General features: G+C 47.3%; 1 non-coding gene across 1 annotated transcript; it reads right to left on the reverse strand.

Annotated features, from left to right (window-relative positions):
* Positions 1 to 76,145: 76,145 nt before the first annotated feature.
* Positions 76,146 to 76,307, reverse strand: LOC119239687 (U1 spliceosomal RNA). The gene has a single exon (XR_005123961.2). It is a non-coding gene; the product is annotated as a U1 spliceosomal RNA (small nuclear RNA).
* Positions 76,308 to 144,179: the final 67,872 nt, after the last annotated feature.

The following is a 144,179-nucleotide window of genomic DNA, read 5'->3' on the forward strand; positions in this document are numbered from 1 at the left end:
CAGGTGCAGATGGTAGCACCAGGATTTGAACTTGGGCAGCCTGACTCGCAGCCCACACGCATCCCCACGGTGCTCTGCTGCAGGGTGGGGACCTCACTGGGGTCAGGAGAAGCGGGCAGGGCTGGACTCGGGCTCAGGCAGGCTCAGGGCTGAGGGAACCCATGGGAAGGTGTTCACCCAGAGGCTGGAAACGCAGAAGGGGACTTGGGAGCGAGCCTGGAACTGAGGGCAGGTGGGGATGGAGCCACGCCCGGGGACGAGATCCCAGGGGGAAGGGAGCCGCAGGAAAGCCAACTCCAGAACCAGGGTGTGATTGGAGCAGGGGACCCTGGCTGAAGGTTGCCCCTGGGACCCCTGGGGAGCAGAAAGGGCACTGGAAAGAGCCAGGGCAGTGTGAGGTCTCCCCGGGGAGGATCCCCCACCCCTCCGTGTGATGGGTGAGTCTGGTCCTCCGGGTGCTGAGCTGCTCTGCGAGCCGGGGTGAGTGAGGCCACAGCCAGCTGGAGCCAGGCTGCGTGGACTTGGCCTCCAGAATCACCATCGAGTCTCACGACCCGGGAGCTGGAGCAGGTGCACCCGGGACCCGGCAGGATGTCAGGCAGGTGCGTTGGCTCAAGGAAGCGGGTTCGCCTGGGATCTCAGGGCTCACCCCAACTGCAGGCTGATGCAACCTGGCATGGTGCCAGCTCAGAAGGGGTAGTCTGCCCCCCTCACTCTGCAAGTGCTCCTGGGCTGGTCAGTCTGATGCCAGAGCTCAGAGCCTCCCTGGACAGGAGCCCCGGCCCTCAGCCCCTCAAGGGCCAGTGAGGCTCATCCTAGCGTGGATTTTCGGGGAGGCCAACACCCCATGCTGCCAGGAAAAGGGAACCAGAACTGGCTCATTTGCAAGTTAGCACCACAGCATCCATCTTCCTTCCTTCCAGGTGAGAAACAGGGGAGACTATGTCTTCTGCAGGTAAAATGCTTAACTTCTCTAAGCCTCGGTTTCTTATCTTGCTCCTGGGGATGATCACGACACAGAGATCTGTGGTTAAGAAAAATAAATGAGCTATTGACTGTGCGCTGCTAAGCACAGAGCGTGAAAGGACACGAGTTGGTGTTGAGGACGCGGGCACAGTTTTTAAGAGGTAGATGCTGAATATACATCGTAGATGGACATGGCCGGGAACTTCATTGGAGATTCAGTAACTCGCCCTTTTGCTCATCAAATATTTATGGCGTTTTTATTGGGTGCCAGTCGCCATCCTGGCACTGGGGTATGTCTTGGAAGAAACAGACAGTTCCTGTTCTCTAGAAGTTCATCCATGAGCGAATCATCACCACCGATCTCAGTGCTTCCTCCCTCTCTGAGCACCAAAATGCAAGCGAGGGGGAGCCCAGACAAAAAGTGAGCTACTGCCGCCCCTCGCACGGCTGAGCATCAGACTGCGCGGATAGAATCACAACAGAAATGGACCTAAACATAAGATAGGACCCAAAAATAAGATAGTTTCCAAATTGGCAATGGGAAAATGATTGAGTATGTTTTGCTTCGGAGGCCATATTGGTTAAAAGCATTTCCAGTTGGAATTGGGCAGTGGAGACTTCCTTCAGCCTTGATGGCAAGTATGGACACAGCACACTGGTCCTGTATGGACCAGGCTTGGAACGAATCATAAAAAGTTGTGGCAAAACCAAAAAGCAAACCAACAAGCCGGACAATGTCTGATTACATAAAATCAAAACTAAAAAGGGCCTCCCCCGGTGGCACAGTGGTTGAACGCTGGGCTGAAAAGCTGCCCTCAGCCTCTGCAGCACCGGTTCGATCCCCAGCCACCGGCGAGAGTCCCACATGGCGCGACAGACCTCTCCTGCCGCCCGCTGCTCCCCTCAGCAGTGTGCTTCGGTCCTTCTGCCTGCTCTGCTCCCCGCTCTGGCTCTGGTGAATTCTCTCACTCTCCCGCGCTTCTAACTGTACCCAGTGCTTGTATAAATAAATAAATAAATCTTAAAAAAAAAATCAAACTAAAAAAAAAAATCTAACTAAACCCCTAGGCCAGGAGGCACCACCTGCTGAGGGCAGGACCAATGTTTCACGGCAGCTCACACCCTTGGGTGCTGTTGGCTCCCTTGTCAGGGCTGCTGACTTCTTTCAGAAAGTCCAACTTCAGAGACTCCATATGACCCCTGCACCCAAATTCCCATTCCACCACCCCACCACCCCACCAGTTAGGCCTTGACTAGGTAAGAGAGATAGGTAAGAGAGATATTACCTGTTTGAAACTTTGTATTGTATTTATTGTATTGTATTGTATTTATTTATGCATACAAGAACTGGTGTCTAGGCCAGAGGCTTGAGGGGGTAAGAGGATTCACCAGAGACAGAGTAGGGTGCAGAACAGATGAATCTACTGAAATCCACTGCTGAGGGGAGCATCAGGGAGACAGGAGAAGTCTGCTGCCCCATGTGGGTCAGCTCCCTGGCTGGGGATCGCACTCAGGCCACACGGGCAATAGCGTGATAGCGCTGAGACTTAACCCCTGTGCCGCCAGAGAGGCCCCCTCTCTTACCTGCTTGTTACATACACAGATTGTTAATATCACATGGCACTCAGCTCAGAAGGATCATTAGGTCAATGAGCCGTACCTGGTCACTGGGGCCTGAGGAGGTAGGAGAACTTCCTGCCACATATGTCCTCACACTTTCATCTCCCCACCCAAACCCTGAGCATCCTGGGGGAAAGTGCTTGTCCCATTCACTCCCAAGTCCAGGGCTTCCCATAGTCTGACTCAGTGCTTCCCAAGCCTGCGTGAATGCATGAGGACATGCATGATGGAGGAAAAGAAATATTTGGAGAGGGAAGATTTCTTGGGTGACCCAGAGAAGAATTTGTGCACGAGGTGACCTATGAGTGGGTCTTTAGGGATGAGGAAGAGCACCCAAGTGAGAGAAGTTGGGGTATCATTGAGAGAAGCATGGACCCAGTCACTGGTCTGAATCAGCACCCCCTGTGTGAGGTGTGAAGGGAGGTTCAAGGTTCTGGAGAGAAAGGGACAGACATAGGTTTGCCTGGGAGGAGCCTGGAGTCCAGCTCTGGGCTGGACTAGAAGGACTCTGCCCGCATGCTGGACCCGGGACCTCCGTGGAAGGCCCCTGAGCTTGAAGGATGGTTTTGAGAACAGTGTGGCAGTAAGTGTGTGCAGGTCACATGGACATGGAGGGGAGCTGCTTGGAAGCCAAGAGGTCAGGGCAAAAAGATGCAAAGGCCAGATCCAAATGGTCAGCCACTGAGCCCAGAGGAAGGAAGGAACTGGGGGCCATCCTGGTAGCACAATCTGTAAAGCTATGCATAGCCGCCACAGCACAGTCTGATTCCTGACCAGGGAGCTACTCTCATGGTGCAGCCGACCTCTCCTGATTCACCCGCTGCTCTCCTCAGCAGTGTATTTCAGTCAATCCATCTTTTCTGTTCCCCACTCTGCCTCTGAATCCTCTCACCCCTCCCACACACCTCTGGCCTGTACCCCAGTTCTTGTATGCATAAATAAACAAATCTTAAATAAAAAAGAAGGAACTGAAAAGGCATTTTCGAGGTGAGGTTGGTGGTCCATGTGGGAAATGAAATTGAAATGAGGGGCTGAGCTGAAGATACTAGAGCAGAGAGGGGAAGCTGGGGGCCAGGGTGGATTTGCTGAGGCCAAGTCACCTAGGGGACAGCCAGGGGTGGGGGTAGCACCCCAGGCTGGGGGCTTTAAAGATAAAGCTGGAGCCTGAGCGTAGACTCACCCCTGGAAGATCTGCAGGTCATTAGCCAAGAAGCCGTGGGCCACGACCTTCTTGCAATGCTGCTTTGAATGAAAGGATGGCGGAGCCTGCCCTGGAGCCTACCATGTAAAAATCAATTTTCCACATGTTGAAGTTCACAGCTAACATATGCAGCCTTCACTTCCTTCTAATCCCCACCCCGCCACCGCCACGGCCCTGCTGATGGCACAGGCAGCCAGGGCTATGGAGCTCGCGTAGCCCATGAGAACCCCCAAAGTGGGGGAGGCATAACTCTAACAAAGTGGGGGCACGTAACTGTAAGTGCATTTTGAACTCAACCCAGACTTACAGCCTCGAGTTCAGCCCCCATCCATGTTCCCATCCTCACGTTTCAACCACGGCGCCTTCTGTGTGCTGGAGCATGAAAACGCGCATGAGTCAGCTGGTGGAGCCCCTGAGTGCAAGCCACGTGGGGACACCTTGTCTGGGCACCTCCTGGGAATGCTGGAGACTGTCGTGAGGAGTGTCATGAGCACCTGTGTGGAGGGAAGTCTGCAGGGATGGTTTGAAATGGGGAAGAGACAACACAAGAATTGTTTGTGTCTAAGTAGATTGCGGGAGGAGCAGAGCCTTCTGGAAGCCAAGGGCCCGTGCACTGAGCTAGGCAGAATCAAGCCCAACTGCTAGTTCAGCGCTTCTTATCTGTGGCCAAGTCAAGTCAGTTCCATTAGCATTCTTTTTTTCATAACATTTCCTTTTATTTTTCCCAGCTTTATTGAGATATAATTTACTATAGTGTAAGTTTAAGATTACAACGTGTTTATGGGATGCACTTATAGTTTGCATAATGACAACCACAATAGCGTTAGCTAAGACCTCCAACATGTCATATAAATAGCTTTCCTTTTTTTGTGGTGGGAACATTTCAGATCTACTCTTAGCAACTTCATGTATCATTAGCTGTAATCACCATGTCGTGCGCAAGGTCCTCAGAACTTACTGATCTAACTGGAAGTTTGCACCTTTGGCCAACATGTCCCCACCCCACCTGCCTCCGGTGGCTGGTCACCACTTCTCTCTATTTTAATGTGTTTGGATTTTTCTAGATCTCACATCTAAGTGTCTTCCTGCCTTGCTCTGTTTAACTCATTTTCCTTTAGCATCACGCCCAAGGTCTACCTAGGTTGATGCAAATGGCAGATCTTTTTTCTCATGGCTGAATAATATTCCAATGTGTTTGTGTTCATCACTTACAGATACTTAGGTTGTTCCCATAACTGTTACTGTGAATAATGCTGCAAAGGTTATGGGGTGAAGATATCTCTTCAAGATAGCGAGTTCATTTCTTTCAGCGATACACCCAGGAGCGGAACTGCTGAGTCATAGGGCAGTTCTATGCATAATTTTTTGAGGAATCTCCACATTGTTTTCCTTAGTTGCTGCACCAGGTTACACTCCCACAAACAGTGCAGAAGGGCACCCTCATTGGCCTGGTCTCCCCGCTTCTCTTGTCTTTTTGTCCTTACCCACACTTCTCTTGTCTTTTTGGTGGTGGCCCTCAGGAGAGGTGTGAGTTGCTACCTCATTGTTTTCTTTTTCTTTTGATGCCCACAGCCAGAGTAATTATGCAGGAAAAAGAAGAGTTATCCAAGTTGGAAAGGAAGAAATAAAACTGTCTTGATTTGCAGGTACTAGATATGATGTCCAGAAAGTTCTAAAGACTCTTGGTCTTGATTTGCCTTTCCTTCTTAACAAGTGACACTGAACATTTTTTCATGCACCTATTGACCATTTACATATAAATATTATTTGAGGGGCCTCCCTGGTGGTGCAGGTGGTTGAGCGCAGCGCTGTGAAGCTGTCCACAGCCTCTGCAGCGCCGGTTCGATCCCTGCTGGCTGGCGAGAAGCCCACATGGCACAGCAGACCTCTCCTGTCGCACCCACTGCTCCCCTCAGCTGTGTATTTTGTCAGTCTGCCTGTTCTGTTCCCCTCTCTGTCTCTGGTGAATGCTCTCACCCTCCCACGCATCTGGCCTGTACCCCTGTTTCGTATAAAAATAAATAAAATCTTAAAATATATATATTATTTGAAAAATGTCTATTCAGAGTCTCAGCCCATTTTATAAATCTGATCACTCGGTTTCTTGCTATTCCATTCTGTGATTTCTTTATATTTTTTGGATATCAACCCCTTTTCAGATAGATGGTTTATAAATGTTTTCTCCCCTTTCACAGGCTGCCTTTTCATTTTGCTGATTGGTGCTTTTTCTGGGCCAATTTTTTTTTTTTTTTTTTTTTTTTTTTTTTTTAGTTTGATGCAGTTGCATTCACTGACGGTACCACTCGTTTAGTCTTGGTTAAATGGGAGGACGGCTGGGTGTGAACTGCTGGGTGTGACTCTGTGCTCTGACCCTTGACCACGGCCTGGTGCTGGTTTGCGCTCCCTGAGTCCACATGGCCACTCAGGGAAGCCCGCGTTCCTCGCAGAGGGACAGCTTTCTCGTGGCCTTGCCCTGGTCTCCACCCTTAAAGACGCAGAGCTTTGCACCAGATGCCTGACAGCTAGTAAATGTTCAAGAAAAGAAAGAATAATCCCAGGCAGTAAATCAGAGGACAGTTTCTAATAGAGAAACAACAGAACAAAGAATGCAGGAAACATTTGAAAGATTCAGAATCATAACATAAAATAATAGTGTGTCTGGCCCTATAAACAATAACATGTGCTGGGGGGAGAAATCTTTCGGGTTTTGATAGGTTTATAAAACCAGATGAAGAGAACAGGGCAAGTTCCTGGGTTTTGCACCAGGAAAACACGTGTTCTTCCAGCTCTTGAAGTTGGCACTCGCCAGAGTAACGCAGATGAGCACAGTAACAATTGGACTGAGAAAGATCCCAATGTCATAGATTAGATGACGCCTAATTGCCGAGGAGCTTAGTCCATGGGGTGTAGGGTGGGAAGGGCTGGTCTGATTCTGCAGCATCGTTACTGAGTTGCGAGTAGGTTAATGATGTTTGCCAAATCCCCGTGGTCAATCACCATGACCTAGGAACGTGATGCAGGGAACTTGGCGAGCCTAGAATCAGGGATGGAAAACTAGATGCATTTTAGAAAAATGCAAACACTAACTGGGGAAAAAAGATGAGAAACCCCTGGAGGATGCAGTGGGCGGGTCCCAGCGGGAACAGCCCAGGCCCCACTGGAGCTGGCCAGAGGCAGAGGCTGCACATGGCAGAAGTGGCAGCTGCTGCGAGAGCCACAGGGGCTCCAGACCATGCCTGGCTTGTGACCCAAGTCAAATGCAAGTGTCGCAGACCCAGGAAGACACCCCCTGCCTTTTCAGTCGACACATCTCAGAGAAGCAGACCTGTGCCAGCCCCGGTAACCTTGGACTTGTTGCCTCCCGGGATCCCTCTGGCTCAGTGTCTTCATCTTGCATCTCGCCATGTCTTCATATTGCACTCAAGAGCGACAGCCACCCCAGGACTCAGGGTTCCTTCAAGAACCACGTGGATAAGAACAGGGAGACGTGTCAAGCTCCATAAACGGCTTTGCCAACCTTCACTGTTATCTGAGCCAACCAAATGGAAAAGGAAGTTCAGGTGGAGATTATCTGAAATGCACCTACCCTCCTGGGTTCCTGGGAGCTCCACGCGTGCGAAGCACGGAGGCAAGTGCTGACAATAGGAAGGCGTCCCGGGAGCTGGTGGCCTCCACGCCATCCCGTTACCACCCACGGAGCAGGGTGAACACCACGCCTTTGTCAAAGAATTTTAGTTTCTCACTAGAATATGTGCTCACTAGATAAAGCCACTTCATCTGGGGTTTTTCTTTCAGCATGGAATATAGTATTTGATCTACTGAGTTGTCTGTCCTTGATTAATAAGGGTTATAATTATAAGAGGAGAGAATTTATTAATGATGAGTTGGTTTATTGAGATGTGCTAGTTGCTTGGCTTTATTTGATTAAGCACACACACACACACACACACACACACAATATTTGAATTAGGAACCATCTTCACTCTTAATTTACTGAGGAAACAGGTGCAGAGAAGGGGCGTGAGACCCCTAAGCAGTGCAGTCAGAGAGGGAGAAGTACCTGAGCCTGCCCAGGCATTGGCCGGCACCAGAGCCCGGGCTCTTCACTGTGAGTGGAGGTGGGCGGCGTGTACCAGTGAGTGTCAGTGCCCTGTGCTATTACCGGCCCGGGCAGCCAGGAGAGGCCCATGTGCACAGGGCAGGCAGGGAGAGGCCGGCAGCCTTGGAGGTGAGCGCCTCAGACCCCTCTCCCTGCTCTCATTTACATCTCGGGCACATCCAAACCCAATTTCCTTCTCCCTCCTTTAGAAACAGCGCCACACGCATTCCAGCGATGCCACTGGAACTCCCGCGTAAATGGGTTATTTCATTAGGAAGATCTGACTCGGGTTTGCTTCCCTCGGAGCTGTTTGCCAGATGTTAAAGTTTGGTGAAATCAAATTATTCCTGCAAGTTTGCTGAGTACGATAGCAAGAGCCACTTGGCACAAAGCAGAACCAGCTCCTCAGCGCCTCCCGAGGCAAGAAACATCTTAATGCCAGGGCGACTTTGACCTTGCTGTTGACCTTGCTGGCCCTGAGGCCAGCTTGAAGCTCTTCCTCAGACCCCTCCATCCGGGCTCGGCCAGTAGCTCCACTCACTGTCCTCATCGGGCCATGCAGGACAATGCACCGTCAGCTCCCTGGACCAGTGGATGCTGTGCATCAGCCTAGAATAGGGGTCTCACCTCCCCGCTCCCCGGACATCCCTGCAGCCCAGGACGTGGCTCAAGCGAGCACCCTCGATGCCCATCATTTCCATCTGTTTCAGATTATATGTCTCCAGCTACTGCTGTTTCTGGTTGTCAAGTGTTAACACCTCAGAAACTGCACCTCATTAAACTTTTAATATCCTGCCACGGCCTCTCCCTTTGGAGCTGGTCTTTAACTCTGGGAGGCACAGAGCTACACAAACATACAGATATTTGCAGTCATCTCATCACCTTGGAGATGACGATGGAGTTGGCGGGGCTGGTGGCTGCTTCTAGTCCTGGTCTCCGTGACCGACGCCATGTACTTATTCTTTAAATTGGGCAACCTGGATCTCAGTGTCTCAGTGAGAACTTGCTGAAACCTGGGGGGGTGGGGACAGGAGGGGAGCGAACGGCCCACATGAACCCCTGGAAGGTATGTCAGCCTAGAAGAGGAGTCTGATGTCTCCCCTCCCGGGACAGCCTTGGCAACTGGACGGGCCACCCGGTGCACACCCACACCTGGCCTGCGCCAGCCTGCCCTTGACCTCCGTGCTCTGATCTAGAACCATGCAGAACCCTGGGCAGTCTCGGAAATCCAAGCCTAAGGTCAATGCTGGCCCCTCCTGGGCTTCTGGGCATTCCCTGCTTCTCCCCAAGTTCTACTCTCTTCTCAAGGCTGACACTGGATTCTTGTGCCCTTCCCCTAAGATGTCACGGGGGTCCCGGGCTTGTGCTCCCTATTCTAAGGGGGTGTTGTCATGAGCAGGTGCCAACCTCCTGGCCTCTAGGCAGGGATCCCTGGGTCATCGCTCATCTGTGGCCCTTCTTGCCCTCCCTATCATGACCTGCAGACACCCCACCTGCTGATGCCTCTCCACACTACAGATCTCCAATCCTGCTCCCCCAGGCCCCAAAAACCATCACTGCTCCCAGTCCCCCAGCATCCTGCCAACCAGCCCTACTCAAGACTCCATGCCCATCATTGACCTGTGTCACCTTCTTCTGGACACACGGCTACAGCCCACCTGCCAAGAGACCCTTCTTCACCGTCACCCAGGGACACTCTTGGACCTGACAGAAGAGATGAGCATCGGAGTGAGTCCTGAAAGTCCCTTGCAAGTCACAGGAGACTGAGTCACATGCTTGGAATCCTGAAGGGACAATGTAGACACAGAGGGGGCACAGGAGAGGGGAGGTGGGAGACACGTCCTACGGAGCTATGGGGCTGGGGAGAGTTGCCTCAGTTTCTCCAGGAGCTACAGGGAGGTCATTAGGTAGAAGTGGCCTCCGGGCAGAGCTGAGCCTGGAAGGGGCCTTGGGAGCCTCCTGGTCCTGGAAGATTCTATGACAGATGCGGTGAAATGACAGAGACGCAAGGGGTCACTCTCAGAGACGTGAGAAGGCCTCTAAGCGGATGGCTTAAAACGATGGTATGTTTTCTCGCATTCTGGAAACTGGATGTCTGAGGTCAAGATGTGAGGAGGCTGGTGCTTTCTGGGGCCTGTGAAGGAGAATCTGCCCCTCTAGGCCCCTCCTAGCACTAGCGGCTACTGGCCACGCGTGGTGACCTGCTTGTGTGGGCCCGTCAGGTCTGCTGACCCATCGTCACTGGGGTCCTACCTCTGTGTGTGGCTATGAGTAAACGTCCTTCCTCTGAGAGGGACGCCAGCCATGGTGAGGGCCCCCCTCACCCAGCGTGACTTTATCTTACTCAGCTCACACCTCAAACATCGTAGTTCCCAGTAGGATTACATCTGAGGTGCTGGGTGGACATGGGCATTGAGGGGCACAATTCAACCCAATACAGAACTGGAGAGCCACGTCTGAGCAGCACCTCCAGGCAATCAGTGGTTTCTCAAGAAGCCTGGATGATGCTGGGCCTGGCATCAGCTCCCTGGGCAGATCGAGAGAGAGGAGAGAGGGTCGTCTCCGCCCGGGGGCAGAATTACAGGCCAGGCCAGACAGGTGGGATGTACAGTTCCCTGACAGCACACTCTGTCCTTCCCTTAATGCCCCCAGAGCCCCTGACTGAGGTCCTTTCTGCTCCCACTTAAGCAGCTCCAGGCAATTTCTCCCAGACCATTTGGGGTCAAGGGCATTGTGCATTTAGCAGCGAGATGACCTACTTACTGGGGCTCAGTTTCCTTGTGTGTAAATTGGAGATCGGTGACAGGTGTGCTCAAACCCTCATAGCACGTTTAAGCATGAGGAGGGTGCACATCCCCACTTTTCTCAGAGAAGCTGTGTCCCTGGGCCACAGGGCTGCTAAGGGCTGATTCTTGTTATGGAGACACTTGTCCTCATCCTATGCCAAGATGGCCTTGTGTCACAAGTGTCTTTCATAGGAACATTAAAAGGGGTGCTAAGGACAAAGGCAGTGCCTGCTCTGTAGCAAGGACACGTGACCCCACAGCACCCAGCAGACTTCCACAGCAAGGGCGGACAGTCTGGGGGAGCATGGGGTGCAGCCTGCCCATGGCTATGCAGCAGGGGCTAGAGCTCTGAATATTCTCTGGCACACTGGGTTCTTTGCAGGTCTTGGCATATGTTTGTTGAATGACTGACTGACTGCAAAGTTTTTGGTTGTGTTGGTAGGTGCACCTGTTGGCTGGGACTGTCATAGTGAAGTCACTGGGTGACTAAAACAGCAGAAATGCATTGTCTTTGAGTTCTGGAGACAGGATGTCCCAGATCAAGATGATCTCCTCTCGGGTCTCTCCCTGGCTTGCAGATGGCCACGCTTGCTGCCTATTCCAGTGGCCATCCCTCTGCGCCCCTGAATCCTGGGCCTCTGAGTGTGTCCTAATCTCTTCTTACAAGTACCCAGTAATATTGGCTTGGGGTCCACCTCTATGACCTCATTTAAACTTAGTCACTTGGGCCTCCCTGGTGGCGCAAGGGGTTAAACACAGCACTATGAAGCAATCCGCAGCCTCTGCAGCATGAGTTCAATCCCCCGCTGGCCAGGGAGGTGACCCACATGTTGTAGCAGACCTCTCCTGACTCACCCGCTGCTCCCCTCAGCAGTGTATTTCAGTCATTCAGCCTGTTTTGTTCCCCACTATTTCTGGTGAGTCCTCTCAGCCCCCTCATCTCTGGCTTGTACCCCAGCTCTTGTATGCATGAATAAATAAAATCTTTTTTAAAAATTAAAAAAAAATAAACTTAGTCACTTATTTAAAGACTCTACCTCCAAGTCCCATTCTGAGATACCAGGATTCAATGCAGCTATTTTGACCCAACTCAGAAGTGGGTTAGATTAGAACCATTTCTGGATCTTCCCATTGGCTAAAAGCATACTCTGGAGTGAGGCTGCCTGGGTTCAAGCCCAACGTTGCCCACTTACCAGTTGTAGGTCCTACCAGTTGTAGGTCCTTGAGGAAGCCATGTGCCTGCTGCCTGTGGGCCTACTACGAGCATCTACCTCCTAATGTGGGTCGTGAGGATAACATTAAGTGCTGTGAGTTGTTTTAAACAGAGCCTGATATGCTGCAGTTGACCATAAATAGTAGCTGCATGATTATACTTATCTTTATTGTCTGGTTATGTCTGTCATAAACATGCATTGCTTGAATAATTGGAAAGCAACGTCAAAGAGCTTCAGAATGCTATTACACTTCAGATGTCATGATACATTTATCGTTGCTATGATGAGATGAGTTACAACTATCCGATCTCCTATCTCTCTTTGGATTTCTACAAAAGATTCCTTCCATATTTGCTAGTTCAGGGAAACCCTGAGGGGGTGGTATTCACAGAATCACATCACAGTCTCCAAGTAGGACTTCACTGGGGTTCCCTGCTGAGGACGCCCGGCTCTCTGAAGTTGCTGGTTGGAGCTGGAGTATCTTCCCTGCCCAGGGAAGCATGCAGTGAAAGGAAATGAGTGGTCTGTTAGTTCTGCAGCCTAAAGTATTTTACCAACTCCTCAAACAATGCTGCAAATGCTAAGTCCAGTGGTCTCTGGGACTGAGCCTTCTTTCAACCAAATCACTAGAGTTTAAGAACAAAAATCCTTACAAGCTATACACCCTCTACATCTTTCTACAGTGTGGGACACCTTCCATCCCCATCAGGGAATCATGCCCATGAACTTGGGAGGTGGGTGTGTGATCCTCGCTGGCTAAAGGAGGGCTTCAGGTTCAGGGGGATGGAATGCAGACTCAAGGTCTTGTTGTTGGTGAGTGGTGGGTCTGAGTGGTCAACCCATCCCCAAACTCTGCAGTGTGACCCTCTTCTTGCCTTCAGGGAGACACCTTCATGCTCATCTTGTCCAGAGGATACTTGGTCAATAAACAGAGAGGCACGTTTCATGTGCCAGGCATAGCACCAGGATCCCATGATTCAGCAAGGGCCAATCAATCCCCAGCAACCATGAAGGAGTTTCTTGGCCAGGACCCAGCTGCTGATCTATGTAAGTTGCGTAGGGTAAGGTGAGGGAGAAAGGACAGGGAAAATCAGGAGTGTCCATTTTCAGGTTTACTGAAATTGCTTTATCAGATTCTCCAGACACCTTTCCATCTCAGTGGGACCAGTGGACAGCTTGGGCATCTCTGGGAAGTGGTGGGTGCAGGAAGCTCCCATGTTAGGCAGACTCTGCAGGCTGCAAAGGGCCAGTGCAGGGGAGACCTGCCTGCTCAGTCACCAGCACATCTCTGTGCTCCTCCTGAGGATCTGAAGATGCTCCCCCACCCCCATCTTTCTTATGGCTCCCTCTCTCTGGCACACCTCCATATTCCCTGGCCATCCTGTGAGATTCGGCCCCAACTCTTCGAAGAAGACTTGCATGAACCTGTTTGCATGAAAATGCTTTTGTGCCCATAACAGGCCGAGTTTGTCTCTATCCATCCCATCTCACTGTTTATGCAAAGCTCCATTCATATACTCACCTTCCCCATTAGATCGTTACTATGGAAATTACTTCACTGAGCACTCATTGAATGAACAAACGTTTTATGAATGGGGGATATTAATGGCCTAGAATTTTCTATATGAGAAAGTATTAACCAAATCTCCAAATAAAGGCTTGAACTGAGAGGAAAACGGTCTCTGCTCACTTCACATCCTAATCGCATTTCCAGGTTAAAACATCATTTGCTCACTCCCCCACCCCCAACTCCTGCCGCCCACACACATTCTAGCCAAGTGAATCACGGGCTCATGTCCAGAATAACTGGGACAGAGCCACCGGCCATGGCTTCACCTGCCTTGTCACCAGGGGTGACATTTCATCACCCCCTTTTGGGCATAAGGATGATGAACCTGAAGTTTATTCCTGTTGGGTCACGCGGTGCCCTCCCTGATACAGGTGGGAAGAGTCAGCTGTGCAGGGAAGGACACAGGCGATCCAACCCACCTTGATGCACGTCCCAACTCTGCATCTTACTCGCTGGGGCCTCCCAGGGCAACTCCGGCACCTCTGAGCCCCAGACTCCTCATCTGTAAAGCAGGGTTCATAGCACCTGCCTCACATGGGTGAGATCTGCAAAGCACTTGACTCTTAGTAGACACCAAAGAAAGCAGGAGGGACCTTGTGATGGATTTGTCAACAGGCGTGCGTCTCCAGGGGCCCGGGCGACAAGTCAGTTACAGAGGCTGAGGCATCCATCAGCCTTGATGTGAATGAACAGAGGGAAATTTCTCTTTCTTGAACAATGAACGCTTCTGGCCAGCTTGACCAGAGAGGCAGCAGGGCAGAGCAAAACCGGAGCCTCTCCAGGCTTCTGTTCTGAGCAGAAGAGCAGGGAGGGCCAGACACCCCGTCCCGACGCAGGGAGCAGGTGGGTGTGGCAAGAGGCCGGCTGGCGGGGCCCTAACCTGGCTGATGTCCACAGACTTGGGACTCTCCAGGGCACATCTGGAGGAAGGAGAGGGTTAATGGCAGCCAGAGCAAACACAACGAAGGCAAATGGATACAACAGTGTCATCTTAGCCAACCGGCTTAGGTCTGGCTTTGGGCTTAGAAAAGAACAAAGTGAGGATGAGTGAAGGGCAGAAAGAGAACGAGCTCTGGAGCCCGGACACACCGCTCCAGCGCGGGCCCATGGGACCTGGGAACCGTGGTGTGAGAGCCCAAACTGCCCGCCTCATCGTCGGTGCCGTGGAGTGGGGTTCCCTTGTCCCGGGCGTGGGCTGTGCCTGAGTGAGTCCCAAGACGCGGGGAGCAGCTCATACTCGTCTCTCAGGCTGCACGAGAGGCCCCCCGGTCAGGGGGCATCACACAAAGGAAGGGAACATGGCAGTAGAAATACTTGGGGGTGCTTTTTCAAACGGAGGCTCCCACCTCAGCCCACCGAACGTCAGGACAAGCCCCTCGTGCCATCCTGCTGGTGCCTCAGGAGAGGGCACCCTCCCTTAGGAATAGGCTGGTCATGAAAGCAGGCCGGGACACCTTGGGTAATGAACGGCGTGGACGGGCTACTAATGATTAGACCATGGAAAAGTAGAGGGCAGGGACTGTCTCCCGCACTGAGCAGCTATAAGACCGTCTCTGCGGAGCTTCCTGCAGACGTCACCATTTCCGTGTGTCCTGGGCAAGGAGCCTCCTCTGAGATGGTGACTCCTGCCTCTTCAGCCCACATCCAGCATCAGAGCAACGTCTGGTGCCCCCATGCTGAACCCCAGAGTCCATCCTGCCCTGGTCTTGTCATCTCGCTGCCTGGCCCACTGGGCTGTAAGCTGCATGGCTGGCGTTCCCGAGCCTTCCATCCAGGGCATCGGGCTAGCGCCTCACGGCCCATCGGTGAGGCAGAGGTGATCATCCCTCTGCCCAAAGTGGGGGAAAGCCATTGACACGCTGCCCTGATCACCAAACTGTGTTGCAGAAGACTGAGTGCACTGCAGATGGAATGATTTTTCCACATTCGAGCAGAGTCCCAAGTGGACAAGCAAACAGAGACACCCACTATCCTCAGCACTGGGGAGGCAGGAAGACCACAACACAGTCCCTGCCAGGAGCTGGCCAGAGCAGGTGGGGGCAGAGGAGTGACCCTGGAAAACGCGGGGTGCAACTGAAGGCAAAGCCAGCAGCCCCTGCAGATTGGATGAGGGCGGTTAGGAAAGAGAAGCCTGACTTCTCGGTACGGGTTCTGATCAAATGGAACTGAGATAGGAAGAATTCAGGGGTGACAAGGTTGGGGGCTGCGGGGCGGCCAGGGGAGGGCGGCCATGAGAAGGCCTGGTTAGGGATGAGATGGTCCAGCCGCCAACCAAACAGAGAAGCCAGTGGGCATGCTGGATGTCCCCGAAGCTTCGGGAAGAGGCCCTGCCCTCCTCCATATCCCAGTGACGTGCCCAGAGTCTGCTACAGTCCTTGCTGCCCCAGCTTCCATTTGCCAACATCCTCAGTTGTCAGCACTGGGATGGTCTTTGTTTCCCACGACCTTGAAGTCTCAGGGTGGCACCGCCTCCTCCAGGCAGCCCTCTCTGCCCATAGACATAGTTACAGAGACCACACGACAGCCCGAAAGTGGCCTCTGTGTCGTGAAGTCATCACATGGCCTAGTCCCAGCGCACATCAAGTCTCTTGAGAGGGAGAGTCTCTTTCTCCCCTTGAATCCTGGGGGGAAGCCCAGGGCTGGGGCCGGGCGCGGAGACAGCCAGAGGACATCGGCTGGGGAAGGAGACAAGCAGCAGCGCGACATCCCGGAGCCTCCGCCCAAGGGAACCGCTGGAGTTAAATCGCATGTGCGAGAAGGGCTGGTCATGAGAAACAGACCATGCTGACCAAGTTTCCAATCCATATGGATTACGACTTCTCCAGTCAAAGTAATTAAGAGACCATGATAAATTAGAGGTTGATAAAAGGCTCCAGTCCAAGATTTATGGCTCTTCCAAAATTCTTTCAAGTTCTCCCAAACGTACAGGGACTGGCCTGTCTCCTGGCTGCAACATCTGACTCCGGTTAGCACGCCCAGCCTGGCAGGGCAGCTCCGCATCTGCTGCGAGCGAGCCCCCTCGTGCGGCGCTCGGTCCTGCTCCCAGGAGGTGGCTGGCGCTGGGCGCAGGTCAGAAATGTGTGTCCTGTCCATCCCCCAGGCCTTGGGGCCCTGGCCAGCCGGCCCAGCCCACAAAGTTTGGACTTTTGTCCTTACATTTCTGCTGCCATCCTGAGATCTGCAGGGGTTTCCTGAAAGGAGAACGAGGGTGTGTCCACGTGTGTGCTCCTGTGGCCACGTGTGCTCTGAGACCGCTGACCCATAACACAGGCCTCGTCTCCAGGCGCAAGGTCTCTAATAGTTCGTGAGTAGGGGCCGGGGTGACTTCTGTGCTGCAGTGAGATTGGTAGAGTCACGAAAGAGTTCTGGGCCTCCTTGGTGACACAAGGGATTAAGTCTCAGCACTGTGAAGCTCCCTGCAGCCTCTGCAGCACAAGCTCCATCCCCAGCCAGGGAGCCACCCACATGGTGCAGCAGAACCCTCCTGTCTCCCTGCTGCTCCCCTGCTCCCCTAAGCAGTATGTTTCCGTCAGTCTGCCTGGTCTGCTCCCTGCTCTGTCTCTGGTGAATCCTCTCAGCCCTCCGCACCTCTGGCCTGCACCCCAGTTCTAGTATGTATAAATAAATTCATTAAAAAAACAAATAAGTTCTACCAATAGTTGTGGAGCCTCTGTGATGTGTCTGGCGCCAGTTTCAGATACAAGACCCCACACCCAGCTTCGGGGCACAGAGGGCTGAGGCAATACCCACGTGAAGCTTGTCCCTACACATGGCAAGGGCCGTGGGGTGTCATGGATGAAGGGTGTGTGGTGCAGAGCGACGTGGAGATGGGGTCACAGACAAAGGAGGCCCCTCGGGGTCTGCTGGTGCATATCTGGGCAGAAGGTGCGTGAGAGCCTGGGACCACCTGACAGCGGCCGTCAGGAAGGGGCGCACCAGTGGGGTGGGGGAGCTGCTGAGACAATGACGATGGCAGTGGTGAGGGAGGAATATTTGTGAGCACACACACAGGTGCACCCACTCACTCATTCAGCCACTCACCCACTGGCCCAGCCTCTCCATGAATAACCCACGATGCGTTCCCGCACCAGGCTCTCCAAGTCACACCTCTCTTGCTCTTAAAGACCCCCAGCCTCAAGGAGGAAGCCCAGGCGGGAAAGTGCCTCTCCTGTGCTGCTGGCTTTTCTCTGGTCGCCCGGCTGGCTGAGCCTCCATTGCACTCTGTCACCACCAGCTCTGGGATCTCCTGCACCAGCCTCATCACTTCCAGATCACTCGAAGTGACAGAACTCGGAATCCTCCCCAGACCAACAGCAGCCACACTGTGGGACACACACCAGCCTCTGAGTAAACCGCCCACCTCCATTGCTTCTGGCCACAGTCAGTCTAAGGAGCCTCCATTCAGCAACCTAACTTTCTGCTCCCTGGGACCTGGGGTCTGGGTCCTCGCCTGACCTCCAAGCTGGGTTTGCCCAGGGCTCCAGCTTAGATGGTGAGTTAATGTCTTAAGAGCATTAGGCAATGACCTTGTCATTCTGCTTAATTGGTGACATTTCCTTTTGCACAGCGGCTCCAGATGATGATTTCTCTGGATCTTTCCAAGATTTAGGACCACTTATCAAGGCTGACAGGTGAAAGCGAATTCTCCCTAGTCCATGGGCAGGAAGGGACCCATCACACACACCTCCTTGGTTTGTAAGGTGCTGGGACACAGGGCATAGCACAAGCCCTCCTGGCTCCCTTAGCCTTAGATCTACTAACCCCCATTCCATGGGGGAAGCAACCAGATTTCCAGAAGGTGGAAGCTAGAGAGGGTGGAGGTGGAGACCTAAAATACCGGAGATATTTGGGACTTCTCTGATCTGGCAATGTGCCACAGGATTTCTTCCAGAGACTTCCTGAAGGAGCTTGTGTTATACACACATACTAGTCAGGGGTCATGGATTAGTCACAGCTCTCAAGTCAGCAGACACTCCAGGTGCTCGCCAGGGCACGCCATGCTACTAGAGCTGCTCATCGTTCTGAAGACAAGCCTGATGACCCGGCCCAGATGTGGTGTGGGGGGTGCCAGGGAGGCGGCAGGCGGATGGCCCAAGCCCAGGCTCTCCACCAGCCCAGGGACTTTGTGCGATTTTACACTGACCAGCAAAGGCCGGGACTACTTTAAAATTACAGATCAAATCCAGACTGAAGCTTAAATAATTCGTAAAAATTCCAGGCCTATGTTCTTTTGTGCCATATATCACAAACCAGGAAAGTCACAGGATCAAATATTCTCAAACTCTAAACCAAGAAGGAAGCAAACAAAAAATCAATTCTAGAAGGTTCTTCTCAAATCCCCTCCCATCTCCTGACTAACTCCTACTCATATTGGAGACTCAGCTCAGCCATAATCTCCCCAACATGGTCCCAGTTCCCCTTCTGGGGGGCTGCAGAGCTGGAGGCAGCTATCACCCTGAATTTTAAAGGCCAGCTTGTTTGTCAGTGTCACCCTTTAGACTCTGAAGCTATTTGGGGACAGGTCCTGTCCCAGCCGGCTGTACCTGGGAGGTACAGGTACCTCAGGTGCAGCATCTAGCAGGGTTTCAGAGGAGGCTAAAATGACATGAGCTGAAAGCTTTAATAAAGTGAGTTTTGTGACTCGCTGGCAGGTGTCAAGTCAGGAAGGAGGTTCTGGCCCCAGTATCTTTGGGATGGTCAAGACGGCCCCGCACATAGGGTCCTCTCGTGGGAACTTCTCCACGCTGTCATTGGGCCCATGCACACATGGGCGTGTCCCAGAGGACCAGGACAGTGATGTTTCCCATGTCACTGCACGTTGATGATTTTCTTCAAAGGACAGCTTTGGCATAACCCTGCTCGGGCAGCACACGGCCGATGAAGCCATCTCTGCCCAGCCCCGTGAGCTGCTCTCCGCCACCAGCACCTGGCTCCAACAGCAAACCCTGTTCCTCCTACTTGCTCTCCTGGCCCAATAAACAGCCAGGACCTGTCCGGGTGCTCAGGTGATAGTCCTAGGTGATGCCATCTTTAGTGTCAAAAGATCGGCTGCCTTCAGGGCCAATGAATTCTCCATCATTGGTGTCCTTCAATGGAGCCGGTACTGTTGGAGCAGAGAAAATCCAAAGTTCAGGTGAACTGGCCTCCAGGGCAGTATATTTTGCTTGGAGCAGCCCCCTGTCACTGTGTGCCTTTGAGAGAATCACTTACTCTCTCTGAGCTTTAGATCCCATGGACATCGATGAATCAAGGAGAGGCAGAGAAAGTGAACACCCAGATCTTCAGGAACATGGCTAATTGGAGTTCCAGGAAATAACATTCATTAAAGATTCATCACATACCAGCCTCTGTTAGGTTCCTTCTTAGTCCTTTGTTCTTCTAATTCTTAGAATCCTCAGCAGGTATTGATATTCCATTGCACAGACAAGAATATTAGGGTGCCCCTGAAGGTGCATTTCCCCTACTGCATATTGAGAAAGGACTGAGCAGAGGTACTGGCCAGAGGTGGACTTCTAAGGCCCAGCTACCCAGAGTTCCAGAAGGTTGAACACGAGTCTGCATTCTGTGGACTCCATGCCCCCGACCTCTGCCCTCCCCGGCACCCACCCTGCCTTCCCAGGTCTCAGCTAAGTGTTGCCAAGCTAGTTCACTCTCTAGAGAGCTGTGAGGTACCCCATCTCCGGAGAAGAATGAGCCAGCAATTGGGGGGTTTGGTGGCTTCCTGTGCCAGCTTCCTGGTGGCAGAGAGGACTCCTTTGCAACGTGGTCTCCTTTGCAAGCCAGGCCCCTGTGACCGCCTCCCTGCACACATACTTTCCTTTCCCAAGGAAAGGTCTTTGGCTACAAGGATTGCTTTGCTGAGCGTAAGAGCAAATCCTTGCGAACAGCCGACAGGGAGGAGGGCATGCTGCTCTCTGAAGCCAGTCTACTCTGCACCCTCAGCGGCTTCAGGGGCATGAGCAGGGGCCAGCACGGTTCTCAGCCACTTTCACCAGTTACTTGCTTGTCCATCTTCGCCACACCCCCAAGAGGTGCAGCGACAGCAGGTCCTTGGATAAAGGCTTTTCTTGAAAGTCGACATTGAAAAAAAAAGCGTTATTCCAGGGTCTGCTTTTGTTACGCTTTGTCTTACTTAAAGTCTCTGTTTCCAAGACCTACTGGTGACTTGATGTGAGGATCCGCTGTGCTCTTATCTCCATGTTTGGGAAAACAAGGCTCAGGTGAATGCACTTGCTTTTGAGGCTCAGGTAAATGCATAATATCCCATAGTTGGGGGTATTGTCTGATTTTAATCCAGATAGAATGGTTCCAGAACACATGCTCTTTGCTCTGAGACACAAATTTCCACAATGTTCTGAAGTCCCAGTGAACTTGGTGATGGAGTCTTGGCTCTTTCACTTGGTGTGTCTCAGAAAACCCTTAGTTCCCCTGCTTCCCTGAAGCATTTATCTCAGCAAAGCCCCCACCCCAGATCAGGCAGACCCTCTGCCTACTGTGTGAGTTTGCTCTCCCGGCCTGGCCTGGCTGGTGCCACATCCTGTCTTTAGGCAAGGCAGGACCTGGCAGGAAGGGAGTCCTGGCCTCTAACTCAGGGCTTGATGAAGATGCTGGGCCTGGCCCTCAGGCACTGGGGCTCCCTCAGCCACAATGCCTAGGAGGCCCCACAGGCCTGTGGGCCTTGAACTCTGCCTTTAGTGATGGTGGATGAAGGGCGTAAGCCAGAGCTGGCTCAAGTGATTCAAGGTCCCCGGGCACCCACATCCCTGTCTCCTGCCCTGGATTCCTCCCCTCTTCTGGCTCAGCCGCTCCTCCCGATGATGAAAAACACCCACTTTCTGAGCTCAACAATGCAGGGTGGGAAGAAAAGGAACCATTTGAACTTGCCTAGGCACCCGTGGGGAGCTGCTCCCGTCCTCCTGAAATTTGACTTCAAGCTGCTCTTATTTCCGTAGGCTCGAGCTGGAGGACCCAGAAAGATGGACATGATTGAAATTTGCATTTAAATGGAAACTGTTGAAGGTAAAGGGCCAATGTTTAGAGAAATGAGAGTATCCTTTTTTCTAGGCGGGATGGCGAGTGTTATTGTACACCATTAAGGCGTCACTGAGCCGAAATCAGTTTAGAAATATCAGAGGCTGCCGCAGAGCAGATGGCAACTGGCATTTGGAAGTGACGCCACACCAGGATCGAATCTCAGCAAGGCTGCAACCAGCACTATTGCTGCTAGTGTCCCCGCCACCATCCCTAACTCCTGCCCTGTGCCCTAGACAGGAGACGTCCTATTAGACACCGTCCTGCTGTTTTCAGTTGTAGACATGCCAGAGCTGGATCATCACCGTGCAACATGGCAACACACACTGTCCACCTTTGGACACAAATACACCAGCTTTGGAATGTTGGGCTGACACCTTACCCCCCCACAAAGTCACATGCATTTAATCTACAACATACAGAGAGGTAATTAATGAGTCATCATAATAATCCACATCATACTGAGAGGTAATCATAACAATCCAAAGTCATCATAATAATCCAAAAGGAAGTAGAGCTGAAGCCTGTAGAAAGGGTCGCTTGTCCTTAGCAAGTCTGGACACACTCCATTTAGTTTTAGTAACAAAAAAAACACCCCAGATATTTATAATTTACAGCAGCTGATCTTCATCCCTTCCCCACATGCCACACCTGAGGGACTCCGCTCTTACCTGCTCATGCCAGGACTCTGGCTGATGGTTCAGCTGCCATTTGTTCCTCTGGTCACTGAAGTCAAGGGACAAAGGTCTTGGGAAGATATTTCTCCTTCCTGGAGCTGTATTTCTTCAGCTCATAGTTCATTGGCCAAATTATTACCTAGTTCTAGAAACAAACTTACCCTTTCTCCGAAAGGCAGAGACTTAGAAATATTTGGTGATCCAAGTCCATGACTGCCCTGCCTGCCCGCCCACACCATGGGGCGGTGACTCGGTGGATGTAGGGTGAGGTAAAAGTATCAGGCTTTCCTGCCCTCCCGCCATTAGGATAGATGACGGAACCCTGTGGTCCTGAACGCATGCCTCATGGCGGCACCTGGAGTAGGGTGTGGGCACATGTAGACGGGATTCACCTGGACTGAGACTGGGCTTTTAAGGGCGGCATCACGGGGATGCCAACAGGAGGAGAGAAGCCGAGAGAAGAAGAGAAGCAGAGAGAACGCCAGAGAGCCCAGACAGAGTGAGGATTTGCCTGTCGTATGCCTGGTAAATCTAAATAAAAAGCCTGCAAAACCCACCGAGGACTCTCTAGGACGCCTTCTTTACCCGGTCTGCCGGATCAGAAAACCTGCACTGTGTCCTTCCTGTCCTTACAGTGGGTAACTAGAAGGGGGACTGCCTAGGAGGATGTTGAAGGGAAGGCAGATCCTGTCTGGATGGCAGCAAGCACTAGTGTTAGAAAGTCACTGTAGGGGGCCTCCCCTGGTGGCGCAGTGGTTGAGTGCTGGGTTGCAAGGCTGCCCGCAGCCTCTGCAGCACCAGTACAATCCCTGACCACCGGTGAGGGTCCCACAAAAAAAAAAAAAAAAAAAAAAAAAAACAAACAAGAAAGTCACTGTAGGGTAAGTGAAAAAGTATCAGACTATTCTGCCCTCCCACCATCAGGATAGATGATGGATCCCTGTGGTCCTGAATGCATGCCTGATGGCGGCACCTGGAGTAGGGTGTGGGCCTATGTAGATGGGATTCACCTGGGCAGAGACTGGGCTTACAAGGGCAGCGTCACGGGGACAGCAGCAGAAGCAGAGAGAACCGGCAGGGCATGCTTGGATGTCTTCTGTGAAGTCAATAACCATTAGTTCTTTCATTCAACAATTATTTTTCAAACTCTCTATTACCAGAGTTTAGAAGAGTGGTGAATGAGTACTAGGCATTTAAGTTAATGAATGTTTGTTGAAAGACTTAATGAGTGACTGTCTAAGTCAAATGCTATACTGTGTGCAGCAAGAGAAATAATGGGCCACCAAGACATCACTCCAGCTCAGAGGAGTTTACTCATAACCCCACATCATAATGAACCAGATAGCTCTGGGGTCAGTGCTCACCGCTGATAGTGGTTAATTCTACTTATGCTCAGCTCAGAACTCTTCTAAGTGCCCTGCGCATTAATGATTCAAATGATTAAATCCTACAGATGGGATTTAATCACAGCGATAGGTGCATCTCAACCTCATGAAGATGAGCCTGAGATAAATACCCAATGTACAGATGAAGAAATCGAGGCCTAACAGTCTGGATTGTCTTCCCCAAACAGAGAAAACTGCGTTTAAATGCAGGTCCCTGGCTCTAGCCCCTCTGACTATGGGGAAACATTACATAGAGATACAGTTCTGCCGTGAGAGAAGGTGCATTTGCTACAAAAACACCTCCCTAGAGATATCATTTCATCTGAGCTTTGAAGGCTATGTTGGGGTGCACCAGGAAGAAAGGGGTAGTCCAGGGAGAGGTCACCCAGAGGACCTAAGAAGTGAGACCCTTTCAGATCAGACTGTGAGCTGTTGGGTAGGGAGCCTCTACCCATCTGTGTGCTGCTTCCAGTATAACTCATGGTGTATGGTTGATGATTAATACACAACATGGTTTATTGAATCTCAGATACCATCAGCTGTCAGATGAAACAGTGTCTTATATACCTCGAAGAAGAAGAGGAAGAGGAAGAAGAAGAAGAACAACAACAAACAAGAGGAAAAATACTGACAACAGAACCAGGGCACCATGCTTTCTTGTGACTTAGAAATTTCATTTTATACTTACAGGAAGAAAGTCTTTGGATGTAAGTTGGCAGATTTTAATCACCTATCTCTTTTGTGATTAAAAAGAACAAAACAGCGATGGCAGTTTTAAGATTTATTCACAGATTGCAAATTCCCTGAATTGTATCTTCACTTGGAGTTTGTTTTCTCCTGCACAGTGCTCTTTGCTCTGCGCTCAAGAGCCCTGGTGATGCAGCATTTCTTCAAAGAATCCATAGAAGAATCCAAGTCCTTGTGCTGAGTCATCACATCACTCTGCACATCAATGGAACTAGCCTATTTCTCACTCCTCCTTGGGAATATTGTGAAACTGTCTGTTTTACTACCTTCCCATAATGTTTGAGTTTTCCAGGAGTTTTAAAAAGTCGCTGGGCCATCCTAGGCTGGTTACCCTTATCTCTGCAACTCTGCTGGCTACAAGACTGGCCCCCTGATGTACAGGAGGAGAAGTTGTGACCCTGCTCCATGACTGTCCTTGACAGAGAGTGACAAGCACGTGCCATGGAACACACCATCGATTTTAAGGTGGCTTCCAACTTCAGAGACTCGGCACACCTCTTACAATGCTTGAAAGATAGCAACAGAAACCAATAAACCTGTGTTTCATAAATGGATGGATGAAAGTTTGACAAACCTTGAATATCAGAAAAAAGTAATTTGAACTTTATCCTATAAATCACAGACAGTCACTGAAATCTTTGGAACCGGAGCACTGAGGGTAAATAGTAGTGAATTCTAATCTGGATTTCCCAACCAAGAACTACTGAAAAGAAAAGAAAATCCTCAAAACTTAGACAATCCCCTGCAAAAACAATTAGGGTTATTCAAATGAATCCTAATGGAGTTTAGCTGAACTGATACTATGGATCTTTCCCGAGGTGAGAGAAATGATGAGGCTGGCTGCAAGCCCAGAGTGCCCGCAGGGATGATTTGCATGTTGTCCCCGTAGGAGGCAGTGGGGGTCAGATAAGATTCCCCCTCCAGGTCCCTTCCAGCCCATCGATTCTGCATTCCACTAGCAAGGTTGCCTGTCGCTGTGTCTCCAGAACAAATGGAGTCTGGGGCTACAGGAAGACTCCTGGGAGACTTCCAGGGGCTGTCTGAAAAATCCTCAGGACTTTTCAAGGCTGTTTAAAATATCAAAAATGTATGTTTTAAGATGAGGTGATCCTGGCTCATTTTCCAAACCCTGACACAAAGAATAACTCTAGAAGAAATTTTTGAAGTTGGAATGGGATAATTTTGAATCAAAGGCTGTACATCAGCACCATGTGTCACCATGTTGGAGAAAACTTAGGCTAACTCATAATTAATGGCAACATTTACCAACAGTATTGGACACTAGTTATGACCTTTGAGTCTTCAAATTCATCTTATGAAATAGAGATAATTATTGTTCCACTTCATGGTTGAGAAACTGAGCCTCAGGGAAATCGAGGACCTTGTTTCTGGAGCTGGCAAGTGGTGGGGTCAGTTTGGCCTGCAGTTGGAGAGCTGAACTTGCAGGGCTCAGCACCTGTCTCCAAGCTTGACCCACCTGCCTTGGGTATCTGCACTCACCTCTGTGAGTTTCAGGTCCAAGTCAGTTAACTCCTGGGCCTCAGCTTCCACACTTGCAAAGTGGTGATGGAAATAATACCTAGTTTTGCTGTTTGTGAGGATGAAGGAGCTGGAAGCCTGTGCAGAACAGGCCTGGCTTGAAGTCCCTGCTCAGCAAGATTCGCTCAGTAAGATTATGTCCAAATTACATTATTATTAATCCTTGACTCCTTCTAATCATGAATCATTATTTCAAGTTGAGGAATGAACCATGGTCTCCATCTTCCCCAGGTAACCTAATTGTCCAGACAGGGCCAGACATCACCTCTGAGCACTACAGCAGGGAAAGCGTCTTCAGGTCACACCTGGCGTCCTCTGAATCACTTCTTCAGCAGTGGGAGTAGGTGGCATCTGTCGCATCAGGGCTTGGAAAACTCCTTGGACAGAACAAACCTGGCCGTTGTCTGCTTCTGTACAGCCTCTGTGTTAAAGGTTTTTCTTCTTTTGTTTGACCCCCAGGCCCTAGTTCCAAACCCCACCTCACTGTCCTATAGAACAATGTGGTCACCTCTGAAGACGTTCAGTGAATGTTGGCTTCCCGTTAGCATAGTCCGCTCAGAGAACAAAGTGGGTTACAGAAAAAACAATGGGCTGGAAATTCTTATTTCTGCCAACATTGCTTCGAGATAACAATGGCTGGAGCTTAATGAGTTTAGAGAGGGCAGGCATTTCAAAACAATTGTCGTTATTCCACAATTATAAAATGCTGTGTCGCATGAGCAAAATGTATGCATTCTATTCTATTTTCCTAAATAAAGAATACCAGCTTATTTAGCTCGCTTTCCCTCTACCCTCCCTTCTGTCCCACTGGCCCGTTCTCCCGGCCCACCCCCTCCTCACCCAGACACCTCACTTCATTTCTTAGTGTCCACTAGCTTTGGGAAGTATTTTGCTTTGTCAAATCATCTACCAGGTAAATATCCAATATCTGTCTTTGTCCTTCATTACACATCATCCCCTCAAACTCCGATTTTGCTGTAAAGGACAACATTTCCTCTTTCCTGGCTGCTGCATAGTATTCCACAGCGTGGACAGACCCTCCTCCCCGCTTCTTATCCCGCCTCTGCCAGCGGTGCTTAGGCTTAGGCTGTCTCCGTGTCTCAGCTGTTATAAATAATGTTGCAATAAGCACTGCAGAGTACATAATTTTCTGCATTGATGGTTTTGTGTTCTTTGGTTTTTATGTTTTAACAATGAAAAAAAAAAATCAAAAGAAGGATGGTGTTGTAGGACACTTGAAAATCACACAGAATTAAGATCCCGGGGGGGCGGGGTTGGTGCCACAGTGCCAGGACAAGGCCGCCCAGCTGCTGCATAGTGCTGAGGTCGCCTCTGCTCTCCGGCAGCAGAGTCAGGCGCCAGTGACACAGACACATGTCCCCAGAGCCTCAAGAACAGCCTCTGCGTGCTTTACAGAGAGATTCACCCACCTTGGGCTGGGTCATCCGTAGCAAAGGGTAATAAGGCCCATCCAATCTCCCTTCACTCCAGAGCCTACTTCATCCCTGCCCTCTGCCCTCCGCCCTCTGTGACCTACTGATTATTCAGCAAAGTCCCAAGGACCAAGTACCCACTCGCGTTTCCTTGCCACCTCGCTTAAAACCCACATTTTGCGCTTCCTGTATCTTACTTTGGACCATAGTGTATATTCCTTCACCTTTAATTTGATTGCTTGATTGATTGTTTGATGACTTGATTGACTGATTGAGCTATTGCTTGATGGCTGATTATTCTACTCTTCAGCTGGGCCCTTAGGTCTCAGTCATTGAGCTCCACCGGGTCCTTAGGGAGACAACATCCTCGAAATCTGGGTGCTGCTTTCTCTCTCTTCACCAACCTTGAGCTAAGCCTGGTCTTGAACTCAGTGTCTCGAGAGGATATGACGACAAGATATTCCACGTGAGGCACATTTGCAAATATTCAACTCCCAGGGTAAGGCGTGCTCTGTCCTGCCACCCGTCAGTCTCAAATTCTCTGGAAACAGTGTCAAGCTGTGGCCCACACGGGAGGAGTCGGGGACCACGGGGCCCTGCTGCCGTCCAGGAGCGCGCTGTCGTCCACCTGCTGAAAGGCTGTTTTTCATTTGGAAAGACTTCAAGGGTTGCCCTGCTGGGGACCAAAAATAAGATTTTAATTGAAATACAGATAAGATAGGAGCCTTTAATTTCCCTCTTCCCTAAGCAACAGGCTTCCCTGGCTGACTCCGAAAATGGCTTCCCACCTCCTTGCTCTTTCAGCCCAGGCAAGAGCGTCATTATCTTATCTTCAGATAAAATGTTTTAGGGATTTGGGGATTTTATGTGCCTCAGGACAAAGGACAGTGTTTATGAAAAGATCACTGTCCTCTTTCAGGGGTAAATTCCTTTCTTATTGAAATTCTGATGTTAGGGAAAATTTGCCACCTCCTTCCCATCCTTTTATGTGTCCTTAGAATGGGCAGGGGATGGGGGCCGGAGAGAGAAAGACACACAAGGAAAGTCTCCTGCAATCGTGTCAGATGAGACATCTTCCTCCACTCACAAAGAGTTTGTATAAAATGAGCTGCTACAAAAGTGAATCATGTCTTTCTTACAGGGGACTCCAAAGGACGCTGCATCTGGGATGTGACATCCTTGCCATCACTTTCCCAGTAAAGAACACGGGCTTTTCAGGCTCCTGTCCACGCGCCACCAGGACTGCCCCCCATCCCACCCAGTCCAGCACCGGCATCCCCGGGTCCCACTGACTGCAGAAGCTGACACAGGCGGGCACAAGGACCACACGACAAGGGCTCCCAAGGCCAAAGGTAATTGAATTACCTGGTTGTCTGCAGTGATGAATACAAGTCATAGAAACAGGATGAATAGTCTGTTTTTACTGCATCTCTGGCTGCAGTTCTAGCTTTTAGTTTCCATGCCAGCACCAAAGGGCTACAGCCCACTGTGTCACCACTTCGGGCCTGTTACAATCCCACAGCGCCCCTCAAAATGCAGTTGTGGAAATCACTCCTGCATGGCACGAAAGCGCAATAAAAGCTCATCACGTCCACCTGTGATGCAATTTTACAAAATGTTCAACTTCATGATTGTGTGCATTATGTAGACTTTATTAGTTTTAAATTAGATTTGAAGAAGTAATATTTGTTAATAATCCATGTATTTTTTTTTTCTTTCCTCCCTGCTGGTCAGATGAATTCCACATATTTTATTGGACAGTTCCACCTTCCACCACGCTGGCTGCTTTGTGGACTCCGTGTAAAGAATCCCCGGTACCAACAGCACGTTTGGTCTTTAATTTAGTAGAGCAGATATTAAGTAAACCAGAGAGCACAGTGGAGAAGACATTGGCATATTGAAAAGTCACAGGAATTTGTATTAAAGCTCAACTGGATTGGAAGGTGCTAGAACTCTCCACTCCTTTTGCTTCCCTAACAGCAGATGTGAAGCTTTCTGAAGGGTTGATGTGGGGCTGGAGTGACTTCGTGTGCGAGCACTAGCCTAGACACTGGTCCAGGTGTCCGTCCCACACACGAATTCACTTCTCGTTCCTGCTCTCAGTGGCCAGGTTAGCAGAGCAGGAAACTACCCAATCTCATTGTCATCCTCCCTTGTTTGCCAATATGTTCCCCCCTCCTCAGAGAACGGTGAAGTTGGTGACCTGCAAGCTCTGAGAATGGGTGGTATCTGTTCCTCACTGGGTGGCATCACCAGCTGGACCACACCCTTGCCTTTGTGTAGAGAGAATGTGCGGATGCGCCTTATTGACAAATCCCCCCATTCTGTTAATAGGCTTCAGAACGACAAGGTCTACAGCAAGTTCTGTAATAATGACACATGTACCCCCCAAAATCATCCACTCTGCAAAAGTGTGAAACCAAAACCATAGGAATATGGAGGAAATTAAGCTGAGCCACTGCATTCAAACATTTCCATCAGTGACACATTGGGGAAAAAAAAGACCTCATAGAAGAGGTAACACAGGCTAAATGGTTACTAAAAACATGTGAACACAGAGGTAAATATGCTCTTTAGGACAAGGCTCACATTTTGCTCATGCGCATGGATATTTGAGGACTGGAGTGTGTGAGTTAGTGTGTAGGAGTAGAAGGAGGTCTTCTGGAAAAGCAGGAAAGTTTGTCCAGTCAGAGGTTGAACACATGTTGAACGCTGGTGTGGGATGCTGCACCTGTGCTTTCTGTGTGTGGCTACCTGGCTTCATCCCCCTACTGCAGTTTTCTGCTTTCACCCAGTGTGAAAGGCATGGAAGCAAACGTGAAAGTCGATAAAGTTCATAGTGTCCCTTCGCATGTCGATTGCATCGAAACTAATGTGCGTTTTCAAAATAAGAGTTACAGCGGAACTGCCGTATCTTCCACTAGGGAGGCCCTCCCACTGGAGAATGAGCAGGCTGCTTCTGGACCTCTGAGATGGTGGCGCCGTGGAGAGTGGACAGAGGTGAGCAGAGCAGCTCAGACACTCCTGGGAAACCACCGTGGGCTCACAGAGCTGCCGGGCCTGTGTTTCACAGGAGGCATGAGGACCACAGCTGGGAGAGCACCAAGCAGAGACCGGCCACCTGTCACTGCTTGTAAAGGGAGGCTTCTTGATCGGCCTTTGAAATTCTCCAAACATGCATTTTTAAATTCTTTTTCTTTTATTGAAGTAGTGCCCCATTATAAGATACTGTATGTTTCAATGCACCTCATTATAAATCCACGTTCACCACCAGAAATCCTCTCTACCCTTCCCCACACAACTGTCCACCCAGCATGCCCTCCACTTCCCCCATCCCTCTGGTCACCGCTGATAGGGTGTTACAGTCTGAAAGTTATCCTTGCTTTATGTAGTTCATTTGTTTTGTGTAGAGAGAATCATCAGGGAAAAGTCAAATATTGAGTCAACAAAATGTTCATTATATCCCTGAAAAGTTCAGCTTCCACTTTGTGAGTGTATGAGTGTGTGTCTGTGTGTGTCTGTGTGTGTCTGTGTCTGTGTGTGTGCTATTTAATCTGTTTCTAAGTGACTTGACAATAGCAAATGGAAAAGTACTGGACAAGGGAAGGTAACACGCATCACTGAAAGAGACAAACCCTGGAATATCAGTGTTTAAGAATCTGAAATCGTTTCTGCCTTAAGTGTGTCTATGTGGAGTGACTTTCTTTTTTTTTTTAAAAGATTTATTTATGCATACAAGAGCTGGGGTACAGGCCAGAGGTGTGGGGGTGAGAGGATTCACCAGAGACAGAGTGGAGAACAGAACAGGCAGATCTACTGAAATACACTGCTAGAGGAGAGGCTGGTGAGACAGGGGAGGTCTGCTGCGTCATGTGTGTAGCTCTCTGGCCAGCTGGGGGCTGGGGGTAGAACTGGTGCTGCAGCGGCTGCCGATAACTTCACGGTGCTATGCTTAACCCCTTGTGCGGCCAGGAAGGCCTCTGAAGAAGTGACTTTCAAGTCCACCATCCTTTTCTTCTTCCAGCCAGAGGAGAGGTGAGCATGGCAGACTATGGGAGAAGACAGGTAGCAACGCCTGGAGGGGAGGCCGGTTGTGGGTCCAGCTGTGTGCCCAAGAAGGGCGACAAACAGACTGGGTGGTCTTGTGGCCACCTCTGCCGCGGAGGACCTCACATTTGCCCCTTCCTGCCTGTCTATACCAACATGTTGAAGCAAAGTTAATTCATTCTAGAGAAAGGAGAGACAAAACCAGCATTTATTCAGTCCCAATTATTTGCTTGACTCTAATTCTCACCCACTTGCACATATTGTCTCATTTGATCATCATAGTCACACAGCCAGTTGGATATTCATTTTTCCATTTGCAAATAAGAAAACAAGGTTGGAGAGAAGAATCAAATTGGATGCGATCATCCAGTCCTATGTGTCAGAGAAAGGACTTGAAGTCCACGCAGGTGAGGCCACTCTGCTCTCCAGCCTGTGGCCTGCTGGAGGCTGTCAACTGGTGACACTGGGTGTTGGGGGGAGGAAGCCTTCAAGCATCAAAGTCTAGGCATAGCCCCATGTATCTTGCAAGATGGGGGGGAATAAAACAAGGAGGGGTAATAGACATGGGGAGGGAATTGGTCCCCAATTTATTATCAAATGTATGTAATTTAGACATACAACTTGTCATCACAAAATAGCACAGAACTTAGTACCCAGAGCTGTTTCCAGATGCTTTTTAGCTACTTTTGATCACCTGGCCCAGACTAAGTCAGTTTCTCTAAGTTTCATTTCTTTCAACAACAACAACAACTACAAAAAAAAAAAAATTCTCACTAATCTTTCTTCTCTGGAGGGAGCTAGCGTGCACATGAGTGTGTTGTCTCACCCTTGGGTCCTATATAATTATCTTTACAGAAATTAGTCATTTGTTTCGCAGGAAGAAAAGACAGAAAAATTATATTCAAGTTGTTTGTGTGGAAGCACAAAGCCTGAATACAGAGGGAGAGAAAGAGACAGGCTTTTTTTCCTCCTGCTGTGTCAATGATAGCAATTTAAGTTTTTAAGTCTTTCAGACCGGTCCTCAGGACACAGTTTTCTGAGGTCTCCATGCACCTGAAAAGCCCCTGGGAACGATTTCCAGTAATCTAAGTTAATAAGCTGTAAACTAACTTACTTTTTCAAAGATAAAAAAAATCAAGCCTACAACCCTTGGCAAAATAATTGCACCTATTATAAAACCACCAAATGATGGTTGGAGATACGTGGAGGCATTCACGTAGGGAAAAAAAAATTAGAACCAGAGAATGTATTTTTCAATGATCTGTCTTCCTTTATTTAATTTATTTTCTCCAAGTTATGATTTTTAAGCCATAAATGTAATTTTTAATGGCCAAATAAAAGTTGATAAAGAAAATAAAGAAAAGGGGCCTTCCTGGTGGCGCAAGGGGTTAAGACACGGCCTGTGAAACTGTCCGCAGCCACTGCAGCACAAGTTCGATCCCGGGGAGGCCAGGGAGCAACCCACATGGCACAGCAGACCTCTCCTGTCTCTCCTGCTGCTCCCCTCAGCAGTGTAATTAGGTCGATCTTCCTGTTCTGTTCCCGGCTCTGTCTCTGGTGAGTCCTCTCAACCCCCAGACCTCTGGCCTGTATGCCAGCTCTTGTGGGCATAAATAAATAAATATTTTTGAAAAAAGAAAGAATAAAACCTACAAAACAACAAAGAAGAATTAATGGGATTAAACTTTAATTAAAGGAAAAGAAAAGAATTGGTATTTCAATCTGAATTTTCTCCAAGTTATGATTTCTTTTCAAGCCATTATAGTTTTTGACAATTTCTGATGACCAGATAAAATCTGATAAAGGAGAAAAGAAGATAAAACTAAACAAAACTAATTTGAATTAAAGAAAAAGAAAAAAAAAAAAAACCTCAGGGCTTCAATCTCTCTTCCCACCAACTCTCTCCTATTGTCCTGCTTTGCCTGAGAGAAAGTTCTAGAATTTGTAAAGACCTTCCCTCAAGTTATCTGCCTTCAGAATGAAGAAATAGGGATCAACATTTGGTCAGTTTACTATGAACCAGGATATTATATCACACATCATTTAATTCTTGAAGTTTGATTAAGACACAGCCTCCATCCACAGAGGAGGAAGCCAAGATTCCAGCTCAGACCAGCAGGATTTCAAAGACCCTTCTTTGCTCTTAAAGAGATTGATGGATTCTTAGCATCATGGAGCTCACCAGAACTGAACTGGACTGACTTCCTTTCTGTATTAGCCAGATCACTCCAGAGAAAGGGTTTATATTGAAATGAGAAAGAGAGCAAGAGAGAGAGGGAGGCTGGATGAGAGACAGAGAGAGAAGAGAAAAGAGAGAGAGATTTTAAGAAATTGGCTCGTCTGCAGCATTGATCAAAAAGGCTGGAGAGGGCCTCCCCGGTGGCACAGCGGTTGAGCGCCGGGTTGCGAAGCTGCCCGCAGCCTCTGCAGCGCCGGTTCGATCCCTGGCTGCTCCCCAGCCACTGGAGGAGGGTCCCACATGGCGCGCAGACCTCTCCTGCCGCCCGCTGCTCCCCTCAGCAGTGTACTTCGGTCCTTCCGCCTGCTCTGCTCCCCGCTCTGGCTCTGGTGAATTCTCTCACCCTCCTGCGCTTCTGACTGTACCCAGTGCTTGTATAAATTAAATAAATAAATAAATAAATATTAAAAAAAAAAAAGTCTGGAGATCCATAGAAGAATTAGAGTTAGTTACAGAGCATGACATCAGGTATTGGAAAAGAGAAGTCAGCTTTATTTGCGAATTGATTGGCAAGAAGGTAGGCAATAAACTCAAATCTACCTCTCCAATGAAGAAAGGAAATTAGGTCATATGTATAATAATTATGTCATCTATAATAGACACCTGTCTTTAAAGTTTATATTTAGAAATAGAGATAAAATTAGGGAACCAGGGTTGAGAACAAAGGAGTTAAGTTTTATTGACTAAAAAGTGGGTTAGAGGCAAAGAAATGTGGATTTGGCTGAAGGGTATTGGCTTCTGGGGCGTGTCACAGGTGAAGTATGAAGAGGCTTTTCTTCAGATAACTGGAGTTTTGAGTTCTGTTCTGAGCCCCTTCCCCTCTGGGGAACCCCCTTCCTCTGAATTCTTAGTCCCCCGCTGACCTTGGCATTCAGCTCAAGGTCGTTTGCTTCTACTTGTTCAGGCTGTGTCAGATAAGCTGTGTCTGTAAATACAAGTCTCAGAGAGAGCGTTAGATCAGCTTTTTCTCTTGTACTAACGATCTGAGACCAATTCAACCATTTAGCCTGGTTTCAGTGAGAGTGCAAGGTCATCTTCCAGCAAAATTCCTTCTTCTTTGGGGAAGTCATTCCCCCTTCTACTCAGGGTTCAACTGATAGGAGGGACCCCCCACCCACTGGAGGGTGATCGGCTGCACTTCTAGTCTGCAGACCTTGACGCTCAATCTCATCCCAAATACACCTTCACAGAAATATCCAGAATAAATTTAACCAAATATCCCAGTATTTTGACCCAACGAAGTTGACACATAAATTAGTCACCACATGGGGATAACCCATGAAGACATCCAAGGTGACAAAGAGGACAACCCTGAGTCCAGAAGCACTTGCTGGGAAACCGCTGAAATCTCCCATCAGACTGTCAGGTGGAGCACCATTATTCCCGGACACACTGAAGACCCAGGCGACAAAGAGCACAGAAGTATTGGAACAAAAACTCTAAAGACAGGTGTCAATGATCCAGGAGCCCCAGATTTCTTGAAGTTTCATGGTCACATGTTTTGCTCAAAATGCAGTCATCATAAGCATCACAGTGCACGACCATCCGGGCCATGTCCCTCTCCGTCACAAAGTGCGCTTTCTTTTGGGCGCTGAAACCGTTGGTTTCTTGCAAGTGGGCTCTGCACTGGTGCCACCTTCAGGGAGTCGTGGCAGCCAACGCCGAGCTCTTACTGTGGGCCCGGCGCAGAGGGTTACCAACCACATCCCCCATTTACCTGCTTACCCCCCAACATTGGACCTATAACACCCAAATAATGATGCGTCAGCATTTTACAGATGGAAAACCAAGTCTCAAAGAGGTGAGCTAAGTCTCTTAAGATCACACAGCGTGTACATATCAGAGCTGGGCGCAAGCTCATGCCCTCTGAGTTGAAGATGCGTCTATGGCCACAGGGCTGGACTATCTCTTTCTCCATCATTTTTGATTGCCTTTTCCCTATTGTTTCTAGAAGATTTCCTGCTCTTGGGTTTGAAGCATTAGCTTAATCACCAATCCGCATTTAAAAATAAAGACTCCACCTCGGGAGGGTATGAACGCTGTGTGCCTGGGCTGTGCGGCAGTCAGGTAAGAGGGCGCATAGGTCAGAACTCCCTGGCCACTGAGCTGGAGGTAATGTACCTGTGGACGTGTGTCTGCTCTCAGGGAAAGAATCTCAAACCAACTAAATGGAAATTTCAAAAGAAAACACCAAAAGACCCCACAAAGCGAGAGACCAGAACAAAGACCTCACAAGCAGAGCCTCAGAATGTCCACACAGACACTCCCAGAAACACATTTTCTTTGATGCTCTTATCATGTGACACTGTCACCATGGCCCGCGAGTGCTCTTGTCATCCCGCAGACCACGAGCTCATTGCGGTCAGAACCTGGCACATTCTGCCCCTCCACATAAGCTCCTCTGCCTTGCTGCAGTTCATTTGCCCCAGTTAGCCTGGGAGGAGTCAAAAACCCTCCCTCCCTATGTACTGATGGGTCCTGGGCAAAGACATTTATTGCCCCTTAAATTTTCCAGGTTAATCCTTCGCTTTCACTTTCGAGCATTCACCTTAATCTTCCCGATCATCTCCTTCTTACCCTGCTAAGTACCCACTCACCTAAAACACGCTGGGTAATGATGTTTATTACCCAACAATGAAAATATTGTTATTTATGGGCACAATCGGGATGTCATCAAATATGAATGCTCACATCCGTGAGGGCCTTTCGACTGATTGTTTATGTAAATGAAAGCGTTTGCTCATCATCACATCCATTTTGGGAAGAAACAATCAGCCAGGCAGTTGTTTCTCCCTGTAATATCTTTTTAATATTCAGTTCACTGGAAGCCAATCTGCAACAAAGGGGAAAAAATTAAAGAATTTAAAGCTAAATTTAAATCTATAGCAAAACATGACGTCACTATGCTCAGTGACTAGGCACATGCCCCATGAGGAAGCTCAGCTGAGAGCGACCCGTGCTGGGAGCTTGGAGTGGAGTCCAACTTGGCGGCCGTAGACACAAGGCCTCCATGTCCCTCTGAGTTTGTAACAGCAGGGAAAGGAGCCCACCACTGCATTCTCTAAGGAATCTGCACTTTCTTTAAAGACCAGATGGCAAATAGGTTGACTCTGTGGGTCACACTGCCTGTTGTAAGTATCTGCTCTGGCACTAAAGCAGCCCAAGAGACTATGTCAACCAACAGGCATGTCTGTGTTCCAATCAAACTTCTTTACAAAAGGAGTGGCCAGTCAGATTGGGCCTGGGAACTGTTGCTGACGATGGGTCTAGAACATCAGTCCCCAAAGCGTGATCCATGAACTCTTAGCCACACAAGATATTCTTCGCAAAAATGCTTCCTACATTTTGTCCCTCCCTCTTGGACATTTATCATGCACATTATAATCCCCTAAAATGCACTAAGAAATCCTACTGCAATGGAATTGTTGAAACTAGAATCTTGCCAAACTAATTTAATCTTTCTTTGCACATAGTCCTGTGCCTAGCTAAGAACTCCTGCTGAGGAATGCTCTCTGCTCTCCAGAGGGTCCATCTGTCTGTCACACAGAAAGTTGAAAGAGGGTACGATTTACCCCACTTTACCCGCCCATGAGCCATATTGTGGGGGCAGAGGGTTGAGATAAGGGGAGGCTAGTAGATCCAGAAGGTCTGGTCAATAAGGCAGTGGGTCAGGACATTTGGTCTTAATGGGCTGATGACTGGCCAAGGAGCAGCTTTATGACCTATGGAATCCGAACACAAATGCAGAGACCCAATTCTACTCCCCTTTTTGCCCTGAATTAGCGTCGTGGTTCTGGTTAGCTGCTTCATCTCTCTGAGCTTCAGCCACAAAATCACTCCCTCACCTGAAAAAGGAGGAGACTTGCTTAGGCAATCCCTGAGGGTTCTGTTGTGATTTTTCCAACTGTAGGATTTTTTCTGTCTTTCAGTGGAGATGGGCTGTCAAGGCAGACACACGGGCGAGGAGACACACAGACACAATGGCAGCGCTTCATTTGCCTGCATTTTATTCTTGACCTTCAGTTCTGCGCAAAAGTTGGCCGAAGTGACCAGTGCCCCACAGGGAGGGAAAGCCGGGGTTGCCCACGCTGTGAGGACACTCAGTGGACTTGCATTCAGACCTGAGTCCTACCCCGAACCCCAATTTTGCGTCCAGGACTCTTGGGACCTCGAAGTCTTCTTCCCCTGGCTTCAGCTTCCCAGCCTTCCTATCACTGGAGAATGGGGGGTCTCGATGCTGCTTTCTAACCCATTGTAATAAGCAAGGGGGGCATTAATGGGGTTGCTACCACCCTCTCTGTGATTGCTGCATGGTGTCAAAGGCAAAAGTCTCACACTGGGAATATGAAGCTCTGAACTCTTGGCCACACTGAGAAGGGATCAGGGGTCACTTCCCAGTGCCACCCTCGGTGTAGAATAGCCCCCGCCTCGCAAAATAGGTCTCTTTTAACATCCTTTTACTCATAGGCCTGTTGAGAGAATGGCTGGTAATGTCTCCAGCGCTATTCACCGTCTTTAGTTTTGTTATGATGCCTAAACCAGCAGGTCCCGCATGGGACAGACAGGCAGGGAGGCGCCCCACATCTGCAGGGAATACACTAGAACCCCCGGGGCCATCTATCCCACCGCCATGGCAAGACCCCCACCTTGACTCCAAAAGTTTACAAGGAATTTTTTTCATGTGACTTTGCTTTCTTGAAAATGTATCCAACTGAATTTCCTTTCAAACGAGAATGGAATGATTCCTTCATTTCAGTTAGAGCCTGGCTTCATAAACACCATCTCTGCACAGTATATTACACACATCATTTATTCAGCAGATATCATAATATATTCAGGGCTGCTCTTAGGGAGAGAAATTTCAATATTAGATAAAAATAGTGAGATGGCGAGGGTGGCCGTGTTTGTCTGGTACAGAGAGTAAATAGGATTGTTAGTGATTGCTAAAGGCTTGGGGGAAAGATAGGGGAACAAAGATTGTTCGCGCCAGATTCTGAGCCACGCCGCTGCAGAGGTGCAAGGCAGCTTGATTACCTTCTGCCACCGTGTTCTTCTAAGCAGGCCCGGGATGAGCTCTTCCTTTCTTAGATTTTCTCATAAGAATAGCTGAATGTTATCCTAATTAGAAATCTGCTCAGATTTGGAAACAGCCTGGTGTTGTCGCCTCTCCCCATCCCTCCATCTCTCTCTCTCTCTCTCTCACACACACACACACACACACGTGCGCACACACACGCACACACACACATGCACAAATAAAGCTCAACCTCAGAGCCACAGGTCTTGGCTGGACTCCCAGGAGCAGGCAGTGTGGACATGACCTTGGCTGGACCTCTGGCTGCTGGGCAGGGCTGGACTGAAAACCATCTCTGGACCCCCAGACTTAGATCCTCAGAGCTGAAGAGCTGATCCCTACTGACCACAAGCAACCCCCAGCCCTGGTGCTTCACCCACATTCACCCATGTCATCCTCCCAAGTCCTAGGAGAGCAACAGCATCCAACTCTCCACTGGACTCGCAAGGAAACTGAGGCCCAAAGAGCCTACAGGGGTGCCCGAGGTCACGCCCAGGAATGGAGCTCCCAGCCTGACGGACCCCAGTCTTGTGGCTGCCAAGGGCAGAGCAGATGCCTCAGCGCAGCCTCCTCAGAGCCCGAGACTGCAGGGAAAAGCCCGGACGGACGAGACCCCGGGAGGGGTGCACTGCCCAATCCCTAACATCACCTGAGCCCCCACTGATGCCACCACCTTGCTTGTACCTGCAGAACCAGCCTCCAAGAAGCGTGACATCAAGTCCTGGGGGGGGCCTAAAGCTCCCTGGAAAGGGTGGGTGTGCGGAGAAAGCGCTGTGGGTCCGGCAAGAAGGGTGCTGACCAGGACAACAGGATGGGCCGGGAGGGTCAGGCGGGAAGCCGCAGGCCCTGGACGGCAGCGGCTGGCCGGCAAGGGCCAGCCGGACACAGCCCGCTCTCCTGCTCCGTTTGTTTTCAGACAGTCAGCGCAGCTCGCAGCAGGCTGGACATGGCCAGAGGGTGGGCACGGGGTCTTGGGAGGTGCAGAGATGACCGGGGCCTCCAGGGGCTCAGTCCCAACCCCAATCCTCACGTAGGACCCCGCTTCCTTCACTACTGCAGCGCATGTAGTGACAGCATCCCCACTTCCAGGGCCCCCCAGAAGGTGGCTTCCAGACCCGTGTCTCCTGTGCAGGCGGCTCTCTCCGCGCTGGACCCCTGCTGCCCGGGGCACTGAAGAGCCAGGCGCGTGGGGGGCGTGAGCGCTCCGGGGACTTGGATCCGCTCTACCAGCCATTGTTTTTGCCTCATTAAGAACTTGCCTCCTCTGCACCCACCAGCAAGAGTTGTGTGTTGTTGTTTTCTCAGGCATGCTGACAGTTTCACAACCGAGAAGCATGACTCAATCCTGGCGGGGGCCCCTTTGATGCTGCTGAATGAGGGAATGAACGCACACGTGTGGGGAGACTCCTGAATGGCGCCGTCTCTGCTCCCCCACCCGCCCTCACAGCCACGCCCAGACCGCCCGGGGCAGGGGTCCAGGGGTGTCTTCCTCTGCTTCTACCTCCTTGAGAGTCAAACCTCCAGCACAGGCTGGGAGGGTGCTTTCCATGCAGGTTCCTGCTGAGCAGCTTCCTTATCTCGCCCGCAGATGAGAGAGGTGAAGTTGTGGGTCATCACCTGGTGCAAAGAACAGAGGAAGGAGTTTAAAAACCAGTGGAGTTAGGCACAGGGCATCTGATGGCCAGGTTTTCACGGCTGCTGTTAATCTGGGTGTGATTCTTCCGAATACAGAGCATGAATGGTCACAGGGCAAGTTTCAAGTTTCATCCTCCTGGTGACAGTTCACATCCAAACGGATGGTGACAGGTAACTCAAAACCTGACGGAGAGACCGGAATCCCCCAGGGCAGGCAACAGGCAGGCACCCACAAATGCCAGTTGCTTTAAAGCGTGGATCCTCCAAAGGAGGAGGTGGGGGTGCTGTAGCCCTTTGCTTATAGATCAAGGAAGCTGGATGGAGAGAGGTCAAGTGGGCGGTTCAGTTCCTACAGCTCATCAATAATATTCTTTTGATGTCAAATCTAGCAGATGCTGCTCAGCCTGTGGGTGGCTTGGAGAAGCCAGACTCTGCAAGATCCTCTAACCCCACCCCCTTCCACAAAACAGTGGATGAAGAATGGAGAGAAACTTGAGAATCAAGATACCTGAGTTTGAAATCTCTCCTTCCTTCCCTTCTCTGTGAGTCTGGGAAAGTCTCTGGGAGTTTCTGAAATCCATTTCTTCCTGCAAAAAGGAAAAAGGATTAAAGTAAATTATTTTAAGATGTCTTAACGCCCCCTTCACTCCCTGTCTATTTCCACCGTGCTATTGTCTTCTGCAATCAAGGAACTTGAAGAACAGAAACAGAAGACTATGCCCGACTCTTTGCAGACACACAATGTGGAGAGGCCAGCAGCCTGTATTCCTCCTCAGGGCTCTTCGAGAGACTCAGGGCCCAGCCTCTTAGCCAGCGCACCAGTGCACAATCGTCCTGAGTCCCCAAACCTGCATCAGCATCTGTTCTGAGAGTCTCCATCACGTGGCAATGCCAAGAGTGACCCAGCAGGCTTCCTGCTGCCTCTTCCCTCGAAGACGCAGGTGCCGGGTTCCTGACAACTCCCTAACAAAAAAAGCAAGCAAACCTGAGAATAGGATTTGCAAATAAGGGAGGGGAAAATAAGATCTAGGGAAAGTGGAACGGGGGGAAAGAGAGGCAGGCAGACGGAGTGGGGAAAGAGAGCAGGGAAAGAGATGAAGCAGGCAGAAAGGGCAGAAACAGAGGTGAGGCAGAGACAAAGGGGAACAAAATAGATTGGAGACTGGAGACATTAGGAGCCGGGAGAGGCTTTGGGCCACATGCAGTAGGAGCCGCTGCAGTTTGCTGTTTGAATCCTTAGATTTAGAATTTCCACAAAAGTAAATGTAAACTGGCTAGACATTTACAAGACAGATGGCCACGCGCTCCTTACTGGTCCTCAGCACAGACCCCGGGCTGGGCTGTGACTCTCACCGACTTGGGGAGGACTCTGAGTCACACAAGGGGACTTTGCTGAAGCTACTTGATTGTTAAGCCCAGAACCACCTGATGCAGGGATCGGGCACCAGCCAGGCTTGCCCATCTCCAAATTCAACCCTGTTCTCATGCAAAGAATCTCAGACACAGCTGGGCACCAAAGCATGGAAAATGAATTAGAATATAGGAAGGCCTCAACCAGACCCCGCAACTGACTCGGGGGTCAAGCCCCCAAATGGCCCAGAGTCTTTCTCATTGCTGTTAAGCAAAGTTCACATGGACTGGAAAATCACACCCAGGAGGCAGCTATTACTGCAGCTCTGACAGTTAATGGGTGTGTTCATTCATTCAGTCAGTCATTCACTCATCGTGCGACCACAAATGCATGGCTCGTGGAGGCTGCAGGCTTTGGGAACCACACAATTTTAACCAGACAAGCCCCTACCCTCCAGGAGCTTACCAGGCAGGGAGACTCAACATAAATATTTCAGTGTCTCTAAAAGAAGATTTTTTGAAAGAAAGGGAAGAAGGTCACTGGCCAGCCACCTCCACGGCCGGGCAAAAAAGATGTGAGGCTTCCACGAGCTTATTCCCAGACAGTCCTGGGGCAAGGCCTCCTTGCAGACCCTCAGTTTTCTCATCTGTAAAATGGATCCAATGAAGAGCCTCGTCCCAGGGTCAGGCAGAGACAGGAGACATTAGGGCTCTGGCCGGCCGGGCAGATCCCCAGGCTCCCAGCCGTGTGCACGCCCATCCCATTCCGATCAGGAAGGGCCATCCCAGTTTTGAGTCGATGCTCTTTATTTGCATTTATTCCCTTCCATTCACATTTCATTTCATAAGAGGGACAGTGAACTGGAGAGGGAAAACATGTCAAAATGCCGAAAATACATCTTTGCAAATTGTGCAGCTTGGTGCTGGCAGGATGACAAGGGTCCCTACTACCCAGTGCGAACGCAGTGCCGCAGAGCCTTGCAGCTTGCCCGTGCAAGCTCTAGCGTACGTGCCAAGTGCTAAACAAGTGCCTCTAAACAAATGACAAACACGAGAAGATACTGGGAGGATAAGAGGCAGCGAATGTGAGGACGCTCTGGATTCAGACGTGGACCAGGGCTCGTCTTGTCCACTCCTACCCCCCACCAAGCAGGGACACCAGCACCGGACACCAGCACCGGGCCCTGTGCCTCCCGCCCTCTCTCTGCAGCCCGTGTCACCGTGCCCGTGGACACACACGCACCCCCCGGGCGGGGGGACACTCCTCGATCACAGCGTTAAGCGTTGGGGCTGTAGGACATCGGACAGCACGTTCCCCCGCCATCAGAGTCATAAATTTAACTGATTTCACTTGCTGCTTGGCAAACCATCGGTTCACACCGAAAGCAACGAACACGGCGAGGGTCATAAACATCCCCTGCTCGGCCCGCGCGCGCGACGCCTTCCTTGCAAAAGAGCAGGGATCACAAAGCGAAAGGGAAAGCGCTGAGATTCTTTTATGTGAAGATTACATTTAAAAATAACCGACTAACGGTCTGCACTTTTCAGGGGCCTGACGTCTGGAAACGCATTTAGATTGATGCAGACTGGAGCTGAGGTTCTCGTGCTGAGTAAACAGTCAAGTGTTCTTAATAGGAATTGCAGTTTCTCGACATCTGTTAGGGAAAAGGGAACGGCGAAACAACAATTTAGAGTGAGATTGGTTTTGTTAAATGCATTTAAATTCCAAGATTAGTGGTGTTCTTTCTTTTTCAATTAGCATTTACTTGTAGAAAGGTTACAGATGAAAGGACAGGGGAGGCGAGCGGGTGTTTTTCCCTCTCCGAGAGGGCACTCCAATGCATAGTAAAGCTAAAATAGGAAGCAAACACGAGACTTAAAGGAACTTAAAATCGGTGCCAAATCGAGATGGCAGATCTTGAAGTCACAAAATAAAATAAAATACAAATAAAAATGAAGTGGAATCGGGATTCAATGCTCCCGTCCTCTGGATAGGAAATCATAAATTGAGAGAATCTAGAAATTGGTATTTTCTAAGCCAATTACTTAGTGAAATGTGCTTTACTTCCCAAATCGACGCGATGATCCTGTTTGAGTGTGTAAAGAGCTGTAACTAGCTCAATTTTTTTCTTTGATAGAAACATAAACAGAGACAAAAATGTAGGGAATGTTTCACCTGTTTTCCTGCCATTAAATAAACCTCATCTGCTACCAAGCTGTTTTGGGTGACATTTGTTAAATAAATACATTTTGTGGGAGATTGGAACACTGAAGTAGAGATACTGGCAAGCAATGTTCTCCGATAAATTCTGTTTGCTTCTCACCACCCTTACCCCTGCCCTGGGGGGGAGAGGGAGGTGGTAAATTCAAGTCGGATTTTCCGCGGGTATTTGATGTCTGAAGGTACACGGCGGGACCCAGGGCGCGTGCTATTGTTAGTAAAGCTCCTTTTAATGTTCTCTCTGCTTCTTTTCCCCATTTTCGTCTCTCCTTTCTTCGCTTCCCCCCTCCTTCCTGGCACAAAACATCTCTATTCAGTGGCTTTTTTTTTTTTTTTTAATTAGGGAAGAGTTCAATGTTTCGTTTACACTTATGTGGGATCCATGTTTTTAATCCACCACTGTGCATATTCCTGGCATGTGCACAACCTTTAAGATACTGTTAGTAGGTGGTGATTGTTTTAAAATAAGTGCATTGGGTATGTCCTTAATGTGAAGTCAGTCTTACCATTTCTAGGTAGCAAATGAACAAATAAGTGCATGTCTGCTCAGGCTGCTCCCTGCAGCTGCTCCCTGGAGACACCCCAGGACGGGTGAGGGCTGCTGACCGCCTCCCATGCAGGGTCCGGCAATTCTGTCCCAGTGGGGCTGGACGGAGCAGTGGAGGGCGTGCTCTGAGTATGGGACCGCACTCACAGCAGGCAGATGAAGTTCTTCCCAGTCCCACAGAAACAGAGGGCGTATTCGATGACAGCTAAAGAGTATGCACTTCTAGAACATTCTGCAAGCAGACTTTGGGCACCAGGATGCCTCCGTAGGCAAGGTTGCTCTGGCTTTTCAGCTCGCTTCCTCCGAGAAATTTCATATGCTGATTCTTTTCAATTATCTGTCAATTTTCAAAATGCAAATAGAAACATGCATGTCATCACTTTGGTGCTCACCAACTGATTTCTCCCAAGCACCCAGACCATCAGTGAATGCGGCTCAATATGTTCTCTTCCTTTTTTTAAGTGGAGTTAATATTACTGAGCAGATTTTGGGCAGCTTCCAGGAACCCAGTGTGTAGAGAGGCAGAGTTCTATTTTAGAAGCACAAGTTGGTTAGAAAAATGTGAACTTAACCCAACTATTTCTTTGTTTCATCCCTCTTGCTAGACGCACTTTATTTTTCTAAGGAAAGAGAGCCATTTCTCCATCTATACACACTTGCATACACACAATTTGAGGAATGCGTGATTACTGCCTAGAATGTTTTTATTCTATGTATATATTTTCCATGTATAGAATATATTAAAAAACGAGAAGGAAGAAAAGAAAAAAGAGAGAAGGAAAGGAAGACAGGCAGGAAAGGCGTTCCAGGGGCACAAACTTCCTCCGGTTTGAAGGTAAATAGGTCTGAGGATGCAGGTGCATCGTGGTGACTGCAGCGGACACGACTGAGGGCAGGTAGGATGGATGTCCCGAGAGGAGACTCTGCACCTCGTCCTAAGAAGCATTCCCCCCTCTTTACCTCTCTTTCTTTTTTATTGTATCTGTAGGAGAATATGGGTGTTGGCTGAAGCTCCTGGGGTCACATTCCACATAGGGAATGTGTGCTTTAAACTTGCACAGCTGTGGGGTGATCTAGCCAAGGTCCGTGAGGAGGAGAAACAAGGTGCAGACAATAAGCTACAGTGGTGTTTGGCCCGATTCCTTCCGTCATCTTGTGAGCAACTTTTCTGCAGTTGAGCTCAGGGCGAGCGCCCTCAACCTCATCAATAAACATTTTTCTTATATCATCAAAATGTTTTTATGTGCATAACATGGATATACCTAATTAGATATACATATACGTTATATAATTATATTTACTTACACAGTCTATATACCCAATTGTATATATACCTAATTATATAGTATATATGTACATATGTACCCGATTATTACACATACTTAATCATTCACCTGTTTGGGGCATTCTGTAGCTCTCCCTTTTTTTATGATTACAGTAATGCTTAAATAAACGGATTCATGCAAGCTAGCTGTCCATGTTAGATTACTTTCTTAGAATGGATTCCTGGAAATAGAATTACTAGGTCAGAGGGTACCAACATATTTAATGTTCCTGATGCATATTGGCAAATTGCCTTTCATAAAAATTATACCGACTTAACCTCTTGCAACTAGCATTTAAGAATGCCTGCTTTATAAGCATCTCCTCTGTTCCAGGATTTTTTTTTAATTGCTGCAAATTTGAAAGATGTTTAAAAAAATGGAAACTTTTGCTTGAAATAATTTTTAGAACATGTACCAGTGATTGATTTATTTTAAAATATTTTTATTCATCAACAAAGATAAAGGCTTACATTTAGGATGTTTTCTGGACAATCAAAGCCACCAAACCGCACTCCGTCATAAGCTACATAGTGGACTGTCCTGGAAAACCTATTATATTGTGCATGCTGCTGAAGACGACTTTCTAATCCAGGGACTCTTTCATGGAAACAGGGGTGATGCTACTTCCTGCATATGATTGCAGGCACCTTGCACTACATCATAAACTCGGTTGAATGAGAGCCTCCCTAAGAGTTGCATTTCCACAGCCTCCTATCATGGGTTTGGTACCAGGTCAGAGGGGAGGGCAGATAGTGTCTTTAATGTTTGGACAGGATTTCTGAGTTCAAGGAAGAGGACTGAATCCAGTTTTAAATAGTCTTTTCTGAGGGCCTTCCTGGTGGCCTAAGGGTTAAGCCTCAGCACTAAAACCACTATGGCCTGAGGTTGATCCCTGGCCGGCCAGGGAGCTATCCACATGGTGCAGCAGACCTCTCCTCTCTCCCTGCTGCTCCCCTCAGCAGTGTGTTTCAGTAGCTCCACCTGTTCTGCTCCCCACTCTGTCTCTGGTGAATCCTCTCACTCTCTGCACCTCTGCCCTGCACCCCAATTCTTCTATGCAAAAATAAATAAACATTTTTAAAAACAAAATAATCCTTTTGAGATTTTAGCCAAAGAGAGCACTCAACTAAACAAGCCAGAGAGGTAGAGAGGGAAATGTAAGGGGCTAAGAGATTAGCAAGACAATCAGAAACCAAGGGATAAACTTCTCGTCCTAAGGGACTCATCAAACAGAACCCAGAGTCGCTGCAGGCAGGCACTGGGCCTCCCGAGGCTGGGGGAGAGCACGTCTGTCCAAAAACACTGCTCTCGTGTCTACACGTGCCAGCCCCCCACCTCTGTGTTCTCCGAGTCCATGAAGTCAGCACGACGTCTGCGGCTGGGCGGCCACAGTCCCCTCTCAGAGTCAGCATTCAGCAAAACGAAAAGATCTCAAAATAGCTTAAGTGACTGAAGGAGTATTTTTGTGGAAATGAGAAGATTAATCATTCTCTGAGCGAACCCCACAGATGAATCAGCACCCAACGTGTCTCCGTTTATATGACCCTCATCACCACGTGTACTTTATCGCAATTGTCAGCAGTTGGGGGTAGGCCCCACAGATCAGTCAAAGCCAAAAAAGGAAAAAAATGCAAGAAAGCAAAGGAGAGACATGCAACAACCGTCAACTCGTGCAGCACCCCCACCCCCCGCCCCAATCCTCAATTCCCTTAACTGTCAGATTTTCTAAAGCTGAGCACACCCTTCTGAGAGGGTGGCATTTTTCATTGTAAGAATATTCCTTCTAGTGATCAGCTTCCCGCTTAATGAAGTGCTCCCTAAATTAAATCTACCCTTTCTGAAAGGTTACTCCCCAAACAAAATGAACAGGAAGATGCCTCTAGTCCATATAAATGTCAGCCTGCCCTCCAGTAAATCTGTTTTAATCACTACTTTTAAGGAAGCAGCCCGACTGAATAGGCGGGAGACTCAATTACCCTGAAAACCCAGACGGCTGTCAGGAGGGGCCACGGCAGTGACTCTCAGAGGAGCCGTCCTCTGCAGGATCGGCAGATGTCTGTCTTTCCCCTTCTGCTGAGAGCATCTCCCCCCGGGGAAGAGGAGGGCAGAACCTGCCCAGGCACCTTCACGCACATTTCCCCACAAATTCCTTACCACTATTGGTAGGCCACTCGTTGCTTTTCCCTAGAGAAATATGAGCTGGGGCCCAGGGGTGCTGCCAAGGTCAGAAAGGGCAGAGGTGAGATTGCCCCCACCCCTGCCACTCCATGCAATTCCCAAGGGCTCACTCTGGCTGAGAAGTGCCCGCTCAGCTCTCACCAGAGCTATATAAGCCTGTTTCAAAGACACAGCCAGGGGGAGGGCGAACAACCTGGCCACTCTGAACAGAAGCGCTGGGCAGGGGCATCTCAGCACTTGAGACTGGTTCTCCAGCAGAGCATTGGGTCTGGAGGGCCCGGGGCAGGCTGCACCCAGGACCAAGGCCTGCTGGTCCCAAAGCAACACTGAAAGGAGACGAGGAGGGCCAGGACTGACCACTCTGGAGAAGTGAGGTTGTCCAGGGTCAGCGGCAGGTAGAGCCTGAGGTGGGCCGCAAAGGAGTCTGGGTCTCTCTGCAGGACCTGACCAAGGGCGTTCTGGGCTCCCCGGAGCTAGTGTGCGAGGCAGGCTTCCGTGCTTATGTTTTTTTGGAATTAGGTTGCATGACGGTGGCTTGCTCTCTCAATGTGTAAATGTGTAAATTATGCTAAAACAGATTGCCAATGCAAGTTGAAGAAATGGGAAATATGGTGTACTCTCGCGGGAAGGGTGCAGGGGTGGGGCGGCGGCTGATGTTCCAGGCAGACGCCACACTCTCTCTTCTTGGGGTTCTGGAAAGGATGATGAGAACAAGTAGTGAGATTAAAAGGAGCTAGACAGCTTTTTTAAGGACTCCATTGGAACTGAGCGTGGTCGCTGTAACTGGCACCAAGGAGGTTATGTAAATTCAGCGTGTGAGATAAGTCTGCTTCCAAGCGATATTTTATTTCCCCGCTTCACCATAGCCTAATAGAAATACCACAGTCACATGTTAAATCCTGATTCCTAAGATGCTCAAGAATCAAAAGACAGGCATGTGCCCCCCTCGCAGCATTAATTCCTGTGTGTTGTGTGTGTGTGTGTGTGTGTGTTTTCCTGGTGCTCATTTTAATGTTGCCAGCATTCATTGTAAGGAGACTATGAACATGTCGGGCATTGATAAAATAGCCCCTTTATTAAAATAAATGACTTTATCCCTATCCCCCCATTATTTCATAGGTTGAGAAGAGAAAATGCCAATCACTTTTGTAACCTGTGATTCTTGAAATAAAGAAATGATGTGACAATTATATTGAACTACTAACGGCTTTGTGGGTCAGCACGGACAGATACAGCCTGTGTCTGAAGCATGGTCGCTAGAAAAGCTCTGTCCTGTCCCAGTGTCTTTGGGAAACTATAAGGCCCAGTGACTTTCCAAGTTCAGGCAGCAAGTCTGCTAGAAGCCCCCCTAAACCTCTGCTGACTCTCTTCCCTGTACTTCTTAGTACAGGCTCTTATTTTTTGGATATTCAACAAATTTACAAATTAAGATTGACCATGTTTCTCCAGTTTTCAAAAATGCTTCAAGAACTAGATAGAGCTCAAATTTTAAGTAAACTGGATAATGAACATTGCAAATGTTAAGGTTATAATTTGCACAATAAGAAGGAAGTAATGTAGATTTCACTATCACAGGTAAGTTGCTGCAGCTGAGTCAAGATGACAAAGTTTCTGGCAGAACTCACCAACTTAATTGGGAAGGAGCTCTGGATGGGATAGAAAAATAGAAAAAATGATGAAGAAAGCAGCATCTAATTGTTGACAAAGGTTTCCGTTAGGATTAGGGAATCTTCCAGATTTGACATTTTTATTCTCCTGTTTCTCCTTTTGTTCTTTGTCTATTGTTCCCTCTCATTTGCTTTTACTTACGAAGTCCAAAAAGAGACCAGTGGCTGGAGGTAACAACCAGTCATCGGCAGTGCCCCAAAGAAGTTTCATCTCTAATCTTAAAACGGAGCACTGTGCATTTTGCAAAGTGTGAGAATAGACTTATGAAATTAACCCGTAGTTCTGGTTCAATTCATAAAATAGTTGGGCCCTACAGATTAGAGGAACAGACCAGTTTGCCTCAGTTACTCTGGGTCTTGCTCAGTGTCAGAGACTTTGAATGCTAAGGTGCCTTCATTTTTCAGAGGTATATCAAGCCAGCCCTGGTACCCCAATGTTTACGTCAGAAAACAACATTTCCTGATTTACACACCAGGTGCTTTGCTTTGTGCAGGAATGACCACAGAGTTGTTCAAGGACTAGCTGATCTAGAAGGGATGCAGAGGAAGCCAAAAACAGCAGAACTAGGACATAACCTGGCCCCAGCACTGGGTACTGGCTGCCTGTTTTATCCAGAGATTTGTACCCAAGGGCTGGTGATGCTTCCACACCTGGAAATTATCTGTAACCCCTAAAAGCATTTCCAAAAGGATTTGATATAAGGGAACCATCCCTTAGAATTATTATATGAAAATAATTTGTACATCTGCTTAACAGTTATTGTTTCATTTCTTGGAGTCAATGTTTATCTCTAGTTCTTAAAATTTTTATATTCTCATCACATATGATATCTGCCAATTATTAGGTGTTTAATAAATGTTTGGTAAATACATGAATGAAGCAAAAAAAAATCAATCAAAAGGAAAGAGACTGTTTTTTATAGAACTGAAGTACCTTAGCCCTCTGGTCAATTGAAATAATTCTCTGCTGTCTTTCTCTTTCATTTCTTTAAATGATTGCTCTACCTACAAATCCCAAATATGGTTTAGTTCATTCATCCTTTCAATTAAAATGTCCAAATTAAATCTCCAGGGACGAGCCTGAAAATTAATATATTGGTTGAGAAGTATGCCTGTAAATTCTTTTGGTATTTTATTTTGATTGAAAATAGATAACTATAAATAAATATTGGACATGTTTTCTGGAGCTCTGGAGCTCATATTGTGTGGCAAATGTCATCATGGGCATTTTATATATGTCATTTAATCTTCCCCAGCTCTGCACGCACTATCAGCCTAGTTCAGCTCCTGACATCTCCCTCCATAATAAAGGACCACATCCAAGGTCACTCAGATAGTGGTGGGACCGGAATTTGAATCCATGTGTGTTATTCTGTGCAACTGCCTATCAATATAAAAATGAAATATTCTTTTTAAAATAACTCAAGATTCTTGAGGATCAATCACGAGCGTGCCGTATTTACCCAGACGCTCTGTCAAAGAATGCCATTTATCAGGAAACTACTTCACAAGAACTTTAACAATTTAGTTTCTCTAGTGATTGATTTCAGAGTTGACTCTCATTAGATTCTTGCAGGCTATGTTTAGCAAAATGGATTATGTAATCCATTTTTTGAACTGAATTTTTATTATCAAATATATTTTCTAGTCAACTAGTCATGATTGAACTTTTTGATGGCTCCAACTTCAAAACTACATCTTACATAATTTTAAAATCCGGCACTAAAAATATGTTGAGAAACATAAATTAGCATTTCTAGAGGAGGAGAATGATGTGTATTATTCAAGTTTTCCCGGGGAGAGTACTGAAGCATACGACTAATGCAGTTGTCGGCCTGCTAGCGCTTACCCAAATACGGTGTAAACTAGTCGGCTCATCTCTTTGAGAATTAACTTTCTCATCTGGAAACTGGGGATAAAGAAAGCACCCGTGTTTTCAAGATGATTTTCAAAATGCTGGGAGGACACAGAAGAAATGGCTGTAAAGGCGATTTGTGAAACTTTGAAAGGTCCAGAAAGAAATTTCTCTGCTATGGGTTAGGTCTGCTTCTGTGACAAGAGCTGGGGGGACAGTCCTTGCTGCTACAAAGGAGTCGAGGGGTGCCTGTGAGCGATTTTGTGGGTATTCACGAAGACAGCACCACCACCATTAGGGCGTCATCTGTTCCCCAGCCAACCTTTCTATCGTGGATGCCACTGGTTTCACTCTCAACAGTGGAAAGTAAGGAATCTATATTGAAAAATATAATAGTTATTAACATCGTCATAATTACTTCGTAGTGATTAAGATGATTATAATTATATTCTCATCTGTCTTCTGTTTCAAACACAGGCAACTGGAGAGAGAGCGCCAGGATGCCTGTGCCACGGCCGGCCAGTACCCTTGTGACCTGGCACATTTCCAGCCAGGCAATTGTATTCTGATCACCAAAAACTCCCCATAGTTTTCCCAGGAGAAAGTCTCCCTAATTTCCTGTTCAAAAGCAGCTGTGCCAAAGGGCTGGCAAACAGCTGGCTTGTCCCTACCCAGTGGTAGCCATGCTTTACCGTGGGTTGTGGCGAGACCTGGATATTCCTGGAGCCAAAACTCCAGAGAAACCCAGGGAAGTGTCCAGACCTTTCTTTCTTTTTTTTTTTTTTTCCTGTTAGAAAACATATCCTTCTCAATAATATGGATTAGTGGATGCTACAATTTTGGGGTAGGAGAGAGAGAGAGAGATACAGCTTTATTTTTTCCATGTACTTCAACATTTAAAAAAAAGTTCCATGTTACATAAGATCATGTGCCTCCAGCTGCCACCTGGCTAATCAAGGAACACAGTCTATTTTCATTTAATTGTTCATAGTTAAAGATGACCAATTGCACCTCCTAATAAGTGGCCAAATTTCTTCTAGGTTCTCCGGTTAGAGCCCAAGTTGATCTGAATTGCAGACCTCCTTCTGAACCATGATCTTGCAGATGAATTTTTGAATGAGAACATGAATCTGTTTAGTGATACTTGGTGAATGCAGCGCTGCAGATGCTTGTGGCTTCATGCGGGCATCAGTAAAACCCATGCGGAAGATGACCGTGACACCCACTGTGTGATCTGTGCAAGACCCCTACCCCCGTCCACAGCTTCATGTGCATGTGACTGCCTTTCATTGGCTCTTGAATTATATTCCACAAACACAGAACTCCCCTTTGTGGGGTGGAGCACACAGTGGAGCTGGGAGGCTCCATTAATAAAGGACCTACTAGTGTGAGCACAGTGAGATGCTGATAAAAATGCCTCCTGGTCCCCATGCTTGTTTCAGTGGGAGACAAGTTTTGGGGAATATAATTCACAAAAAATTTTTTAAAGATTTTTATTTATGCATACAAGAGCCGGGGTACAGGCCAGGAGTGTGAGGGGTGAGAGGATTCACCAGAGACAGAGTAGGGTGCAGAACAGGCAGATCCACTGAAATACACAGCTGAGGAGAGCTGTGGGCAAGTCAGGAGAGGTCTGCTGTACCATGAGGGTATATCCCTGGGCAGGGATCGAACTTGTGCTGCAGTGGCTGCAGATAGCTTCATAGGTTGCATTATAACCCCTTGCGCCACCAGGGAGTCCCCGATTTATCTTTGTATTAGTAAGCTGATGAGGATCTTGATGGACTAAAGTGGAGAAAGTAGGGAGTGATATCCTCTGAGAAAAAAGCATGTAGTTATAGTGGAATGTTTTGGAAGCAGCTAATTGTAGATACAAATGGTCCAAGATCAGAAATGGCTTCTTCCAGATGGACTTTCCATAAACATGGTATGCCCCTAAAGCAATATTCATCCAATCACTGCCCAGAACAAAACTCGTTGTACTTCATGGTCCACAATGGAGACTGCTCAGGGTGAGGTTGAAGATCCTGCACCATTTAACTACTAGCTACATGTGGCCCACAAAGACTATACACAGTGTGTGAAGTTCTAGGTTCTAGTTTCACTTCAACCAGTAAGGAGCTTAGGACACCAGGGAACTGGTCTGAACTCCAGTGTTGTAATGACAAGCTAGAAAAACAATGTCTCCTACTGTGGGTGAGAAGATCACAGCACAGCTGTGCTCCTGGGCACTGTTGCCCTGTCTTCCAGGATCCACTTTCCAGCTTGGACCCATTTCTAAGGCAGATTGGCAGCCCATATTCTCTCTCCTTGTAGAGTCCAGTCTTTAGTTCCTCTCTCTATTTTCTCCACATTTAGGTAAACAGGTGTGATCTCACATCTTTAAGAGCTAGAGAAAATTAGATCGTATTAGTCAGGGAGATTCCTGACCATGGAAGATTCCTGACCCAAAAATTCTGGTCTTTGTTCTATAGGCAGTGGGCACTTTGTCAAATTTGGATGACTTATTAGTGTTAGTATAACATCCTACCTTTTGACGATTACTTACCCATTAAAAGTGGAAACCAAAAGAACAATAAACAAACCCGAGGGGCACTGTATTGAATATGCTAAAGAGAATTCTGGTCCAGGATCCTACATATTGTCCCTAAAATTATCTGGTGAGATCCCTAGGATTAAAATGGTTAGGAGTTAAATTCTTCCCCACCCCCCATCCTTCCTCCTCTTCTAAATTTTTGTCTTCTTTCTCCCCCCTTCCTTTTTCTTCTTCATATTTGTCAGTGTTCTACCATTTACAGAACAATTGTATTCATGTGTATGTTTTCTTGTTTCTTCTTCTGTAAAGTATGTTGAGCGGGTATGGTGTCATCAATTTGAAGACTATGAAATCAAGGTTCAGACATGCCGAGTAATTGCTGAAGCTAAGATCACACGGCTAGTGAGTGAAGAGGTATCACCTTTTTGCCTTCTATCTCTAAGATCCCTGTTCTTTCTTCAACAGGAAGGCTTTTATCACCAAGCACTTAGGCATTAAACAAATGCTCCAAATTTAAAGCATTCTTGCAATTGCCAGGTTTAGGGGTAAAGAGCTCAAAATATTGAAGGAAATGAGTCTTATTTTAGTTCGTATAGTAATGTATTATTGAGTAACTCTCAAGCCCATTGTTTTCTTTTTATAGGAAGAAGTAGAAATTTTTTCTGGAATAATTCTTGAATTCCTGATGTTTTTCACACCCAGGCCTTCCACATATGATCAGGAGCACAATATTGTCTCCAAAACATTGTGGTTTAAGGAGTTAATATCAATCTTCTTTCCAAGATGTTAACTCAACAGAATATGGACTTGAATGGGCCTGCAGGGCAGATTCCTCCTCACCCCACTTCTTCAGAATAGTCCCTGCCCATTGACTCCATTAAAAGTCTTTTTATGACTTTCCCCAATGTTGTGGCACATCCTGGTCTTCACTCAGAAAGAATGATTTTCCATCTGTGTTAAGCACACTTCTCTAAGAGTTCAAGAAGCATCTCAAGATTTTTACATTTGGATTTCTGGAACTTTCATTGGAGCCATGAGTGATCCAAAGGGGACTCACCACAGTTTTCTAAACCAAATGAGAACTCAGAAGGGGAAAGGGGATCAAGTCTTTGGAGCAAACCTCACATGCCATCCGGATTCTCAGTCAAAGTAACTCAGATTTTTTTTTTTTTCATTTCAGTCCCTTATTTCCACGATTGGGAAACAATTCTAAGAAGGAGTGATTTGCTCAAAACCATGAGGCTGGCAAGTGGCAGTTGGGGATGTTCATTCAGGCTCAGAGATTTCAATGGTTCTCACTGGCAGGCTTGCTGTGTCTCTAATGTGCCAAGACCGCACATCCCTAACACTCTTTTCCCTTGCCTTCCTCTCTTTCTAGAATGTTCTTTCCCTTCCTCTCTTTCTAGAATGTTCTTTCTAGAATCCTTTATGTAACTTACTCTCTTAGGTGAGATTATTGTTTAAGTATTACTCCCTCACATCTCCACCAATCATAGTTCTGAAACATCCTTTCTCACTGCCCTGCCTCCAATCCGGCTTTAAGTTTCTCCAAAGAACTTGTCAACATTCGAAAATGGATTTTAGATTGTGACTTTTTGCCTCTCTCCATAGATAAGCACCATGATAGGCAGGATTTTTACACAAAGTAGGTGTCTAATAATTATGTGAACAATGAAGTCAGTGGGTGAGTGGTTGGAACGATAGTTTCATGTTGTGGAATTGCAAGGACTCAGTTTGACTCATGAAAGGTGTATAAAAAGTCTGTTTGGTCCTGAAAAACAAGGACTTACAAGTAATGATCTGTGACTGGGAAGCGTGGGGTCCTCACCCTTGTGTCTTGTGTCCTGCTGAGACTTTCTGTGGCTCCCCCTGAAGGTCAGCTGCTTTCTAAAAGCCAAAGTGTCTCGGCTCCAGAGATTGTAGTTCCCTGGATGGGAAGACTCCCCAAATGCTGTCCCTTCTAGCCCTGAGTACTGGTCTCTTCTGAAGGGCAAGGTATATTATCTGTTAATTATCGTGAGCGCGGGTGAGTATGACAAGGAGCCAGACACCAGATTAGCCATGCAGCCATGGAAACGGGAACCAGGAAGAGTGAGCGTGACGTTGGAGGCATGGCCTTCCAAAAACCAGGAGTCCGGCTCACTTTTTGGTAAAGGAAGATGGAAGAGAATGGAGAATGACTCACAGAGGAGATGGCAGGGGCTTCCTCTCTTCTCTGTTTTGTCTGTATCCCCAAATGCACTTGCTGACTCGTAAATCACCATAAAATTCCGGGGAGTCAACTGCAGAATTGCACCAGATGTCAGAAGACCTGCATTTTGACCCCTGTTCTGCTTTGAGAGGCCATGTCCCCTTACTGAACCTCTTGCCTCCTCTGAAAAATGGCTGTCATCGTTTCTGAGCCGCCTCAGTGAGCAGAGTGGGGACTGGTGAGCTGGTTCTCAAAATGCTTCCTTGAGTCCTGGGTCCTCAGGAATGCATGGCCTCACTTATCCGGCACGAAATCTTAATAAATGGTGTCTTGCTTTGTTTGGTTTAGTTGTTCGGGACATAGTGTTTATCCTGATCTTGCATTCTGAGTGCTCACAGGAATTTTAAATCTAATTTGATTTCTCTGATTCTTGCTTTCCCTTGACTTCCTATTTCAAGAGCGAAACTAAAGGAAGATCTATTTCTCTTTGGTTTCAGGTTCTAACAGCAGGACTTTTTTGCATTCTGATTGCAAGCACAGCCTAACAAAGCCATATTTAAACGCAGGGAAATGTCACTCACATGTTAAAAAGCTCACAGAAGCAAGTCTGTCTCTGCTGAATCTTTGAAGATGCTGCTTAATAAAACCAAGACGCGGTCCAACAAAACCTTGGGTAGATTTGTTCTGTGCATATTTTTGAGGAGTGTGATAAAAAGGGGGGAGAGGCAGGGCGCGTCACAACAATCATTTCTCATTACAGCAGACATCCCGAAGCTTCAGGACAGTGGAGTCGATCGGAAAAGATTGGGTATTAATTATAAAGGTGCACTTCAATTTATCAGCAGAGGATTTCAAATAGGCCAAACGCCACATCCCCTCATATAATTTATCTCTTCCTTGTAGAGAGGCAGATAGTAACGATTTGCAAATTGCCTCCTCTGCAAAAAGAAGGAGAAAAACATACACACACAACACACAATTAAAAGCAAGATAAGCATCAGGCGATGTGTCACATTTTCAGCAGAAAGCCAAAAGTGGAGGTCTTAATCTCCGGGGCTGGTTTGCTGCAAGTACTCACTGATACCTCCCTGACGTGACTACTTAACTCCTATTAAAATTAATAGGGGTCAGGCTTGATCATCAAGGGAGAAAAGGCCTCCTGGCGTGTATAGACTTCGAGCAATAAGCATTTGGTGATTACTATATTATTTGTCCATTCATTTTCAGATTATCTTGTAAGTGGATGCTCTTTGTGATCTTTGGTCCAATTATAAAGAATAACATGTCGTGTAGTATCTATTTTTATTAAAGCAGCCTTCTTCTCTTAAGAAGCATGTAATTTGAGAGGGCACATTGGCAGAATCTTAATGCAGAGAGCTCAAAATTTTCTCTCCCAAATAAATTATTTATTTTCTCTCCCAAATAAATTGTGTTATTATTTCTAAACTATCTTTCTGGGATCTCAGACTCAGATAGAGAGGGCAGCCATCCCTAGAGAAGTGTGACTCAAACTTGCCTTGGGTAATGGAAGGGGACAGTAAAGCGTTTGCTTGGAAAATGTGACCTGAACTTGGAATGAAATGATAAAAGTCAAAAATTCACAGCAACAATAGTGACCAAAATCCTTTGAGGCTTATTTTACTCTTCTGCTAAAGGGGTATAAAGTCACCAGCCTCAAGGTCATTTGAAAGAAGAACACATTGATAACCGTGCCTAGAGTGAGGACCTACCTATGGGAGCAGGACAAAAATCAGCCAACATCAGACTCTGATCCTCTGAAATAAAGGAAGTTAATGTCATGTAAAGCAAGTGGTACCTCAACTCATTTTTCTCTTTCAGCCAAAGGCCCAGATTTTCTCATGTGGCTGAAAGCGACCTCTCAAACCACTTCTAATCTGTAGGTAGCATTCAGGAGCCTCTGAAATGGAGTATAAGGGTGACTGCGTGCCATGAATAGGCTCAGTTGCTCACAGAGAAAGTAATGATTAAGCAAGAAGCAGGTGTGGTTGAGCCTTTTTACATTTTTTTGTGCTTTCTCATCAGCAACTCGAAATACTGTGCTATGACCTATAGAATAGAAGAAAATGTTTGCAGAACAAATACCTGATAAGAGGTTATTATCCAACATATCTAAGGAACCCTTACCACTTAATAGCAGTAATAACAATAATGACAATAATACATGGTTAAAGAATGGGCAGTGAACTTGAATAGACACTTCTCCAAAGATCACGTGCAAAAGACCAACAGGTATTTGAAAGGGGACGGGACATCACTAGTCGTCAGGGAAATGCAAATCAAACCCACAATGAATTAGCATCTCACAATTGTTAGAATGGCTATTATCAAAAAGACAAGAGGTAAATGCTAATGAACATGTGCAGTTGTGCGCTGTTGGTGGGAATGTAAATTAGTGCAGCCACTGCAGAAAACCGCATCGAGTTCCTTAAAAATTTAAAAAAGAACTAGCACATGAACCAGCAACGCCACCTCTAAGAACATGTCCAAAGTAAATGAAATCACTATCTTAAAGAAATATCTTGAGTCCGCGGGTTCATTGCAAAATTATTCAGAAAGTCCAAGACATAGAGACAGACTCAATGTCCACTGATGAATAGATAAAATAGCAAAATAATATAGATAAAGATATAGAAAAAATAGATAAATAAAAATATAATGGCATATTATTCAGTGTCTAGAAAGAAGGAAATTCTGCCATCTGTGGCAGCATGGATCTTGAGGGTGTTATGCTAAGTGAAGTGAGTTCAGACAGAGAAAGACAAATCAGAATGTTGACCTTGGAGCCAAGTACAGAACATCCGCATCACGACAAGGATCCCCCATGCTTACCTTATTTTATTATTTGTATGTTTTTTACACCATTGTTCATTTGTGAACAATGTTTGCTTCGCCCCGTTCCCCGCCAGCGCCAGGTGTAGCTCACCTTGTACAGCCCCACTCACCTTCTCCTTCCTCACCACTCCTACAACTAATCTCTTTTCCCTTCCATAATCTCAATACAAGAATCCATACAAATAATCACGGCGTATTTGAGATTGACTTTTTTTTTACTCAGTGTCATTAGAGATCCGTCCGGGCTGCTGTGTGTGTTGATAGTTCATTACATATTATCACAGAGAAGTATTAAAGAGTAGTATTATCTAGAATTATATAGCATTATGTAGTATTACAGACCACACTTTAACCATTCACTCATCACAGGACATTCTGGGTAGTTTCCAGTTTTTAGCTGATTTGTGAAAAACTGGTATAAATATTTGTGTACAGATTTTTATTGGAGCACAAGTTTTCCTTTCTCTGGGATAAAATGTCCAGGAGTGCAACTGCTGGGTCAGTTTGTAGTTGCTTGTTTGGTTTTTAGGAAAGTGCCAGATTTTTCCCACAGCGGCCGTATCTTATGCCTCCCCACCAGCAATGGATGAGTGGAAGTTTCACTGCATCCTCATCAGCATCTTGTGTTGTCACTGTCTTTTATTTCCACCGTCCCGATAGGTAAGGACAACGATTGCATTGTAGTTTTAATTTGCACTTTGCTAATGGCTAATGATGATGAGCATGTTTTGATGTGATTATTTGTTGTATGTATAAATAAGTGAAATCTCTTTAGTGGAATATCTTCTCTTCATGTCTGTGACCACTGTCTAATTGGTTGGTTGATTGTTTATTGTTTTTTTTTCTTTTAAAGATTTATTTATTTATTTATTTATTTATTTATTTATTTATTTATTTATACAAGCACTGGGTACAGTCAGAAGCGCGGGAGGGTGAGAGAATTCACCAGAGCCAGAGCGGGGAGCAGAGCAGGCAGAAGGACCGAGGTACACTGCTGAGGGGAGCAGCGGGCAGCAGGACAGGTCTGCGCGCCATGTGGGACCCTCCTCCGGTGGCCGGGGAGCAGCCGGGGATCGAACCGGTGCTGCAGAGGCTGTGGGCAGCTTCTCAACCCAGTGCTCAACCGCTGAGCCACCGGGGAGGCCCTGTTTATTGTTTTGATTTGACAGTCCTTTTTATATTCTAGTAGTGATCCCTTATCAGATATATGGTTTGCAAATGTATTCTCATATTCTGTAACTCATCTTTCCATACACTCAGTAGTGTCTTTGCAAAGTAAAACAATTTTAATTTTGAGGATGTTCAACTTATCATTTTTTCCTTTGATGGACATGTGTTGATGATAAATCTCAAAGCCCTGTGCCTAGTCCTGAGATCCAGCAGTTTTCCAATGTTGGGTTTTTTTTTTTTTTTTTTTTGGTAGTTTTACATTTCAGTCCCTTACCCATTTTGATTTCATTTTTGTGTAAGGCATAAAACTTAGCTTTAATTTTATTTTTGCTTTGGATTCCCTATTGGCTCAGCATCATTTCTTGAAAAGATTTATCCTTCCTCTATTCAATTGTTTTTGCATCTTTGTCAAAAGCCTTTGGGTATATTTGTGTTGGTCTGTTTCTGAGTTCTCAGTTCTTTTCTGCTGACCTAAGTGTCCACTCCACTGCCAGCTTGATTACTGTAGCGATAGAATAAATTTTCAAATTATGCAAACTGCTTCTTCCTACTTTATTCTTCACTTTAAAAATCGTTTTATACATGAAAGGAGGGAACCTTATACTTTTAAAATACAAACAGTGATGTCACCCAGCCTTACCTCAACTAAAGATATTAATTAAAAACAAAAATCAGGGGGCCTCTCTGGTGGTGCAAGGGGTGAAGACACAACCTAAGAAGCTGTCTGCAGCCACTGCAGCACGAGCTCGATCCCCAGCCACGGAGCTACCCACATGGCATGGCCAGCCTCTCCTGACTCACCCGCTGCTCCCCTCAGCAATGTATTTCAGTCAGTCTGCCTGTTCTGCTCCCCACTCTGTCTCTGGTGAATCCTCTCACCCCCCACACCTCTGGCCTGTACCCCAGCTCTTGTATGCATGAATAAATAAATCTTTTTTAAAAAATAAAAATCAGAATATCTGAAGAAATAAAAATAAGGGATTTTTTTAGCTCTTCTAATCCATATAAAATTTAGAATTATATTATATGTATCTGCTCAAAAATCTTGCTGGGTTTTGATAGGAATTACTCTAACCCTATATATCAGTGGGTGAGTACCTGTTGTCTTTACTCTGCTCGTCTTCATATCCATGAACATCAGATTCTCTCCATTTATTTTGTATTTCCTTTGATTTCTTTTATGAGTGTTTGTGGTTTTCAGCATAAAATCCTTTTATACTTGGTTTTAAACTAAGTGTTTCATTTTTCTGAGGGATTATAACTTGTATTACATTTTTAATTTGGGTGTTCATATGTTCATTGCAAGTATATAGAAATAGAATTTATTTTGCTGTGTTTGCCTTGTATCTGTGATCTTGCTGAATTCACTTACTATTCAAGGAATATTTTGGAGATTCCTTGGGAATTTCTACTTAAACTGTTTACTTTCACTGACGTTTTTCCTCGTCTTTACTTTCAACATCCTTATGTCAATATCTTTATGTATAGCTCTTAAAAATAGAATGCAGCTGGAAATTATCATTTTTACTCCAATATACATATCTCCCTTACAACTACCAAATTTCATTCACTAACATTTATTGTGAGTAATGATAAATTTAAGTTTAATCCAATATTTTGCACTTAGTACATTTAGTGTCTTGTTATTGATTTAGTATATTTAGCATGTTTTTTCTTGGTTTTCCCTTTATTTTTCCTTTGATTTGATTGGATCTGTGGGGCTCTCTTTATTACTCTTTATCCCCTAGGCAAGGGTTTTGCTTCTTTCCCTCCCTCCCCTGGATTTTCCTGTCCGTCTTCAACACGCACAAGCCCTGGCTGTGCGTTTAGCAGGAGCCCCGAGTGATGACTTCTCTCAAACTCCATTTGCCCGAACTGTCTCATTTCACTCTTGAATCAGCATTTCACTGTGCAGAGAACTAGGTTGAGATTTATGTTCCCTCAGTGTTTGGGGGATATTATTCTCCTATCTTGTGGTCTTTGGTGTTGGAGACAAGAAGTCTGTTGTCAGCCTAATTGTTGATCCTTTCCAGATAATCTCACTTTTACTGCTGGTTGCTCTAGAAATTGCCTCTTAGTCTTTGCCACCATATGTGTCTAGGTGTGGATTTATTTTCATTTTTATTTTCCCGCTTAGACTCAATGTCCCATGGCCAAGATTGGAGACTATTAGAACATCATCTTCTCTCGGTACCTTTAGTTTGATGCTTCAGTGAATTAACAGTGTGGAGGAACTCTCTGTAAATTTGCCTTAAGTAAAGCATGCGTGGGGCGCTAACCAAGAGCCAGTGGGAATAGAAGGTGCCACAATAGCTATAAAGATGGCTTGGAAGTAGAAGGAAAATGTATTGTCAACTTGCAGAACAAATGGGCTGTTCTTTGGAAAAATATATCCTGGAAATTTAATAGAATCCCTCCCTTAATGGGCGCTCACCTTTCAGCTCTGTCTAGGACTACCGCTTCCTTTAATCTGAGTTTGTTCTTTTACTGTTTCGCCACGTACAAAATGAAAGGCCACGAGATTGTCTTCAAGCTCCTTTGCACGACTGACATTCAGGGGCTTATGTGGTGACTCCAATTTCTTTCCAGGGCAGAAAAGATCTTTCCATGTCTTGCAAGCGGTTTGCCATGAGGTCCATTAGTGCAATTACTTACTCGCTGCCCAGAGCAGGCGGGGATCCCCCCCATGTCTCCCTTATCATGGAATGCCTGGGTTCTGCACGCCAGCTGCCGGCCCTCTCCCCCAACTCCATCTAAAGTGATGCTAAGGGTCCACATCTCATTTCCTTGACAAAAATGTCAACGGCATTATCTTATGCATGTGTTGTATAGATAAGGAAGTCACATTAAACAATCTGTCCCATTCTCTTTGGGCTTACAGACTTATGTCTTTATTTTTCATTCAGCAAAGCTTGGTCTTTGTCTTGGAGGTGCAAAGCCAATCCCAGTCACCATCCAGGTGAGTGAGTCCCCTTCGTCACTGTGTCACTAGGTCATTTTCTCAAGGAATCTTGCTGTCAATCAGAAAAAATGGGACCTTCTCTAGTCTTCCAGGAAAACGCATCTTATATATTTTGGTACAAAAATCACCTACAAAATAATGAGTTTTCTGCAGCCAGCCAGGTGGGTCACTTGGAGGGTGTAAAACTAGAAGTGGCTTCATTTCCAGAGTGCCTCAAGCCCTATCTCCCATCTCAAATGTGACAATAAGACTTTCTGTTGTCCCAATACATCAACAACAGCTAATATCTGCTGCATGTTTACTACCTGCCGGGCACTAAGCCAAGCTCTCTCTAGAAACCTGGTCTTCAGCCCTTATAAAAACCCACGAGGGAGGTGTTGCTGTATTTTCTATGCATGGACCAAGAATCTGAGGATTATTAACGAGCCAAAGATCTTTTAATCTTGGAGGTGGCTGAGTAGAGGATTTTGACTCCAGGTGTGTCTGAATTAAAAAATCAGGCTTTCAATCTCTGTCCTTTACCTGCCAGCTTCCCTGTGCTGCTGCTTGTGATTCTTTCTCTGCAGGAGGTGGCATCACGGAGGAGGTGAAGTGAAGGCATTTAGAGGCTGGTCACTTACCCAAGGTCTCAGTGGTAGCAGGACCCAGCCCAGATGATTCCCGATCCCTGCTCTGCCCCATGGCATCGGACAGCTCACAGGTCACTCGCCTGTAGAGGTGCAGCAGGAATGATGGGGCTCTGGTCTATTTTATAATTTTGTAAAAGAAGGAACTTGCCCCGAGATGAATGAGAACTGCCATTCTTATCAACTCAACTCAGAGCCAAGCAAACCAGAAACTGACAATCTATCTTGTTTGGGGAGGTGGTACAGTAACCAGAAGTAACTGAGTTTCAAAAAGCAGGACTGATATTCTCATAGGCTGGCAGGTGAACACAGGTGCTCTACAAAGTGTGTGTTGCTGGAGAAGCTCCTATGAGATGCTCTCCCACATCACCCTCGAACGTTCCCGACTACAGGCCACAGGCCGTGGGCCACGTAAAGTGTAATTGTACAACATCTAACTACCTGTGTCGGTGCGGCAGAAAACGTGCAAATGAAAATTTCACAGGTGGAGCAGAGCGCCTGGGGATCCCACTTTTAGGAAACCGCCCTCCATGTTATATGACATCCACACGGAGCTGTTCCCGGCAGTTTTATATGTGAACTCATAATAGTGAAAATTGCAGGCGAGTTAAATGGACTGAATTAAGTTAATTTCTGTGTGCACGTGGACTGGGGTGCCAGGCAGACAGGCCATGGAAAGTTTTCCAGAATTGTCTGGTAGAAGCCCATTGTAGAACAAAATGGATAGTTGGATTCCAATTATGAAAAAACTTAAAATAAATCAGATACAAATGTCCACGTGAGTACAGAGACATGAGAAAATGTACGAAAAGCCTTTGAAAGGATCAGGGTTTCCGATGACCTCCTCAGAGCAGAGCCCACGCAGGTGGGAGAGGAGTCTTTAGTCCTTCTTTGAGTCCAGTTGTGAGTGGGCATCACTTGTTTTCTACAGCCAAACTTTCTTTTTTTATTATTGCTGGAGATCATTGTACCTTAATTACATTCAAGGAAATTGTGTGTTTTAAGGAAGTGGACAGGAGGGGTGCGATGTGCCCACTTACTGTGCCCAATGCAGCAGCGTCTACTTGGACTTCTCTAGAACTCCAGTGCACGCGTGAGCAACACACAGGGGTCCTTCTCATCTGCAGGATGGCCTGCAGTGGCCCTCACCTCCTGGCCACACCACCTGTCTTTGAACTTTTGTCCATGCACTTTTCCAGAATTTCACCCTAAGCCTCCTGGCCCAACTTGAGACATAGGTTTCCCTTTACCCCCCCCCCACACCTAAGCTTTCTAAGTGTGGCCATGAGATTTAAAATTCACTCATTCAATTTTATTTTGAATGAAAACTAAAAGAAGGCTGACAAATCTGCTTTCCAAAGTCCAGCAGAGGTAACACGTACCAGGCCCCAGAGTGGACAGTTTGCCCTCAGCTCTTATCAGATATCAGGCAATTTTAAAGGAGCTGCCAGTTCATCAAAACATGATCATAAAAACTGTTTCCAGTAGGTGAAACCCTGGGAAGACAGAGTTCTGTGCTCCACGCTGACTCTGCACTTACAGCCACTCAGGGAGGCGAGGCTTCCTAGCCCGGGCAGCCACCAGACCTTCCCTGTGCTCTGGGAATTGTTGCCAAACAGCAGCAGAAAAGGAACTTGCATCTCAATTACTCATGATTAATGCACTCAGGGAGACTCGATGAATACAGTCAAAATATACAGGGAGCGTTCAAAGGCATTGCCACCCCAGGGTGCACCAGCGTGCAGAGGCCAACTGAGTAGGAGCCCCGTACCCGCCCAGCAGCCAGCACCCCAGGGTGACATTGGCCACTCCGGGAGGTCAGTGACTGGTATGGGGCACAGCCCCCGTCATTTTGTTGGGACGACAAACTTGCACTTTACTTACTAGGCATGGGGGACGACATCAGAATGTAGACAGGCAGATTCACAGACCCTGGTCATGGGACCAGCCGCCAGGAGGGGGCAAAGCAGCATTTACTTAACAGGCCCCGGCAGCCTCATTTCTGCAGCCCCAGGAAGTGGGAGCCCACTCAGCAGGTGGCTTACCCTGCTGTCGAAGGAGGGTTTTTGCTCGTTGAGCCCAGGAATATAAAAGTGGGTGCAGGCCACCAACGGCACCTGCCTGGTGGGCACCAAGGGAGGATGGCAGGGACACATCTCTGTCCAACCAGCACATGAGAGCGCAGCCCACCCAAACTGCGGTGAATACAAAGAAGGAGCTTATTCTGGGCGTGGTCAGAGGGAGGAGAGCTTCTTCGCCCTGTGCTGTCTGCCCCTGGCCTGAAGAATGGACAGGGAAAATTGCAGATAAAGAAAAAAGAATAAACGGAAAAGTGTGGGATGAAGAGAGAAGGTAGGGATGGGGAAGGAGAAGAACATTGTAGGCACAGAGAACAGTAGTCAAAGGTCAGTGAGGTTGATTGACTGATTGAGGTAACATTGGTTTACCACACTATGAGTTAGAAGGATAAATAGAAGGATAAATCAGACCGTCAGGTGTATATGTTACCAACCCACGTCCCTGCCAAGGTGCCCATAGACCTCCACCCCAGTCCACTGGGCCCCTCCTCATGCTGTTTGCCCCCTCTTCCAGGAAGCCATCCTTGAATGCCTTGGCAAAAGGAACCCCCTAGAAACTCTACGTTTGCATTAACACGGTGAGTCATATCTAACAGGTTGCTTATCTGTTCTTTTATTGGATTGTGAGCATTTTACAGACAGGAATAGTATTTTATTAAGGTCTATATCATTAGCATTTGACACCACACCTGAACTTAGCAGAAACTATAAATAGGGACTTGCTGATGAGTGAACGTGAATGACGTGACCTGAGACGTGCATGGCAGGAAGACCGGCCAGCCATGCAGATACTGGCCACGCTGGATGGCCTGACGTGGGCCCCTCACTGGACCTCTATACCCAGAGGAGCTTCCATGGAAAGAGAAAAATGATGCCCGCCGAATTCGCATTGCCAAGGCCCTTTAGAATCAACGCTAATTACAAAGTACTAAGAAAATTGAAAAGATAACGGAACTGCCAAAAAAAAAAAAAAATAGTAATTCACAGCAGCAGATGCCTCAGCACTGACACAGCCCACGCAGCGAGGCTTCCTTAGTCAGCAGCTCAGCCTGGGGCCTGAATCGCAAAGATCGCAGGTGCTGACAGAGTAGGACCGTCCAGCAGGGCCCTTTGGGCAAAGCTGGGCCCCACCGTGACTTTGCCAGCCAGGGGGAGATGGCAGCAGCCCCACGAACAGAGCCAGCACCGAGCTCGCACCAGCCCGCGCCTGCCTATTTCCTCCTGCACCTCTAAGTCAACCTTGCGGGAGCTGATTGCAAAGTTGGAATTAGGTTTCAGGGTCACTAGATATTCATGGCAATGAATTCCCATATAACAGAAAGAAAGGAATAGTTCCAGATCCTTTTAATCTGCCTCTCGCCAGCATCTCTTCGCTGCAAAGTTCTGCAGGTATTGGCTGGGGCGGCGGAATTAGGTCAATGACATTCATGCCGCCTCTCGGAACAGAATCTTTCTGCAGCAAGTGCATGATTTCCTGTTATGACTGTGGATCGCACCAGCAGTGAAGCGACTGTAAAGTCTTCCACCCTGTTTGTTTATCATTCTTAACAATGGGCTTTTGGGGAAGGAGGGACGGCGCTGCTGACGCTCTGAGGAGCCGCGCGAGGCTGCAATGCTCCCTGAATAATGCATGCCCGCTTTGCGAGGGTCCCCGACGCGGGCCCGGATGCAGGCGAGCACCGAAGGCTTTGAAGCACCTGCTCTGAACAGCTCCGATGACAGCCCAGAGTCCAGATAAGATCTGAGCTCTGCCTCCTCCCCACCGCCCCGCTTGCCACGACGCCCCCATTTTCCTTTTTGCATTTGAAATAAGCTCTGAGACTAAGCCACCGAGAGAGCCTGTCAAAGCCGCCACTTTCGTGTGGCTCCTCTCAGTCCCCTCCTGTCTGGCCCCATCCTGCTTTCAGGCCATCTCCGCACCAGCGTGCGCAGGCAAGGGCAGCTTCCCAGATGCCCAGTGTGTGGGTGGGTCACACTCAGGCCCCATCCAGCTGCCCTTCGCCAGGCAGCAGCCAGGCGTGTATTGCTAACAATACAATGGCCATTCCTGGCGGCTGCAGCCCACAGGCACTGGGCGTGGAGGGGAGACCTGCCTCTGGGTGCCCCCACCTTGCGAGCATGCCCTTTCCTGGTCGACACCCTTCCCGATGGCCTGATGCTTGGCACTTCTGCATGCACAGCCTCACCTGGTCTGTTCCCTGCCAGTCGGTCGCTGCAGCCTGGCAGTGCCCTGCCTCGCTCGGCCACCGCCCTCCAGCCCCCATGTCCTGATTCCCCTGCTGCCCCACGCTGGGCACCCCCGTGTGCCCCGGCCTCTGCTGTCCTTTCTCTGGGTCAGCCCAGCAGCAGCCACAACCACAACATAAACAGAGGTGAGTCCTGGCCCTGACGAGCCTGCCCCCGGCGCGCCATATGCATTCTTTGTCTAACCCTCAAAACCACAGTGTGCGGAATGCACCCCTTTAACTGCATCCTGGGGAAGCCCCCTGAGCCTGGGGTGATGACACCTCTCCTCCAAGGTCACACAGCGCACAGCTGGCAGAAGATTCAAACCCAAGCCCATTATCAACCACAGCATCGCACTGCCCTTCACCAGACCCCCGCTCCATCGATTCTTCGCCCACCGTTCTGAAAGACAGTCCCTGCTCCAGCCACGCCCACAGGCCTTCTCTGAAGTGCAAATCTGAGTCCTGTCTCCCCACCCACACTTGGAAGTCCGCTTCCACCCCCTTTGTGCCCAAGCTGGGGGGTTCTTCCCCACCACGGACACAATAAAACCGACCTTTTAAGCCGCCCTGCCGTGGGGAGCATCCCAGGACACCAGTGAGTCCCTCCCTCACAGCCTCAAGATGCTCAAAACTGAAAATCCTCCCAGTGAGCCACACGCCCACTTCCCTTACATACGCATGGATGTGCTCTTCAGATGCATTCTCCAATAAATACACAACTCTCCCCAAAATGTATGTAAGGTATGAAAGGTGAAATCACAGTAAAACACCTGGGTGACCCTGACTGTGGGAGACCCTCATCCCAGCACCTTCCTCCCCAGCCAGAAGCACACTTGGGGGCCCTGATTTTCCTAAGAGCCCCCCACTTGCTTGAGCACCAGCGTGCTCAAGAGTGATATTTCACCGTCACGTGATTTTGAACTTGAACTAGAATCTCTCTCTCGGGTCCCCTTGACCACAAGGTCATTTGCAGCTGTTCCTTTCACTTGCTTGTTCTGCATTTTTGACTCAGTGTCATTTCTGAGATGCATCCAGGTTTTTGCAGGTCCCTGTGCTTCAATTATCTTCTCTGCTGCATAATATTCTACCAAGACCTTGCTGCGATGCACATAGACTGTCTCCTGCTGGTATGTGTTGGGTTATGGCTGCTGGTTTCTCTGGCCAGCTTCCTGGGGCTGACGCCCCGAGTGCAGCTGAGCCATGGACAGGGGCTCTAAGGTGTTGTGCTGGCATCAAAGGTATGTGCATTTCAACATCACTGCACAGTGGCAGGTCATTTCCAAAGCCATCTGACAAATTTGCATCCACTTGAGATATGGAAGCGACTATCCCTGGATTCTCTTCGTTGTCCAACCTTATTACAGCCAGACTCTATCATTTTGGCCCATCTGAGATACAAAACAGTATCTCCTTACAATTCTCACTCCCATTCCCTGTTTCACAGCAAACTCTCCCAGCTCCTCTTCTGTCGTTCTGACTTTCCTGTTTTGTCACACGCCCGTTCAAGTCTATTGCTCATTTTTTAATTGAGTCATTTGCTTTTTACTTGCTGATGTGTAGGAGTTCTTGGTTATCCATTATATGAATCATTGTTATTTTTTTCCCAATTATGTTGATTTGCTGATTCAATCATTTCACAATTATATAATTTTGAGATTACAACTTCATACAGGCGAACTGCTGCCCTCACTCTCCACCGAAGTCTCATGCCTATATAGGTCAACGATCTTTTCCGTTTTTCAAGTTTACATATATTTTTTCTTGCTCTTTCACATTTATCAACCTTTTGCTTTATGGATTTTTGCTTTTTGTGCCTTATTTAAGAAATCTTTCTTCATACCAATTCATTAATATACTACCCTATATTTCCTTGGATTCTTCACTGATGCTGCCTTTCACATATATTTTTTAACCTGAAATTTATTTTTCATGTATATTGCAACGTAGAGCTCTAATTTTTTTTTTCATATGAACAACAAATTGCTTGCCCTATGTATTTAAAAATCAGTTCTCTCATTGATCTGTAATGCCACTTCTGTTCATAAAATAAACACACAGGCACATGAGTGTGATGCCTGTGCGCGTGCACGCATACACACACACACACACACACACACACACACCCCCATTCCTGACTCTTAATTTGTTTCATTGGTTGGTTTGTCTAACCCGGGAACAATATCGCATTGCCTTAATTACTCTCATTAAAGTAATTATTGATATCTGCAAAAGCCAGCCAACCAACCTCATTCTTCGCATTCAGGAGAATCTCCCTTTTCCTGCCATTTGCAATTCCATATAGATATTAGAATCAGCCTGTCAATTCTCTCCCACATACCCACATGCCACAAAATCTGTTGAGATAGTGTTTGAATTACAATAAATCTGTAGATGGATCTGGAGAGCGCTGTGTTCTCGCGGTCCTGAATCTGCCAATCCGTAGGTCCATATTGTCTCAACTGCTAAGGTCTCCAAGGTCTCACCATTATCGTTTTTCTCATTTTCTTCATAAAGACCTTGAATATCTTTTGGTCGATAGGTTACTAAATCCTTTATATTTTAATGTTAATAGCATAATGTTATTTGTTAAATAGCATTATCTGTCTGTTTGTTGTCTGTGTATAAAACCGATTGATTTCTGTGGATTGATTTTGGGTTCGGGAAGCTTACTAAACTCCCCTCTGAGTCCCAGTGATTTATCTACAGCTTCTTTTTGATTTTCAATAGAAGTAATGACCTTATTAATGAGAGGCCAGAAGTAGGACTTCATTTGGGAACTTGGCCACTTTGAGCTCTGGATCTTGCTTTGTGGCACTGAGCTGGAACCCTGGCTAGCCCTAACTGAGTGGGACAGACCTGGACCATGGCAGGTGGCATGTTCAGTGGGGTGTGGGGTGAGGAGCTGTGGCATGTTCAGTGGGGCGGGGGGCTGTGAAGGAAAGTGAAGGGCGTTTCCTTTCATTCCTGTTTTGCTAAGAAATTTTTTTCCCAAGTGGATTTAATTTTTACAAAATTTAATTTTTACAAAATTAAATTGCAACAATTGAAAGGGTTACATATTTTTTTCTATATTATGCCAACCTGATAAATTATACTAAACATTTTCCAACATTAAACCAAATTTTCCTTCCTGCAAGTAACCCAGCATGGGCCTGATGCTGACCTTTGCTTATGGTCCACAATCTCTTGGCTAATATTGTTTTCAGAATATTTTGTCACATGTGTTCAAAGAGAGGCTGATCTGTAATGTTTCTCCTCATCAGGTCTCTGTGGCTTTATGGTGTTGAGTTTATGCAGGTCCTGAATTTTGTTGAGGTCACTTCCCTTCTAGTCTATATTAAGTAATAATTTGTGTAAAATTGGATTATCTATTCCTTGACTCATTTGTAAAGCTGATGAAGTCATCTCAGCCTGCAGTGTTATGGGAGGAAATTTTTTAGAGTTTGCTGAGTTCCCTTACTTGTTATAGGAGGCTTCATGTTTTCTTTACTTCTTGTTGAGTCAGTTTCAGTAAATGGCACTTTTCTAAGAATGTTTCTATTAAACCTAGATTTTAAGTTTACCAGTATAAGTTTGTTTATATTTTATTATCATTTAAACATCTGCAGTTTATTAATAATGTCCCCTTTATGTTCTCTTCATTTTTTTCAAAATAACTGCGTTTTATTATTCTATTTCTTTGTTTTTAAATTTAACCTATTTATTTGAAAAGGTCCTTCCCTTTATAATTTCTTGTCTTTATTCTGCTGCATTTTGTAACCTCCTACGTTAGAGAACAAGCTTGTTAGTTTTCAATCTTTTTTTTATGGAATAATCTTTAAAAGTTATCACCTTTCTCTAGCTACTGCTTTGACTGTATCACACACATTTTGAAAAATCTGTTTTTCTTACTCAACCATAAAGATTTCTCGTTTCCATTATAATCATCCTTTAATGTACAGGGTGTTTAGAACCGTGCCTCTAAATGCCCAAAGACACAGATACTTGAGATATGCTTTTTTATATTGTTGCTAATTTGCTACATTGTGGTCGGAAAACAGTGTGAATGAGATGAATTATAGCCGGGTGTGTGGCTGACATTGAGAAGAATAGACGTTCTGTAATTACTGGACATAGGACCCTGTGAGCCTTTGGATCAACCTCAGCAGAATACATATAGAATGATAATTCATCAGGCAATATTCTAAATGCTTTTATCACTCATATAACTTCCCCAAAGCTCGCAAATTTATATAAACATGTGTGGGGCCTCCCTGGTGGCAGCCCATGAGGCTGTCTGCAGCCAACGCAGCACAAGGTCGATCCCCCACCAGGGAGCTACCCACATGGTGCAGCAGACCTCTCCTGACTGGCCTGCTGCTCCCCTCAGCAGTGGCTTTCAGTAGATCCACCTGTCCTGCGCCCCACTCTGTCTCTGGTGAATCTTCTCACCCCCTTCACCTCTGGCCTGTACCCCAACTCTTGTATGCATAAATAAATAAATCTTTAAAAAAATATGTGATTTGCACAAAACCTGATGTGGTCTCTGTTATTCTTCCTCTTTTACAGACGGGGTCACTTAGTGTGGAACCATCAAGTGACTCTTTCAGGGTCCACATGATTAAGTGCCAGCCCAAGACTGGCCGTGGTGGGCAAGCAACACTGACTTCCCAGCATATTGTGACTTCCCTTATTGTGAGTGTCCCTTGCTAATGTTTATTCTCCATCTATCAATTGTTTAGAGGAGCACTTCCCTGAACCCCTACGTAAGGATGGTTTGTCAAACTCTCCTTGAAGCTGTTAGTTCTAGCTTTATGTATGTTGAGACTACCGTCGTAGATGCATTGGTTTTGAAATTGTTCCTTGTGCCTCTGATCATTGCCTGGGGGACCTTGTTTTTTCTCAAAGGTTGACTCTGTTTATATGAAAACAGCTATACTTTCTTCCCCTGACTGGTAGCTGCCTGGTATACCTTTGCTGTCCCCCTGGTATACCTGGTAGCTGTCCCCATACCTTTGCTTCAAGGTAGATTATGTGAACTAGATGCCTTTCATTAAAACAGGGTAAGGCAGGGCTTTAGATATATTTTTAAATAGCAGTATATTGTATTACAGTGATTGATATATATATATATATATATATATATATGTTTTAGTGCCCTCATTAAGAATCAGTATGTGAATTCCACTCCTAGGTATTTACCCAAATGACACAGAAACATTAATTCCAAAGGGCACCTGCACACCTATGTTTATAGCAGCACTATTTACAATAGCTAAGCTATGGAAACAACACAAATGCCCAAAAATAGATGACTGGATCAAGAAGATGTGGGGCATATACACAATGGAATATTACTCAGCATTCAAAAAAGATAAACACATGCAGTTTGCAGCAACATGAATGGAGCTGGAAGGGATCATGCTCAGCGAAATAAGTCAGAAAGAAAAAGAAAAATACCAGATGGTCTCACCATAGCAGGAATTTAGAAAACCTAAATAAAGGACTAGGAAAAAGACTAATTAATACAAAGTAAAAATCAAAGTCAACAAGCAACTATAAACCAGAGACACACTATGGGGCAGGGGGGGGGCGGGGGGCGAGGAAGGATTAGGGTCAAAATAAGGGGGGGTGCAATTGTATGGGGAATATAACCAAAATGAAAATGCATACATTGTGCAAAAATGAAAAATGATGTAAGAATTACATAAATAAAATATTAAAAAAAAGAATCAGCATGTGTATGGACTCGACTTTATTTTCTGTCCTCTCTGAAATTCTGACTCTTTTAACTCAAGCATTTGCTAATGTGTATTTATTGTAATTATTTTGATTGTATATTGTAATTATGTTTGGATTTATTTTGTGTCAACTGATTTTGTAGTGTCTAGTCACTTGTCTTTTCTCCATATATTAACCAATTCTGGTCTCCTTTTGAATTATTTGTCATTCGAACTTTTCTCTCCCCTAATCTAAGTGATGTGCATCATATTTTCTATTATTCAATAGATACCCAAGAAACGTAAAGGTCCATGCTAATTTAACACAGACCTGGACTACTGGCACCTAAACAATATCAGAAGTTTGGAACATTCCAGTTCAAATTACTTCCCTCCTGACTCTTGTGTCGTGTCATTGATGCATCTTGCAGCTTTTGGAAATTGACATATCCTTAAAATAAATAAAGACTTACTAAATCTGGCCACTATAGGAGGCACCATTCTGCTCCTTTTGACCATTATCTCTTTGATCAATTCCAAGATCTGCCTCTGGGTTTACTTTAACTGGAAGAACAACCTCTGGAATTTTCTTTAGAGAAGTTCCGTAAGTGGTTAAACTCTTCATTTTTGTTCTCTAAAAATGACTTAATTTCACCCTTATTCTTACAGTATATTTTTTGACATACCCAGTTCTTGGCTGACAGTTATTTTCTCTCAGTACATGGAAGCTATTACTTGTTGTCTCCCGGTTCCATTGTTACTAGTAATAAGACAACTTTCCTTTAAACCTTAAAGGAAAACTTTTTTTTTTCCCTGCAGTTCTTAAGATTTCCTTTTTTATTTGTTGTTCTGTCTTTGACTATAATGTAATGGATTTATTCTATTCAGTTTTGGGGATTTGTTTAGCTTGCTGAAAATAAGATTGGTGTGTTTGTCAGGTATGGAAATTGTTTACCTATTAACTCTTAAAAATCACATCTGACACATTGCCTCGCAATCATTTGTTGAGAGCTCTGATAAAATGTATGTTGGAACTTCTCAGGTGACTCCCCATCATCCGTGAGCCATCAGCCTTTCGTCTCCTCGTCCCCCCAAGGTCCACCTGTGATGTCCTCAGAGCTGTCGTCTGCTCATTGGCTGTGTCTCATCAGTAGCCTGAAATTTTCCATTTGCATTTTTTCAAATATTTCTGCTTGTTTTTTTTTTTTCTGAAAAAAATTGATCACTTTAATCATGTATTGTTTTTAGCTCACTTTTTTCAATGCCCTCTATTACTCTACAGCACATGACGAAAAACTTAATCGTAGCAACTTTGAAGAGGCATGTACGCGTAGGCTAAACGTGCACACAGAATGTGTAAATGTGTACAATCTGTGTGTATCAGAGCTCTCTCAGGCTCACGTCACTCTGTTGTAGGGTAGATCTAGCTCACACAGGTAGGAAAGGAGTGTGGCACTGACCTCTTCTTCTTTGTCATTCTCTTCATCTACTCTACCCAAAGGCCTGCTGCTGCAAGGAACCCCCCCAGATGAGGGGGTGGGGCTGTGGACATAGACACCATCAGCTTCGTAGTCAAGGGCCCCCGGTGATACAATATGAGAGCCACAAAGAGGCTGAGGGTATGTCCCAGCGCAAGTTTCTACTCTCCACCTATTTTATCAGTGTATGGAGGGGGTCAAGGAGGACAAGATGGGGAGGTTGTCTAGAAAGACATTTCAGTAGTCCCACTGAATTGATGGACATAAGCCTGAACCAAGAAACAAGACATCAGTATCATTATCATGGATAGGAAAGGAGTATGTGTTTGAGAATTAATTTAGAGATAAAATTAGCGGCAGTAAGTGAGTGGTTGCTTCCAGGGAAAGACAGTTGAGGACAACCAGCACGTTCTAGCTTGAGTAACTGATTGGAAGGATGGTGAGTGGAGGGTGGTAGCTATCAGTGGGTGAGATAAGAAATTGAGGAGAAGGCTGAGTCTTAGGTATCTGCAGGACATTCAAAACCAGAACCCCAGTAGGCCCCTGAGCCAGAATCTCAGGGGAGCGCTCCAGGAGGGAGGCAGGGATCTGGGGCTGATCAGCATGCGAGCGGTGCCGAGTGCCCTGGGCATTGTGTGAGGGAAGCCAGGCTGACAGTGCATCTTCCGGGACCACACACGTGTGAAAAGTTGACAGAGGAAACAAATCACAAACAAAGCTGATAGTCAGAGAGGTAGAAAGCACACTGGTGGGGCTGTCACAGACAAGAAGGAAGAAGGCATTTTTGTGATTTTGATGAGAGAAATATCACATCAACTTGACTCCTCTTCCCACAAGACCATAATGATTTCCAAAGAGTTATACCTCCAATGATGAGATTTCAAAAGACCTCCTATTAATTACCTGTTTTTCTTAATCAAGGGAAAGTGGCAACTCAGGCTCCCTCTAATAGATATTCAGCAGTCAAGTCTCCACACGTGAGGAAATCAGAGAAGCCAGCACATCCTGAGTGCAATGGATGAGTCCCACCCTGGGGAAATCACCTCGGTGGCCCTAGCACTTCCCCTGCCAGGTAAGTATTCATTATGTACTACTGTGCAACAAATTATCACAAATTTAATTACCTAAACTACACACATTTATTATCTCAGTTTATGTGGGTCAGAAATCTGGGCACAACTTAACTATTTCAGGGTCTCAGAGGACTGCAATCAAGGTATCAATCAAGGTGTGGTCTCACTCGAGGCTTGACTGGGGAAGGACCTGCCTCCAAGCTCATGAGGCTGTTGAGTTATTGTAGGTTGTCTGACTGTGACCTCAGTTTCTTACTGGCTGTCTGCTGGGGGCTGCCCTCAGTTCCTAGCCATGCGGTCTCCTTTGGAAGGGAGCCTACAACACAGCAGTGAGCTTTTTCAATGTCAGCAAGGGAGGGAGTGTCTCTCAACAAGACGGATGTTATAAGCTTGTAGTGTAATCACAGAAGTGACATCCCATTACCTCTGCCGCTTTCCTTTGCTTCGAAGCAAGTCATATGTCCAGGGCAAGGAATCACTCAGAAAGTGGGAATCATGAGGTTACCTTAGCATCTGTTTGCCACAGACCTCCTTATATTTCCCCACCATCGATGTATTCCCCTGTCAGCTGTTGGTCTTTCAAGACTAATTGCTGCCATTGTTTACTTGCGCCCACAGGAATTGGGTCACTAGCCCCCTTTGCCTCTAATGCAAAACTTGCTTTTTATCTGGATTTTAAAATGATTCTAATTATCTACACCTGGCCTCTGGAGGCCCATGCTGCTGCTTCTCACTGGGCTATCTCTGGACACGTTGCTTCACTTTTCAGAACTTCAGTTTCTTCCTCTAAAATAAGAAATAATGGTCCCTGTGTCCCTAAAATGTTGGCAGATTGCAGAATTAATCACAGTGATTCATTAACTTGCTTAGCACAGTGTCCAACCCATGGAAGCTACTTCATGGTAGCCATTTCATTTTTCTGCTAGTACGAACATAAAAATAAATGGAAGGCAAAAAGGGTTTCATGTTTATCCCTGTGCTGTACTATTTCAGAAAAGAAGAAAAAGCCATGAGCATGGAAGATTAATGGTGATTATCCACAGCCATGTGACTTAGGGAAAAAAGTGCAATGCAATCTAAGAATTTAAATGTTAACAAATGCTTCAGGCTGAACCAAGAAGTCCTTCAACTGGATTTTCCCCTTCAACTCTGCGTATTATTAAATACTCTTTAAGTTGAGTTCCTCCAGGCTGACATCCAAATGGGAAGTTTGGGCCATTTCTAAATTAAAACTCTGTTTTTCATAATGAAGTTCAAGGTAGAAATGCTGAAGAATAGAGAAACTTGGGTTGTCTCTATCTCTGAAACCCAAACAAAGCTCCCTGAGTGATGGAAACACACAGAGAGTGATTTCATTCTCATATGGGGAATGTGTGGACCCAATTTCATTTGTATTTGTACAAGTGTATAGACAAAAGAGAGGGCCTGGAAAGTATACCTCCAGATGAGATGAAAACAATCTTTGAATATGCATGTAATATTGACAGGATAATTGGAGACATTTTAAAATCCAAATAAAAATTGAGTTTTCCATTAGAGGCCAAGTTGATCCCAGAAGTGGTTCAGCAAACTGGTGTTCACACACTCACAATCTTCAGAGTGTAGGTAGAACGGTCTTGATGTTTTCAATTGACAGTTTATAATTAGTCAGTAAGACATTAAAGTGAGAATTCTCAATGAGTGGCTGGTTGGATGCCGAAAGAGAAGGGAAAGAAAAAAATTTATGTCTTCAAATCCATATGCACAAAGATTGCTGTCGTTTTTGTTTTTGTTTTTTTTTTTTACTTTTATTTAATCTGAATAAAATTCTGCAAGGGGGTGTAAGGGAGAGTGAAGAATTTAATGCCGCTTCACCACTCCCTCCTTCATGCAACCCCTCATCACCCATGTACTCACCACCCACTCACTCCCTCATTCCTCCAGATACCCATTGATGTATCGTTAATTAACGCATTCATTCATATTTTTATTCATTCATCATTCACTCGCTCCAACAACGTTTTTGGAACATGTCACCTGATTGAGGAGCTGTATTAGGCCTATTACAAGGTGCTCACCATTCAGGGGTTGAGGAGGATGGAGTGAGAGGAGTGTGTGTGTGTGTGTGTGTGTGTGAGGACTCCAACACATAAGTGCACTGCTGAGTTACTGTATAGAGACTGTGACTGTGAGTCAAAGAGCCTGAGGAACCTCCACCCTTTTCTGCTTTGAATGCGGTACTTCTAGAAATTTCTAGAGGAAAATAAATGTTGGCAAATGAAGAGATCTAGAGGAAAGGTCTCCCTTCCTGACATTTGATTGACTATAGAAGGGAGAGCTTCTGCAGAACCGAGTCTTGGAGGGTCAGATGCTAACACTCTAAGAGCAGACAGAGCAGAGGGGAGACCTCCAACCAAAGATACAGCCCATGCTCTCCTAGCTCTTGACCTGGGACATAGGTGCTCACAAGAAAGTAGTTGTGATTGATCATTGTGCTTTCACCCCTGGAGTTGATCTTTGCTTATTCAGATTCGCCTTCAGAACTCTCAAGGTCTGATCTGCCTCCCTAAGTAGAGTCCATCTGGATGTTTAGAATGCAGACCCTGAATTGATTTGGGCCTTGAACTCTGCTACCCATTGCTAGACACATCCATGGGTCTCATCAAAAAGAAAGGGACTTGGGGCCTCCCCAGTGGCGCAGCGGGCTGAGCACTACACTGTGAAGCTGTCCACAGCCTCTGCAGCACGGGTTCAATTCCTGGCCGGCCAGGGAGAAACCCACATGGTGTGGCAGACCTCTCCTGCCTCGCCCGCTGCTCCCCTCAGCAGTGCTTTCAATCCATCTGCCTGTTCTGCAACCTGCTCTCTCTGGTGAATTCTCTCACCCTCCCGCGCCTCTGAACTGTACCCCAACTCTTGAATAAATAAATAATAAATTTTAAAAAAAGGAAAAAAAAGAAAGGGACTTGGGCAATGACTAAAGGAGTTTGACTATTTCTCTGCTTACCACTGTGTGATTTCAGACACATTACCCAACCTCTCTGAGCCTCCATTACATCATCCACCCTATGAACAAATGTTTTGCTAATAAGTTACATAGTTTCAGTGCTTTTTCTCTGTGTGCTAGAGTTCTTATGCAGCATCTTACATAGCTTTTTACATATAGTTCTCAAAACGCTTCTGGGAGGTAGGTAGCTTGGCAAATCAACTCATTGTTCAGAAATATGCATTGTACCCCCACTCCACGTGCAGGGGCCGAGTCTGCTTCTGCACTGAATGACTCTGCTTGCTCATTTGATTCCATCTGACCTATGGCCATTGACCATCATCATGTGACCAAAATCTTCAGAAATGCTAGTCAGATGCAGCCTGCCCTCTGTACCTCTGCCTTTGCCAGAAGAACCTGCCACTTGCAAGGCCACTTGCCCAAGGAAGATGAAAACATGAGGTGCATCCCAGCTACCCACAGACCTGCAGTGACAATGAACACAGAACTGTGGCAGCACCTAAAATCAGAACCATCCAGCTGAGCCCCACCTGGGTGGGTCATTGCTTAGCCCAATCACAGATCCATAAGCAAGAATGGTTGGTGCACAATTGAACGTTGTGGTGGTTGGTTATGCCCCAAACCTGATACAATGGCATTCTTATAATCTCTACATCATAGACGAGCATGCTGGAGAACAATAAGATTAAGTAAAATGACCAAGGTAGTAAGTTGCTGAGCTGGGCCTTGATCTTTTAATCTCTCTGCAATATTGCCTCTCGCTGAGCATTGCCTCCTTTATAATATGATCTAATCTGAGGGTGTTAGGAGAATGAGAAATATGAGTGCAAAACACCTTGCCCTGCGCCTATTAATTTATTGAGCGTGCTGCTACATGCCAGACCCTGCTCGAAGAGCTTTGCATGAAATTAGAATAATAACAATATCGGCCACTCTGGTTACTCAAGGAATTGCACGGCAGGTCCCCATAGATCTGCGGTGCTGGCCTCTGTGAACTGAGGGGTCCTGAGGCCCAAGAATCCAGCCTGTGCCTCTCAGCACGGTCAGGCCGCCGCACCGCCCAGCCCAGAGCAGATGCCCGGGGTCTTTGGTGGAAGACTGTTTTAGGAATTATCTGGAAATGTGGTGCCTCCTTACAGATAAGCAGTTTCCCCAAAACCTGTGACAATAGCGAGCCTGAACAGCTTTTATCTCAACTAAATTTGTTAGCCCTCATTTCTTGCATTTATTTCTTTAAATATATATGTATGCATACATTTATACATACATATATATATATATATATCCTTGTTTTTTTCTTGTTTCTTTCATAGTCACAGACACAACCACACATATATACTCTTTTGTCAAAACAGTAGCTCAACAATAACATACTGCACCTTGGCAAACCCGCTGCCCTGCTAAAATTACACTAAACGAAGTTTGTTGTTGGTTACATTTTTAAAAAGACATCATATCCCATCTCATCAACTTCAAGTTAGAAATCACTCAGAATCTTGGGCAGCAGCACATAAGCACACATTGTGCACGCATGCACACACATACGCATGCACACACACACACAAAGCCGCCTTTTGCACCTCGTGCAGTTCTGTCATATCAGTTGCCAACACAGAAGGGGCTCATGTCTGAGTTTCTTTGCTGCTCCTAATTACACTGAGACAGGAACGCTTGTGTCTTTTGCCTGGGAGAGCCGTGTTTTTCCCCAAGGTCCAGAGAGAGTCTCTCTGCCTTTGTCCTTCGGTTTGGCTGAACGTGGGCAGTTAGATGTGCCCCTACTTGCCTGTGATGTGCCAAGCGGGCGCCTGGGAGATATGTGTCCTTGGCAATGATGTGGCTTTGTCTGTGGCACAAAGGCAGAGCTGAGGTGGTGAGGAAAATCCCACAGCCCAGCCCCACAGCCCAGGGTTGACAAAGGCCCTGGGTGCAACAGTCCCGCTGTCTCAGGTGCTGAATTCAGTACCGATGTGACTCGTTTGACCTTATTTTTTTTCCCTTTTGATCGAACATTTAAAAACAGAATTTCACATCTATCTTTACCGCTTCTTTTGAAAAACTGGAAGATGTGGCTACAATGGGCCTGATTTCAGCTCATGGCATCAGTGGCTGTAGGGGTGGGTCCTGTAGCGGGATGCTCCCTCCCCAGTCAGCACACCTCTGCCTTTGCTCCTCAGTGGGGTTCCCGTAGGCTTCTGCCTGTCTTTACAGTGCCCTGTTTATTATTTCAACTTATAGCAAAAAGGAATTTTTCTTGCTCCTATCCTGTCAGAAGTGAAAGATAAGCTAGAAAAGTAACAGAAAATTTTGGTTTGACTCTGGAGACCTTCAACACAACCTGTGTGTAGGGAAACCCTCGCTGCTCATATTCCTCAGGATCTTTACTGTCTAAAACCCTTGCAGCTCCTAACAGGAGGCAGGTGGTGGAGTGAATAGGGCATAGGAATTGGCATTAAGCAAACCTAGGTTCAACTCTTCTCTTTGAAAACCTTGTCCTGGAGACATGCGTGAACTGTGAGCCTCACTGTTCTGATTTATCATGGACAGATGTTTGAACCAACCCACCAGATTATTGTAAGGATCCAGGAAAAAAACTGCACATAAATTCCCAAGGAAAAATTAGGTTAATAGAAATATATTGCTTTCCTTCCCCTACCAAGAATAAGCAAATATAAAGGAGAACTAAAGTGACAAGAAAGAGATCTTAAGAAACTCAAGAAAATTAAGTCAATCTTATTGCTCTTTTAACTTTTTGCATTTGTCACTTGTGCAATGTTAAACCAACACAGGCATACTCACACACAGTGGGGCAGAGAGAGACCATTGTCACCAAGTCAACTTCCTCTTCTTCCTCCACACAAATCTCTTCCACATTTCCAAGTCTCCTTGCAGCCAGGTGTGATCAGAAGGTTAGTCACTGCCAGTGGAAATAGTCTCAGTGGCTGGTGTAATTCTGCTGAGTTGTTTGAAGAAGCCCTTGGGTCTACCTCCAGCAGCAGGACCCTCTCACAGCAAACACCTATAAAAGGTGAGGTCCCAAGAGAGAGCTTGGTTACTGAGCCACAACTTGGAGGAAAGCTGCCTTCCAGACACATCTTCCTTGGAGGTAATTATAGCTGAGCTATGATTTTGGGGGGAATCGTTTCAGCAGTTTAACCTGCCCTAACTAGTATCGGTGAGATTAACACAAGACATACCATATGAGGTATGGATCTTCATACAGAACCCCACCGCTGCCCACTGAAAAACATTTGTAGATTAGGGAGGTCTTCGGGCCACACATGGAATCAACAATGAAAGGGATTTCAGCCATCAGTTATAAACATCTTTCAATGAATGGTGCCCAGGAGTCAGTCAGTCAATTCATACAGGTTGAGTGTTTATTTTAGAAGCTTGGGAGTCAGGTTGGAGTGACGAATGTGATGGAAAGAATCTTTGCACTTGAATAACTTACATTGCAATGATAAGCATGTAATAGTCTCCCTGACCTTGGTCCCAACAGTTATGATTGACATCGTAGACCCTAAAGTGAGCAACTTATATTGCAATACCCGTGGGAAAGAGTGTTCAGAGGTGATGTTACATGTACCTGTGCGTCGTCTCTCAGCCTCTCTCTGGTTTTGCCAGATTCTTCTCTGTTACAGGGGACTAAAAACTCCATTTCTCAACCTCGTTTGTCACCGAGCTCCAGCTATGCTCTGTCTTTGGGAGGGACTTGCCCAAAGTCAAAGGGCAGGTTGGAGCCTGTGAGTGACAGCAGACAGCAGCGCTGTCAGGGGCTCAGTCCATTGGACCAGTGAGAACATCGGGTCCTGAGATGCTGTGGTTGCAGTGGGAATTCAGGGGCCTGCTTCTGGATCTGGGCAGCAGGAACTGACTGTCCCAACCCCTCTGTCAGGAGGAACTGGCACCAGCCACTGCATTCTTGGCAGCATCGATGTGAGATACGAAATCCATGCATACTGAGTGTGATGGACTTCACTGCAGCTAGAGTCCCCAACTTGACCAGGGGAGGTTCAGGCACCCTCAATAACAGACCCTTGGCCTCTGTTTGAAGGGGAATGCTGTGGTCTGCCGATGCAAACTGGAATATTAAGAGTGGAAGATGCAACAGAGTCTCATTAATGGTCCACTATGTCTAGCCATGTTAATCCTGTGCTTGAAAACTTGTGTGACCCCCCAGCCTATACAGAGTTTAGTCTAAGCCATCCTACAGCCAATAAGAGTTTGTCTTCCTCTCGGGATGCAACTGCTCCCTATGTCACTGCATTAGCAATTCAGCAACACTTGTAATTTGCCAAACATGTTCTGCTATATCACACCAAGCTGGTCCTGCTCTCTGGAACACACACCTCCATCATTCATCTCACCCCAACTCTCTCAGTTATTGCTATTGCTTTTTGACTCCTAGTTCAGGTATCTCTTTCTCAAGATAACATCTCTTGACATATTTTTCCAATGACTTCTACTGTTCACCTTTTAGTCCATAGAGTGTCTTGGGCTGATCTACATTATAACACTCACTAAACCATGCTATAAAAGCCACTTTAGGCTCTAGGACAGTGCATGACCCATGGCAGACAATTACACAATAACAGCAGTAAACATTTATTTCCTGATTTACTTACTCCCAGCTAGTTCATTCTTTTAATGATAAGGTGCATTATTTCCACCTTAGAAAAGACATCAGTTTATGTAGAGGGAAAGTTCTATGGTTATTGTATCTTCATGTTGTTTTTTCAATACCTTATATAGTATTTTTTAAATTAAGTTGATGTTAGTTTACGACACTTTATAGGTTTCAGATGAACAATTCTCCTCTCGCAACTCTGCACCTTTCAACACACCCAACACCAGTGTCTGGTCTCCACTCACTAGCAATGGAGACCCCCGGCTCTCCTGTGCTTTCTGGTACCTGCCATTCTGTTTAAGTCTAAGAGTTTGCTTTTGTTTTAGTTTTATTTGTTTATTTATCCTTTATATTCCACAAATGAGTGAAGTCATAGAGTATTTGTTTTTCCTTTTTTTTTTTTTTTAGTTATATCACTTAGCATCATCACCTCATGTTGCACACATCAATATTTCATCTTTTTATGGCTGAGTAACATTCCATTGGGTATAAATAACACCTTTGTCCTCTTTGTTTATCTGCTGTTGGGTACTTAGTTTCCATATCTTCACTATTGTGAATAGTGCTGCAATGAACATAGGGTGCACCTACCTTTTCAATTTGCATTTTCATATTCTTTGGGTAAATACCCAGATGTGAGATTGCTGAATTACATGGTAGTTCTATTTTTAATTCTTTGTGGAACCTCCATACTATTTTCCTAACTGACTACAGCAATTAATAACCCCATCAACAGTGCATCATGGCTCCTTTTTCTTCACATCCTTTCCATTAATTTTTGCTCACACATCACCACCATCATTACCACCATCACCATCAGCACCATCACCATCATCATCATCATCATCACCTCGTCATCACCACCACCACCATCATCACCACCACCACCACCATCATCACCACCATCATCATCACCACCATCATCACCACCATCATCATCACTACCACCACCATCACCATCATCACCATCATCACCACCATCAACATCACTACCACCATCATCACCACCATCATCACTACCACCATCATCACCATCACCATCATCATCATCACCATCATCACCACCATCATCATCATCCTCACCACCACCATCACCATCATCACCACCACCACCATCATCACCACCATCACCACCATCATCACCATCACCACCACCATCATCACCACCACCACCAACATCATCACCACCACCATCATCACCACCACCACCAACATCATCACCACCATCATCATCACCATCAACACCATCATCACCACCATCATCACCACCACCACCATCATCACCACCATCACCATCAATACCAACAACAGCATCATGAATATATATTGGACCATAGGGGCTCTGTCAAGCAATGAAGACACTTCATGAAGTACAACAACATGTGGACACTGTGTGTCAGAGGCGCATGCAGATGAACACAAGCATCACCTCCATCTATATCAGAGTCTATTCCTTATCCAAAGCCATTGGTTTCCCCAGATGCTCAAGGATCCCACAGAGACCCCAATGTCCTCATCTGATCACTTGCCTCCAGCTTAAGCACAGTTGCTTCCCACCTCAAACTGTCAAGTTGAGTGACTTCCAGCAGTTTCCTGGTTGGAAAGGGCATGCTAATAAGCCAGCCCAGTGCTGTCAACCAGGCTTCTGGCCATCAGGTTCAGGAGAGAAGAGATTCAGGGCCAGAGCTCAGCTACTGTGAACAAGACTCTAGGTTCATGGCAAGTGCAGAGCTAAACAAAGTACACACACCCTTTCACAGGATGCCCCGTGGGAACATGGCCCACCAGACCAGAGCCTCCCACTGTAGGCTGCCCTCAGCAGCAATGACCAACCCAAATGTCCAAAAGACCCTCCAGCACCAAGGAGGAGCTGCGGCATTACCCTCATATTATCCAATCCCCTGTTTTGGACAGCTGTAGAAATGCCATCAATTCTGCAGGAGTGGAAACTGAGGCAAGGAGGGTTATGTGACTTGTCCTGGAGCACTCAGCTACCTGAATCTGGTCACTGTCCACTGCTCTGTCCCCTAGCAAGTCTGTCTTTTCAAGGAGGGGGTGCTGTCAGAGGTCAGCTTCCTGCTCATGGGCCTCCCTTGGGTGCCCAGGCTCCTGTAGGCTAAAGAAAACGTGCTCAGCCTGCCTTTTGGAGGAGCTTGCATTTCTTTAAGGACAGGGATATACGGGCATCAACCCCACTGACTCCACTGCCTGATCCAGAAAAGCTAAAATGGGGAAAAAAATCACTGTGAAGTCATGATACAAATCTATGTATTAAAGTCCTAGACCCACAACCTCAAAATCTGACTGTATTTGGAGAAAAAGGGTCTCTAAAGAGGGTAATTGAGGTTAAATGAGAACACAAATGCGGGTGGAATCTTTCTAAGAATGGACGAGGCCCTGAGACAGTGCACACAGGGAGGAGAGCCCAATGGGACAGGTGGAGAAGGTGGCGTCCGTGAGCCAAGGAGAGAGGCCTTTCCTGGATCCCCGGGCCTCGGCCTCCCCACTTCCAGGCCTGTGAGCCAGTGCATCCCTGATGTTCAGGCCCAGCTGGCACTTCTGTGTGAAGAAGCCTGAATCCTCTCATACAGTACTGGCCGGTGATGTGGCCGGAAAGACGTCCATATTGAGCACCAAGTGTATACGCACACCGGCCCCCAGGTGGAAGCCTTGCATTCACGAAGCAAAGTTCCCCCTGCAAGGCCAGGGGGGACCTGAATTTAGCTTTCCTGTCCCTTTCCCCTTCTATACTAGACTCAAAACAAACCAGCACACGGCCAGCCAGAAGCCGGGACACGAGCGTGTCCAGCCGGGCCTCCCGGCGTCCCCGGGTGTCTGTCAAACCATGCTCCTTTCCTGAAAAGGACAAGCTGGAGCCATCTTTCGGGAGTTTTCTTCCCCTGACAGAAATCAGCAGGGTTAGAATAAACTGCATAAGTTATCAGCTCCTCGGGAAAGAACATGAAAAAGGCCCTTCTATCACTTAATGAAAAATAGCTTCTTTTTTGGACAGAACTTCATAGGCCTGCAATCAAGCTATGGCTCCCCTCTCTCTTCCCTGACGTGCCGTGCAGGCAAAGCAAGTCGGCATCTATTAATAATATTTTCTCCTGCTCCTTTCATTTTTCTGCATGTCCTACCACTGTCAGACCCCGTGATGGAGCGGAGCCTTTATCTCGTCCGAGTCTGGCCTGTCAGGGTGATAAACAATTCTAACAAGAATCAGAATAAAGATCTTCCCAGTAGACTCTGCAGAGAGATAGAGGCTTTTCTCATTTTCTCGACGGAAAAAAAAAATTTAATCTAGCGGCTCCGGCTTTTTTCAAGCGTCACATTCAAAGAGATGCAAATTTGTCAGAGCGGAGACCCCAGCTGACTCTGAGCACTGCATGAATGTCAAAGGGGGGAGGCAGTGTCTTTGACATGGCTGCCTTTTTGGGGGGGAGGTGGAAGCTCTCCGCCGAATGTTAAAAAAAATAAGGTTTAGCTTTGTAGTGGGTGTTTCAACAATTTTCATAAGTTTTCTTCTGAAATTAAAAAAAAAACTGCCATCGGGAAGGAAAAGAGAGGGGGATGGAGACAGATGCAGATTTGGGGTGAAGGAGGGAACAGCCCTAGAGAAACGACTCCACCGAGGTGTCAGGTTGGACCTGGATGCACAGGGACTTCGCCGCGTTGCCAAGGAGGATGGAGCTGCATTAGCGAAGGGGTCGCAAAGAATGAATAACTCAGCAGAGTGGATGGAGCAGAAGGAAAAAGAGAGAGAGAGAGAGAGAGGGAGAGAGAAGGAAGGGAGGGAGGGAGAATTGCGAAGAACAAATAAGGCAGGAGGCAGGAGGCAGGAGGGCAGATGGTTCTGAACAAATGAATGAGTTGCAATGAATGAATGAATGAATGAATGCATCAAGAGTGTGGATGGAGCTGAATGAGTGAATGAATTTCAGAGAATGAATGCAAGCATGCATGACAGAGCATGGAGCTCAGCCTTCTGGTAGCCTAAGTTCATGGAAAATGTCACACCTCTTTCTGAGTATTTCCCCCCCAGTTTGACTGACATGATGGCATCTCCACGTTCCCATCCACTCGTGATGCCTGGAAGAATCAGAGGCCGCGACAAATCCAGTCCAAGTGGAAAAGGTCAATGGGTGAGGCAGGAGACCAAACAGGAGAGACTGGAAGATGCAGGTGCTGCTAACTAGACAGGGACTGGGGGGCCGACACTGACATCTGGGGGTCCAGGGGTTGGGGAGGGCACTGCAAGCTTAACTCACCTCTCGGCTCCAAATCCTTTGTGGAATTCTGAAGATGTGCTGAGCTGGGATGGGTCTGTGTGATCAATGGAAAGTCCTTCAGGCCACTTTTGTGGAGGCAACTGTACAACCTCCTCATTGTTCAGCCCACCACCCAACCGTGGGTCCAGCCCAGCCCAGCCTGTGGAGAATCTGCCTGTCCTCGACTCCTGCATGGTTTTCTGAGTCTGGAGTATAGGAAGTGACATCCCACAGCCTCCGCCCCTCCTCCACTGCCCTTGCTGGTTCCACCTTTGTCCAGCTGTGGCCTCCTCCTGACCACATCCTTGGTCCCTCCACTCCAAGAGCACCACTAGCCCAACCTGTTGCACGTGGTGGTCTTGCATCTGAGGCCAAGGTAGCAGCGGCAGTCACACCATGAAGAGGTACTGATGCAAAGTCACATCCCAGACAGTGTACCATGGTCACCTTCTCAAGACTCTCCCTGCTGCCGCTGCCTCCTGGAAGGTGGCCTGAGAACCTGGGCCCAACCCCAGTCTCCTTCACCAGGCAAGGGAGTCCCAAAGTATCTGATCTTCTGCTACTAAGAGAAATTCAATGTTTCTTCTCAGCCTTGCAAACTGTCCCATCAGACTCGTTCCCCATCATCCTTCTAGAATCAGCCAATTCAGTAGTAGGTCCTGTACATCGTCCCTTTCTCTTAATGTCACCTTGTCATCCAGACATTCTGCAGGCAGTGCGTGCATGTCAATCCACAGGCGGTTGGTTAGAATCCAGGTAACACACAATAAGTATGTGTTTCTTGAGGGGAAAAGACTCCTGAGATGCTTGTGATAGTACAGTATGTTGTGAAACAGGGCCTACCTCACCCGGCAGGCCTTCTTGGTCACGCTGTTCTCCCTGTAGTCAGTCACCTTCTCAAGCTGGGACAAAGGCACTAGTTCAAGGCCAAAGCCAGCATCTCCTCCAGTCCCAGGTGACTGAAATGACAAGCATGCTCAGATGTCGTCCCCATGCACGGAGTTCCTCTCTGAGATCCCGGGCTGTGCTGCCATCTTGCTAACATCGGTTAGCAGCCAGTAAGGAGAACACAGTCTTGTGCCATCTGAAATGCTCCCAAGAAAGGACTGTCATCATGTACACAGTGCTCCTTCCAGAGGAAGGTGAGCAGAATCCAGGGCCTGTGAAATACCCAGAGCCGTGGAGGAGCTGAACTCCCCACTCAGGCCGGTGAGCCCAGGAGGCTCTCTCTGAAGAGGTGAGGTTACGACTCGGATCTCCAGTGTGCATAAGAAACACCTGGCCCTTCAATATTAAAAATGTGAATACTTAGCCACAACTCAACAGTGAGCACCTGGAAGGTGCAATTTAAGTGATTCTGGCTCTGGGCCCTGGACGGTGCTTTGAGCGACGAGGTGGGGGCAGAGCCAGTGGCTAAGAGCTCACGTCCTGGTGCGAGAGACCCTGGGCTGAACTTGTGTCCTGCCCATAACTGGCATGATCTTGAACAGACCTTTAAACTCTCCACATCTCAATTTCCATGTCAACAAAATGCGAATAACAGTGGCATACACTTCATAAACTCTTTGCAAATAATAAAAATAATACCCTGCTAGGCATATATCCTGGTGGGGGACGTAGGGTAAGAGTGAATAAATGGTCATATTATTATTATGTCTTTAAAAAGTAAAACAGAAGCAACTAAAATAGCATTTTGTCTTGAAAGTCTCTTGTGCACCACCATGAGCTTGGTTCAGAGTATCCTAACTTATTTTTTTAATACCTGCAGGCCTTGGGCCTCCCTGGTGGCACAGGGGGTTAAGCGCAGCCCTGTGAATCTAAGCTCTGCAGCATAAATTCAATCCCCGGCCCACCAGGGAGCTACCCACATGGTGCAGCAGACCTCTCCTGGCTCACCCGCTGCTCTCCTCAGCAGTGGATTTCAGTGAGTCTGCCTTTTTTAAGGAGATTTAATTATTTATGAATACACGAGCTGGGGTATAGGCCAGAGGTGTGGGGTGTGAGATAATTCGCCAGAGACAGAGTAGGGAGCAGAACAGGCAGATTGAGCAGTAGGCAAGATAGGAGGGGTCTGCTGCAGCATGTGGGTTGCTCCCTGGCCAGCGCGGGGATAGAACTCATGCTGCAGAGGCTGCGGATTGCTTCATAGTGCTGTGTTTAACCCCCTGCGCCCCGGGGAGGTTAATATATATATATATATATATATACACACATACATACATACAAATATATATATATATATATATATATATATATATATATATATATACCTTTAAAATAGGCCTTGTCCTGAATGGGACAATGGGCTGCCCTCCCAGGGCAACCTCTGGTTGAGGTGGTGCAGAGATGTTTGGTGGTGTTGAGTATTCACAGCAACAATGATGCCAACATCATTAAATCTGCTGCAGGATGTGCAAAGAACTCCAACCCCCCAATCATTCTAGCACAAAGGAGAGCAAGAGACTCTGTCACCAAAACCATCTTCCATGGGAGGGTCAGTGGCAAATGTGTGTCATCATCCTGGTCACCTTCCATGAAGCAGGTCCTATGCACCAACAGCAACCAAATGAAGGCAGGGGGCCTTGAGGACATGAATAAATATGTATCATTTGGAATTTCCTGGAGAGGGGCGACAGGCAATTTGGATGGACAAGTCAATTTGTGTGGATGAGATTTTGTAAAATATCACCTCAAGGCATGGAGAAAACCATTCATATTTTGTTACCTGCATGTGAGAAGACTTTTCTTCTTAAAATAAATGAGATGTGAGGGAGAAAAGCAAATTATTGAGTCTAAGCTATTTAAAGAACTTGTGTGACGGGGTCAAGATGCAACATGGCTGCTGACTTGATGCGGGGCTGCCAATCCGTGGGAAATCTCACAAAATGTCAGAGAACAAACTTCAAACAAGGCAAGAACACAGAATGAATCCATGAAGATACACACAAACACACACATACACGCACACACACACAGAGGCACTTTAGGGGACTCCAAGTCCAGAGTGGACAGAGACAGGAGTGGGTGGAAATTCTTGGGCAGAAATACCAGGATGCTGTCCCAGCAGAGGATTTGTGCAGGGATGAAACCTGGAGCGGGCAGTAGACATGGTCAGACATGTTTGGGGAAGTCTTGTGTCTGAATTGATTAGTGCATGAGATTCTTGGAAATGTTCAATCACTCCCCCTTCTACCAATTGAATCTCACTGCGGACCCTGACATGGCATCCACAGCCCCTACTCTAGCCCCAGGATTTCCTCCACATCTGATTCATCAGCTTATTCCCACAACTCTCCTTGACGTCCCAAATGCACGAGGCCAGTGATGATTCTCCAAAAATGCCTCCTAAGTTCATGCTTCATACATCCCCCTCCATGGGATGACACTTTGCTGCTGCATTGAAAAGTTTCTCCCATAAGTTTCATTCAAATATCACCCTCTTCTGGAATCTAGGATCAAAGGAACCAGCTTTGTGAAGGAACCAAATCTTTCCTTATGCCAACCTGGCACTTTGCACCTCTATAAATCACTGTTGAGTGTGTGTCTGGTGATATAAGTTCTTACCTGTGTCTTTATTTCCCCAGGGTATTGTGAACACTTTGAAAAGAAAGAATGTGTCTCCCTCAGCTCTTTGCACATAGTAGGAACACACAGAAATGTCTGGAATGGGGTGGATACTTGGGAAGTAGCTATGGAATAAGCAGATAAAGGTTTGATAGGATGCTGTTGGAATGCATAGACTGAAGACTTGTCAAGAGAGACCCTGGGGCCTCCTCGGTGGCACAGCGGTTGAGCGCTGGGTTACGAAGCTGCCCACGGCCTCTGTGGCGCTGGTTCGATCCCCAGCTGCTCCCCGGCCACCGGAGGAGGGTCCCACATGGCGCGCCAACCTCTCCTGCTGCCCGCTGCTCCCCTCAGCAGTGTACTTTGGTCCTTCTGCCTGCTCTGCTCCCCGCTCTGGCTCTGGTGAATTCTCTCACCCTCCCGCGCTTCTGACTGTACCCAGTGCTTGTATAAACAAAAAACAAACAAACAAATAAATAAATAAATAAATAAAACATGCCTCTATAAAAAAAAAAAAAAGAGAGAGAGAGAGAGACCCTGAATGGCAGGGTGAGATCCTTGGATGGATTGAGCAGGCAAGCATGGCGAAGCTGGGTGACAATCAGAAAATCCAAGGGCGGTCAGGGTACAAACAATAAAATACCTGGAAGAGGCACTAAGCAAAACTCTGGCCTTGCAGGGAAGTCATAACAAGAACGATGTTTCAAGATGTGGACCACGGTTAAGTATTTGTTCCCAAATAAAACTTAAAGGGGAAAATATTCTGCAAATAGAAATACAAAACATAGCAAACCTGGCAGGGAATGCAACTTGAAACACAGCTGTTTGGACGGCTGTATGTAACGCAAGTTCAGGAACAAATTCCTTGTACAATATGGTCCTTGTTAGGTACTTGATTTTAATTAAGTAGGGAGACAAAGCACTACAGCAATGTGTTCAAGGTAGGGCGCTGTGCACGCGGCGTCTGACCGTGAGCCAGGCTTGTTTATGGTATTCTTGTCAATGTGATTGTCATCTCCGTGCTCTGTTGATTTTTAAACCCAGGCTTTGTTTTGCATTATTGCAAGAGAAGCATTTGTTCCAACCAGGTTTCCAAGGGAGATGTTCACTCAAAATCCTAATATATATTGAGAAATTAAGTTTTTCCTGAGAATTTTCACCACTCGGGACCTGGAGGGAGACTTTGGAAGTGAAAGAATAGTCAAGAGTTTGCTCAAAATAGTTCATTTACATAGGGGGTGTCCCATAAGATGAAACTCAGGTCAGGGAGAGTTTTTGAAGGGGATCGTGAAAAGCAAGTGGAAGATGCGAGTCCAGGTCTGGCCCTGCTCTCCTGAGTGTGATCTCAAGACTGTCAGCCCGCATGTGAGCCTCAGTGGGAACCACAAAGACATCTCCCTGTCCTTGTCATTAGCCCTCAGCAGCCAAAGTCCCAGAGCTGCTCTGACCAGAAGCAAGGAAATATATGTGGAAACCTCTGAGAACTGGAGAGGGGGACCCCTAGGCTGCTAGGTCTCAAGGTCTCTCCCCCAGATCGCTGCCCTCAGTCCTCAAAGTCCCTGGTACCCTTGTCCTGCTGCTGAGGTGCCTGCGCCCTGCAGAGCTCCTGCCCCGGTCTTGCTCAGGAATGCACAGGAGGTCAAGGTTTTCTATCCATTCAAGTTCCCAGCAAATAGAAGCCAATGGTGAGTTACATTGCTAGAAAGAGCAACGCGCAGAAGCAGGGCAGAGAAATTCTGAACACACTTGTAATTATGAACACACTTTAGCAAAAGTGGGAGAAGTGGAAGCAGCCTGGTGGCAGCGAGGGAAGAAGGAAGCAGAGTCGAGGTGGTGTGGTGGTGGTTCAGGTGGCGCAGAGAACGCACTGAGCAAGCAAAGCAGAGTCTGACTTTCAGGCTCAGTTCATCTACCTATTAAATGGGTGGCACATCCCTCATCTGCCCGGTGCCTCAGATCACCCTTCCAGGAGCCTCAGGGCTGTTGGCCTCTCTTGGCTGAGGCTGGCGGGGTATGGTAGGAGGAAGGCACCGCAAGCCGCTCCCGCCCGCCCACCAGGAACTTCCTTAGGTCATTTGTTGGATGGTTTTCCTTTCATTGTTCTCTATCCCATCTAGAACTTTCCTCCACTGGAACCGACGCCCCAGCTTCTCCCAGAGGGTTTACTGACACATGAGGGTGTGACTAACTCAAACTCCAGGAAAATGAAGTACAAGCAACATGTCCTTTCTGAAAACCAGAATGGCTTGGGGTCAGGTAAGTGGAATTAATGGGGAAGGTGTTGAGGAAAGAGACTTGAGGCTATTTGCTTCATCATAAAGATCGCTCTGTGCAGGGCACAGCAGGTGCTCCTGGGGCCAAGTGCCCCAGCACTGCGGGCAAACTCCCCGTAGCCACCGCCCCATTCCCAGGAGAAGCACAGAGCCTGCGGGCTCAGACGAGGGGCCCCTCTGTTGGAGCAAGAAGGGAATGCTTTACCTCCAAAGGCTTCAAGCAGCTGGCCCTTCCTAATATCGTCAGCCATGGTTATGAGCAATGTTATGTTTTATTTGCAAACTCGGCAGGCGTTAGAAAATTGCTCTCACTTGATAACAGCTCTGCCTCTCTCGGGAAGTGCATCGCAATTAAACTTCATGAGAAGTTTTATGTGGTTTTGATATGGCATCCCCCTTCTGAATGCCCCTCTAAGTGGATTTCAAAACCTGCAGTCAGTGCCCATTAACTCCGGGTGTGGGGAAGAGCTGCCTAGGATTAATAAAAATAGCAGCTTGTATAACAGCATACATTATTGTTGCTGTGTTTTACAATATCTCAATTAATCACAGATTAGTAGATACGAAAAGGGGAGGGACTTTTGGATCATCCACCTGACTGTTGCCTCCCTGTCAGGGATACAAAAACCACAGGCAGAGAGTGAGGAACAGCGGGCTGAACCAGGGTGAACCAGGTTACAAGGAACAGAGACCAAATGCCAGACGGGTCACTCGCCTGGAGGCTGACATGGAACCAGCCCCCGGCCATCCCAGCTGGATTTCGTCCTTTGCACTTGGGGTTCTGCCCTGCCCACCTGTGTAAGAGGTTACAGCTCAAGCTCCCACAGCTGACGTGAGTGGTATTATGCACAAGTGCGTGTTGAAGTGGCTTTCTGCCCTCTCCCCAGGACAAATCATCGTCTGCCTTTGTCTCTGTGCCTAACTCCCCAGCTCCTCAGGCCAGCTTGGCTGACCCTGGAGCCTACTATACAAAATTGGCTGGACCTAGACAAGTGTTGACCTTGTAATTTTGAGTTTAACTTCAGCTTAGACTCCTACTTGGTGATGTGTCTTTCTTAGACCAAATTCCCCACCACTTTAAATTCTGTGGGACTCCCCCTTGTATGGCTTCTAGAGCTGGGATGGTCCCAACAGCTCCTTTCCTCTCTGACGCTCATTAGTCCCTTGCTCTCCAGGGGGCAGAAGTGTTTGGCATCCATGTGCCTCATGGTCGCAGCAACCTGAGCCATGACAGCAACAAAGAATTGTGGTGTATTGTGCTTGAAGAGTCCTGAAATTTGTAATTGACTTGGAGACCCCCCCGAGACTGGCGATAGACACGATGCCCTGTGTTCATCCATCTTGTGGAGTCTTCTTGTCTTTGCAGTTAGCGTGGTGACCTGCAATTAGTCATGGCGAATGAAGTGTGAGCACAAGTGGTGTGTATCTCTTTCAAATAAGGTAAAGCAACATCTGTATATGTCCTTCCTCCTCTCCCAGAACACTTGGAAACCGAGTATTAGGAGGTTGGGGTCCCAAGACTGAGGGGGGCTGGTCCCCTGAGTCACTAGATGAGGGTGAGCTCCTGCCTGCCTTCCTCTCATTTTGTACAAGGAAGAAAGGTGTCTGTTGTGCTGAGTTGCTGAGTCTGTTGTGCTGAGCCAGCTACCAGACATCACTTGTTACTGTAGCATCTCCTAGTCCATCCTTTCTAATAACAGCTTCACCTCTGCCCAGCTCTCAAATGATCATTTTCCTCAGGTCTCAGTTCCCTCATGTTCACATTCTCCCTACATACTGCTATGTGCGCTCACATCCTCACCCACCACCAGTTTGCTGCAAGTCTACATATCTAATTCAGTTTCTGCTTTTGAGCTGCAGACATCTTCATCAAGTGCGATGGGTCAGTTCCTTTTGTATCTATCAGGAAACTAATAGTAACTGACCCCAAGCTAGCTCACCATCTTCTCCTGACCATTCATCTCTCCCCTCCTGGTAGATTAAGCAATCAGTTTTACCTATCAAGTCCTATCAACAAAAATCTGCACATTATTCTCCTTTATTTTTCAAAGTACCAATTCTCACAAGTTTGCTCCTGACAGCATTCTTGAAATCATCCTCTTCTTCCCTTCTCCACCACCATCCCTTCATATTTTTTCCTTGTGTCTTGGCTGAATTCCAATCGTTGCCTCTTACCTGTCTTTCCTTACTCCAGTCTTGTTCTCAGCTATGCATTCTCCACATCTTCTGCCACAACTGTATCCATCTGGGAAAACAACTGTATCCATCCCCGACATAACACCCTGCGGTGTCCCTTCAGCTTTGAATCCTTGGCTGAGCTTTTAAGGCACTTCTAGTTATTACCAAAGATTATGAATAAGAAGAAGAATCACTAAATACGGGCTCCTCCCTTTGTGTCAGTATCTCTGCCAAACCAGTCCCAGCCATGGTATCCCATTCACTGTCCATGACACCTCTACTCTGGGCCACCTATACAGAGAATCGTGACTTGTGCAAGCACACATTGGCAAAAGTCTCCCCGTTGCAGACCCAACCTGGGTTTATTTGATGAGATATTCTGGTGGTTTTACAACTGTGCAATGGAAGGTGGAACAAGGAGCAAAATGCTTATACTCCTTGACAGCCAGAAATACAACAATGGCTTTATAGACAATAGTGTCCCTTATACACTGTTAGAGTGCAGGGGCATACCCCAGCCTACTACTGGGCCATGCATGGAATGCAACATGGAAAAATGACCAAGGATGCTTCCCAGAACACTACATAACCACTAAAAATCACTTACATGCATTAGTCTCTACATATGATATATATTATCTACATATAGGCATTTAGATAATCACATTAAGCTGACATTGAAGAGACGTATATCACAGCAGAGTGACTGAGGACATACTGTTCAACGATTGCTTTGGTTTCAGTCACAGCTTTAAAACATTCTGGTTCTTTGACTTTGGACAAACCATGTAGCATCAATAAAGAGGAAAAGTGATAGGTCCTACCTATATGGGGTGCTTCATGAGGTAAACAAAGCAAGATAGTGCTTGTAAAGTTCCTGTCAATTGTGGCAAATATCATCATCATCTTCATGTTGGGAGTGACAGAAACGAGGCAACAAAACTGTACTTGGTATATATCTTACCTATAGTTTAAAAAACGCAGATATAGATAAGACTAGAAAAAATATGTTTACATGCTGGCAATGGGTCTGACTGACTTGTTTAATTATGAGTGCTATTTTATTCTGCATTTTTCACATTTCTGATGATTAATAGGTGTCTCTTTTATAAAAAAATAACACTGTACGTGACTCTAGACAGGAATTCTGTCTCTGACCACTGATTCCCACCCCCCACAGGATCAACTTTAGTCATTAAATTCATTTAAAAGCTCTGATCCGTTTTTGATCATCTGAAATATAGTGACAGACACCAAAATCAATCCCTACGTTCGAGGTTGGCAAAGAGTGTAAATTATTTTAGAAGTCATGTCAGGTAGAGTTTATTCCAAGGTTTGCTCGCACATTTTAATCAGAAAACACAGAAGGTAGATACAGCTTAGATTGAAATATCCCTTCACCTTGGACTCAGGACCAGGCTGACTTACTGTTCGCTGGCTGATAGGACGGGCAGAAGTTACAGCTTGTATGATAGAGGCAGCCTGGGCAGGAACTGAGGGGAACACATAAAGAAACATTTATTTAAAAAAAGTAAATCAACCATAAAGATCCTCCCAGCAGACCTGAGAGATGGAAGCCTCTCTCTCATTTTCTCCTTGGCAAAATTTAATCTATCGCTGGGGTTTTTCAAGCATCATATTCAAAGAGATGCAAATTTGTCAGAGCTGAGACCCCAGCTGACTTTTAGCGCCCTGTGAATGTCAAAGGGCTTTAAAGGTTGAAGTGACTTACCTCCTTCCATCCTAACTAATTCAAATGCATGTGTATGCATGTGTGTGTGTGTGTGTGTGTGTGTGTGTTTTAAGAAGAAAGACTAAAATGGAGCCCACATCCACCTATGTATTCAGTGCCTTCTTTGTGTGGACCTGTTTGCAGCAAATCTGAAATTTAAACAGAAAATTCCACACTGAGAAACAAAAGTGCAATTGAGAAATCCACAGTCTATCGCTAAATCACAGGGCAAGAGAATTTTTTGTTTTGTTCTGGAGTTCATAAATAGCAATCATTTTCTCTCTCGCCTTCTTCACCATCCACCCCTGTGCACTGCTTTAGGGATAACTATTAACTCATGAGTGATCTCTGTCCTCCGCATGGTTCACTGCACACAATCCCCTTGGGTGATATAAGTAATGTATTTACAATAAGAAATAAGAGGTTTTAATTAAGGTTTCATGCGCAGACCTGGTGGATGGAGAACGAGGTTCTGCATGAGGGCTGGCAAGTCAGCCCTGAGCCGCTCCTCCATGGTCCCCCACGTGAAGAACCAATGTGCTCATGGAAATCATGCAACTTGGAGTCATCAGAGAAAAATGAGGTTAGGGTTCCCTCTGCATAACGAATCTTCCAGATTATTAGTTGTTCAGAGCTACTATTATGCATACAAAATTTGAAATCATTGCCCTTTCACTTGAATGATAATTGATTGACTTCCTGCTAGGTGTTCTGCCCAAAGGATGTATATGAGATTGAGACTCAAACTCAGTCCTTCCAGAGAGTGCAGGCATATGGGGGTTGGAGCACTCACCCATCTGCCATAGCACCCTGAAATATACATGTACATGATGTCTATGAAATCTCAGTAGCTTACAAAATTTGCATCCCCGGAGCTCTGCTGATCTTGCTTGGCCTGGCTCATGTGTCTGAAGGTCGCTTGTTGTTGGGGGTGACTGGGATTCCAAGTCTCTCACCCGCAACTGGGTTAGGCCAGGCATTCCCATGACAATTCCCATGGCAGAGATTTGGGGAGAAGGCAAGCAGATGGCTTCACAGCTTTGCCGCCTCTGCTTGCACCACGTTTGCTGATATCTCACTGGCCAATGTTTCCAAGGCTGAGTACGAGTTAGAGGGATGGGTGTCGACAGTGACACAATGAAGGTAGCAACAGACATGAAGAACAGGGCTGATTTTCATTGTTTCACAAGAGCACTTGAAATAAATGCCACCATCTTCTGAACATGAGGACCTTGAGGTGTCAGAGACAGGACCCAGGACTCTGCGAAAGGATGAAGAAGGAGGATAATCAGATACTCACCAAGGAGTTTGGGAGGCGCAGACCCAAGGGTGGGAGCATAAAGAGACCCTGCCAGGACTGCAGGAGCAAATGGTGTGAGGTGCCAGATGGGACGAGGAGGTCAGGTGGGCCCTGAGTCTAGAAGGGGGAGGACATACAGGTCCATCTGCTGACCTTGGACTTCATATTTACACAATGAACACCTGAGAAAACCTTGATAAAACCTACTTTATTGAAATGTGTGTCAGTTACAGGGCAGGACAACTGAACTACTTAGAAACGCAGGCGAGTGAGAAAGCTCAGCTTGGTCCTCCTTCACACTGCTCAGAAAAATCCCCTAATCATAAGCCATGCTTCCCGGGGGCTGAAAAGAGATGATTGTCTCTTTAAGAAAGGGGTTGGGACAGTGCTTTTGGGTTTGAAAGTCTGGAGACAGTGGCATTAGATTGATTAGGTGTGTACATGTTGGCTGAGAAAGCTGTAGAAAGGCGAATGGAAGTGTTTGACAAGATGAAAGACTATTCAACATGCTAGACAGTTGCTTGAGTGAAGAGATCTGTAACAGCACAGTAAAATATACTCACCAGGAAATGATACCTTCCCAGCGAAGCTACCCGCAGCCAGGTCACACAAGTTTTGTCTGGCATGACAGCTCAACCAAACAAAGTTTGAAAGCAGAGCTGAACGCACGCGTCTCTTGGCAGATGGGCAGTGGCTTCGTCGTTTTCATGGCCCCTTCCCCCTCCCTGGTTGTGTGGTCACTGCATAAGGATCTTCCCGTGGGTTTCTGTAGAAAAGATAGGCTCTCCCACAAAGCTTGGAGGTGCACTCAAAACTGGACAGGCTGTGCCATCAGGCCACCCCCATGGTGGTCCCCTGGCCTTGGGCAGAAACTTGACCACTCCTAATTTTGGCTCATCTGCAAAATAGGTCAATAACAATGTCTGCAAACAGGAAGTCTGGTAGGGGTCACCTGCTCACATGGAGAGATGAGCTCTCTCTTGCTGCTGGAGGCTCCCAACATAATTCTCACACAGCTAACTCCAAGCTTTCCAGAGGCTCTAGGGGAGAATCCCGTCCCTTGTCTATCACTGCTGCTGAGGCTGTCGGCCCCTTTGGCTTGTGGGCCCTTCCCTCCATGTTCAAAGCCAGGAAGGGTCCCTTTCACTGGCCATTATTCTGAGTCACCTCTCCCTCTGACCTCGGTCAGCAAAAGCTGTCACTTTCAAGGGTCATGGATTGAGTTAGATCCACCCACTAATCCAGGATAATCCCTCACTCAAGGGCCTTAATTTAACCACGTTGTCAAGGTCCCTTTACCATGGAAGGGGCCACTGGCACAGGTCCTAGGAATTAGGACACAGGTGTCTTTGGGGGGAGGGACTCCTGTGGCCTGCCACACTAAGGAAAGCTCCCTCTGTCCACACCACAGATCAAGAGCATCCCTGACCCCATGGGGGCAAGTAGGGGTGTTTCCAAGACTGAGAATCCAAATGCTAATAATAATGCAAATGTCGCCTCCTCCAAGATCCCATCCCACCTCGCAGGAAGGTGTCCTGCACAATCGCCTATGCTTTCCTTCCCCTGCACCAGACATTTGACCCCAAGAAGCAGGGCTCGCCTCCACTTTACTCAACTATATTTCTGACACCTGCCACAGTGCCCAGCGTATCGCAGGTGATCAACAAATACCTGCTGCTGCATGAGCATTCCATTCGTAAGAGACAGCCTTGGTGCAGGCTCTGCTCTGGTCACTTCGCAGACGTCAGGTCTAATCCTCATCTGGAAATGTAAGATCAATTTCCTTATTCCAATATACAGAGGAAGAAAGTGAGGCTCAGTTTCAAAGTCTAAGGTAGTTTCCCGAATCCCCAAGCTAGTATATCAGGAAGGGGAGCCCCAACTGGACTTGTGGGGCCCTGAAGTTCATTTTATTCCACCTATACTTCCCTGAATGGATCATGGGCCCTAAATTCACCCAGTTCAGATTAAAAAAAGATTCTTTTTCCATGGTCCAGTGAAATCTTCACGGTGTAACTACCCAGGTAATACTCATAACAACAGCAGTATCTGTGGCAATGGCTAAAATCTTAGTGCTTACCTTGACCAGACACTTCCAGGAGCTAATGTCTAACCTCCGTCAGCTCATTCAATCCTGGCAACAAAACTGTACAGTTTTCACAGAAGAGGCTGTTGGTGCACAGGGGTTAAGTGGGTGCCCAAGGCCACACAGCTCATGAGATGTGGAGCCAAGGACTCTATGAACTCCCCCCTCACATGTTCTTGTCTTACATTAGCACAGAGCTCATCCAATTCACCTGTGTCTTCAGTCCCAGCTCAGACTAACACATCTCAGTGTTTACCCCCATAAGCAAAATGCTTCAGAAACAGAGAGAGCAGTAAAGGAAGGCGTGTCACTGACACGGACCCTGGAGCAAATGAAGGCAACTCCTGCTCTGACCCTCAGAGCACCTGGCTCAGGAAGAGCTTGCAGCTCGATATGTGACAGCAAATCACTCACCTGTCTCCTCCCAGGGGCAGAGCATCTTCCCAGGCCCAGGTGGGTCCCAGCAGCCAGCGCAGGTTGACTCATTGACAGCACCCAGTCACCTGGCTCTTAAAAGAATGAAGAGCCTATGTATCTGCCACCTCCAGAATATGTTCCCACCTGCTGCTCCCCACCTCTGGGCTGCCACCCCATCCTGTCCTCTTTCTCCTGGATGCAGGTCCAAGCTCTGACTTGGTGTCGCTGTTTCCTTCATGACTCTTCAGTTCCTCTTCCCTGTAATAGTTGAAGAGCAACTTGAAAATTCACTCCAAGCACATTGCTGCTCCACTGAAGCCATTCCAGGACTTCCCATGACAGATGAGCTAAAACCCAACTCTGCCATGCTCCACAGGGCCTGACGCCAAGCCCACGCTGTCCCGCATCTCATCTCACATTCTCCTCTTCTACACTCACTCTGTCTGTGCAGCTTCGCTTAAAATGACTCTGTCTCTACCTCAGGGCCTTTGCACCTGCTGCCCTGCTGCACCCAGTGTTCTTCTCACGGACTGTCTCTGCCCCATCCTTCCCATTCACCAGGTCCCCACTCACTGCTACCTCCTCAGAGAGCCCTTCCCAGGCCGTCCCATGTTTCCATGGCCCTCATGTCCAGTTCTCTCTGCTTTTTCATAGCCTTGGCTGGTCTTTGAAATGATCTCACTCCCCCTTCGCTCACTTGTTGATTCTCTACTTGCTGAACTAGGCCCCTGAGAGTAAAAGCTGGGCCTGTCTCCGTCATCACTTCTCTCGCCTTGCTTGAGAGTCACCCCCCGAGCCCCGCACTGGCCTCACCTGGGACTGTGGAGGAAGGTCCAGTGTCTCAGTCTCCATGTTACTAAATTTGCATTTTCATATTATTCCTGGAGGCTCCTAGGTGCCGTGAAAACAGAGATGTTCAATAAACATGTGGAATGACTGAATGAACAATCTCAGACATCTGCATCTCAGACAAAGATGCAGGCCTGAGGGTCCCCTGTCAGTATATTTGATGGCAGTCCTTCTGGGATTGCAGACATTTCATTCATCTCTAAATGGGGTTCATTTCATTCATGAATAAATGGGGTTTCCCAAATAATGTAAATGCATCTGTCACTGACCATCCAGCTTGTTGAGAAACCAAGGCACAGTGCCCCCAAAGTTCTGGATGCCCATGGCATTATGACAGACACTGCAGTGCCCTGCTTTGTGGACGGGCTAATCACCCTGCAGGAAACGCCTTCCTCGGGTGCAGCATCAGGGATGGTGAGCACTGCTTTCACTGGTGAAGAGTTGAAGCTCAACTGTACTCAGTTATGGTCCCAAACTAGCACAGCCAGCTAATTTTTTTCTAACAAAAACATCACAACACAGAGCTCAAAATGAGTAAAGTCCTTAGATTGCCCACCTTGGATTAATATTAAGCAGAAGAGGCTAAATGGACGTGGATCTGCTCCAATGAGGACTCCGTGAAAGTGCATCGCAGAAGGGACAGGAAAGGAATATAATCTGGAAAAAGAGACGATTTGGGGAGAAGGTACCATAGCTCAAGACTTTAATTCTTAGTTTTATGCTTCCCACTGTTCCTATAAAATGTGTCCTGATAAATGAATGTTAAGAAATGTATTGGGGCCTCCCCCGTGGCGCAGCCAGTTGAGCGCAGAGCTGTAAAGCTGTCTGCAGCCGCTGCAGCACAGGTTCAATTCCCGGCTGGCCAGGGAGCTACCCATATGGTGCGGTCGACCTCTCCTGTCTTGCCCGCTGCTCCCCTCTACAGCGTTTTTGATCTGTCTGCTTGTTCTGCTCCCCACTCTGTCGCTGGTGAATTCTCTCACCCTCCCATGCCTCTGGCCTGTACCCCAGTTCTTGTATAAATAAATAATTAAGAAAAAAAATGTATAACTGGAAATAAAAACAGTGACAATTCACACATTAAACATTTAGAACTTGGTCTGGTTGTGGTGGCAGAAACCACAGTCTGATGGATGTTCCAGCCCCTGAGCACATCTGGGGAGCTCAAGCTGGGTGCCTTGAACCCTCAAAGTCCTTGGAGTCTTGTAGAATAAGGACAAAAAGCCCTCCTTGGCCACATTGTATGGAATGTCCCCAAAACGTGGGTGGGGTTCTACAGCATGAGTGCCCCTGTCTTTTTCTCTCTGGCGCAAAGAAGTCACAAAGCTGGTGCAAAAACTCTCTAAGACTAACACCTGCTGGGCCTGCTGTGAGGTCTCCACGGTGGGAGCATGGGGTAGTGGAGGCCGAAGAGCAGTCACATGTCACGACACACCCGCACACAAGTGTGGGAGACCTCACTTCCTGCATGGGGCCTCGTCTCCCGGCCATGCTGATTTATTTAATTTTGCAACCTTATCTCACTGTATATGATCTAAGTGGACTTTCTTTTACTCCATACTGCTGTGTGAGTCTTTATTTTCTTTTACATCTATGTTGCCTACTCCACGTGGGCACCATCCTGCGGGCTTTCCAAATTCTAGCTCATCCACCCTCCCAGCAACCCTTGTCGCCCCATTTCACAGAGGGAGAAACCAAGGTGCAGGGAATTAAGTGCCCACAGTGCCCCACTGGATTGCCCCCAGGTGGTTTTAGCCACGATGGTCTTGCAGCCTGAATGGCTAGTTCACTCACAACCATCCGGGGCCGTTATTAAATGTCCAGGCCATGCTGGGAGGTGATGAGAGTTCTAGAAGCCTTTTTGTGATCAGCTGCAGGCATTCAGAAATGTTAAGGTGAGAGGGGGCTTCTTTTCTGACTTACAGAAGTGGGTGGGAAAATAAACAAATAGGACACATAGGTGAAGGGATCTAAACACCAAGAACTTTTAAGACTCTAGTCAGCAGGCCCTCAAGATCTCATGGCAGCTAAAGCACCTGCCCTGGGCGGCCACCGACAGGCACAGAGGTGCAGGCCACGGACAGTGGCAGAGGCGCTGTCCAACTGCGTGACTTGGCCCGAAGCACTCGCGCTCTCTGACCCTTGATTTCTTCATCATGAAACGCAAAAGCACTGCCTTTAGGGCTCGAGGAAAGCAAACCCCTGACAGCTGCTGACACACAGTAGGTGCACAAGAGACGTGCCAGCTGAGTTCAGGTTTAGGGTGGAGATGATCGATGATCGCACGGTGGATACATGAAAAGGAGATTTGTTTTCCTGAAATTGCACTCTGCCAACAAATTGAAAAACATACCACCAACCTGAGAAATGCACAGTATTCACGCGCTTGTGCTGTTTGGTCCTGAATTTTTTATCTCCCAAGAATAATGACCTCAGCCCTGGGCATTTCCAGGGGATTAATGACCAGCAGAATTTAATGACCCCAGCTCCAGCCTAGAGCCATCCCACATTCCCTGGGTACTCATTAATCCCCGGTCGGCCAGCAGCCTTTCTTCTCCCGCAACAATCATGCCCAAGTTCAGCCCTGCTGCAGCGGAGGGTGCGCTGGGACACCTCGCCTCCGCTCCGGTCCCCAGCCTGCTCCGAGCTCCAGCCACTGGCTCATTTATTTACAGGGGCAGCCAGACAGTAATTAAAATATGCTAAGGAATTCCCCTGCTCTATGGCAGCTGGACCCAGTGATGAGCTGCTTCAAACAGACCCCTCCACCCCCCTCGCCTTGAACACACACATATTAACTTTTAGGGAGGCTGCTCGGTATTGCTTCACATTTTATATAGAAGGATTTCATGAGATTTTAATGAGTTTCTACCACTGGAAAAGAAAGCTCACCGAGGATCCATGCAAATTGCTTTGTCTTGTGAGCAATCCAGGGGGCAGCGGGCTTCAATATTTGGTTTCTGGGAGGAGGTGGTGACGGCTGATGTGTTCGCACTGGCCTTGGAGTGTCTCTGCACCAGCTCGGGCTGAGTCGGTGCTGCAGGGGGGGCGGGGGTCCGTCAGCGGGTGAAGTCGGCTGGAGGGCCGGCGGGTCTGCACCTCCAGACCCGGCCCCTCCCACCTGCTGCTCAGTTTCCCCCGCTGTCCAGTGGGCAGGCTATAATGTCCCCAAGACTGCTTCCTCCTGGGAAAAGCTGGAACCCCTAATCATGAGATGCTGGTGACTCCAATATCTCACCCTTCCTCCCAGGGGTCAAGTCAGAAGCAGGGGCGTGGGTCTTGGTGACATAACCAACCTCCTCATAGCAGCCTATTCTCCCCATTTCTCGGACGAGGAGACGAAAGCTCACAGGTATATTAGTAGGGGTAGCTGGTGCTCAGCACGGGGGCTGCACTGCCCTGCGTCCACATAGCCTGGGGGTGCAGGCCTTGCAAGCAGCTGTTTGTTGCACTCACGAGTCAAGGGGGTAAGGCAGGCGGACCAGCCAGGTGGCAGGTCTACCCCAAGAACAGCCGAGTGGCTGTCAGGGACAGCCAGATGAAAGAGAACCAGAGTGAGAACAGGGAAAGGCACGGGCCACTTAGATGGCCATGGAAGAGGCGTCACACATGGGAATTTAGTCTAAAAGTAAAGAAAAGCCCTTTGGAGCGATGCCTCTGGATGGGCGTGCCAGCACAGAAGCGTGTGTGTCCACACTCACTTACGCAATACACCGTACATGCACCTCTATGCCACTATAGCAGCCATGCACGTCAGTCTGTCCACGTTTATTTATATTTATATTTATATTTATATATTTATTTGTACTGATATCATGTGTGTGCACACACGCTGATCGTGTAAAGTCTCTCAGCCTCTCAGATTCACTATCTACGAACAACAGTGACCAGCTTCCCTTCTGAATGATTTTTGCTCTATTTTTAAATTTCACAATGAAAATAGCTCTTGGATTTTACAAATAATATATATTTATTATCAAATAATGTATTTCACAAATGGTTAAGAAAGTAAATGTCACCCAATATGCCACCACAAAGCACTTTCGACATGACCCAGGGCAGAGAGAGAGTGTTCTGGAGCCTCCCGGGCCTGCCCAGGCCTGAGCGCAACTGAGCTCCCCCAGGGTCGCTGCCCCTTCCCTCAGACAATGTGACCCCTGGAGGAAGCCAAGACGCCTGTGCCTTGCTGGTGCTGGGGCACATGGGGTGTGTGAGTTTTCAAGCCAGGACTTACAGCCCTTTGGGGTAAGTCCTGACTGCTCAGTGGGTGGCTGCTGGGAAGCCTGATCATCTCAGCTCAGCAGAGAAAAGAAATTTAGCCACATAGATGATGTCATAGGCATCAAATGTACAAATAGCAACAATACTTGCATCACGACCCCATCTGATCATCATGAGAACCCACTTCTCAAGTGGGTAGACTAACACCAGGAAAGAACAAGCTATTCCTGAAGCCCTACTCCCTAGAAAGTTTTAACTTCTAGGTTCCAGGCTCCTGGGCACAAAGACTCCATGCGGTGAAATCAAAGTCTAAGCTCTTCCCTCCCGGGCGTGTCAAGCTAGCCCCACCGCTGACCTGGCTGTCTTTCTTGTCTCAGTTTCTCCTTCTTGCGCTCTCCAAACTCCAATTCTCCAGTGCTAACTCCATAGAAGTTTCTCTGAATATGCTGACGCCACCTCTTCAAGCTTCTGACGAAGGATCAGAATGCAAAAGTCAGGGAAAAACAGCGTTTTCCTGTGGAGGAACCACACATACAGAGAAAGCCCCCCCCCCCCATTTCACTCAGGACAAGGCCGTGTCCTTGCCAGCATCTCTCCACCTGCCTTCCCACCACTCACCTTCTAACTCTGCCCACCCCAACGGCCTCCACTGCCACAAATTATATTGTTGAGCTGAATCCTTGGGATTCGAGCCATTGTTCCAAACGCACATCTTTCTCTGTTGTCGCTGCAAAAAGGATCGGTCGATTAAGCAACAATAACGTGGATTAGTCAATGAGCATCTCGGGATGCCGCCTGGAATACTGTCTATCAGCCCCACCGTATTGTAGTCAATTAAACCCCTTTGTCTCTGAAAGTCACCTGGCTGTCTCGGGGAGAACGGGCAGCTTGCAGGAGCCCAGAACGTGTCGCACAGGTAACGCGAGAGGCTCAGCCTGGAAGGCGAACAGGGAGCCAGGGTTTCGGGCCAAGAAGTGGCGATGATTTTACAAGACGGTGCTGAGGGCTAGGGGTCGAGGGGCCGCGGTCCCCCCAAGCTTCACCGCCTCTGCACACACGACAGGGAAGACAAAGAATACTTTTTTGTCATTCTTGGCGCAAATGAAAGAAACTTGTCATTCCAACTTCACAAGACGGCGCTCGAAGATGAAATATCCGACTCCGCTGGGACAGCCATAGTTTTTGCTGTTATTACAGAAGAAAATTATAACCATAAAAATGTCCAATTTAGAAAAAAAGGTGCCACTTTAGTGTCATTTGCATAAAAGCTGTTACACACAAATTGTTATAAAGACAAATGTGTAGTACTCTTGTTGAAAATTGCTTATATCTTTGGTGCTTCGCCTTGAACGACATAAAGGCCTCTTCAAACTGAAATTCATTCTCAGGTAAATAAAGCTGAAAGCGAAATTTCACCTATTTCTAAGTACGTGAGTGGTTTTCATGTTGTCTTAAACAGCTTCAGAGAGGCCGGCCCGGCTCCTCCCGCCCCTGCCAGGCCGAGTCCCTGGAAGCTGGGCCTGTCCCCCGGGGTCCCAGCAGGGAGCAGCACCCTGGGCAGAGGCTGGCCAGGCCACCGCGGGCACAGACAGCACCGGAGAGAAGGTAGTGGGAGGCTGGGAGGGGGCTTGACTCTTGTCTGAGGATGACCCTGGAGGCTGCCTGCCCCCTGGCCTGGCCCCTGGCGGCTTCTCTGGCCACCTCCCAGCTCAGCCCCCAGCCCCAGCTTCGGACTTCCTCCAATTCAGGCCTCTTTGGCTTTTCCTAAGCAGCCCCTTCTACCTGGAATGTTCTTATGATCCTGAGAATTTCAGCTTCTTCCTCAGGCCTTGTCTCCAGAGACGTGTTTTTCAGCCACTGCCCCTTGCTGGCGGCTCACTCCCTCCTCTGCCCTGTCTACTCATTAGTATTAGTTTCTTAATATGAAGTGATTGATTAATGCTAATCTGGGCACATACCACAAGCCACGGGACTCGCTTCCCCATCCCCACGTGAAGGCAGGACCCGTGCTCCCCCCGGACACAGCTGTGGCAGCAGCCGGCAGGAGAAATGCTGAGAATGGGCGCATAGTGGGGAGTCACTCAGCTCACAGAGTATGGCGAACGCCCCATCAAGAAACTCTGTCATGACAGGCTTCCTCTGGTCTCATATTTTAAAAAGACAACCTTAGAGCATTGTGAAAATAGTTGTGGATTGTGATTTTCTTTTTTTAGAGAACTTTACTGAAGTATGATTGATGTGTGAAAATACACACTTAATGCATGCGTTTTGATGAGTTTGGCCATATGCATGCACCTGTGACAGAGTCATCACAACCAATGCTCCTCCTGAGCATGTGATTGTAGTAAGAACAATTCACGCGCGATCTCTCCTCTCCTTGAATACTCCACACCCCATTGTTATCTGCCTGCATTGGTTTGTCCAGCAGGTCCCTGGAACTTACTCATCAAGTGTGCCTGGAATTACACCCACTGAACAACACTCTCCACTCCCTTGCCCCCATACCCTGGGGGTCACCTTTCCATTCTCTTCTTTCATGGGTGTGATTATGGAACCTTGCAGCACTTGCCCTGCAACTGGCTTATTTCAGATCACATACTGTCCTTTAGGTCCACATCGTTGCAAATGCTAGGACTTCCTTTTTCAGGGCTGACTAATATTTCACTGCAGGAATCTATTACTTTTTTTTTCAACTTTGTTGAGGAATTATTGGTCTACAAAAAAGTCTGTACATAATGAATGTAACAATGTTTTGTTTCTGGACATACATGACATACACGTATCCATCACCTCCAAAAGTGTCCATGGTCTCTCTCTAAGGAGAAGATCTGTCTTAAACATATTTTTCCAGGTTTTGAAGTAAAATTGACAAATACAATTGTAAAATATTTGAAGAATGAGGCATGATGACCTGTTACATGTACACATTGTGAAAGACTCCCAAAATCAATCTCATTAACACACCCATTACTTCACATCACCTCCCCCGCCTTGGTGAAAATGTTTAAGATTGTTTTTTAGCACATTTCTAGCATGTGAAAGAAGCATCTAGCCCCCAGGCTACACATTCAATTCTCAGAACTTTTGCATCTTAAAAGTGAGGCGTGTATATTCCCACTGCCCCCAGCCTGCAGCAACTAGCAACTGCCATTCTGCTCCATTTCTGGGCATTCACCTGTGTTTTTAAAGATTCTAATGGCAGTTATACCATACAGATTTGCCTTTCACTCTGACTTATTTTACTAAGCCTACAGCTTTCCTGCGAAGAATAACACAGACCCCATCTTACCCTATACTCCAAAAACTCAACTCAAAATGTATAAAAGATTTAAAGATAAAATGTAACAATGAAATTCCCAGAAGAAATTGTAGGGGAAAATTTCCTTCATCTTGGTCTTGGCAATGATTTTTTTTTTATTTGATACCAAAAGCAAAGACAACAAAAAGAAAAAGACAGGTGGGATCATAACAAACTAAAAATGTTCTGTATAGCATCAACAGAAACTTCAACAATCAACAAAATGAAAAGGCAACCTATAAAGCAGGAGAAATCACCCACAAACCAGGAATCTGACTAAGGGTCTAAGAGTCAAATATATAAGGAGCTCATACAACTCAATAGCCAAAACCAAATAACTCACCTTTTAAAATGAGCAGAAGACTTGAATAGACATTTTTCTAGGGAAGACATATAAGTGACTAGTAGGTATATGAAAAGGTGTTCAACATCACTAATCATCAGGGAAATGCAAATCAAAACCACGATAAAATATCACCTCACACCTATTAGGATAGTTATTATCAAAAAGACAAGAGCTAATAAGTGTTGGCAAGGGTGAGGAAAAGGGAAACTTTGCCACCGTTGGTGGGAATATAAATCAATGCAGCCATTATGCAAAGTAATGTGGAGATTCCTCCAAAAATGAAAAACAGAACAATCCTATGATCCAGCAATCCCACTTCTGGGTAAGTTTCTGGGGGAAACAAAGTCACTATCTTGAGGTGATAGCTGCACCCCGTGGTCCTTTAAGCATCATTCGCAAGAGCTAAGACACAGAAATAGCCAAAGTGTCCACTGAAGGGTACAGAAGACTTGTTGTGATGTGCTATGATATACGATGGAATATTACTCATGCATGAAAAGGAAGGAGACCTTGTCATTTGTGATACGTACGTTGTTTTTGGTTTTGTAAGATGTTACATTTCTTTTTAATGGAAAGATATGAAAAAAATGGACACTAGGAAAGAGAGCTCTCACTCTCTCTCACTCTAGTCCCTGTCGCTGAGGTCCTATAAACAAAGAAACTGACTTTCAATGAACACCCACTGGAAGGCAGGGACTCTGACACCTGCCTTGTACAAATAGCAACCCTCTAGGTACGTATTGATGCTGACAAATTGCAGCTGCAGTAACTGAAACCCAGAAGAGGCATAATGCTTACAGGTGGGAGATCTCGACTCTGGCAAGCCTCACGTTTATAGCCATTTATTGCTGGTGAAATGGACTTTTTGCATCTTCATTTTACTTACTGTTTACCAGCATCCTGCAGGGTAATCTAACTACTTCTGTTTTAGAGATGATATGGAGAGTATAAAATAACAGGAGCAGCTCTGGACTAAGTCAGAAAAACTTTTTCATCTCAAACATGACATTTCTCAACCTCTGCAAAGTCATTTTATTCTCACTTGACCCAACTTCCTCTTCTGTAAAATACCACTAGGAAGCCACATCCACTATAAGGCCTCTGGTGCATCCCAAGGACAGAGGAATAGGATTTCCAGGAAAGGAGCAGCTACGATGAGTATCGAGAAATACGAAAGAATTAAGTCAGTAAGCAGGTAGCAAGCAAGAAAACTGGCAAAGGGAATGGAGTGAAGAGTAGAACTTGGCACCTGTCACCTGGAGCTGGCAGATGACACTGGCAAAGTGGATGGGGACAGGTCACAATGTCGGGGATCTTCCTATGTGCATTTTAGAAGAAAATTGAAGGTTTCCCATCACCAATCAGTTGAAATAATTATCTCCCTCTCCCTTGCTTCTTAAATGATTCACTTCCATTTCAGCTGAGAGAGGCAGAAGCAGGCGAGGTGGGAACAAGGGCCCTGGGGGTTGCTGGGCTTACATCCGGAGGGGAGGCAGCTGCTGCAGCGGCAAGAAGTTTCTAGAGAAGTGATGGCCAGGTCTTTGCACAGATGGGGGCAACTGCAGAGCAGAGAAGAGAACCTTCAGGATGTCAGAACAGAAGGAACCACAGAAATGGGTGAGAAAACTCTGGTCCCCGGGACCGCAGCAAGTATCCCTGAATCAAAATGTCTTCCCCTGTGTAACGTTTACAGAGGCCCAAGGCATTTTCCCTCTAATTGAAGGAGAATCCTTTTGATCATGTTTTCCCAAGCAGGGGAAATTTATGAGGAAAAAAAAAACATTTTTAGGTTATGAAGCTATTCCATATCTGCCTATTTTCAAGCTGGCTGTTAAAAAATAAACACTTTGTTTGGGACTTTTGTAATTTCAAAATGGGCGTTGAAATCCTTTGAGTGGATGTGGCATCCACTCCGTGAGGACAACCTAGCTCATCCATCCCGTGAGGACAACCTGACTCAGACCTGATACTTGGGAAGCAAAGACCGGAGGCCACCCAGCACAGGCACGCAGCGACTTCTGCCGATTTTTCAACTATGGCATTTTTCTGACAAGGTCCCACCTGGGAGAAGCTTTGCTCAAGCCTAAGGACGAGGGGGCCTGGAGACCCTGAGAGACTCGGGTGTCCTTGCAGAAGGGAAGGGGTCTTACCGCCCTGGGCTGGGATGGCCCCTCAGCCCACGGGGTGCCGAGAGAAGGCGCTGGCTCTCAAGGTCATGGGGCCGGTGGCCAGAGACCACGGTCATCTGCCCATGGCTGGACAAGATGGAGATGCAGTTCCGCCCAGGAGGACTCACCAAGGTCATCTGCACCAAGCGCTCATGAAGCCGCTGCTGCACGTCAAAAAAGAAACTGAGAACAGAACACCAGGCCGCCCTGCAGAACGACTCCAGCGCCAGCAGGCGCAGGGCAGGGTCAGTCGGTTCAGGCAGAGGGACAAAGAGTCCCGGAGCCCTCGGTGGCTATCACAGACCTTCATGCTCTCGGGGAGCCAGGTATGCAGGCAGGGAGGCTGCAGGCCAGGGGGCAGGCACGGGCCGGGAAGGGGGCTGGACCCACAAATCTTCACACTCTTTTTCTGGGCTCTCTCCGGCGTGCTCTCTCCCGCGACGTCCTGTGGCCTCGCCGTCCCGCTGCTGGTCCTCCCCTACCGCTGCCGCCGCCACTCTTCCCACCCTCAGGGGCGCACACTTCCACCCGCGTGCCCACGCGCCAGGTGTCCACAGTCAGGCCCGCACGCCCACACCCACCCTCCCAAGCGCCTTCTCATCAGCGCGATCAAGGCCGCAGCGGCTGGTGGCACCGAGGCCTGATGAGTTCCTTTGCCCTGCAATGTCCCGCGTCAGCAGACACTGCTGGACGGCCATGGAGACGCGCTGTCGCTGGCTACGTGGAGTGTGAGGGTGTCGAACAACAAGCACTGGACAGCGGAAATGCTGAGGGGCCCCTAGAACAATCTGGAACAGGAACATTACAGAGAGGACCCCTCCCCCACGTGGACTTGAAACCTAACAAGGAAGCAAACGGTCAGCGGCCAGCGGGCATCTCGCCATGGGCTTCCTGGCTCTCCAGTCCCCGTGCGGGGTTCCTGCTTTCGCCTGTCGGGGGGACGCTGGCTCCTTTAAACTGACAGCGTCAGGGAACTTGCACAAGTCACATTCTCCAAGCAGGGACCTCTCAGTGGTGAAGCGAGATGGGGAACCCGTACCCCGGTCCAGACCTCCCAAACTGTTCAGATTGTTGGCCTCCCTGCCATGGCGCTGAACAGGGGAGGCAGAGGGGCCCACAGATCTCCCCCTCATGGGACCCTGCTCCCACCCCTTCCAACAGCAGGTTAAAGTTGGGGTGCTGCCTTTCTCCAGAATATGGAAGCAGACAAGTCCCAGTTTCCAGGGGGCTCCAACTCTGAACAGGGGGGAAACCGAGACAACTCAGGGCCAGGCCAGGTCCTCAGGTGAGAGAGCTTGGGAGACACAGCTCCACCACCCAGAGGAAAGATCCCGAAAGATCCCATCAGCGGGCTTCAAGTTTTGTTTTTTTTTGAGGGGGTTCTCTGAAATTCCAGATGGAAAATGAGGCACAGTGGTGGAAGGTACAAGGGATAGACACCCCCTGAATGTCAGGACAAACTTTCCAACAGTTGGGGGTGCGCCTGCCGGAGGTGCCTGAAGAGGAAGGATAAGAGGGCCCGTCTCGGGAAGAGTGTGAGCCGAGGCTGGGGTTCTGGGGTGTCGTGAGGGGGTTTCCTGCCCAGGTGGCAGGCAGAAGCAGATGGTTTGGTGATCCTCCGGGAGGCTGCGTTCCGATGCTGAAACCCTTTCCTGAGACAGACTTGGGAAGTGTCGGTGCTTCCTGCGCTGAGCGAGGGAGCCGCAGCTGCTCGGCGAGCACAGAGTTAGACGGAAGCCACTTTCTCGGAGCCGTGTTAAGAACATTTGCAGGGCCCTGGAGTCGCAAGTGAGTTTCCCAGCCTACCCTGAGTGGAAGAGGGGCCATGTATAATTTCCCAGCCGGTGACACCCATGCGCACAGCGAGTGTCCTCATCACCGTGCAGGGTAAAGGCTTTGGGGCTAGATCTGTGCTTCCAGAACAAAGTCTCCCAGAGCTTCTGTGCAGCATGGAGCCTCCTCAAGGGAAGGACAGAGGCATCCGCCTTCATTTCTACATTAGACACTAAGTGAGCACTTACTACCTGCCCCACGCTGGTCAGGGCGACAGCAGCGAGCCCTTTGGGAGAGGCAGGAAATAATCCGATAAGCACAGAACACTTTCAAGATGAAGCAGAAAGTGGGGTGAGGGGTGGGACCAGGAGAGGAAGAGCCAGATGGTGTTTCTGGCCTGAATGAGTGGTGAGCAAGGCAGGGGCACTCAGGTGGGGCTAGACACACACTGGGAGGCCAGCACTGGGGGGGCCAAAATAATCTGAGCAGACGTGGGCCGCGTGGATTATGGGGGGGTGAGATCACAGTATAAGAACTTGACCTTCAAGCAAGGGAGATGCTCAGTTACAAATTTCTTTTCTCTTTAAATAATAAACTCTGTTGTTGGTGCATTTTAGGTTTACAGGACTTTGCAGAGATAGTACAAAGTCCCAGCATCCTCTGCCCCAATCCCCCTGTTACCAATATCTTGCCTTAGTGTTTGTTACACTTTGTGCATGTGTTACAACTAAGGAAGCAATGTTGGTGCATTTTACCACCTAAGTCAGGCTTCACAGGGCCTCACCCTTTATGTTGTCTATTCTGTGGGTCTGGGTACATGGTCACGTGGTCACGTAGCCACAATCGCAGCAGCACACAGAATAGACTCATGGTCCTAAAAATGTCCTGGGCTCCACCTTTTCAATCTCAACCTCCCTGCCTTTTCTGGAATGTCTTACACGGTACAGCCTCCCATGACATCATTTCTTTATAAGGTTGATGAGAACAAAGAAACCCCCACCAGCATTAAAAGGAGCAGCATTCTCCTTGGAGGACCCAGCATCCTTCTAAGTCATTTTGCTTAAAACCTCAGTTTTTGAAACCTCTTGATGGCATTCACTGAGGACTGGGGTAGTTGCAATCATACTGGAAGGCGCCTTTTCAGATTGGCTTCTGTCCCTTAGCCATAGAAGTTCTTCCTGCGGTAGAAGCTCCTCCGGGTCTTCTTACAGCTCCAAAGCTCCTTTCTGTTGTTCCCCCAACATTATCCCAGCATCCAGATGCACCAAAACTAGCTCATCTCTTCGCCTAGCCAACATCTTGGTTGCCTCTGGTCTTTGATAATTCAGGATAATTCCTGTCTCCAGATCCTTCGTTTAATTCAGTTTGTGATGATGATGAATAAGGAGGTTAGGCAGAGTCATGTGGGATTTCCTATGATCTTTAGTTCATTCGGGTAAATGCTTAGGCATCTGACTGCTGGATCATATGACAAGGGCAGGACTAGTTGTGTAGGTTCTAGAAGAGCAATGGATCATATCTGAGGGATAAAGTTTCACTTGGCATTGGACAAAGGAAGAAGCTCGGAGAGCAAGCCTGCAAGCTGGCTGACCAGCCAAAGCAAATGCAGCCTCCCAGGCTGGGTGGTGACAGCTGATGGGGAGGCTGCTAGAGACCTGGTGAGCAGGGGCCAAGTCTGAGAACTGAGTCTGTTTTGCACATGGACAATCAGGGAGTGGCCACGTTTGCAAGTAGGTGCTGCATTTTTCAAGCCTGAAATCCTCACCCTGCAAGATCTTTGGAGTGGCTTCCTGCTCTGTGATCAGAAAAGACTTGGTTCAAACAGCAAGCACAGGGTTCCAAAAGCCCCCCCCTTTCTCTGCACAGTTGAGGAAGATGGCTGCATATCGTCTCCAAACCTAACAATTTAGCGGGATTTTCCTTTGTAGTAATTATGCAATGAACGGTGTCTCTGTCTCTCCTAGGGGGGAAAACCTACTAAATATATGTTCTATCTAAAATTGTTGTTTTTATTGTTATAAACCAGGACAAGTGAGGTGCTGTTTCATATTTAGCAACATATAATTTACCTCTTGTACATCTTCCTTTAAACTTGTGGTTACCTTGTCTCAAGGTAAAGAGCGGCAAACAATGAATTATTGTCATTATCTTATAATCAAACCCAGAGCCGCCGACAATGGATGTCATTATGTCCTAATGGGGAAATCACCAGCCAATTTTACAATGGTCATTATGGCGGCAAAATTTAATAATGCTCTGACATCCCCCCTTCTTATATTCAACACCAATTAAAACTGTTTTCAAGTGTTTCTTCCTACATTGTCTGAATTCCAGTTAGCAAAATGATTGTTTAGCAGATGCAATCTGGCAGCAAGAACTGAGGAATTCTACTCCTTTAAATCGTGAGCCAGTTAAAGGCAGAGGAGTCTTTCTGTGCTGGGGGAAATGTGGGCTTACCTGGGAGCAGAATGGGAACGGGGAAAGGAAACAAGGGGGGCTCCAAGATAGGATGACAACCTAGGGACACTCTTCCAAATAGGGGAACTCATACTCCCCCTGTGACCTCAGGGAATCAGTGCTCCCAGCTTCGCTTTGCAAGTGAGGAATCCGAGATCGAGAGAGATGAAGTGATTTTCAGGAAGCGTGGCCTGGAGTGCTGGCTTCAAGACCAAAGCTCTGAAGTTCAGGCCCCTGCACCTGAGCAAGCTCCACCCTCGCCTTGCAAAGCACCTGTGCTTGCTGCTCCTGTGTTGGCAGGGAACTCATGCAACTGTTTTCTTCACTTTAAGTGCAAGTTTGTCCGGCAAATTAATAAGGAGCCCTGGGATGGCAACCTACTATGTGCTAGGAGCTTTTCTAGCAAACAAGCTCTCCCTCCACTTGCCTGTCACTGGCTGGCCCTCTCTTACCACTCAGCTTTGTCTGTGTCATGCCACATGCTTTGATATCAGGGTCCATAGGCCAAATAGGGCCTAGCACTGATTTTTTAAAATAAAACTTTATAGAAATAGAGCCAACCCCCTTCCTTTCATTTCTGAGTAGCAAGCAGAGGGTGTGGCCATCAGGCTTGGCCTGACCACATGCAGAAACCCGCTGACCCCATCTTAGGTGGTCTGAGGAGACACTGTGGCTCCTGTCAAGAGGAATTTCCTGAGGACAGAGAGGCACCAGGGCCAATTCTCAGAACATGATAGGGATTAAATGGATGAGTTTAGAGATCAGGTAGAAGGGAGTACATTTTCACACCTCAATGCACCCTGCAAATGGGGCAGGTCCCCCAATCTTTAGGGATGCTGTCCCTCTATCTGTAAAGAGCTTAGCAGCCCCCCACCCATAGGGTCATGTGAGAATTCCGTGAAATAAGAACAGTCCTGACTGCAGAACCCAAAAATGTTACCCGTTACCATTGTATTCTTCTAAATTGTATTGTTTTGCAGTCTATATGGTTTCACTTGCCTTTATGTTAGCCCAAACCACTCACAGGACCCCTAAAAAATCAGCCAATAGAAACAAGCCTCAGGCATCCCTGTTTCCCGCTGGTCCTTCTCTTCCCTCTCCTCTGGGGTTCCTGTGGGCAGATAGCCAGATTTAAGACATAAAATTGAGATTGCCAACCACATTTGAATTTAAAGAAGTAACATTTTTTAAGGTAAGTATGCCTCATGTAATATTGGAGACATATTACTGATTATCGAAAGTCATTTGTTCATTGATCTAAACTTGACATTTACCTGTGAGTCCACTCCACTATCTTGTCTGGCAGCTCTACTATGGGATCTCCCTGGATTCAACTCTATGACAGAGTCTCCCATTACCAGCCTGGTTAGCCCTCAGACTGGAGGACAGACATTGGCCTCTTTCCTAGGATGCCTTCTGGGCTACAACATGTGCCAACCAACTTTCAAGAAAATGACACCTGCTGGGCCACCCAGTCAGGCTTATCCAGGCCCCACAGGGGCAGACAGACCCACCAAGGCCCAGGCTTGGCTACTGAGCCAACATGTGAACAGAGTTTCCAAGATCCTAAGAAACAGTGTTAAAGTCAGGTCAAATCCCAAATAAACAATCTACTATCACACCTAAACAACTTGAAAAAGAGAAACAAAAAGATGCAAAGATAGTGGGAAGAAGGAAATAATAAGAGTAGAAATAAATAAGATAGAGATCAAAAAGACTAAACAAACAAAACAATGAAACTAAGAGTGGTTCTTTGGGAAGATAATTAAAACAGATAAACCTCTAGTTAGGTTAGCAAACAATGAAGAGAGAAAGCATTAATAAACAGAATCACAAATGAAAGAGGAAAAATCACCACAGAGGAAAATACAAAAGATAGCAACTATGAACAACTATATGCCCATACATTGAATAACCTTGAATAAATAAGCTTCTAGATCAATATAGTCTGCAAAGACTAACCCGGCAAGAGACAGATGATTTGAACAAACTGATCACCAGCATGGATATTGAAACAGTAATAAAAAAAATCTTCTGATAAACAAAAAAAAAAACTTCTGATAAATATCCTGGACCCAGATGGCTTTCCAAATGAATTTTATCCAACTTTCAAAGAAAAGTTAATGCTCACCTTGCTCAAATTCTTTTTTATTTTTTTTAATTTTTTTTAAAGATTTATTTATTTATTTATTTATACAAGCACTAGGTACAGTCAGAAGAGCAGCAGGGTGAGAGAATTCACCAGAGCCAGAGTGGGGAGCAGAACAGACAGACTGACGAAATACGCTGCTGAGGGGAGCAGCGGGCACCACAGGAGAGGTCTGTGTACCATGTGGGACCCTCGCTGGTGGCCGGGGATCGAACCGGCACTGCAGAAGCTGTGGGCAGCTTCTCAGCCCAGTGCTTAACCACTGCGCCACCAGGGAGGCCCTCAAATTGTTTTTAAAGAAGAAGGAATGCTCCCTAATACTTTTTATGATGCCAAGACTACCCTAATAGTTTTGACTATAGGAAGACAGCACAAGAAGATTATAGACCAGGATTCTTGATAAACACTGCTGAAGAAATTATCAACAAAATACTAGCAGATTAAATTCAAGAGCAAATACAAGGCTTATACACTATGATCAAGTGGTATTTTTCCCAGGAATGCAAGGATGGTTTAAAATATATATAGGGCCTCCCTGGTGGCGCAGGTGGTTGAGCGCAGTGCTGTGAAGTTGTCCACAGCTTCTGCAGCACCAGTTCAATCCCCGCTGGCCAGGGAGATACCCACATGGCAAGCAGACCTTTCCTGTCTCGCCCGCTACACCCCTCAGCAGTGTATTTCACTCAATCTGCCTACTCTATTCCCCACTCTGTCTCTCGTGAATCCTCACCCCTCACACCTCTGGCCTGTACTCCAGTTCTTGTATGCATAAATAAATAAATCTTTAAAAATAAAATAAAAATAAAATATATATAAATCAATTAATGTAAATCATATATGCAAAAATAAAGATACAATTCATGATAATATCAATAAATGCAGAGAAAGCATTTGATAAGATTCAGTACCCATTTATGATAAAAACTTAAAACAAAATGGGAATAAAAGTCACCTAACTAGATATAATAAAGTCTGTAGGTCCAGATCAATAGCCAATGTAACATTCAATGGTGAAAAACTGAAAATTTTCTGTTTAATATCAGGGAAAAGATAAGGATGCCCATTGTCACCACTTCTGCTTAACACAATACTAGAGGTTTGGGCCAGAGCAATGATATAGATAGACACAGGAAAAAGGGAATCAAAGTCAGGAAAAAAAGTGAAACTCTCACTAGTCACAGATGACTTGATGTTACATATAGAAGATCCTAAAGATGTCATCAAAACTTGTTAGAAATAATAAATGAAAACAGCAAAATGATAGGTGACAAAATCAACATATAAAAATCCACAGTCCTTTTATATATTAAAAACAAACAAAAAGCAAAAAAAAATTTTAAATAATTTTATAATTGCTTCAAAAACATTTAAATACCTAAGAATCAACTAACAAAGAAGGGAAAAGACCTGTCTAATGAGAACAGATGTTACTACTAAAAGGCCTTGGATGACAACATGGGGATGTGGAAGGGCATTCGGGACGGGGAGTACCAACATAACTGAAACAACTCTCCTATTTAAAATGACACACAGATTAGCGCCATCGCCATTCAAGTACCAGCACTATCTTTCGAAGAATTTGAACAAAAAACATTGAAATCTCAAAAAACAACAAATGGTCTCAAATTGCAAAAAGCAACTCTGAGAATAAAAATGAGAGAAATGGAGGTTTACTTCATCTGACTTCACACTTCACTTTAAAGCAATAGTATTTTTGATTAATTTGTTTATTTCCGATAACATTGGTTTACTCACTGTATGTGATTCATAGGAGCAGGGTCACCTCAGAAGGGTATCCCCGTGCCCCACCAACCCAGAGCACCCACACCCCTTCATCACTCACCATGGAGCCTCCTCCCCACTGGTTCCCACAACCCTCCCCCTCCAGTGGCCTCAATTCTGCAGTCATTTCTAGATTTTGCTTGGGTTTAGTCCTGTCATGTCCTTTGTTTTCTTTCTCTACAGTCCACACATGAGTGGAGTCATCTGCTGTTTGGTCTTTCTCTCTCTGGCTTATTTCATTTGCATCACCCCCTCCAGCTCCATCCATTACAAAGCAACAGTATTAAAAACAATGATACTGGCATTGACAGTAGATCTGTGGATTAATGAAACAGAGTCAAAAGCTCAAAAATAAAACCACATACCCACCAACACCTAATCTATGACCCAGCAGCTATGTTCATAAGTGGGGAAGGACAGTCTCTTTAACAAATGGTGCTGGGAAGATTGAAAAACCACACATAAAAGAATGAGGGGGTCTTCCAGTTCGATCCCCTCCGGCCTCAGAGCAACCCACATGGCGCAGCAAACCTCTCCTGTCTCACCCGCTGCTCCCCTCAGCAGTGTATTTCATCAGTTTGCCTGTTCAGTTCCCCGCTCTGTCCCTGGTGAATCCTCTCACCCTCCCGCACCTCTGGCCTGTACCCCAGCTCTTGTATAAATAAAAAATAAAAAATCTTAAAAAAAATAAAAACTAAAAAAATGAGGTGGAACCACTGGCTAACACCATACACAAAAATAAACACCAAATGGATGAAAGACCTACAACAATAAAATACATAGAAGAAAAAATTACACCAGTGACATGTTCCATAATATCAACAATAAAGATTTTCTGTGGCTTGACACCTGTGTCAATGGAATAAAAAGCAAAAATAAACAACTGGGATGAGCTCAAGTTGAAAAGTTTTTATACAGCAAATGAAAACCCAAGATGATTAAATAGATACTCTATGAAATGGGAGAAAATATTCAATACTATATAGAACAGACAAGGGGTTAATATTCAAGATATATAAAAGCTCACACAATTCAACAATAAGGAAACAAATAACCCAGTTAACAAATGCACAGCAGATATGAGCAGGCAATCCACTGAAGACTATATCCAGAAGGCAAAAGACATATGCCAAAATGTTCCCATCACTCCTAATGAGAGAAATGCAGATTAAAACTGTAATGAGCCACCATTTCACATGTGTGAGAATGGCCCGAATCAAAAGACCCCAACAGGAGCTGGAGAGGATGCAGAGAGAAAGGAGGCCTAGTCCCTGCTGATGGGAAGGTGAACCGGCTCCACCATTATGGAAAGGTACCTGGGTTCACCTTAAAAAACTGAAAATGAAGGGTCTCCCTGGTGGCGGAGGGGTTAAGCCTCAGCACTTTAATGTGAAGGTCTGAGTTCGATCCCCGGTCAAGGAGCTGAACCACAGGGCACAGCAGACCTCTCCTGGCTTGCCTGCTGCTGCCCTCAGCAGTGTATTTCAACAGATCTGCCTGTTCTGTTCCCTGCTCTGTCTCTAATGATGCTCTCCCCGCCCAAAACACACACACACATGCACACACACACGCACTTCTGATCTATACTGTGGGCCTTTTATGCAAGAATAAATTTTAAAAATCTCAAAAAACAAAACAGAAAATGAGAATATCATACTACCCAGCAATCCCACTCTCGGGCACCTACCCACAGAACATGAAACCATCCACACAAGCCCCCTCCATCCCACAGTCTTCAGAGCAGCACCAGCCATAGTAGCACAGCCTGGCAGCAGCCTTAATGTCCACCAACAGGCGACTGGATCAAGACCATATGGTCAGTCCCCACCATGGAGCATCATGGAACCGTAGGAAAGGATGAAATGACGTCGTTTTCAACAAAACGGCAAAGTAAGTCGAAGGAAAAAACACAAATATTGGACAATATTTAGCACACGATTTGATAACATAAAACACTTTCAAAAACCATCTTGAGCACCCCAATATTAAGAGGGAGGAAGAAGGAAAAAGACAAGGGGACACAGGGGTGGTGGGAGAATAAAGTAAACAAGTGCGTGAATGGATGGTTAGTGCTCAAAGCCCTGTTCGAGCATCTCCGTTTAGGGGTGTTAGTCACAGTGTTCCAGAAAACACTGGGCAGATTTGTTCCCTATTAACATGCACCCCTGGTTTCCAGGATTCCTATTGCTCTGCACCCCACCTTCCCTCACTCTCCTTGGAGGCTGGCAGGCTGGCAGACCCCTCTAGGCAAATGTTCTCTGTCTCTGGGGTACCATGGACCCCCGCCCTGGGACTGGCTGGTGCCCCTGTGTTCCCTGCCCCGAGGCCCTGAGACCTGGTCAGCGTGCCCGCTGACTCCTGCCTTCCTGGATGCTCCTCCCTGAAGGCTCTTGTGCTTCCCCCAGAGACCAAGCACTGCCTGGACCCTAACCTGCTGGTCAGAGGCACCGAGCCGAGAGGGGCTCAGTGTGGTGGGTCAAATGTCTGGCCTGGAAGCCATTTGAGAGCTGCTCGGTCTCCAGCTACCGGGTGCTCATAAATATTTATCACCAGGAAGGAAGGGAGGAAGAGGTAGAGAAGGAACCTGGCTCCATGGTCGTGGAGCTCTGAGCCACAGCTGTCGGGGAGCCTGCAGGGAGCTGCAGGGCCTGTGGTTAGGAAAGGGCTCCCATGTGACACTTGTGTATATTTCGGGGTTCCAAAGCTCTTTGCCTTTCCCCATGGCTGGAGGAAGAAACGCGGACGCAGGGAGGTCAGGAGAGTGGCCCAAGGTCACAGCCCTGAAGGTCAGCCCAGCGGCCCATCTCACTCCCTGTCTCCTCCGTGACCTTCTGGGGCCGCCCGGTGACTCACCTTCTCCTGAGCTCACAGACAAATAATTAGCCCGTCGATTTGGCCGGGTGGCTGAGCATTTCATTCGATTTACACTAAAAGTTCTGATTTTAATTTTTCTAATATTCCCATTAATAACGTCTGTTTAAGTCATCAGCTGGTTGCCCAAAGTTAAAATGTCTTTGAAACAGAAAATGAATGCAAATAATTAAATGGAAAAAAAAAAAATCAGAGGAAAGCTATCCATTTGTCAGATTTGGCATAAAAAATGTCTTGGAATGTAGTGTTTGGGATAATAAAATATAGGAAGGGTTTTTTTATTTTAATAAATGAATTCCAATATAATCCTGTCACTTTATGCAGGTCCCATCATTCTTTCCGGAGGCGCTGTGATAAATCTTTCATGTGAACAAAAGCTCAGCTAAGTGTCTCCTCTGGGTCAAAATCCCTTCGGCGCAGAGGTGACAAGAGAGACCCTCGCCAAGGGGGTCCCTCTGGGGCTGAAGGGAGGGGAGGTCTTGAGTGGTCAGCAGAAGCGGTCAGCATGCAGCCAGAGGGCCTCCGAGGGAACTGAGTGGGTGGGCGCGGCCGCCCTGCCTCCGGGGTCTCCCGCGAGCATGCGGTGGGCCTGTGAGCACCCAGGATGGCCCGGGGGACTGGAGTGGAGACCGTCATAGGCCGTGACGGGTGAGATGAGCTGGTGGCTTGGGCAGGGCCAGCCCACGCAGGGTCACGGCCTGCAGGACACTTTCCTGAGGGGTGACTCTGCGGCCGCCTGATGTGTGGCGCCTCTGTGGGCGCCTAAAGCTGTGCGGGGTGCAGGAGATGGGAGGAGGAAGCTGGTGTGACCTGTGCCTCCCCAAGCTGGAGAGGGAGGAAGACAGAGCACCAACAGCAGGTAAGATGGTGGCTGGGAGCAGGGACCGCACACCTGCTCATGGCCACGGGTCCTCTCGGGGCATCCGCCACACCTGAGGTTCTCCTGAGCTGACCACTTTCTAGTGATTAAAAACACACTCCTAATAACCCGGCTCACCTGGCAGCTCCTTCCGTGGAAAATCCACCGCGCAGCTCCGGGGCCCCATCAGGAGTGGCCCAGCTACCCTCTGGCCTATGCTGGGAGCAAGGGCCAAGAGAGTCCAGGAATTCGGGGAGCAAACAGGGAGAGGCAGACACTCCCCAGAAATGGAGGAAGGTCGAGGGGGCCACCGCCCAGGGGTGCTGCTGTGGACTCTCACCGCTGTTATGGGTCTCGGCCCGGCGTTTCGCCTCTGCCCTGCCTCATTACCCCTCGGCGCTCAGGGTCGTTACCAACACTGGTAACAATAGCAGCCCCTCAGGGTGGCACGGAAGCTGGAATAAGCACATGTGTGCCCCGTGCCTGCCCAGGTTGGTGCTAAATGAAAGTTGCGGCTCGTGCCACTGTCAGGTGACATGGTGCAGCAAGTGACAGCTTGGGCGCAGGTGTCCGCCGAGGGCGGCCTGCACGCGCTGGGGACTTCACGGAAGCCCCTCTGCAGGCGGCCTGGACGCTGTGTCATCCCCCTCCACACACGAAGGACAAAAGACCGCATTCAGGTAAAAACCCAGCCTTGTGCTTTCTTAAAAAGTGTACTGAGCCTAAGTGTGTTTGAAAAATGAAAAGAGGGATGATAATAATGCAGGTCTTCTCCTTGAGGTCATGCCCCTCGCCCCGCACTTGGGCAGCTTCCAGGGCACCTCCTGTGGGCATCTTCAGTCCACACCCCGGCTTCTGCTGATGAGCTTTAAAGACAGAAAAACAGAACTTTCAAGAATCTAGGTAATACCTGATCTGAAGCAACCAGCAAGGAAGCACAGGCAAGATCTGCATCCTGTGACACATGGGCCGTCCCATGACACCTGGGCTGTCCTGTGACACCTGTGCTGTCCTGTGACACCTGGGCCATCTCGTGAAACCTGGGCCATCTTGTGACACCTGGGCTGTCCCGTGACACCTGGGCCTTCTCATGACACCTGGGCCATCTCGTGACATCTGGGCTGTTCTGAGACACCTGGGCTATTCTGTGACACCTGGCTGTCCTGTGACACCTGGCTACTCCGTGTGCTCTCTGTGGGGTGGTAATACTTCCTACTACAAGAACCCTTTATGTTTGTATAACATGCTTTCCATTTTTAAAGTCCCCGGTAGCCTGGATTTTTTTCTGGATTCTCCAACTCTCCACGGAGCAGATCGATGCCCATTGTGCAGAAGAGGAAACTGAGGCTCCCAGATCTGCTTCAGGTCTCCAGGTGGAGCCTGGGCCTGAATTCAGCTGGGGCGCCCCCTCCCGCTCCTCCCTCTCCAACAATGCCAGAAATGCTGCACTAATAAATAGTTGATGGCTTGTTTTGTTCATATTAGACTATGTTTATCTTATCACAGTTTATTTTAAAATAAGAATCAAGAAATTAAATGCGTCCATGAGTTCACCTCAGCTGAGAAAGTCATAGAACAAGATAGATGGGCCATTTTAATGAAACTCTCCCATGGCCTGTGCTCCAGGCACTCATGGCCGGGCAGTTAAAATTTCATGGAAAAAAGACTAAAACATGTTTGCATATTCTATTCCAGCTTACAGATGAAAATATCTACAAATCCACAATTTTAATAAGATGAAACTGTGTCAGAGAAATAATCTGCTGAAACCACTTGTAGTTTCAGGAGCCAAGGTCAGCACTGACCACAGGTGACTGAGCTACCCGGCTCTGCCTCCCCTGCTGCCCTCGCCCAGGGCTTCTGGGCCGAAGTCAGGCAAGGTGCCCCGTTCCCAGGCAACCCCCCGCATTGCAGGAGTGATGGGAGTCATGTGACCTGGCCCCACAGGGCAGGCTCAGGTGAGCCAGAAGGACCACACACACACACACACACACACACACACACACACACACACACACACACACACACACACACGACAGCCCGACAGACCCCCGCATGCTGCCCTCTGCTTTCTTTTCTCTTTCCTCATCTTTGCATTTGCATGGAACAAGCAAAGCTTTTAGTCTCGGTGGTTCAGGCAAATGCATTAAAAAGATGAACATTTTAGTTAATGTTCTAAGAAGATTTCCAAAAGCAGTTTTGATTGTGTACTATTAGCATTAATTAATTTCCAGACTGGGACCAGTGGCTCTATTTGAGGCATGCATATGTTAATCAGCTCTCCTCCCTGCCGCTGCACTAGTTAAGGCGGCTCAGCGGGCTTGTCTGCCCCATCCCTTCCTCTGCCTCAGTGGCATGTGGGCATGTGGTCGCATCCTGGAGGGCTCAGCTGACCTCCAGCGAAAGCGCCCCTGTAGGAGAGCTTCTCAGAGCCAAAAACTCACCCCTCCCCAGGTATAACACCTGCTCAACCCTGGGTGGGGTGTCTCAGGCCTGGTTGGTGGCTGTTCTACCCCAGCTTGTAGGGCACTGTTGTGCAAATTAAAAAAAAAAAAGACCCACCCTTTCTTCTTTAAGGGTCCAGGCCCACGCAAGTGACTGGCTTACAGAGCAGAGAACAAATTTGATATCAGGCTAGGGCCTTGCACGGTGAACATCCTGTGCAACTGTGCAAGGCAGCCTTTCGTTCTTGACCTCTGATAAGATGCTGGTCAGGAAGTCTAACCTCCCTGGGCCCTCGTGGAGGATGTTGATCCTTGGCGTTGTGACCTTCTCTGTAAGGATTTTAGTGTTTTCCAGGTGACCATGTAGACATCTCTTTACCTGCCCGTGAAAATTGTAAGTTCTTTGAGAATCAAACTGCACCCAACCTCACTCAGAACACCCAGCAGAGTTTTGCACACAGTCAATGAGCCACCACCCCCCAAGGGCGGAGCCCAACCTGTGGCAGTACGTTCCCTGCAGACGCCAACCACTGCTTCTTTCCTCCCGACTGTGGGTACAGGGAGGGTGTGAGTGAGGGTGCACCGCCATTGGCTGTGTTATGGCGCAAGTGGGTGTGCCTTTGAGTGAGGCCGATAACGGGCATGTCAGGCCAGGCCCATAGGCAAGCATGTGTTTCACATGTGTGTACCATGTGCACATGTGTGTTTGTGTACACACACACACCTGTGTGAGAGACATGTTTGTGTCGTGCATGCATGTTTACACAATTAGGTGTGCTGTTTATACATGCATGTTGTATGTTTGTATGGGGCTTGACTTTTGCACATGTGTGTACATGCATGTGTAAGGTTTACTATTTGAGGGGAATGTGTCTCTTTTCCAATGGGAAGAAGAAGGAAGTACAAGGGCACACAGAGATCCTGCTGGTGAGTCTGTTCACCTCGAGGGATGCTCACAGAAGCCCCCGCACAAAGCCACCCCTTTGTGGCGCATAGGTCAGAATTGTACCATGCGACCTCTCCCAGCCATAAAGGAGGCAAGATGAGCTTGATTATGGTGTATTTGTTAGCACTTAAGCCGGGTCCATTGCTACCCGCGTGAGAAGGGCTGCTATCCCTAAGGAAGGAGCGAAGGAACCTCAGGCCTCAGGGGGCAGCCCTGCCACTCGACCCTGTGCCTCTTGAGGAGGAAAAACAAAACCTGCAAGGTAGTATATGCATCCAACTTCCTTCTGGGATCTTCACATGATCATGTCTCATGCGGAGAACTCCATCATGATGGCAAGAAGAGTGTGAGGTCACGCACCCTGATGGGGGCCTCGCCGGCCATTTGTTAGAACACGTCACATGGAGTCTTGATGCTCTATCCATTCTGATTGGTATGTTTCTCAGACTTCTCAAGAGGGTCTTTGCCTCCCAAGCGCCTCTGTGTGACCTGTGATCACAGGCCCTGGGATGATCAAACGGTTCAAGGGGCTCCTCAGTGTCTTCCATCTAACTCCATCCAACCCCAAAGGCAGGGGTAGAAGTGAGAAATGGTGAAAGCTGGAGGGAGGAGAAACAACCCAAACAAGTAAGCCAAAAGCAGAGGGAGATCTGCTAAATGCTTTGTCTCCCCATCCCAGCTGCCCACACACATTTCCTGACCATCCTCCACCATCAGAGCCCATTATTCATCTCACAAATCCATTATTTAACAGTCTACTTAGGAGAGAGAGACAGGGGAAGTGAGGCTGAAATGTCTCACAGGCTTTATTTGAAATTGTAAGCAAATTTAGTTCTTGGAAAGGTTGTCAGACGGGTATCCAGAGAGTAAACTCTTCAGCTTCTCCACAAAAAAAATGGAAACAGCAGGCAAGGCTATTTACAAATGGCACCTCCCACGAGCACCTATGGGGATGCCTGTGGTTGGGTGACCCATGTGGAAGCTCCAGGCTGCGGGACTGTGGATGGTGGAGTTCAAGCCAGTATGAAGGTGTCCACAGAAGCTGGTCATTTATAAAGATAAGGGGGAGACGACGTCTTCCCTAGTGTCATGGTTAAATGTGTTTGTTAACTTGGCGAGTCACAGTGTCCAGATATGTGATCAAACAATATTCAGCATGTTTCTATGAAAGTGGTTCATTTTTTTTATTTATGAGATTAACATATAATTAGTGGACTGATCATAGAGCACATACTACTCCCCTCACTAAAAAATGTGAAATTGGAGGAGGCATGGTGCCAGATGTGTCTAATGGGGACCACATCAGACAGTCAGGTGCAATAATCACAAGGTAAGATTAGTGAAAATACCAAGATACCCAAGAAGCAGTCTGTGAATAGGACAATCCTGATAAGGGAGCGCAGAATGGACACATGCATGTTGAAGAGGGTGTTGCGGAAGAAGCTATCTTAGCAGATGCCATGAGAGTGGGGTCACATCATCTTCTCAGGGTAGACCCCTGAGTCACAGACCTGTGCTCCTGAACTGGCATATCCATGGACATGGTCTACCTGTGCTTCAAAGAGTGACATCTTACCAGTTAAATGGCCAGTGAGTGGTCCACTGCACAGGGGAATATTCTTAATACTTACTGAGCACTTATTATGTGGTGCTCTACACATACTGGGTATTCATTTCTCCTCACTTTGCACCCAAACTCATTTGACAGATACAAAACAAACAAACAGAAAAAAAAGCACTTCATGAACTAATGGGAATTGCTCAACATCACATTTCCAGGCAGTGGTGCCTCAACAGAATGCCTGTTTCCTTTCCTACATGCTTTACTGTCCTGCAAAGTCCCCATGACGTGGTGCTTCCAGGCTGCAGTGGAAAGAAGCCTGATCTCAGACCTGCAAACTCAACAGCTCAGCTGATGCATTCCCTGAGCACCATGTGCAGGTGTCTGTGCCTGAGAAGCCTGACAGTAGCTGTGATTCATCCAGCATGTCCTGTGGCCAGGCTCCCTCACAGCTTATATTTGTCCAACATCCTGTTACTCCATGGGGGTGGGGATCCTCCCCCTTCCTTTTACCCATGAGGAAGCAGGAGTTCACTGTGACACCACCCAAACTGGCTCATGACAGCCAAATACAAACTTGTCAGGAATTTTACAGGCCAGTTGTTGAGCACATACTACGTCAATTTACATTTACATAAATGGCATAAACCTACATTTAAATAAATTGTTTTAAAAAGGTAACAAATACTCCAGACTTGATGCTTTCCAACTATTCTGCTATGTTTTTTCTTTCATTTACACCCTTGAGGTCACTTATATATTGTGTGCCCGCAAGTGTGCGACAGACCCTCTCCCCAGCTTCCTGTTCATTAACACCATCAGTACCTGGAAATCAGCCATGACAGGAGAGTTTAAACAGGGAATCAAAAACACTACAAATCAGAGTCTTTCTTTTTTGAAAGCCAGTTGTTAAGTGTCAACCAGCACCCCATTGGAGAGAGTGGCCACTCAGTGTCATGTTCTCAGAAGTTTGCTAGTTGGAGAAATTCAAGGCATAGAGATATATTCACCTTAGCAGAAGGGGGATTTATTATAAAAACATGCAGGAAAGCAATCATAATTAAAAAAATTGAAGATTAAGTAAAATAATAATCATTGTTCTTAATAAAAGAGAAGCATTATTTATGACCACATATCCCAGATTTAGCATGAACATAGCCAAGATGCACCGCTAGATCTTTTAAATTGAACCAATTGCATTCTTCATCTTATGCTTTTAATTTATTTGTTCACATCAAAGGGACAGATAGGTCTTCTCTTTTGCTGCAGAACTTTGATTTTAGGGAAGACAGACACCCTCACCATTGATGAATCCAAAGGTTTCCAAGGAACGATTTCCTCCATGTTCTTGAGCACTAGGCACTTGACTTGATATGGTAAGACCCCAGAGACACCAGGCAGGGTTAGATGGATACTACTCCTTCTGTGTGACCCCCCACCCCTGTATTGCTGTAGTTGTAATAATTGCTATTGCAGTTGTTGTTGCTGGTAGTGGTGGTGGTGGCAGTGGTCGTGATACAAGAAAAAGAGTATACAGGACAAGACGGGAGCAGGCTGGTCTCCTTTGGATGACTGCCCTCTTGCAGGTTTTCATGTAGGTTTTCCATTGGTGCTCAAACCTATATCCCAGCCATGTTAACCTGCAAGAATTCATCTCCTACACTTCTCTCCTTAGGAAAGATTTCCTTTAATGGCTTTATAAAAGCATTTGGCACATACACAAGGAATGGCATGGCGCCAATGCATCACAGTGGGCAGAGCCTGTAATGAAAATGTCTAAGAACCAGGCACTGGGTGATGGAGCACCAGCAGAAAAGTCAAGGCAGAGTCCAAGAAGAGCACATTATCGTTCCTGCAAGTCAGGGAGAGCTAGCTGACTCCATAATGGATCTGAAGGCTTCGGTGATCTCCTTATGTTTCAACTTAATGCTCTCTTGTTTGCTTCCCCTTTTAGGAAACCACAAAACCAAGGTAGTAAGAGGATGCCTGGGGTAATGGAAGGAGCATTTGACTGGAGTCAGGAGCCCTGGCTCTAGCACCTGCTGCAGCTAACTCACTGGCCAGCATTACACAGCTCCCCTCCTTGCTCATCAACTTGGTTTCCTCATTTTTTAAATGAAGTGATTTCTGGAGGCATCTTCCGATTTTAATAAGCTGGTAGAAAGGCCCCTGACTCTGCAAAAGATATCGCTTCCAAAATTAAATGTTAAGCTAGGCTTATAAATGCAATTTTAGGGGCAGTTAACCCAGTTCAGGACAAACCACCCTCCCTTGATGGCGCCCTCGAGCACTCCCTTCACAGCAGGAGCTCCCTGGCTTCCTCATGTCTCTCAAGTGACCAGAACCTCCTGACCACAGTTGATTGGTCCAGAAGTTAAACACTTGATTTAAAATGAGCCAATCACATGATCTCTTCCCGGGTTAGGCGCTGGATTATGTGCCATCTCCAAACCAATCAGGTGGGTGGAAGGGGATGAGCTATTACTAGGTCATTTAGTGATGACTGATGACACGGAGTCACAGGTGTGACGTGGTGCCAGCACATCACTGTGGGGATGGAGACGAAGCCAGCCTCCCCAGGACCCTGGGTCTCAGCAAAGCTGTTGGGAGAAGGAAAACGATTTACACAGAAAAACCTAAAATGTGGAGCTGGGTAGCAAAATGGCAATTAATGCTTCTTCTGTGTTTTATGACAAACTCAGTGCTGAGGGGAAGGACAGCTGAACACGTAAGACAGAGAACAGCGGGAAAACATGTGAAGAGACACACAGTTTTCTGCGGCCTCCACCCTGCATGCAGCAAGGTCGGGGCTAAAAGCGTGAGGGATGACTAATGCGAGCAGGCTTGTTGAAGGAAACGAAACTTGGGAAAAAGTCATAACAAGAAGCACAAATGCTGAGGCTCTGTTTGTTCAAAATAGATTCTGGGAACTCTTGCCAAAGTGATTTTACTCCTGGGAGTGGAACCACCTCAGACCAGCCCTAGTACTTCCGTTGCCATTTTGGATGTGAACGTTTCATTCTGAATGTGGCAAGGTTCCTTTTTCCTTTGTTTCTGGAAGATAATAAGTGGTAACCTGCATACCAATGCAAATGAAAGGAGAGATTAGGACGGAAGATGACAGAGTCAGCGCATGAAGCTGGCAAGCCATGGCCTGGGGCGGGGGAGGTGTTCAGAGGCAACTTATAAGGGTGCTCTGATTTATTCCAGAGGGGGAAAGAAAATGTGCCAAGAACTGAATGCAGGGAGATAACAGGTGATCCAGGCTAGGGAGTTGGTGTTTGTGCAGGTTGGAGAAAGCAAGAGAATCACCTGAGAACTTCCTAGGGTTGGAAACAAACCACTTTCCACCAAAAAGAGACTGGTGAAATATGTTGTGGCAAATTCCTGTAACAAAATATGTCGAGCTGTTCAAGTGGAACAAATTGCAGATACTGATGAAAATAGTTTCAAAGATAGATGACCATATAATAGGAAAGAGAAGCAGCCTGTTCTGTGCTGCCATGGCATTAACGTGCACTAGCTTTACAGCTGTACGTATGGTAGACACAACCTGGAGTGGGGAAAATGACAGACTTGAATTCAGGGATAGAAGAGAACTGTATCATATAATTGTATCATATAATTTTTGTGCTTTAAATTTTTGGGGGGGACTAGGTTGCACATTACCTTGTGAATCAGTGACTCAGCTCAATAATGAATATACTACATGTACACGTGTGTGTGTGTGTGCACGTATGTGTGTTTGTGTTTAATTCAGGCCCTAACCCCAGCTCCAGATTCTGGCCCTCTAGATACGGAGCGGGAGGAAGGAAACTGAGTCTTACTAAGATTGCCCCCCATGCCAAGTGATTCTGCTAGAACCTCCTGGCCACAGTTGATTGACCCAGAAGTAAACACCTGACTTAAAATGGGCCAATCACATGATCTTTGGAATACATTGCTGCTGACAATCAGGATCCATGGAGGGTCCTGTTTTGGAGAACCTAGTCCAATATGGCTGAGAAGATGGATGGAGGAAACAAGTCTAAAGACAGAGAAAGCAGAGAGGAGGTCAGTTCTCTGGTTCCTAACATGATAGTTGAGCAAGGCCAACTCCATAAATACACTTAAAGGAGATAGTAGCAACAGCTCCCAGAAAGCCCCAGTCTGTGTGGGGAGCCAGTGATGAGTCCTGCCTGGTCAGGGTGGTGGTGAGGCTCTCTTGTGTGCTTCCACTGGGATAACCCACTGATGAGTGAAGAGATTCCAGCAACAACATCCCGAGGAGCTTCCTTTGGTCCAGATCTGTTGAACTTATTTCACTGAACCCACACTTGTCTCCACACCTTAGGACACATTATTTCTTCTACCTCCAACTAGTTTTTGTTTGCCAAGGACCTCCAACTAGTCATCAAACCTCAGTTTCAGCACCAGACATCCGGAAAGCATTCTTGTAACTTCCTGTCATCTGATCTCTAAACCTACCAGGCAGCCCATTATACCTGAGTCCCCGCACCTATCCATCTCCCCCTACCTGCCTCAAAGCTCGTGAGTGGGGACCAGGGTCTACTCATGTTAGCATCTACATCACCCAGCAGAAGCACTGGCTGCCCTTGTGCAGAATAACCATTGGTTAGTTACCGTCTCTCCACTGAGTGGCCACATCCCACTGCGTGGAAGAAGGTGTGGAAGACAGAGAGAGGGAACGAGACGCCTCCCTCCCCTGGATTGACTGGCAGCCTGAGTCTCTCCAGAGGGCAGGGAAACTCAAGACAATAAACCCTCTCCCCTGAACTGGAGGTTGGGGGGCAGGCTAGATAAATTAAGTTTGACAGGATTCATATTTATCTGATTGAAGCAAAGCAAAATTTGCCACAGGATTTGGTTCTGTGTTGAGAGATAGCAGCCTTTGATGGCAAATAAAAGCTACATCAAATGGGCATTTCACAACATCTAGACACCTGGGCTGGGTGTTAATACTGCATAGTTTTTAGATGGGTCAAATCTTCACCATATGTTTTAGGAGAGTCTTCTTTTTTAATACAAAATGTGTAACATTTGATTTCCTGGAGAAAATGTACATATCTGATGCGCACATCGGTAAAAAGAACCAGTAGAGAACACACACCTGCAGTCACTTCGGAAATTGTGGCATTTAGCTTCTTTCCTAATTTGTAAAACAGAGACTTGGAGGAGAACGCTTCAGGAAGTAAAGAAAGACCTAATGAAATTCTGAACTTCTTTAGAATCAGAAGTAAGTGTGGCTGTATCGTGGCCAAAATGATATAAAACATTTAATATCATCTCTGAGTGCATCCCAAGAGCTCTGACTAGGATCCCAGAACTTCACACTCCCTCTCCAGAAATGGGAGTCGGAGGCTGGGGAAAGTCTACACCCTGCAGAGCTGGCACCCCTGACCCTGCTCTTTGGGAGGGCGGCTGGGGCCCCTGTCATCTGGACCATGCAAGAAGGAAGCTTCCTGAGTCTCGAGGGGTCCTTTCAATATGGTGTCCGCTTCCTCGTCCTGAGGTTCCCGTCCACACATGGCATCACAACTGGCCCTTCCAGTGAAGCAGGCTCACTGCCATTTTCCAGGAGAACCACAATTACCTCAGGACTGCCAGGGAGTAATGGTGTTCGATCCTCCAGACTCTAGGACTTGGAACACTTTCTGGTGGTAAGAACAGTAGTGGAATCGCTATGACTTGTCCAGTCTCACTAGAAGATCCTGTTGTAGAGTTCTGCCAACATGGACACACTTAGCCCTCTCAGCAACATCAGAGGGGGCTGCACTACCCTGTTCTATAGCAGAGGAAAATGAGCGTGAGGAGATGGTAGCCATTGGCCATTGGCCATTGGGGTGGAGCTCATGGAGGGGAAGGAGGATGGGGCAGAGACCATGTGTGGGGGGATGGGAAACGCAGAAAGTCAGGTGCGAATAACGCACTAGACTGTGCAAGAGGGTCTTAAATTTCGGTGGACAACCAAGTTCCCTGTGGAGCTTGTCACAGTCATGACTCCATGGAATTGGAAAAGAACCTAGTGCCCATCAAGAGGACTCTGGGTAAATAAGCTCTGGCATTGCCATCAACGAAACACTCTGTGACTGTTAAAATGGAGCAGCTCTATTTTTACTGATGGGGATGTTCCCAAAGGCGAATGTAACCAAAGCAAGAGGGAGAGTATTGGGTGCCCTGTGCTGGCACTGGGTGAAAAAATCCACCCAACTTATGGTTGGATAGGTGTGCACACACACTCACATACACATGTATATGCACACATAGCCATGCCTGCCTGCCGTGTGTGTGTGCGTGTGTGTGCCCACTATTGACTGTACTGGTATATATGTGTAAGTGTGCATGTGTGTGTGCATGTGTGTACATACCTACCTGTGTGTTTATATAGACATGTGTGGTGTGTGCACATACAGTATGTGCACTGACCTATTTTGCTCCACAGATAAGGACATCTCTGGAAAGACACACAAGAGACCGGTAGTGACTCTGTAAAGAGAAGGTAAGTGCTCCCTGCTGCAGCCCCAACCTCTCAGTGGGTGAACCCCTCCATAGGGCTCCCCTCAGCTATTTGTACAGCTTGGTAGATCTTCAACACCACCTCTCAGCTTGATGCCTTGTCTCCCCACAAATGTGAGGAGCCCCAGTGAATTATGTCGCTGGTCTCGGAATCACCAGATCTTCGTCTATGTCTTTCACAGGGGGCTGGCCAGCAGTATTAGTTGAATGAATGGATAAATAAATGGATAAGGAGGGGAAGGAAAGAGCAGGGAGGGAGGAAGAGATGGGCCAAGTCAGGCTATGGGCCCTCTCACATGGTCCTGGGAAGGTTTAAGGAGGAAAAAATTCCAGTGAAAACATCCCCTAGGGTTTCAAGCCATCACCTTGAATCACAAGACAAAGAGACACAGGCCACCCTTTGGGCACGTGTGAATTCATGGTACAAAGCATTGAAAAGGGTTTACCTTTTAAAGTTTTTTATCACCACATCCACTTTTAGGATTACCCACCTGCTGGAATTTCAAATGTCAAACAGAATGCTAAGGTGGCTAAAAGTGACTCGAGGAGAGGCAGGAGGCAGTGATACGGCTTCGACATGACTGGGGAACCTTGAACGTGGCACTTGGTCTTTCTGAGTTGAGTTTCCCATCAGGAGAACAGGGAGAAGAGCCCTTTTCATCTGAAAACGATTGTTTGATATGAAAGCGTCTTGCAAATGCCAGCGGGCTCTCCAAATGTGCAGTATTTTTTTTCTTCTATTTAGCATTAAAGAGACGCAAACACATGGAAAGCAGAACCGGGACATCTTCCCCACGGAAGCACCAGAGCCTGGTGCAAACTTCAGCACTAAGTGGGCCCCTCTGTTAAGAGCAGTTGAACCAAGCTGGGGGCTGTGTGTGTGTCTGGGTGTGTAGAAATCACAGCACCACAGCCATGGAGAGATTAAAGACACAGAGACACAGACAGGGTTCTCTGTTCCTCTGCATCTGCCGGCTCAGTTCATGCCTTTCCCTGGTGAGGTAAGCAGACTTGCAGATTCCAAGTCCAATGACACTGTGATGCAGCTAGCAAATAATTAGGTCTGACACTGTCTCAAGACCCAGATGTGGTCAAGACCAGCCTGCAGGTCGCTGCCAGCATCTGCACCCACCTGCGCTTGTGCCCAACATGCAGCCCTGCAGCCCAGCTCGTCTCAGAATTCTAAACTGTGGGAAAGAAGATGGATCAAACCCTCATGTCTCTGCAGCCTCCTGTGCCCCTTCTGCCTGCCTCCCTCCCCCAGGGGAGCATGCATATGAACAAAATTGAATTCTGCCCATTAATTTGGAGTCGTTCTGTACTGATATAACATTTCAACTCTGCCAAAACAGTTTCTATTTCGGAATATTCTTTATTCCAAATTCTTCAAATTGGCACCCTCTCCTCTTACTGGGCTTCAGTCTCTGCGGAGTCCTGTAGGCTGCATATGTCCCCGAAACATCTCTGCTTTCTTCAGAACTTTGCAAGGAACTCTCCGGGCACCGGCCCTACTCCACGATGCTTGGGAGGTAACATCTTCTGGATCCTTTTACTTCCGAAGCAATTCTGGCATTTATCATTCTGGTATTTATCATTTTCAAACTTCTCATCTGAGGTTACTTTTACTACCGTGGAGAATAAAATGTCCCCTTGACCCATGCCAAGAGGGAAGTCGGGTGGACTGGAAGGCACAGAACCAGCCCACAGGGGAACAGTTCCTGCAGGCAGTGGCTCCGTGTCTTTCCCTGTAAATCAGGTAATGGACAGAAAATACCTCCAAAGAAAAAGGACTCGTGGATGACCCTTTGCTGTGCCCTTCTGGAAGTTCAGCCAGGACGAGCCTCTCAAACTAGAAGATGAGGATGAGGAAGGTGAACACACTGGTAATTCTTAAAGGGCAACATGTTTGGGGTTCTCCAGGACCTAGAATCACCGGGAAGGAATGGGCACAGAAGAGGCAGGAGGGAGATGGCGGAGCAGAGAGCCTTCTCCTCCAGGAAGCCCCCTCCTGCAAGGGCTGTGGAGAGGGCTGTGGCTCAGTAGCCTTGGGGAGGATCCCTCACAGAACCCACCTCCCCATTCTCCTGCATCCCATCTTGTGCCGGCTGCATGATGCTGGGCAAACAGCAGCTCACCTCTCTGTCATGTCCCTGGTTTCTCTCCTCTTCTCTTGCCTCCCTTTTCTCAGAATGAATGCTTCTTTCAGTCTCTGTGAGCTCTTGTATGAGTAACATGAAATTAAGCATCCAAACCAGGATACGTCTGAGAGGGAAGTCAGAGTATTAGTAACTTACCAGGACAACAGGTATGAACAGAAGACTGTTATTAGCAAAGAGGAACATCTGGCCACCTTGTATCGGAACTCACAAAAGCCTAATCAAAGCAGCTGAAGGGAATAAAAAGCCTGTGATTAGCATGTATGTTATTAGTTCAGGATGAGGCCGGATTCCATCACATAGTCCATTTCATCCAAGTCTCTCTTGCAGCCCTACTCTCTTTCTCCTCAGGACCCGTCTCTCCAATCAGATACAGGCTTTCTCCGAGTGTCAGGGAAGATGGCTGCTCCAGGGTCCAAAAATCAAGACCCCTTCTCTTGTAGGGTGAGGAATGACTGGAGAACACCAATCCCCATCTTGGATCCACGCTCACCCTGTGACACGTGCCTGCCTTAGTCAAGGGAAGGAGGCACTGTAATGGGGGGCCTGCAGTGTAAGTCTTAGAATTGAGAAGTTCGAAAAATATGCAAAAATAAATATGCAGTAAGGACTTAATAAGCTGGATTTAATGCAAAGTTTCAGGATGGCGATTATTCTGAATAATGGTTTTTCTGAAGATGGTTTTGGGGAGAAGGGAAGAAGGCTCATCCACATTGTGCAGAAGGGGTTGTGTTATCCTCATGTTAACATTCTGATATGAGGACACTAAGCTCACAGAGGTCAAGTATCTTTCCCCAGGTCACACAGATGCTAAATGGCGTCCCATGGCATCGAGTCTGACTCCAAACCCACCTGAGGTGGGACTCAGCCTTGACTCGCTTCCCCCACCTTGTGCAGCCTGGGTGCTGAGACATCCTGCCTTAGTCAAGACTGACTTTGTTTATAAGCAACAGAAACACAAACCAGACTAGCTTTAAAAATAGGGGTTCGTTCACATAACCCCAATGTGCGGCATCCAGGAATATAGGCAGAATCGAGAATGGGGTGTCATCAGAAACCCTTTCTGTTCTCTGGATCACTTGACTGCACGCTGCCAGCTGTCTCCTTCCGGCCAAATAGGGCTCCCGGCAACTCCTGGGCTCAGGATCCCACAGTTTAGAGCTAGGAGATCCCCCCCTCTACTTGCCTCCCACTTCCCAGCCTGCACTCAGGCACCCCGGCGCCATCCTAAGAGCACTCAGGAGCAGCGATGGGCCCAGGGCAAGTCATGAGTCCACTGCACCAATAGGGTGGCCAGGGCGGGAGGACCAGATGGTCTAATGACAGTCAGAAGCTGCCACTCCCCAACCCCCATAGCGGGCACTGCCACGGCAGTGGAGACACGCTCTCCCAGGCCAGCAAGAGATGTGGATGCAACCGGGACAGGGTCTGCCATAGCGTCCATGAAGTTAATGCAGCTGCTTCCCCAATTAGAATGTTTTAAAACCATTTTGTGCACATTCTGATGACAGGTTCTTTCTGAATGTATTTCCGTCCTAATTCTGAATTAATCTATTTGATTTGCTTGGATGCAGTCACTCCTCTTCAAGCACCCAGGCAGGCTGTCCGGGAGGCCGACCTTCGCTGGAGACAGCAGCTCCGGCTTTGGCTTCTGTCATGAGCCTTAAACTTTGCAAGTGCTCCAGACCCTTAGCTCTGTCACCCGTCGGAGCTTAGGGGCCGTGTCTCACAGCAGGAGGGGCATCCTGGGGACAGTGGGGCAGCAGGTTTGAATGACAGCTGTGGTGGAAACCCTGGACCCACCTCTGAGCAAGAAGGGGAGGGTTAATATTTCTGAGACATGGACTAAAGTTTCCTATATTCTCCCCTAGAAACTCTCCCCGCTCCCTTGGAACAGCCAGACAGTTTCTTCTATCCCTTGCCCCGGAGGTGGACACACTGGGACAGCAATGACATAAGCAGCTGGTCTTCCCTGGCTTTTGTCTTCCCCAAACCTAGGTCCTCAGGGAGACAGTGGGACCGAACAAAGGCAGGAAGGGTTGGGGAAGTGCCAACTTTCCCCTCTTGCTGCCTGACCATAGTCCAGGAGAGATGGTGGTGTGGGTGTTCTGAGTCCTGAGAGGCGACCCAGCCACCCCGGCACACGAGGCTTGTGAAGGCTGAGCCAGCTTGGCCTCTTTCCTGCGCGGGGACCAGGGAAATGCCTGGATCCCAGGGAATAGCGCGCTTCATGAATGCTCAGGCCTCTCCCCTGGGCAGCCTCACCGACTTCCTCCCCCACCCCCGGCCCATTCCACCTGACCACAGAGAGTCAATGGAGTGGAGCGAGGAACCAAGTGAGACCCTAGGAGCTCATCTGAGATCTAAGCGTTGGAAAATGTTGTCAGGGAGAAGGATCTCCCAGAAGGGCTGAGGTTACATGGCCTGAAATCAAGATTAACTCAAGTCTCAGGAGGTGGTAGGGGCTGTGCCCCCCCACAGGCACCCAGCTTCACACGTCCCCTCAGGATGTGGCTGTGTATGGAAAAAGGATGTTGAAAGAGATCGTTAAAGTTCAATGAGCTCATTAGACCGGGTCCTTATTTAATCTGACTGGTGACCTTATAAGAAGAGAAAATGAAGACACAGGCAGGTAGAGGGAAAACCATGTGTGGACACGGAGAGGGTGGTTGGTGCTCCTTGCAAGTGCTCCTTGCAGACAGTGTTGGAGGCAGGGCCAGAGACAAGCTCAGCAGGCGGGGCTCTGCAAAGGTCCACAGAGATCTGGAGGTCTGGAGGACTAGAAAGTTCTGCTGAATCCCACAGAGCTTGTCTGCTGAATCTTCTTCTCTCTCCAGCCTCTGGCTGCTAACTGACTTAAGCTGGCTCCTGCCCTGCCTTACATCCTCTTCAAATGTCCCACCCTACAAACCTGGGCCAATCACCCTACAAACCTGATTGGGCCATTTTCAATCCCAAAGAGCTGATTTGTCTGGTCAGCACTGATCAGCTTGCCTCCATTTTTAACTCTCATAATTAATTAGCTCAAGCCCTTGAGTGGTCGATGGAGAGCTTGAATCTGATTGGTTCATTTAGCTTGAACCTGATTAGTCCATTTATGACCCTGGGGGTAGATACAAAAGGGGAAAGGCTGGGCCCTGCCTAGACGAGCCTGCACTCAGGCCAGGACAGGCACATGGGCTGGGGGGGTGGGGGGGCTCCAGTTTCAGTTTCTGCCTGTCTGGGTTTCAACATTGAAGCCTTGAACTCTTTACAAAAGAAGGAGCAAGGAGAAGAGGGCGATAATGTTGTTCACTGAGCACTAGCCTCTGCCAGGCCACGTCCATCCTGTGTACGTGCATGGATCTCCTACTGCCGTATCACAGGCTGTCACAGACACGGTGGCTTACACCCCATTTGTGTTCTCAGTTACTGTAGACCAGGGATCTGGGTTCCGTGGACCTAATTGTCTGCTCAGGGACCCATAGGCCGTTGGGGTGTCTCAGGGCTGAGTCCTCACCTGAGCTTGAGGTTCTCTTCCAAGCTCATGTGGTTGTAGGCAGAATTCAGTTCCTTGGTCCATGTGACCGAGGTCCTTGTATTCCTCTTGCCACCTGCAAACCAGGGGCCATGGGCCATGCTCAGCTCACAGAGTCCACGCTCAGGGCCTTGGTGTGGGGCCTCCACGGGCATCCACAGTAGGAATCTGACCATTGGCTTTCCTCAAGACCGACAAAAGCAAACAAGTCTGCTGCTGCTGTTTCTTTTCTCTAAAGGGGCCTCTTGATCAAGGCAGGTCCAGCTAGGTCAATCTCACTTTTGATTCAAAGACAAAAACAAAGGGTGAACGACCCCAATGACATCTCCCAAAAACCCCGTTTGCATATAATGCAATATAATCAAAGGAGCTATACCGTGAGGGAAGCGGATGTGGCTGCGGCCACCGAGAGGACTCAGTGGTCATCTTAGACATCTGCCTGCCCCATCAGCCTCCTCTCACCAAATCCCGGAGTGATTCCAGGAGCTAGATATTTTTTATCCCAGTTTACAATTTATGGAAATAGAAGCCTATATTGAAACCTCAGAGAGCTTATGATTCAATTTAATCATACATAGATGGGCCAGTTACCATCCAAGGCCACATAGAAACTTTGACCTCCAGGATGTCATCATCTGCTGCAGACAGCTACATAATAATTCACATCAGCTAAATAATCTCCATACATCATCTCTTTAATGGCCAAAAGCCTAGGAAGTTGGCATTCACTTTCATCAGCTTCTACTTTGCATGTGAATAACCCAGGGCTTAGAGAGTTTAAACCATGCTCTCCAGTGGCCCAGTCATCCACAGTGAAGGGGAGATGTTGCTCGGAGCACCCCAGGGCTCATGACTTTGATGAGAATGATGTGCTGAATCCAGACTCATAGCTCTTACCCCATCTTCATAAGCGCCGATAGAAGGGAGATGGGGGTGAATAGCAGCATGGCATCTCTTAAAGACGGTGGTGGAATGACAGAGAATAGATGTTCTTCTGGAATTGGTGACAATGTGATGTGAGAAGTGGGGTCTGAGCTGGACCCTAATGAATCAGCAGGACTTCAATAGGTCAGGATGAGCGAGGGCAGCAGGGAGAGAAACACGCAGAAGCTGTGGCTGGAGGGCCAGCCCCCCTGGGATACTAAATACTTTCTCCTAATTCTGTCTCACTTCAGGGACAGACCACCTGATTCCACTGAGGAGCCCCAAAGACCAGTGGAAAGCTGGCAGGGTACCCCAAGAGACACAGGCTGCAAGATGAGGGCATCTTTCTAGACTGTTCCAGAATTACCACTCCCCTCCAAGACATGTTCCTCACCATTCTGCTCCCCAGGGACATAGGCAATGTCTAGAGAAGTTGTTGGCTATCACCACTGGGAAGGTGATGTTTCTGGCATCTAGTGTACAGACCTGGAACGCTACTGTGCCTTTCTACTTTCATTCAGTTTAGTTTAGTTTAGTTTAGTTTAGCTTAGCTTAGTTTAGTTTAGTGTAGTTCAGTTTAGTTCAGTTTAGGTTGGTTGGTTTGGGGTTAGGAATCATGTTTGACTTCTATCTAACTGGGTGACCCTCAATAAGTGATCACTCTTGTGTCACTTTCTCCATGGGCAGAAATAAAGCATAGTCATTCATTCATTCATAGTATACTTCTTAAGCACCTACTGTGTGCTACTGCCTGAAGTAAGTGCTAAGAACAGAACAGAGATAACTGTATGTCACCCCTGTTCTAAGAGTTCCGGGCCAAACCCAGGGGGTTCCCATCTTTCGATCTCCTGACCCCCATGACCACCACCTGGGACTCTTCTCAGACTCTCTCCCTCCTTCCTCTCAGCCTCAGATGTCTCACTCTCACTTCTTTTGTGTGTCCAAGTTTATACCTATTTTGCTTTGTCCATTCATCGGCTCTGCTGCCACATCTTAGGAGATGCACAGGCCAGCCAGCCACAACAAATGAGGTCAATAGAGGAGGAGGTGAACCAAATGGGCATGTCTAGTCAGTAGTTCCTTTTAATTTCAGTCACCATAGGGCCTCCCTGGTGGCGCAAGGGTTTATGATGCAACCTATGAATCTCCCCACAGCCACTGCAGCACGAATTTGATTCCCCCCCACCCCGGGAGATACCCACATGGCGCAGCAGACCTCTCCTGTCTCCCCGCTGCTCCCCTCAGCAGTGTATTTCAGTTAATCTGCCTGTTCTGCTCCCCACTCTGTCTCTGGTGAATCCTCTCACCCCCTACCACTCTGGCCTGTAGCCCAGTTCTTGTATGTATAAATAAATATTTTTTTAAATAATTAATTAATTAGTTAATTAAGTCAACATAGCAAGTCCTCAAAGAACATCATTCCATTCACTGCAATTTCATGACAAGTTTGGTGAAAAGCAAAGAATCATGAAGACACTGAACGAAAAGTTATTCAAGAACCTGGCTGCATTAGCTGCTTCACCCAAAGCTGCAGTTTCTAAGACCCTATCATTGATGTTAGTGAGGATTTACTGCATTGAAAAATTATGTAATTAGACTCAGTCCTTA

The sequence above is a fragment of the Talpa occidentalis genome, unplaced genomic scaffold (assembly GCF_014898055.3).
Source record: "Talpa occidentalis isolate TD23 unplaced genomic scaffold, MPIMG_talOcc4v2.1 talOcc4.11, whole genome shotgun sequence".
In the NCBI taxonomy this organism is placed as follows: Eukaryota; Metazoa; Chordata; class Mammalia; order Eulipotyphla; family Talpidae; genus Talpa; species Talpa occidentalis.